Source organism: Eschrichtius robustus, chromosome 3 (genome assembly GCF_028021215.1).
Source record: "Eschrichtius robustus isolate mEscRob2 chromosome 3, mEscRob2.pri, whole genome shotgun sequence".
In the NCBI taxonomy this organism is placed as follows: Eukaryota; Metazoa; Chordata; class Mammalia; order Artiodactyla; family Eschrichtiidae; genus Eschrichtius; species Eschrichtius robustus.
In genome coordinates, this window is record NC_090826.1 from 1,421,936 (window position 1) to 1,535,130 (window position 113,195).

Genomic DNA, 113,195 nt, shown 5'->3' on the forward strand with positions numbered 1-113,195 from the left:
GCGGGAGGAGGAGCTGGCCGCTCCCCCGTCTTCTCAGAAGAATCGGACAGTGAGAAGCTTCTTTCTGCTGAAATCAGACGTTTCCACATCAACCTCAGCTGCCGGGTTGCCACAGTTACCAAATCAAGCTCCGTTTTGCCCTGAGCATCTGGGTCTGTGCACAGCTCTGTGAGCTATTCCTGGGGTGTTTCAGTCTTTGGCTTGCACGTGTGTTCCCGAGATCGAAACACTGGGCAACGTGGGGTCTCGTGTCTCACGGGATCTTGCCCTTTTGTTTTGTTTTGAGTCTGTGCTTCTCCGGTTATCAGTGAGCTTCATATTTAATTAACAAACCGTGACACAGAAGGAGGGCCCCTTCTGCTGGAAATGGCGCACCCCCGCTCCCCCTGGCGAGTGGGATCAAAGGCCTGTCAGCCTGCCGACCCCGTGCCAGCCTCTGAGTGTCCCGGCCCGTCCCACACCCGCTGGCGTCACCGATGAACAAGCTAATCGCAGGGAGCGTCGGCGGCTGCGGCATCTCAGGGCGGTGCTGTGGACGCCTTGCCCATCTGTCCTGCGTTTCTCCTTTTCCTAGAGTTTTGTTGCTGCGTCTGTGCCCACGGGCCTCTGCTCTTGTGTGGCTATTTCAACGCGTGCCCCGGGCTGGCGGCGAGAGGCTTCCACGGCACCCCGACCTTGGCTCCCGTGGCTGGCAAGCCTCACGCTCGGGTCGGAGGCCGGGCCTTGGTGGCAGGCGAGCGTCTCGGAGGGCCTGGCCCTCCCTCCCCGCCCACCCAGGGCCCGGCTGCCTGTCTCGGGAAGGAGGGCTCCTATCTTTCAGGAGCGGTGCTTGTATTCTCCGGGTGTCGCGGCCGAGTTGCCAGCCCGGGTCTGCTCCGCGTGGCCACGCCTCACAGGTTCCACCCGTGAAGGGGGCCCCAGGTGGCGGGGCGCTGGCGGCTCCGTGGAGGGCTGCCCCGTGCTCAGGGCTCCCAGGCACTCGGGTCTGGAGGGGGGTGAGGGTCAGTCCCGCCCGGGGCTGTGTGGCTTGGCGGGGGCGGGTGAGGGGCTCCCAGGAAGTTTGTCTGGAAATCCAGCCTTCCTCCCGCGGGGCAGGGTCAGCGCTGCTGGGAGCGTGTGTCTGAGAAGGAACAGCAGAGGGGTGTCCCCTCGCCTCCCCACACAGCCCTGCCCACTTTGTCAGACAGAAGCCCCAACTCAGCCTGGGCGAGCCGCGGTCTCCCGGCCTGTAGGATGGGCTGGTTATGGCCCAGGGTGTGGGGCAGGGAGGGATGTGGGGAGACAAAGCACCAGCCCGTGGTGCCCGCCCAGCGCCTGAGGGCCTGCTTCCCCCTGGCCTCTGTCCACATGCTGGAGCGTCCTGCAGGCCCCGCGAGGAAGAGATCCCCTGTGACCACTCTGCTCCACACGCCTCGGGCCTGGCTGAGCGAGTCCCCACGTGGGACAGCCGCGGGATGCCGGTGGGGCTCCACCCCCACTGCCCCATCCCAGGCGAGGCCCTCGGTGCTGCAGGGACGTCGCCGTCCTGGACCAGGCCCCGGGCTCCCCTCGCCCCAGGCCACGGAAGCATGTGTGATTCCAGGGCAGACAGAGGTCTTGCTCGCGGCCTCCATGCCTAGGCCTGGGGACACCGGGCAGGCGGGTGGAGAAGGGCCCCCCGTCCTCGAATGCACACACCTGGGAGGCCCAGCTGATGGGGAGGCCAGACCAAGCCCCCAGGCGCCCGGGAGTGGGGTCGACCTCTCCTACCTGCTGTCTCCTGGCGGGTCCTGCACTGTGGGTGTCGTCCTCCTGCAGCCCAGGCCTCTGGGCCTGCTGCCCGCCTTATAGAAGGAGCGGGTGGGGCTCGGAGGGGCTCCCCGTGGGGCTCTTGCTCCTCCCGCCCCCCGCGCTGGCCTCAGTGTCTGAGCCACGTGGGGCTCTCCCGCCTCACCTCGCGGAGGCTGTCCAGGAAGAGGATGGGGTGGTACCCGGGTGCAGGGGGCCCGAGGCGGACGGCAGAGAACTGGACGCAGCTGTGCTCTGCTGGCCGACGGTCCTCAGGACAGCGGGGCTTGTGTCCCCCAGCTGAGGGGAAAGAGGTTTTCCAGGAAAATGAAGAACGAAAAGGCCCTTCAAGTGCCACAAAACAAAAGTTGGGAAGAACATTTCACGTGGCCTCTTTGAAGCGTGACTTGTGTGGCTGAGGTGGTCGGGCCACGTGGTCGGGCCACGTGTCCAGGCCCGGCCCGGTGAGGCAGAGCAGGCTCCGTGGTTGGTATGCTTTGGGGGCCACGCCCTTTGATGCCCCTTCATCTGGGGTCTGCCACCAGGCCTGGCAGGCTACGCTTTGGGGCTGGGAGGGTCTCCTGTCGCAAGGCCCCTGCCGGCTGAGGCCCTGGCTGCCCGGGCAGGCCGCAGGTCAGAGGCCTTGTGCTCGGCCAGGCAGAGCCCAGCGCCCGCTTCTGAACAGTGTGACCAGAGGACATTCCTGCTGGACGATGGCTGCCCGGTGCGGGTGACGTCAGACCGCACCCGTGACGGCGAGGAGCATGGATGGGGCTGCGGCCGCCCCCCAGGAGACCCTGCCGCCCTCCAGTGCTGGAGAATGTCAGAGGGCTGGGCTCAGCTGGCCTGTCCTGCAGCGGGTGCCCCCTGGGACTGCTCCTCACCCCGGCTTCCTCCACCCCTCCTCCCCCTGGGGCCCCAAGGTGTGAGGGTGATAGGGAGCATTTCCTCTGGCGGGCCCGCCCCTGTGCTCAGGCCGCTCACAGACAGGGGTGCAGCCCCAGCCCTGCACCTCCGCACTCTGCCTTTTCTGCACAGAGGCCGACAGCTGAGCTTGCAGGGGCCTGTGCGATGTGGCGTTGGTGCAGGGTCACCCCAGGACCGTCCCAAACACAGGCCCATCAGGCCCGCTGTCCTATGGGGGCTGGACTCAGGGCTCTGCTGCCCACCCTCTGCCCCTGCACACCAGTGGGGAGGAGCCTCCGGAAGGTGGCTGGACGCTCCTGCCAGCAGAGTCTGCAGGGTGGACCCTTGGTGGGGGGCCCCTGGGTGAGTGGAGGGGCGTCTCTCATCCATGCTCTGACTGGGGCCCTGGGGCCGCAGGCATTAACGCGCCTTCTCCGGAGCCCAGCTTCTGCAGGGAGAGGTGGAGACGGGTCCCAGAAGAATTTCCAAATTACAGGTGGGGAATTATTTCTCTCGGAGGTGTCTTCATCTCATCATTATGGCACATTATAAAAAGGAAAGTCTTCCCTTCCTCAAGGACGTTCTCTGCTAACGTCCTCCCCTCGTTAGCTGCTGCTGCCCTCACACTAGTTACGTCCTGGGCAACGACAGGAGCTGTGCTGCTGACGGCGTCATTTCCATTTCTTAACGCACCGCCGGCTTCCACGCGACTTCACGAGGCGCTAACTTCTCCTGCCTCTTTTATCAACACCTCTGGACAATAGAGACCCTGCGCTGTGTTCTGACAAGGTGACCCTGCTAGTGGCGCCAGGCGGAGCTGGGCTTGCTGGGGCCGCCGTCCCTCCTGGAGAAGTAACCTCAGACCTGGGCCCGCAAAATGCCACTGCCAGGGGCTGGTGGCCAGGGGGTGGGCTGGGGGACGGTCCACACCCAGCCTGAGCTGCCGCCCCCCGGCTCTGGGTGCCAGCAGGGCTGTTTGAAGAGGCCCGTCCTCCCGACCATCACAGGCAGCCTCGGAGCCCAGGTCTCGGAAACCAACGGGGTGGACGAGGCGGGGAGAGGGCACGGCGAACCCGATGGCGGCTCAGGACCGCCTCCGTCTCGGCCACGAGGGCGGGCATTCCTGACCCCCCGGGACACACCGTGCGCCATCCAGGGACAGAAGGGCAGGGGCCTCCAATGCCCGGCACGAAATGGCTTAAACCCCAGCGGCAGCTGTGTCTGCAGTCCTGGGGTGGAATCTTCCTAGATTCAGGTGCATTTGGACCCTGGCCTGGGACTGGGGGCTGGGAAGTGCATCTGACCCCAGTGGACGGCCCCACAGGGGAAGGAGGGGCAGGTGGCAGGGCAGCCTTTTGAACTGGGATCCTGGACACAGGAGACTGAGCGGTGCCCATCCCCACAAACACGTGCTGCCCGTGCTGGACACCTGGCCGCTTCCTGCCGCCTCCACTCGCCGGCCTCATCTGCTCAGGGGGAACCCCCCCAATCTGCCCACCGCCGTCCCGGTGATTGGCACCCACTCCAGGCGCTTGAGCCAGAAGTCGGGGCAGCCTCCGTGCCCCCCCGCCCCCCCCACGCGCCTCCTCTGCTCTCAGCAGCCCCAGCGACGCCAGCTCTGCCACAAATACTTTCGACTCTGAACCACTACGCTCTCCGTGCCCACCACGACCTCGTGGGCCCCAGCACTGCCCGCCTGCTGCCAGCCCTGCCCTCGGTGGGACTCCAGGGTCCTCCTCGCCCTTCGAGCTGCTCTCCATGGAGCCAGGCCGCTGCCCCCGCTGCCCCCAGAGCACAGTCCGGCCTGGCCACGCTCAGCCCCGCTCGCTGACCCCCATCTCGGACATGCTCCCGGCCGCCTCTGTCTTGGCTGGACGGTGGCTTCCTGGCCTGTCCACTGGGCCACTCAGCTTCTGTCGGCTCTGCTGTGTGATGTCCAAGCCTGCCGTCCCCGGCCACCCCGTCCTCAGGTGGCCTGCGCACGGACTGCGGTGTGGAGCGCTTGTGGGGTGGGTGGTGTCCAGGCCCGGCTGGAGACAGGCTGGGGAGATGCATGCTGGCCTGGGTGAGGGGGCTTGAGAAGGCCCAAAGCCTCGTGGGGGGCTTGGACCCCCCGGGACGGAGGCGAGGAGCTCACAGCAGGGGCAGAGAGGCCTCGCGGATTCTGCTCTCCTGCCAGGAGCGGTGGCTCACCGGTCGGCCTCGCTGGAGCGCCGGGGCGGTCAGCACAAGCTGCTCCGCGTCTGCGGCGGCTCCGGGCCTCCCCTACCCGCAGCGGCAGCAGCCATGGCCGACCTCCTCCCGCCGCCCCGTCTGCCTCCCTCCCGGCCCCTCTGCGGGACACCTGATGTGCCGTCCGGGGGCGGACTGGCCTCTCCTCACCTGTCTCAGCTCCCTGCGGACACCCCCGCGTACTGTCTCCTCAACTGGCGTTCTGGGTCCCCCAGACCTGATTCCCGCCCCTCCTGCAGCTCGGTCCCCCGCTTGGTGATGGGCCCCACCACCCACTGGTTACTCCACCAGGAACCTGGGCGACACCCTCGATTCTGCCCGATACTGGTTTCCCCAAACCCTCTTGGTCCTCGTCCTTGCCCGCAGCGCTGCGGCCACCGTCTCAGGTCCGGCCCCGCCGGCCTCGGCCCAGCTCCGGCCGTCCAGGCCATGCCTCATGCTCCAGCACACGGACCCGCAACCAGACCCACAGGCCGACTTCCGCCTGCACCGTGGGCGCGAGCTGGTCCCGTCCTCGCTGACGGCTGAGCCTTCTGGTCCTTGGCCCTGCTGGCCCCTGCCCACACCCCTCCCCAGGACGTTGCTGCAGGTGCGATGGCCCCTTCCTCAGCCCCTCCTCACCCTGTCTGCTCTGTGGCCAACCTGGTCGCGAGAGGCCGAACCACCAACAGGAAAGGGGGGTGCCCCCCAACGGGAGGCAAGACCCCACTTCTGACAACAGACAGCCGCAGAGACACCGCCGGGCACACGGCGAGGCCACGGCACTGCCCCCGCAGAGCCCCCCTGGGGACAGGCCAGCCAGCCGTTCTCCTGGCCGAGCTTGCACGGGCCGAGAGGCCACTTCAAGTGCATCAAATGCCCTGAGGAGTGATCAGCCCTCATTCTGGACTCCGTGGGCCCTGAGGATGCCACGCAAGAGGAAGCAACGCCCTCACCCCCTTATGCTCCAAAGGGGACAGTGTTCCTGGGGGGGGGGTCCCGCCTTGGCCTCCAGGGCCCTTGGGGCTGCTCCTGGCGCATTGCTGGGGCCTCCCCAGCCAGGCGGCCCTGGGAGCAGACGCGAGACTCCAGCTCTGGGGAGTGACTTCTGAAGCCTTTATGTCGATTTTAATTACAACAATTATGGCTTTATCAGCAAGATAAAGGTCACTGCTGGCCAGGGAGATCGGGCAGCTTGACCTCTCCGGGAGGGAAATGCCAATTAATTATCTTTTTACAGCCGACTCAATTAGACTCGCTAATCACCTGTGTAGGACGCAGAGGCGAGAGGCGCAGAGACCTCGTGTAGGCCCGGCTGTTACCCGGGGGAGAGCCAGCTCTAGGCCGGATGTTTCCTCCATTTGCGAGACTCAAACCCCTGAGAGGTTATCAGCCCGAAGCGGACAAGCCATCCCGTCTGTTGGTGACCAGACACACCGCGCAAGCCTTCAGGGCAGACTACATCAGCGAGGGGCTGGCGGGTTGCAGAGACAGGGACACACGAGCACCTGGGCAGCCAGTGAAGCAGGGAGGGCCATGCAGGGAGGACACGTGGGCCCTGGGTCTCCATGACCGGGGGTGGGGGGAGGCATCCATTAGGGCTGGGCACGGCCAGGTGGGCACCCTCGGGCCCCTTCTCCAGCCGCCCAGTCCCCTGGCGAGGGCCCCCTCTGGGCTGCGTGCCAGCCCCCCGACCCCTGTTTGTCCAGTGGGCGCACACAGCTCTGCTGTGGCCTGGGGTCTGGCCTGGAGGGTCTCTCATCAGCCGGACGCAGGCAGAGAGGGTCTGGGGGCATCTGTACCAGGCTCCCCTGCCACCAGGCCTGCTGACCTCTGTCCAGAGTCCCCGACGCTGTCAGCTGTCTCCCCACGTGGCACACGTGTGCACACACAGGCACGCATGCACACATGTCCCGACTCTCATGCTCCCCTGCCCAGGGAGGTCTCCAGCCCCAGGGCCGCTGCCCGTGCCCTTCTGGACGGACTGGCTGCTGCCAACCTGGGGAAGAGGCCGAGGATGCAGAGCCCCCCAGACAGAGCCGCCCCTCACGGACCGGGCCTTGGTCCTGTTGGTGGTGTCTGCCTCGGAGGGCTTCCTAACGTCTGGCAAAAACCTCTGAGGGATGCCTCCCCAGCCCTGCCACGGTTCCTGGAGGGTGGGGAGGAGGGCAGGAGAAAGAGGAAGTGCCTTCCCCCACTCTCACTGGGTCCTGTCTGGGGCTCCTCCACGTGCATTTGGCAAGCCAGCCAGAAGGCGTGCTCTGCGTGTCTAGATGGGCTCCCCCTACACTTGTCCTGCCGCCTGCGTCCTGCGGAGCTGTTCCAGCGGCACTTCCCACGCAGCGGACCCCATGGGCAGGGGCTCGCCTCAGCAGTGGACGTGTGTGTCCTGTCCAGGGAGATGAGAGTGACAGAAATGCCTGCAGCGGGGGAAGTGCAGCTCCGAGCTGCTGACATCTAATGGGTCAGCCTGTCTTCTTGGCCGATGGGGTGAGCGGTGTGGCTGGGAGAGCGGAGTGCGCCCTGAGCCCCACAGGTGACCAGAGGCGGAGCAGGGACCCCTCGACCCTCCCACTCCTGCCCTCCTGACCCTGGAGCCGGGAATCAAGTCTGGCGCCCGTGAACCATTTGGTACCAGGAGATGGTCCAGGCCAGGAGGAGGTAAGACAGGCCATGGCTGCCTGCTCAAAACCCTGCAGGTGGGTCCGTTTGGAGCCGGCAGGGACCAGAGTGGACGGGCTACTGTCCCCCAGGCGTGGCCGGACATCCACCAGGAGTCCTGCCTTCTGACCCCACCTGGCACCCTCTGGACAACTCAACCCATCTAAGATCCAGCTGCGAGCATCCTACACCAAGTGGGGATTGTTTCTGTTACAGAAAAACGAAGCCAGGCTCCTCGAGAAAGAACACAGGAAGCGAGTGGTAGCTCTCCAGCCGAGTGATGCCCTGGCTTCCCTGCTCCAGCCCTTCATGCTGCCTCTGCCCCCAGGGGCTCAGGGCCCTCACACCCACCTTCCTGCCCAGTTCCCATTCCCCCTTTCATCCACGCTGCCACACAAGAGTCCCTCCTAACCTGCGCCAGACTCAGGGGCCTCTTCCATCTCCTCCTGGCTCCTCCCCACCTCCCAGGGCCCCCATCTGCCTGTGCTTTTCTCCAGCTTCCCTGCTGCCCACCTCCACTGGCTCCTTCATCCCCAAACACACTCCCCCTTGGGCCTCCTTCCATGCCTTGTTTGGCTGCTGACATCCCAAGGAGTGAAGCCTGCTTCTCCTGGACAGTCCCTCCTGGCTCTTATGGCCTCAGTCCTTAGGTGTCCTTAGGACCAGTTCTGCCTGCTGCATTGCCCTCGCCACCCTGACTACCACCATCATCCCCATCACCACCATCACCACCACCACCATCATCATCACCATCACCACCATCATCACCACCATCATCACCATCCTCACTATCGCCACCATCATTCTCACCATCACCATCACTGATGTCACCACCAGGATCGTTCTCACATCCACGGCACGGTCACTCTACACGCTCCAGGGGCCAGATCCTTTGCTAAGCTCTTCCCATGTAGTTTACACGCATTTAACCCTCACCTCAGCCTAGAGGAGGAGTCGTTGTCTCCCTATTTATGGAGGGGGAAACTGAGGACAGCCAGCTCCAGCCAAGGGGCCCTGCTGCTCTGCAGGCACCACTGGGGTGGAGGCGGGTGCACGGATCTTGTCTTTGAAGAGATCCCAGGGCTGGACCCGTAGGTCCCTCAGGAGCCCCTGCAAGGGCACCCTCCTCCACCTCAGCCTCATCTGTCCAGGCTGCCTGCACCTGGGGTGGAGACACGGGCCTGAGAATCAGCCCCGGAAGCAGAAATTCACCGTGTGGGGAACATAGTGCCTCATCTGTAACTGGGCCCTCTTACCCGCCCGGGGGCGAGGCTTGGCTTATTTTTTTATTAAGAGATTTTCAAACTCGAGAATTTCCAGGCTAGCAAGGGGACCGTGACCTGGCTTGGCCTGGGAGGGGTGGGCATGGTGGGCATTTGGAATCTCCAGTCCCTGTGGTGGGCGCCTGTGGATCAGGACCCCCAGCAGAGCGAGGTCCGGGCCCCGGCAGCGGTCAGCAGATCCCGCCTCTGGGGCCACGGCACCGGTTACTGAGGAGAAGCCCGACCCTGGTGTTGCCCCGTCCTTTTTTTTTTTTTTAATTTTTATTTATTTATTTATTTATTTTTGGCTGTATTGGGTCTTCGTTTCTGTGCGAGGGCTTTCTCTAGTTGAGGCAAGCGGGGGCCACTCTTCATCGCGGTGCGCGGGGCCTCTCACTATCGTGGCCTCTCTTGTTGCGGAGCACAGGCTCCAGACGCGCAGGCTCAGTAGTTGTGGCTCACGGGCCTAATTGCTCCACGGCATGTGGGATCTTCCCAGACCAGGGCTCGAACCCGTGTCCCCTGCATTGGCAGGCAGATTCTCAACCGCTGCGCCACCAGGGAAGCCCTGCCCCGTCCTTTTGTGAAGCAAGGCCATCGTCCCCACTGGCCCACGTCCTCTCTGGACGCTCAGCAGGGACAGGACGCGTGTTCCTACAGCCCGAGCTTTCTGTCTGCCACGTTCCTGCTGCCAGTTGTGTTTCTGTCTGAAAGGAGCTGCATGCTCTGTACGCACCGAAGCTCGGCTGAAAACTCCCCCGAGGGCACGCTGCTGGTTTCAGACCGGCCCACTGGCACTCTGAGGAACACGAGGGGCAAGCTGCCAGGGCTGGGGAACGAATCTGGGGTTCTCTCCGAGCCTGTTTCTGACACCCCCGCCCACTCCCCACCTCCACGAGGCTCCCCCAGCCAAGCCGTTTGCACGCAGCCTGGCAGAGCAAGGCTGGGCAGGCCCCACGGGCCCGGGGGAGGACTGTGCCGGGGCCCCAGCCCTGCAGGGAGAGGTGAGCTGCCGGCCACCCACACGGGGGCCCCTGGAGGTGCCCACTAAGCCACGGGTCCCCGTCCGTCCCCGCAGTCCTTGGCCAGAGACTGGAAAGCAGCCGGCGGCCCCTGTGCTCCCCGTGTGCTCACTCTGTCTCCTGCACGCGGCTCACTAAGCAGAGGCCTCGTCCTGGGTGGAGGAGTGGGGGTGGGGAGGGGCCCGAGGACGCTGCGTCCAAGGTCTCTCCTGCGGTGATGTGTCCTTTCACTTGCTGGGAAGTTGCCGTTTCTAAAGCTGCCACTTTGACGACATCCATCCTGGGGGTCTCGGACGGCCCTGGTTAGAGGCCTCAGGGGCCATGAAGTGGCCTGAAGTGGGGCAGCCGGCGGCTGCCTTCCAATGTGAGGGCCACCTGCAGGGGGCGGTCAGCAGGCAGAGGAGGCCTGGACTGCAGCGCGGGGCTCTCGCTGGGCCTCTGGAGGTCTGGGGTCTCCGGGGGCAGGAGCTTGTCTTCCGGAGGGGACTGAGTCAGCCTCAGGCTGGGGGCTTGTGCTTCTCAACAACAAAGAACTCATGTGCTTCTGTTTTTCCAGAATAGGGTGGAGGGGTATTTGTCGCTGTGTCTAGGAGACCATCAGGCCGCAGAGCTTGTGGCTGGCGTGTGGGGCACGGCCCAGGTCACACCGCCTCTGCCTCTGGCCTCCTTCCCCCGCACAGGGCAGGGCTGGCATGAGGCCCGAGGCCCGGCGGGAAGGAGGGAACAGAGCTGAAAACTGCCTTTAAAAAGAAAACGTGCTGATTCTGAGGCTTCGAGAAAGGGCTTGCGGGAGCTCCAGCTGCCAGGCACCTGGGAGCAGGTGGGCCGAGGCACCTGGGAGCAGGAGGCCGCCCCCTTCCCCGCGCTGCTCCCCGGGAAGCAGGCCCTGACGGAGGGGTGCGAGTACACACACGCACACACACGAGTGTGCACACAAGTCACACGGCCTCATTCACACACAGGACTCAGCCACACGGGAAACGCTCTCCCCGTGCACAGGCCCTCCACGCTCTGGTGCACACACACACTCACACCCGTGTACAGAGGCTCAGCTGGGGTATGCACTCACCCGCACATTCACGGGCCCACGAGTGCAGCCCCGCAGGCCCGGGGCGACCCCCTCCTCCACGTCACCCTGTCCTGACCCTGCCCCGCCCGTGGGGGCCCCAGGCCAGGCCTCCAGGACAGCAGCGACCCCCAAGCAAGCCCCTCCCCGGCGCCTTCGGAACGAGCTTCCTGACGGTGGCCGGGTCCTGGCCCCTCGCCCAGCGACCCTGGACAAGTCATGGTGCCTGACTCGCCTGCCGCCCTCAACAGTCTCCAGGCTAAAGCTGTTCCTGAACCGTAGAGGCCACAGCCTGCACCACGAGACCCCGGTGCCCTGCCAGCTGGGCCATGGCCGCGTCAACCGGCACCTCAGCCGGTGCAGGAGCCTGACCCCAGTGTGGTGCCCTGGGTTGTCCCCCCGGGACGGGGACCCGCAGGCAGGTTTGGGGCCGACACAGGAAGGCCACAGGCTCGGTGACATGTGAGGTGACACGGGAGCAGAAAGTGTGCCCAGGAGAGCCCCTGGGGCGAGGCTGCAGACAGGTGCGGGCTCTGACCACAGAAGACGGGGAGCCCCATGGGCGGCGCCCATGTGGGCGGCAGAAGGGCTGACTCGGGGTCCCGGGCGCGGGGCGAGGCAGGAGCTGCCCCCCCTGATGCTGGAAGCTGCCAGCAGCCACTGGTCGGGTTTGCTTCTTGGTCCCCTGTCAGAACGTAAAGTTGAAGATCAATAAGCCACCATCCCTGGCTGGTCTGGTGGTTCTAAGGGGTCTGGGGCCCAGCCAGCAGACGGCCTGGACCCCCAAGGTCATAGGGAAAGAGCCCACCTGCCCCCCCGGCAGGATGTCCTCACCTCGAGGCCACGATGGGGGCTGAAGGGGGAGGGCCAGGCCGGTTGCCCGCCGCGCGGTCCCTCCTAAGGACACGTGTGCACCCAGCGCGAGCACCCACGGGGGTGCAGATTTGCCGCCGTGCCAGACCTCAGCTGCACTGGGAGCCTGGGTGCCAACCCGCCTCCCTCTGCTCTCCACCCTGTGGGTCTCACCAAACGGCCGCCAGAGATCCGCTGTCAGGGCCAAAGGGCGTGGGGTATCCGAGGCAGTGCAGGGGCCCTCCCGCTGGTGCCCTCGGGGTCGCGGGACACAGGGAGGGGCTGGTGTCCTCTTGCCCGGCCCCAGACCACACATCCATCCATGGGAAGGAGGACCCAGCGGGGGCTCCCGCTGGACCCACCCTGGGGGTCAGGCCCCCACCGCCCTGCTGACCGGCCCCTCCTCCTTCCTGGGGCTCCCAGGCCACAGGGCCGCCGCAGGGCCAGAGGGCCCAGTGTCCAGGAGAGCCCCGGGGAGGGCACCCCCTAAGGCCCCGGCTCCCAGGAGCTGTGGTCTCGGGGTCCTGCGGCCCCCACCCCTCACCCTCCTGATGCTTGGTTCCAGGCAGACATCCCCCCTCACATCTGAGTTCACCTCCATCGTTACCCACTGCGTTGGCCCTGGAAGCAACGCGGTATCTTTTTATATTTCTCTGGGACGTTTCCTCTAGCTGGGATGATTCCTAGACAAGAAATTTATAGCACAAATTTTCCTTTAAAAGTATGGATCTTTCATGCTATTCTGCCATAATTAACCGTAGACAATATTAAAACGTGTTATCACCCCAAGAAGCAATGAAATTTCCAGAAGTTCTCTGCTACACATTCTGCCACTTTTATTGGCAAGACTGGATTAGCAGCAAAGGGCACCTTGATTTTTAAAATCATCTTATAATTATGATGATTCTTCCTAGATCCCATCTGATGGATACTCAAAACCATTGTTCAACAGTGAAAAAGAGGAACCACTCAGATCAATTGGAAACATTTCCTGGGAGGGTTTTGTGCATTAAAAAAAAAAGAAAGCAATCTGAGGTTCTCCCTCACTGCTATGGCTTTTTTAGGTTCCCAAATCCAATTTACAGGGGATTGTTTGAACCACCCAGGCTCAGCCAGGCTGACAATGTCCCTCTCGCAATTACCAGCACCTGCATTAGGATTCAATGGGCTTAAATTACCGGGGGTGGCGGGCGGGGGGGGGGGGGGGGGGGGGCGGGGGCCGAGGCAGACACCCCACTGACAACAATTAACATAAAAGGGTTCTACCATTTAAAGCTGTGGGGTGGGAATTACAAAAGGTTAAGAGACTAAATATAAAAAATTTTTTGAATATAAAATCAATGTGCTTTGTTAACTAAAATCTGGGTGCTATAATTTAACCAAAATAGGGTTTAGAATATCTGGCAATAGTCCACATCGATGAAATCCTTTTTTCTTCTCAACGAAAAGCAAATCGTCTATTCAAAAGTTAAAAACAGTTGAACAACTGAGATATTTCATATCAACAAAATAATAAAATACAGAGTTTGAATTACATATTACTGACATTAGGCCTTGGGAAAGAGAAAGCATTTTCCCTCCTCCTTTTACTTATTTGTATAATTAGAAGCCAAGTTTTTAGAGGGTCCACTTTCTTAATTGCCCACCAGATGCGGGAGGGAAGATGCTGACCTGCCGTCCTTGAGAACCTGGCCCCGGCTGGGGGTGGGGTGAGGGCCGAGCCCCCCGGGTAGGTGCTGGGAGGCCTGGGCGAGGCTGGGCGGACGGGGGCTGAGACCCCTGAGTGGGGGTGACTTCCAGGGGCCCCTCCTTTGTGCACAGGCCTCGGCTCCAGGCGCCCAAGGTTCTGAACCTGTGACTGAGAGGCCACATCCCCTTCTGTCCAGAAAAGTCTGGGGGCGGAGCGTGGGGCACAGGGTGCCGAGCGCCCGTAGCTGCTGCCGCCTGCCGGGGTCCGTGCTCACACACCCCGGGCTGTCGGCACGAGTCTCAGAACAGATTGGAACTGGAAAATTGCTTCAAAATGTAAGACGACTCAGGCTCTGCTCTAACTTCAGGTCAGCCTCAGCCGCGATGCTTCTGCTTGGGGCCTCCTTCCCTCCCTCCTGTCCTGGGGTAGCCCGACCTCCAACCTCCGGGAGACCCCAGCTGCTCCGAGGTTTGAACCTGACTTCGTGCTCCAGCGGCGGGGGTGGGGTGGCCTCCCCCACTTGCAGCGGCTCCCCACCTGCACCCGGTGCCGACCGCCTGCCACACCCAGCGCTACCTCTAGGAGCAGGCCTGCAGGTGCCACCTGCCAGGTACCGCTGGACCGACCTGTGGCCAGGCCCCCAGCACTGCCTTCACCCACTGGGGCCTCGGCTCAGGGCCTGGGGCACTGCCTCCTGTCGGTGAGTGAACCCCATGGCAGGAGGGCAGGGCAGGGCCGGGGGCGGCAGCTCTGGACCCCCAGCCCTCAGCCCCAGCCGGCCTGACCCATCTGGCGGGCCACCCACTCCCGGGGGGGCCTCATTAGCTCCCGAGGCTGCGACACCCTCACGGCACGACCACGGTCGTCTCCTTCACTCCCCGTTGGTCTAACAGAATCAGCATCTTCACCACCAGCCCGTTTTACCAAACCCATTAATCACGACCTTACAGTCCTGTCGCGGGGCTGCAGGGTGAGGTCGCAGGGCGGGCAGGGGTCACGGATGGGGCCTGATTCCTAAAAGGAGACGGGGGCGGGGGGGCACCAGCACGGAGGCAGCAGGAGGCCAGGATCCTTGCCCGCAGGCTGTTTCCCTCTCAGCTGGCGCCCAGCAGGGGCCGGTAGTACAGCATGATGACACGGTTTCTGATTCGGGCTTCCAAACCACTTGGCAGATGGCTGGTTGACCATCCTCCCCTCCTTCTCTGATGGCAGAACCTGGTCTGAGCTGGCAAATTGTGTTGCTTGTCTCCGTATGGCCTGGTGTGGTCACGTAACCAAGCTCTGGCCCATGAGGTGTAAGCAGCAGTGGGAGTGATACCCCCGGGAAGCTTCTTATTTATTTATTTTTGGCTGTGTTGGGTCTTCGTTCCTGTGCGAGGGCTTTCTCTAGTTGCGGCAAGCAGGGGCCACTCTTCATCGCGGTGCGCGGGCCTCTCACTATCGCGGCTTCTCTTGTTGCGGAGCACAGGCTCCAGACGCGCAGACTCAGTAGTTGTGGCTCACGGGCCTAGCTGCTCCATGGCATGTGGGATCTTCCCAGACCAGGGCTCGAACCCGTGTCCCCTGCATTGGCAGGCAGATTCTCAACCACTGCGCCACCAGGGAAGCCCCTAGGGAAGCTTCTTAGAAGCGAAGGGCCCCTCGCTCCTTATGCTTCCCCCTTCCTCCTAGCTGGAATAGGGGCATGTTGCCTGGTGCTTGTGCAACCCTCGAGGACCGCGAGGTGGTACACAGAGTAGAAGAATAGGAAACAGAAGTGGGAGTCCCTGGCAATCAGGAAGGATGTCACCCCTGCCTCTGAACTTACGTGAGCAGCAAACCTCGATGGAGTTGAAGCCACGACTGTGTTGTAAGAAGCAGCCAAGCCTCACCGTTAGCATGTGGTCTGCCCAGGAAGGAGCCAAACGAAGCAGGCACGTGTGTGAGCTCCATGCCCTGAGAGTCAGCTGGAGAGACGGGTGACCACAGTGGAGCTGCCCGGTGAGGGCAAGGGGCCCAGTGACAAGGCCTCGGCGACAGCCGTCCCATGTCTGGCTCTGTGGCACATGTCAGACATGGCAGGCGTTCAATAGTGCCCGCGACTCTGGGCCGAGAGGGAAGCCGGACGTTTCACTGGACTCCTCTGCGCGGGGGTCCCTGTAATTCGCTTCAGTGGAAACTGTCACCTCAGAGATTTCCTGGCCCAAGTTTATCTCAGGACTTGTGCTGAATTATCTTTCAATCTGAAACCCTCTGGGTCTCTTCGAGACCTGTCCGCGTGGGGATCCTGGCTGCGGCCGGTGCCCCGAGGGCTCGTTCCCCAGGCTTCCCAGGGCCCACTGCGATGCCCCTGCCCTTGGACTCAGCAGGGGCCGCCTTGTGCCTCCGCGTCCTGCCCCTCACGGCCCTCGCGCAAGTGAGCACACAGGCAGAGACAGCCACCGAGACCCCCAGGCCCTGTGCTGGCTGGAGAAAGGGCTTGGGTCCTTGGTGAAGGTCTGGGTCCGAGAGCCAAGCGAGAAAGGGCCACAGCCGTGCTGGGGTGAGCATGAGAGGGACGGGGTTTATCTCTCTGGTTCTGAGAATACAGAAGTTCACTCTCTTATGAGGAAAGGACTCCTGGTTTTTGATCCCTGTACATGTGGGCCTGCCCCAGAACTCCGCACTCTGCTTTCTTTTAGGATGAGGGATAAATAAAACTTAAAAGTTAAAGATATCTATCCCCATATAGTCATAGAATAAACCATTGTATTAGAATTAGAAAAGGCTTGGGACTTCCCTAGTGTTCCAGTGGCTAAGACTCTGTGCTCCCAGTACAGGGGGCCAGGGTTTGATCCCTGGTCAGGGAACTAGATCCTGCACGCCAGAACTAAAGATCCTGTGTGCCAAAACTAAGACCCGGTGCAGCCAAATAAATAAATAAATAAATAAATATTAAAAAAGAAAGAAAAGGCTTGCTCCCGCCCTCGCCCAGCAGCCCCGTGTCCCCCTCTGGCCACTTCGAGGCTTTGCTCTGCCCACCAGGGTCCCAGGTCCAACTGGGTGCCCCTCAGGCCTGCAGCCCAGGGTCCACCTTCCTGCTGATGGGGTGCGGGGCCCCCGAGTTGAAGCCGTTTCTCTCACTGGCGGCTGGGGTCGCTCACCTCCTCGCGGCAGGGCTGGAGCGTGCACCACAGGACAGACGGAGGACAGACAGACGCAGCGTGTTCACCACCCTGGGCCGACCCGGGCTCCCCGCAACCCGTCCGAAGGGCTCGGGGACAGGGCGAGTGTCATTGCGGGCGAGATGCTCTGCCGCAGCCGTGTCCGTGGCGGGTGGGGGGGGGGACTTTCACCGGGAACGGTCCTGCGTGAACCCACTCGCACGACGGGAAGCATCAGCGCTAAGAGGAGCAAAAGCAGAAGGGAGCCCGCCTCCCTGGCCTCTGGGCGGTGGGCCCTCTCCCTTCTCGTGGCACTTTCCGGGTCAGACCCGTGACGGGGACGGAGTGGGGCGCGGGGGCTCGGTCAGCCGTCCTGGAGGTGGACGCTGTGACCACCTCATCTGGCAGAAGAGCAAACTGAAGCCCAGGGAGGGTCGGCCGGAAAATGACGGACACTCTCCGGCCGGTCCCCAGATGCTCCTGCCGGGGACCCAGGGCCCTCCGACTCGGCGCCGAACGCAGAAGGGTGACGGCCGGAACCCAGGGGGTCTGTGCCCCTCGGCTTCCCTATGGGGCACTTTCTACAGCTCGATGCCCGTGCCCTAGCCGCGCTGAGTCCAGCCCGCAGGCCCGCACTCGGCCGATGCGGGGCTCCTCGCATTCCACCGAGACCTCCTAGTGGCTCTGAAAGCCCTCCCAGCGGAGGGCCTGGCGCCCAGTGAGCGCTTTCACACAGAACTACGAGCACATTCCCCGACGGCAGTGCAGCTAAATTTGCTTCCATAAACTGAGGCGGAAGCAGAGAGGGGGTCTCTGGCCAGGCTGGCCCTGCCTGCCCCGTGAGGGAGGCAGCCGGGGGCTCAGTCTGGACGTGCCTCATCTCAGCACCGCACGGCCACCCTGTCTGGCTCGGGTCCCGGACACGGCAAGTCTGTGCCCCGCACCCACCTGGCCACGCCCAGAGCTGGAATCCTAACTGGAGGGATGGGGGCCCCTTCAAGAGGCTGAGGAGACGGACTTCCCTGGTGGCGCAGTGGTTAGGAATCCACCTACCAGTGCAGGGGACACGTGTTCGAGCCCTGGTCCGGGAAGATCCCACATGCCGCAGAGCAACTAAGCCCGTGCGCCACAACTACTGAGCCTGAGGTCTAGAGCCCGCGAGCCACAACTACTGAAGCCCGTGCGCCTAGAGCCCATGCTCCCAACAAGAGAAGCCACCACAATGAGAAACCCGCGCACCGCAATGAAGACCCAACGCAGCCACAAATAAACAAATAAAAATTTATTTAAAAATAAAAAAAGAGGCTGAGGAGAGCATGAGGGCCCTAAACCGAAGTGTGCGTGAGACTGCCCGGCGGGACCCCAGCCCCAGCTACCGAGCAGCCCTCCCAGAAGCGTCGGGGGCCCTGGGGACCGGGTGGGGCCCCCGGCAGCTGATCAGCTGATGCTCGGCTGGGACGCGCCCTCTGTTAACTCAAACGCCCACTCTCCCCGAAGACGCGAGCCCTGGGTTTGCGGGAGGATTCGATCCCTGAGCATGAACTGCAGTGACTAAACCAACTCAGCCCGAGCTCCAGCACCAGCTTCCGGGAGTAATTCCAGAAAAGACCCGTGGCGAAGCTAGGCCCACACTCCACGGAGGCAGGTCTCCCCTGCCCGGGCCTGGGGTGCGCGGGCTCTGCCTGACACCAGAGCCACATCTCCATGAAGAACCAACCGGGAGCCGAGCGCACACAGAGATGCTGTTGGCCCTGTGCTCCAGGCAGGGTGGAATCGGTCGGAAAACCAGGTGAACACGTGTGACCATCAGGCCCGCAAGGTCCCCACAGAGCCGGGGGTGACCTGGGGGGCCTGGGGGAGGGCTCCTACGCGGTGTCCTGTCCAGGCCGACACAGGCCTCCCGCTGGCAGCGGCCTTGGTGGGTTTGCCGCCCTGCAGGGACAGCCCTGAACAGAAACAGCCCTGAGACCAGCGGCCCGGAGGCCTCACCCGCTGCCAGGCTCACAGGGGACGAACAAACCGACTTCATTCTGCGTTCACGGCAACGAGGGCTGTGCAGGCGGACAGCCCAGAACGGCGGTGCAGCGGCCCGGACCACTCATCCCACCCCGCCCCGCCCCTCCCCCACCGGGGGCCCTGGGTCTGCACGGCGAGCACGTCCAGCAGCCCGGACGCCAGGTTGGCGGCCCCCAGCCTGCCTTTTAACCCATCGCCACGGTGACCGCCCCTCGGAGCTGCCTGGGATGTCTTCCCGGACGTCCCGTGTCTCCCAGGTCCACTGTTCTCAGGGAGCAACTACACTTGCTCCTGCCCAGGTTCGGGGGCACCGCTGTCACCCCATGCAGCCCTGAGCTTGTGCTGCCCACCGCTGACCCCTTGGTTAACCCCACTCACCGGGCAGGTTGCAGGGCTCTCCCTCGGGGAGTGGGGAGTTGGCGCCGGCACTCTCCAGGGCAGCTCTGGGCTCCAGGGCCCTGGACTTGGGGCCGGACCGAGGGTAGGAGATGCACTGGAACCCGCTGTGGAGGGAAGGACAGGGCTGGGCTCTGCTCGACACCGAGCTGGGTGACACCTGGCTGCGGGGACACGGGGATCCAGGGGCCTGTCCAGGTAGGAGAAAGGGCTGAGGTGGCCACTCGGAGACCAGGGTGGTGGGAAGGAAGTGGGGGCAGGCAGGGTGTCGCACTGCAGCCCTGGCCTCCCTGCCTTCCTGCCCTCTGCCTGGACCCCCTCCCTGCCTGGACCCCACAGTCAGAAGTTGCCTTGGTTTCCCCTCTGCCGGACAGAGCGCGTCGTGACCCCAGTGCCCGCAGTGTCCTGGTGGGAGCGGGAGGGGTGCGGAGGGGCTCGGGGGAGCAGAGTCGAGGAGGGACCCCTCCCCACCCTCATGGGTGTCGCGCGGGGTCACCCTTACTCACGACGAGGTCCGGATGGGTGTCTCTCTGTGACCATCGTCCACTTTGAAAAAGATGACCTCCGAGTAGGCTGGGAGCTGCACGTATCGGATGCCCGCGGAGATCTCCACCACCCGGCCGTGCTCACTTTCCCGAAGGAGAGAGAGGGGCTGCCGAGGGCCGCGGGGGCGGGGCAGCCGCACCTGGGCCCCCCCAGCCCCGCACCCCGGCCTCCGTGAGGAATGTCTGCAGCAGAGTGTCCAGGAGGAGCAGGGCACTGCCAGGGGCCAAGAGCACGGTCACCTCGCCCTCCGCTCGCCTTCCTGGTCCCTCCCCTCCTCTTGGCCCTCGGCCGACCGTCCACGCTCTCCCTGCCCGCCCCACCCCGTCCTGGGAGTCCCGACCCTGAGTCCAGTTCCAGGCCGCAGGGCACCTCTGTGCCTCTGGCTCCGACCGGTCCCTACTCTCTGGGAGGGCCTCTCCTTGCTGGCTGGCCTCAGGGCTTCACCGGCTACAGGCTCAGGGCTGTGGGGGACCGACTGAGCACACGGCCACCCATCTCCCCCCTCGGCCTGGGGGCTGGGCTCCACCCACTTGCCTACATCCCCGAGGCACCCAGCACAGGCCTGGTCACACGCACTCAGGGGCTCGGGGTCAACAACGAGCACTGACCAGTGCCAGTGAGGGCCCTGTGCAGCCTCGAGTTGCTGAGATCCGAAAAGGAGACACGCAGGGCAAACACCAGAACGTCGTGGACTTGGGGAGAAAAGGAGCCAAGTGTAGAGACAACTGTGGTTTGATTGGCTTCTGGTTCTGGTCCAGAGGGCGTAACTGGGACCAGAGGGTCCCAGAGGTCCGTAACACGGACCCTCCTACTCGAAGCAACCAAAGAGCAGACGAAACTGAATGAGACTGTGGTTTTCAAGACCCTGGACATCAGGCAAGGACAGTGGTTCCTGAGGGATGGGAAACACGATGGACTCCACAGTTGCCCAGTTCCCACCCTGAGAGGACATGCGGGGCTGGTGCAGAGCGGGTCGGGTAGAGGCTGGGAGACAGGCCCACACAGGAGCGGAGCAGGGGGCACCTCGGGGTCAGTGCAGCACAGACCAGGGCATGAGTGAGGGGAGAACGAGAGGCCCCAGCAGGATGGGAGGCCTGCTCGTCCTGTCGGCCGGGCTGGAGAACTCAGAAGTCAGGGCACGTCGAGCAGAATTCTCAGTAATGAGGGGGTGACTGGTCTTAGACTGAGCCCCCTCTCCAGACCCAACAAATCCTAAAACCAAGATCTGAGAGGATTAAACTGTCTCCAAGCAACTTAACTGCGCCCAGAACAAAGCTCAAGAATGTTTACAGGGACACAGGCGCCTCTAGCCCCCAAGGTAAAATTCACAAGGTCCGACATCCAATCAAAGATTACCAGGCAGAGAAGGCAGGAAAGTATGGCCCATAACAAGGAGGAAACGCAGTCAAACCGACCCAGAACTGACACAGTGGAAAGGGACATCTTTTTTTTTTTTTTTTTAATTAATTAATTAATTTATTTTTGGCTGCGTTGTGTCTTCGTTGCTGCGCGGGCTTTCTCTAGTTGTGGCGAGTGGGGGCTACTCTTCGTTGTGGTGCGCGGGCTTCTCATTGCGGTGGCTTCTCTTGTTGCGGAGCATGGGCTCTAGGTGTGTGGGCTTCAGTAGTTGTGGCACGTGGGCTCAGTAGTTGTGGCTCATGGGCTCTAGAGCGCAGGCTCAGTAGTTGTGGCGCATGGGTTTAGTTGCTCTGCAGCATGTGGCATCTTCCTGGACCAGAGCTCGAACCCATGTCCCCTGCAATGGCAGGCGGATTCTTAACCGCTGCGCCACCAGGGAAGTCCTGAAAAGGACGTTTTTTGAAAGTTATTATTATAACTGTATTCGTGTGTTCAAAAGTTGAGACATAGAAGATATAAAAGAGAACAAAGTCGGGGCTTCCCTGGCGGTCCAGTGGTTAGGACTCCGTGCTTCCACTGCCGGGGGGCGTGGGTTCGATCCCTGGCGGGGGAACTAACATCCCGCATGCCGCACGGCCAAAAAAATGAATAAATAAATAAATAAAAATAAAAAAGAACAAAGTTGATTCTAGAGGTGAAAACCATGAGATGAAAAAACACACTGGATGTGATCAACAATAGATTAGATACTGTAGAAAAAAAGATTCATGAACTTGAAAACACAGCTATGGAAATAATCCAGAATGAGACACTGTGAGAAAAAAGAAAAAAAGGAAGGAAGGAAGGGAGGGAGGGTGGGAAAGAGAATCCATGGATGGGGGGGCAGCCTGATACATGGAAAATTGGGGTCCCCAAAGTGGGGGCAGAGGCTATCACAGAAAAATTATCAGAAGAAATAATGGCTGGAAAATTCCCAAATTTGATGAAAATTATAAACCCACAGATCCAAGAAGCTCAACAGATTCCAAGCACAAGAACCACGAAGACAACTACGCCATGTCGCATCACAATCAAATTATTCAAACCAGAGAAAAAGAGAAAACCTGAAAAACAGCCAGAGGAAAAGGACGTTTATACGGGGACATGAAAGCAGATCTCTCAGGGAAAACAACGCAGACAAGGTTACACCACGAAGCTCACCTGGAAGATGAGCCAGAATTCTGTATGCGGTAACAATGTCTATCAAAAAGGAAAGCAAAATCAAGACGTACGAAAGCTGAGAGAATTCATCACCAGCAGACACACATGACAAGAAATGTTAAAAGTTAAGTCCTTTGGGCAGAAGGAAAATGGTAGCAGATGGAAATCTGGATCCATGGGAAGGAATGAGGACCAGAAATGGTAACTCAACAGATGAGACAAACAGATGAGACTTCCTTTTCTGTTTGTTAAATACTCTTTAAAAGATAAATGACTGTTTAAACAAAAATAATAACAATGTATTATAAAGTTTATTAGATACATGAATGTAAAATGTACTAAAACAATAGCATAAAGATTGGGATTGTAGAAGTCAGTTAATTAAATGACATAAAAATCCTAAATGTTTATGCTTCTTATAATAGAGCTTCAAAATACATGAAGCTAAAACTGATAGAAATGAAAGCAGAAATAGACAAAAACACAAGTATAATCAGAGATTTCAACATACCACTGTCAATAACTGATGGAACAAGCAGACAGAAAATCAGCAAGGATATAGCAAACTCGACAGCAGTGTCAACAAAATTCACCTGATTGACATTTATAGAATATGCCACCCAATTCCACTCAGGAGCAGAATTCACACTCTTCTGAGCCATATTCTGAGCCATAAAACAAGTCTCAAAAGGTTTAAAAGAATTCAAGACATACAAAGTATGGCTCCAACCACATGGAATTAAGTTAGAATCAATAACAGAAAGATCTCTGGAAAATTCCCAAACACTTGGAAATGAAACAACACACTTCTAAATAACTCTTGGGTCCAAAAAGAACTCAAAAGGAAAATCAGGATGTATTTTGAATTGAATGAAAATGAAAGCACACCATATCAAAATTTGTAGGACGCAGCTAAAGCAGTATGAAGGGGGAAATTTATAGCAATAAACTTCTATATTAGAAAAGAAAGGTCTGAAATAACGTTAGAAACTTTCCACCTTAGGAAACTAAAAAAGGAGAGCAAATTAAATCCAAACTAAGCAGAAGCAAGGAAATAATGAGATCAAAATAGGAATTAATGGGACTTCCCTGGTGGCGCAGTGCTTAAGAATCCACCTGCCACTGCAGGGGACACGGGTTCGAGCCCTGGTCTGGGAAGATCCCACATGCCATGGAGCAACTAAGCCCGTGTGCCACGACTACGGAGCCTGTGCTCTAGAGCCCGCAAGCCACAACTACTGAGCCTGTGTGCCACAACTACTGAAGCCTGTGCGCCTAGAGCCCACGCTCTGCAAGAGAAGCCACCACAATGAGAAGCCTGCGCACCTCAATGAAGAGTAGCCCACACTTGCTGCAACTAGAGAAAGCCCACGTGCAGCAATGAAGAGACAATGCAGCCAAAAATAAATAAATAAATTTTAAGAAAACAAAACAAAACAAAATAGGAATTAATGAAATAGAAAACAAACAATAGAGACATCAATGAAACCAAAAGTTGGTTGTTTATCAATGACACTGATAACCTCTCACTAGACTAGTCAGGAAAAAAAGAAAGAAGACCCCAATAATCAATATTAGGAACAAGAGAGATGGTATCAATTCATTAAGCGGGGAGCAAGGGAGTGTTATGAACAAGCTTATGCCAAGAAATCTGAAACCTTGGAAGACACAAAACACCATACTCACTCAAGAAGAAACAGATAAACTGAACAGCTCTATATGCAAAGGAAACGGAATTAGTAGTTAAAAATCCTCCCACAAAGAAAACTCCAGGCCCAGATGGGCTTCCTATTGAATTCTACCAAACATATACAAAGATTGACTCCAAATAGATAATAGGCCTAACTGTAAGAGGTAAAAATATAAAATTCTTAGAAGAAAACATAGGAATAAGTCTTCATGACTCTGGGCTAGGCAGTCTTCTTAGATATGACACCAAAAGCACAAGCAACAAAAGAAAAAAATAGGTAAATTGGACTTCATCAAAATTTAAATGTATGTGTTCAAAGGACACCATCAAGAAACTGCATGACAACCCACAAAATGGGAAAAAGATATTTGCAAATCAGATATCTGATATGGGAGTTGTATCCAGAATATATAAAGAACTCTCAATAACTCACAATAAGAAGACAAGTTGCCCCAATTTTTTAATGGGTAAAGGATCTGAATAGATATTTCTACAAAGAAGATCTACAAATGGCCAATAAGTGCATGAAAAAAATGCTCCAGATCATTACTCATTAGGGAAATGCAAATCAGAACCACAATGAGATACCACATCCCGCCCACTAGGATGACCATAACCAGAAAGACAGAGCAACAAGTGCTGGCGAGGAGGTGGAGGATTGAAGACCCTCAGCCATTGCTGCCGGGAATGAAAACACATCCAGACTGAAAAGGAAGAAGTAAAATTGCATTTATTTGTAGACGACATGATCCTGTGTATAGAAAATCCTAAGACATCCTCAGAAATAACCAGCAAGGTCAAAGAATATAAGATCAACATGTACAAATCAACCGTAGTCTCGTAATTTCTGAAGTGAAGATAACAAAACAATTCCATTTATAATAGCATACAAGAATGTAGCAAATGTATTAATAAACAAATTATAATTAAACAATAATAAATCATTGATCGTTTATTAATAAATTTAAGAAAAGTGCGAGACTTGCTCACTGAAAAATACAAACATTGATGAACGTAAGAAAAATAGGTGGAGAGATGTCTCATGTTCATGAAGCAGAGGATTCAGTGCGGCTAATGGCGGTTCTCCCAGCTGGAGTCAATGCATCCCTAACAAAATCCCAGCAGCTTGTTTTCTTTCCTTTTTTGGGGGACAGAAATGGACAAGCTGATCCTAAAATATTTATATGGAAATACAGAGGTCCCAGATTAGCCAAAACAATTTTGAAAAAGAAGAACAAAAAGTTGGAGGAATCTCCAGTTTCAAAACGTACTGGAAGGCTGCAATAATCAAGACGGCGTGGCAGTGGCCTAAGGATAGACACATCGATCGAGGGACAGAACTGACGTCCAGACATAAACCCTCACCCTTACAGTCAAGTGACTTCTGACCAAGGTGCCCAGGCAATTCAGTGGGGAAAGGACAGTCTTTTCAACACATGGCACTAGGACAACTGGAGTCCACATGAAAAAAGATGAATTTAGACCTTTATCTTACCCACAAAAATTAATTCAAGAGGGATCAGAGACCTAAATGTAAGAGCAAAAGTTGTACGAGAAAACAGGAGAAAGTCTCTGTGAATTTGGGCTAAGAATCCTTAGACACATCACCAAGAACATGGTCCATAAACGAAAAAACTGACAAACTGTACTTCATCAAAATTTTTAAATTGTGCCCTTCAAAAGACAACATTAGAAGATTAAAAGATAAGCCACAGACTGAAAGAAAATATCTGCAAATATATATCTGCTAAAGCACTTGTATCCAGAATACATAAAGAACTTGTATAACTAAAAACTAAGACAAACAACCCAATCAAAAAAAAAAAAAAAAGGTGAAATATATGAATAAACATTTCTCTGTAGAAGACGTACAAACGGCCAATGAGCACATGAGAAGATGCTCAACATCATTAGTTTTAGGGAAATGCACATCAAAACCATGAGGAGGGACTTCTCTGGTGGTCCAGTGGTTAAGACTCCGTGCTTTCATTGCAGGGGGCACAGGTTCGATCCCTGGTCGGGGAACTAGGATCCTGCATGCCACGTGGTGTGGCCAAAAATTTTTTAAAAACCCCCCAAAACAAAGAAAACAAAAATCCATGAGGAGATGCCACCTGACATCCTCAGGATGGCTACTCCCTGGCGAGGACGTGGAGAAATCAGAACCTTCGTACATTGCTAATGGGATGGTAAAATGGTGCAGCCACTTTGGAAAAGAGTTTGGCCGTTTCTTGAAAAATTTAAACACAAACCTACCCAACAATTGACCCAACAATTCTACTCATAAATATATACCTGGGAGAAATGAAACATGTTTACACAAAAACCTGCACATGAATGTTCACAGCAGCCAAGTGCCAAGGACTGGACTGTCGCCCACAGACGCAGGTGAGCAAAGCGCTGGGCGGGCAGGATGGGAGGCTAGTGGTCCACAAAGAGGAGAGCAGCGCTGTGCGCTGGGCGGGAGGGAGGGGTGGAGCGCGACCACAGGTGAGATTCCATCCACGCTCCGTGTCCAGGAAAAGGCACTTGTGGTGCCTGGGGTGGAGGGAGGGAACAGGGCAGGAATGAGGCGTCTTTTTGGGGGGGGGAGGAAATGTTCTGAAATGGAATTGGTGTAGCGATGGTTGCCCAACTCTGCAAGTGTACTAAGAATCATTAAATCCCTGAATATAGATGAATTTTATGGTATGTAAATGATACTGCAATAAAGTTGTTAAAATAAACCAATTGTGACTAAATATACTTGATTTATGCTGCACGTCGTGCTTCCTACGCAGAGCCGTGGAACCGAGGTGGACCACCGTACAGGAACATCTGTCTCCGGTGGTCCCGCCCCGTCCCTCTGGGTCTGCTCTGCTCACGGGGCGGGAAGTCTGGTCGTCCCTCTGCTTGGCCGCAGGGCCGACTGAGCATCTAAACGCAGCCCAGACGGATGGGCGTCTGTCCACCTTGGTTACCCCACGAGGAGCTTGAGAAACCCTCCCCTTGCCAGGCTGAGCGGCTGGCCCAGCGCCCACGCGGCCTCCTCTGTCCTCTGACTCTGAGTGTGACCGCCGGGAGGGCCGCCTGTGTGCTCACGCACACGCACACAGATGCACACACAGAGCCCACGTGCTCACACACGCACGTGCACCGCACGGCCGCCTCCCGCCGGCTGGAGGGCTCGCACGCCCACTGCCCTTTCTGCCAAGGCTCCGGCAGCGAGGACTTGGGAACAGGGGCACCTGGGCGCAGCCGGGGGGCCAGAAGCCACCTGTGGCATCTTGTCTGCGTTTTTGCTACTTCAGAACCCGACACCTGCTTATCCTTCTGAAAAGTTTGGCCGCCTTCCTGGAGACACTTACCCGTGGCAACTTCCCCATCGTCCCGCTGCAGCTGAATGGTCAACGTGAAGGAAGATCCCCGGGCCACGTCCATCACCTCCGGACCCAAAATCACGATCCCTGTGGCTTGTGCTGGGGAGAGCAGAGCGCACCTGTCGTGGGGTCAGGGCGGTGAGTGCCACGGGTCTGCATCCCGCGTGCCCTGTGCAGCCTCTCAGGCCTGACCGTGTCCCTGAGGGGCGCTGCGGGGGGCGGGGGGGGGGCGCATGGATGGCACAGCTGTCAGGGCTGGGGGACCGTCACTGACGCCGTGACCTTAACCCCGTCCTGAGGGCCGCCTACGGTGATTTGAAGTGGGCCGTCTCAGAACTGACCTGATCACGGTAGGGGGACGGCAGAGCTGAGGTGACGGCCCAGCAGTGCCCAGTGCACCCGGGGCACGTTCCCGCACGGCCTCCCTCCCGCCCGCTGCTCGGACCTGGGCCCTGCATTGCGTGCGTCTGTCAGTGACCTGATGAGTGCTGGACGAGGCTGTGGCCACCTGCCCGGGAGCCGGCCTGGCGAGCAGGGTCCACCCGCAGCTCTGAGTGAGCAGCTGCACCCATGGACCTGGCACCAAGGTTCTGACCGGTGACCCGAGTCCCTGGAGTCTAACAGAAGCTCCCACACCCGGGGGGCAACACTGGGGGGGTGTGGCGCCGGCAGAGGACCCTGCAGGCCACAGGCCACCTGTGCGCACACTGCAGTGCGGAGAGCTCAGGGTGGGGGGCTGGATGGAGGCTGTGCAGGGGGGCCAGACGCCCAGAGCCCCGTGAGTGGGAGACCCCGAGGCTGGGAGCCCCTCTTGAAGCAGGACCACTTGGGTCCAGGGTCTGACGGGGGCCTCTGCACGTCACGAGCCCCGTGAAACCACAGCAGAGCATGTTTCTCCCAAAAGGGGATTCTGGGCTCCACTCCATCCAGCCCAGCTTGGTCCACGCCTCCCGCGAGACTGCCCAGGGCCACCCGAGAAAGGACACGGCCAGACCCAGACGTGACCCCACAAGAGGACCCCACGGGGCCAGCGGCAAGGCCGGGGGCACCTACCCATGGGGTGGCCATTGATCCACACCCCTCGGTAGACGCCCCCAGAGCAGTGGGCCATGCTGCCCTGTCCACTGAACACGTCACCGTGCCACTGTCCCTGCGGAGAGAACCACGGGCTCAGACGGGCTGGTCTCCCTGCCGCACGGCCCGGCGGCCCCCCAGGCTCCGAGGGCCCCTGGGGACCACAGGCTGCCGGGAAGCCAATTTGCTCCGCAGAAGGCACTGCCCTTTGAATTTTAAGAAGCCAGGAAGTTTGGAGACAACGGCCCGAATACAAAATGCAAAGAAAATATGGCTCCAAAGGGCACACTTTTTAGCACAAAAGCCTTTTAACACCTAGATACTGCATTTGTGCAGAGAGTCACGGGAGGCCGACCGTGCAGGCGGGTGAGCAGAGGCTTGCGGGGTCGAGGAGCTCAGCGTTCCGACAGGCTCCTTGATAATAAAAAGGCCAATTAAAGTCACACTGTGAACCCACACAGCCGCACCCTGGGGACAGTGCCAACTCGCCGCACACCCCAACTCTGCCACCCCCATAATAAGCCTGCTTTGCAAACGATACACACGACAGAGTGGAAGAATGGTGGAAAGAGCAGGAAAATTGTTTTCGTGGAAAAGTTCGGGATCCTAACGGTATTTTATTCAACTATGAATTACTCCCATTAGAAGAAGAATTAGCCAAAGGCACGTTTTGGTTCTTTCACTCTTTGGCAGAAGTTGATTGGGCTCCCGCTTTCCTGCCCAGCCCTCCGAGTGGCCCGAGGCCGCCCAGCAGCTGGGGCCGGGCTCCGGTTGGCGGGAGTCTCTCAGGCCCTCGGGAGGGGCCGCCTGGCAGGTGGGGCCTGTGGGAACGGCCCCTGAAGAGCTCAGACACCCCAAGATTTGGGGGAACAGGTTCCACGGCTGTTTGGGTCACTGTGCTCACATTACAAGGTGACAGGGAAGGGGCCTGGCCGCGGCTCCCCCTCCAGCTGGGGCACCAGACAACTGTGGCGCCCTGGTGGGTGCCTGGCAGTAGCGGCAAGGCAACGGCTCGCGGCTGCAGGAGGGGCCGGCTGCCAGCTGGGGATGGCAGCTGGGCAGAGGCGTGGCTGTGCCCCCCACGGGAGGCCTGGGGCCGCAGGCCAGCCTCGTCCCTCCAGCCCCCAGACCCAGAGAGCTGAGCCCTCTGGGCCCACACTCAGGCTGCGTTCCCGGAAAGCTCGGTGCCAGCACGGCTGACACCGCAGATGGTCTATCGACGTCCCCTAAGACGTGGCTCACGTCTGCAGGCAGCGTGCCAGGCCAAAGAGGGGGCGAGGCCCCAGGTATCACGGCAGAGGGGGACCGCAGTCAACCCAGGGGGCCCTGGGCTGGCGCTGGGGAGCCCCGGCGTCGCCAGCTGGCCATCCCCGGAGCCAGTGCGGCCTGCACGCAGCATCTGCTGGGCCGGACGCCTGCTCCCAGGAAGGGACGCTGTGTGCAGGTGTGCATGCACGCGGGCGTATGCACCCGTGCCTGTGTCTGTGCGGTGGGGGCAGCAGTGCTCAGTGACCGCGATGGGCGGGGTGGCTGGGGGGGAGCAGAGCAGGAGGGTCCTGGGCCGAGCTGGGCCGCTGTCCCTCAGTCCGGGTGGGGACAGCCCTGGGGGGCAGGGTCGCCCTCCCCCGCCCCCGAGCTGTGTAGAGCAAATGGATGTCAGAGCTTTCCCAGCTTGAGCCGCCAGGAGTCGGTTTGCTGGGGGCAGTGGTGCTGAACGAGTCTCTGGAACCCTTTGCTTCCCTCACGACGCCATCCCAGGCCTGAGAAGTGACCGGTTTCAACTCGGGAAGCAGGTCTCACGGCCAATGGAACGCAGCCTCTCAGGAGCCAAATGAACTCATCGCCCAAACCTGCAGCCCTTTTACGTAGAGGTTCATGCCCTCTTCTGAGGCTCTGTGCTGGGGTGCCTGGGCAGTGGGCCGGTGGCCCTGGGGAAGGGTGGTCGCCTACAAACACCCTCTTGTGGGGCCCGGCTGCCTCCCCCGCACCCCCCCCAGCAGGAGCTGCGCCCGCTCGGTGCCCGGGGCCAGTGTGCTGCCCGCCCGCACGACTGCAGGCCTCATCCCCGTCCTGGGCAGCGCTGCTGGGGTCACTGCCCCTGCGGGGTGGACGGGGGTGGACGCCCAGGGGCAGGTGGGAGACGGGGATTCCAGCCGCGGGGAAGTGGCAGAGCTCAGTGTGCACGCCTGCCTGCCCCCACGACACGGCCTCGGCCTCCCTTCGAGCTGCTCCATCACGTGACGCCGAGCGCTCCCGCCAAAGAGGGCCGAGCTCCGTGGCGCCCCGTGGGCCCCTCCCAGCGGCCTCTCCGTTCCCTCTCAGCCGTGGCCCCGTCTCGTCTGTCTGTCTGTCTGCTCGGGGCACGAGCTTCCCAGGGCAGAGCTCCGTGGGGACAACTAGGGCTCGAATGAGCGTGGGCTACTCTCCAAACAGCACGATGGCCACTGAGACCCTCGACCGTGTCGGGGTCCACGTCTCCGCGCGCCCTGCCCGGCCCCTCGGCCCTCTGCAAAGGTGCAGCGTGGGCTTTCAGGAAGAAGGCAGGCAGGGCCTCGGGGTCGCCCGGGAGCCAGGGGCAGACTCAGGCGGGTCCAGCACACAGAGCCTTGGAGCACGGCCTGCGGCGCATGGGCTGCCGCGTGCAGAGCAGACGGGCAGTGAACGTGCCCATCAGACCACGGGGCCCTGGCCCACCCCGCCCCGCTGGCTGTGCGCAGGGTCGGGCTCCCTGCCAAGTCGCTGTCCAGTGCTTGCCATCCACGCGAGCACGTTGACGGGCATCCACGGTCATCCACGCGTTCACCGACCGCTCAATTGCGCTCCCGTAATCTGAGACCCCCCCCACCCCCCAGCTCAGGCTGCAACACAGAACTTTCCCGGGACAGATACACGATACACTCCAGCAGAGTAACTCATCCAACAGCGTAGAATCTAATTAATGTTACAAATCATGCTTTTGAAAATCCTGCCCTTTCTCAGTCAGCTGACGTGCACCAGAGCACGAACAAACAGGTGTTAACACGTCTTACGCGCCTGCCGGCTCTCCCTCCTCCTCCCCGTCCAGGTGAGGACCTGTGTGCGGCTGGCGCAGTGCAGGAGGATGTGAGGACGGCCGGGCCACAATGCACACGAAGCACGGGGGGACGGGGTCCCCGTTAGGAGAGGCCCCGCGGGGTGAGTGGGGCGCACCTCGAGGCCGGCGGTGGCTGGGGCAACCCCAGGGCCTCTCAGCTCCAGGATGGGGACCTATGTGCTCAGGACTCCTTCCCTGGTCCTTTCTTTGAAGAGCGTGGAGTCGGGGGTGGGACGAGGGGCTCCTTGGGTGCCTTCCCCACCACACGAGTTTGAATAAATTGTGAGAAATACACACTTGACCCTTCTCATTTCAGGAAGCACTTTCTAGTTAATTGATGCTATTTTTCTTTCCCGGGGAAAGTGACGGTGCTTTTCCTGGAATTGCTTCTGCGGCTGCTTTGCCCCGTTGCATCTTCAGGCGCTCCCAGGCACACTCTGAAACTCCGTCCCGGTCAGAAGCCCACCTTCCCAGCTCATCCAGCTCTTCCCCACCTCCAGTCCTCTCCGGGGCACCGGGGTTTGGCCGACCACACCAGGAGGGGCCAGGGCCCGGCTCTCCACAACATCTGCTTTGATGGCATCCAGTCTGGAGGAGGTGACGTCCCACTGTCGCCAAACTCCCTCCTGGAGCAGGTGAGGACTTTCCTGAGGCCACGGCTCCTAGACCAGGGAGGGGCGTGGCCCCGGTCACCTGCCTGGGCCTGTGGCCGCAGGGGGCCGGGGGCTCCAGCTTTCGGGGTGGCCTGCTGGGGCAGCAGTGGCCACACAGGCCAGAGTGCTGGTGGCCCCTGCCCATCATTCTCTGCAGACACAATGCTCCTCACTTCCCAACTAGCAGCAGGGTCCCTAAGGTGTCTTTGACCTCCACAATCCTGGCCATAAGTTCCTCAGATTTCAAAGTGTGACACAAGTTCTGCTGATGTAAATACAAGCTGCCTTCACACGCCGGGTTCTGACATCCGTCTGCGTAGAACCCCACCGGAAACGTGGGGCAGCGCTGGATCTGCTCTGACAGCCCAGGCCCCTCCTCCCACGACGCTCCAATGGGCCCAGATGCTTCTCACGGTCAGGCCCCCATTCCTGGACTGTGACCTCCCGGCCAGGACAGTGGCACGGGGACACGGAGCCCCTGGCGTTCCTACAGGTGCGCAGGTGAGGAGAGCCACCAGCAGGTGAAGATGCGCACGAGGCCGACCACCTGCTCTGTGCGGTGAGCAGGTGCGCCGCCCAGCAGGCCTCCCTTCGGGAAACGCAGAGGAACGCCAACACGAGAAACGCAGCCAATGCACACGGAGGTGCCCTGGGAAGGGCAGAAGCGCACTGCTGGCGGCACCACGGCACAGCCGCACAGGTAGGAACGTTCCGTGTGCACAGAGGCTGAGGCTCACCGGACAGCACCCCTCTGTCCCGTCCGCCAGGCGTGCGCTCGCCTCCACAGCCCACGATCCGTCCCCAGGCTCCACGGAGGTGGCCCCGGAGGACGCTGCTCTCCGAGGGGCTGCCTGCCTCTTCATCACTTCATTGGCACCGTGCTTATTTAAAAAGCAGAAAACGTGGGACTTCCCTGGCGGTGCAGTGGTTAATCCAGCTGCCAACGTGGGGGACACGGGTTCGAGCCCTGGAAGTCCAGGAAGATCCCATGTGCCGCGGAGCAACTAAGCCCATGCACCACAACTACTGAGCCTGTGCTCTAGAGCCCGCGAGCCACAACTACTGAGCCCACGCGCCACAACTACTGAAGCCCGCACGCCTAGAGCCCGTGCTCCGCAACAAGAGAAGCCACTGCAATGAGAAGCCTGCGCACCGCAACAAAGAGTAGCCCCCGCTTGCCGCAACTAGAGAAAGCCCGCGCGCAGCAATGAAGACCTAATGCAGCCAAAAATAAATACATAAATAAATAAATAAACAAAAAACGAACCAAAAAACCCCAGAAAACACAAGCGTTGGGGGAGGATGTGGAGAAACTGGAACGCTGGTGCGCTGCTGGTGGGAATGGAAAATGGAAAATGGTGTGAAGTTTCCTCAAAACGTTAAAAATAGAATCACCACGTGACCCAGCAGTTGTGCTGTTCCCAAAACCGGGAGCAGGATGTGCTCACGGTGGCGTCACTCACAGACGCCGAGAGGTGGACACAGACCGAGTGCCCATCGATGGATGAGCAGCTGGGCGCAGCGTGGAAGGACCACCCACACGGGGGAGCAGGAGCCAGCCTGGAAAAGGAAGGAGGTCCTGACCCCTGCGCCACCGTGGATGCACCTAGAGGACACGCCGCGGAGTCAAATGAACTAGACACGAAAGGACACATCCTACATGATCCTGCTTCTACGAGGTCCCTGGAGGAGATCCATAGAGACAGAAAGTAGGAGGGTGGGGGCCGGGGGCTGGGGGAGGGGTGGGGAGGGAGTGTCTCATGGGGGCAGAGCTTCAGTGTGGGAAAAGGAGAAAGTTCTGGAAATGACGGTGGTGATGGCTGCACAACAATGTGAATGTGCTTAATGCCACCGAGCTGGGCACTTATAAATGGATGAGGTGATAAATTTTATGTTATGTGTATTTTGCAATAAAGTTAAAAAACAGAGAAAGCTATTTGCCTGGTGAAAGCCTGGGGACAGCTGTACCCTCATGGGAGACATGCCAACTCCCTCTGGCGGCTCCACCTCTCCCAGGTGACCCTTCATGCCCAGAGGTCGCAGGTTAGAGGTCAGGTGCAGGAGGCATCCCCACAGCACGGAGAGGCGGGCGCTGAAAGCTGGGAGCTCCTGTGTCCACACCGTCGGGAAGCTGTTTGGGACGCGGGGACTCAGGGCCTGGGTGTCCTCCCGGGGCCCTCAGGACATGGTCATGGCTGCGACTGTGGGTGGGGGCAGGCCTTCCCGACCGCGGGGGCTGCGTGTCCCGGGGCTCAAGGTCTGGGTCGCGCGGGCAGGTCGTCTGAGCGGCCCTGGGAGGCTGGGGCATCGCTGAACAGCGGGAACGCAGGCGGACGGTCGGAACCCTGGGGAAGGACCCCCGTTCACCTGCAAAGCGCCCGGGGGACGAAGCCGCCGGCCCCTCGCACTCTGCCGGTTCCCGCCTGACATCCAAGCCGGCGTCCACTGGGCATCCGCTTGGAGGGAAGCGGCTCTAGCTCCGCAGCCAGTGGAGGAGGCCCCTGCAGGGCCAGGTGGTCGGCAGGGCCGGGCTGCCCCCTGGTGGATGGTGGCGGGGAACCCCCAGCCCCCCGGCTGAGTAGGGCCCCCAGTGCCCAGGCGGCTGATGGGGAGGCCCTGGGGGCGCCCAAACTGCCTCCGGGGGAAGGGCATGCGGGGTGGAGGGCGGGGGCGGAGGCTTGCGGGATTGTGTGGAAGAAGGCGAGGGCTCGGCCACCCCTGATTTGGGAGGCCGCCTCATCTTTGGAACGGTGGTCGAGAGAGTCGGGGAGCCAGAGGGCAGCTGAGGGCAGTGCCGGGCACTAGAACCGCGCCCCCGCGCCCCCAGCCTGCGAGGCGTGGACACTGTTGGGGGTGCCGAGCGAGGAGGATCCTCCCAGGCCCCCCCGCGTTCCTCTCCTCTGTGGCAGCTCTGGAGAATTCAGCCCAGGGACTGTGGCTGCCCAGGGTGAGCCCTAAAGCCTGGCCTAATGACAATGGACAGACGTCCCCCTTGGGGAGAAGCAGCAGGGCTCTGGCCGGGGCACAGTGGCATCTGCAAATGGGCTCTGGTGCAAACTGCCAACCGCAGCGGCCCAGGCGGCACCCCGGGAGTGGCTGGCTGCCCAGACCAGGACTTGCGGTCCCAGGAGGGGGCCCGGGAGGTGGTGTTACCTAAGCAGAGCTCCGCGTTTTACAAGCAGGCAAGGTGAGCATGCCTGGGGGAGCCTCACAGCCAGGGCAAGACTCCACGCTCCCCAGCAGGCCACTCCATCTCAGGCAGGGCCCCGGCCAGTTACCAGCTTACTGCCTCTCGGCCCCAAAACGACCCTTCCTGCCGACTCTGGGCTCCGGGAGCTGGACCCTGAAACGTGTCGCTTTGCCAGCTGGTGCCGTGCTGGGCGCTGCAGGGACCCTGCAGGGAAGAGGCTTCCCTCGGGCTCCAGGGTGCCCACTCCTAACCCCTCAGGCACAGGGGTTTGTCCTGGGCGAGTTCCTCTGTGTCCCAGGGTTTCCTGCACACACGGCTGGGCTGGTAGCCGACGCCCACGGAAGCTCCTCCAACCCAGCAGGCCGCGGCCACACCCTCTGTCTGCAGGGTCTGAGTCTCCAGAGGGGCTGGGCTTTCCCTCATCTCCCGGGACTTCTTTCCCAATCTCCACTCTAACTTTCACATGAGACTTGGCAGAGATATGAATTCAGCTGACAACCTAATTCTGCAACCCACACGATCAAATTTTGTTTCAGCCCTGAGGCTGTGAGAAGTGAGGGACTCTCAGGGCCGTGGCTGGAGCTGAGTGCAGACCTGAGCTCCCGTCCAGGACACCAGGGGCCTCGTGGCCGCCGTCACTACATCCACAGCCACGTGCAACCCTCGGCTCCCGAGGCCCAGATTCAGCTGGCGCGTCACAGCCGAGCTCGGTGGCAGCTCAGTCACTCCCAAAGCCAACACGTGCCACGAGTCACATCTCCCATGGCCTCAGCCCCACGCGGTCAGGCCCGAGGATGCAACCAGCCGGTACCCACACCCCATCTTCGGGGGCGCCTCCTGGGGCCATTTTCGCATTTGCTTTTGCCATATTCCTGCTTTTACCCCTTTGAGTATTTTGCTGTCTTTCACTAGTTAATACTTTCACGTTCAATTACTGGTGTGACTTCTGTCTTCCGGCGGATTCTGGTTCAGGCATCACCACCATCCATCCGACGCTTGGGCCAAAAATGCAGGGACATCTTCGCTTCTGCTCTTGTCAACCAGTCCAGTGTCTGTACCTCCAAACCACCCCAAATTTGGTTCTACACCCCATGCAGGCCGCCATCATCACTTTCTATGAGTGAGAACAAGAGAAACCTTCCAAACACAGGGATCAGGTCACCAACTCCTTCCAGCACTTTCTGTGATGTGTAGGACAAAACTCCAACCCCTTGTGGCTCCGGGGCCTACACGTGGGACTGCCCGGACCTCCTGCCTTGCCTCCCCTGCCCCCTGCTCTGGCCACACAGGCTTCTTCCTGCCTTGGAGCCCAGCCTCGCCCTTCCGCTGCCTGCAATGCCCTTCCCTGCGGTCTCCACGCGGCGGCCCCTTCCCATCCTTCAGACCTGGCTCACGTGGCATTCTCTGGCCCCTGGCTGCATCTCTGCAGGGCCGGCCGGGCCGACAGGCCAGCATCCAGGAAGCACAAGGATGGTGGATTCTGGGAGCCCGAGAAGGTCTTCCCACGTGCCTGCATCTCTTGGTCTTGTGGCACCTAAAACCCCCCATCAACCCGAAAGTAGCAGCTGCCACGATAATGGGGTGTGGGGTGCAGAGCCCTGCTCGCGAGGAGCGGGGAGGGGCCCTCGCCTGCTTCCCCAGCTTGTTGAGGGCACTGGGACCCCACGGGTATCTCCTCTCAAAAAGGCTTCACCAGGCCATTCCCACAGGAGGGCGCTGGGTCGTGGCGTGTCTCAGGAACCCGACGGGACGGAAAGGTGTTGGCGGGCGGCCCTTAAGCTCTCTGAACCGCATCTTCTCGTCAGTGAAACGGGAACGGCGGCCAACCCTACCTCGCAGGGTCAGAAGGGCAGCACCTGGGCTGCGCCCCGGGCGGCACCGGGAGCAGAGGACGCCCGGCCGGTGGGTCCAGTACCTCATAGATGGAGCCGTCCACACGGCGCAGCGTCCCGTGGCCCTGGCGCTGGTCCCGGACCCAGTCGCCCTCGTACTCATCTCCGTTCCTGAGGGACAAACGCGGAGGCTGCTCTCAGGCCGGGAAGGGCCAGGTGGCTGTGTGACGCACACCGGCTCCTCCGACTGGGGCTCAGCACGCACCCCCGGGACCAAGGCAAAAATAGGCCCGGAACAGATGGCGCGAGCTGTGGCCTTGCCAGGGCCCGGCCAGAGGGGCAGGTGGCCTCGGCGCCCGGTGGGGTGCAGTGACGGGAGGCCCCGCTTGCCGGGCCCCGGGTGTGAAGGTTTGGAGAGGATAACGGGAAGGAAATGGGGGGGCCTGCACATCCCAAGGGCAGGATTTTGCACGAAAACTGCCCGGAGTGTGAAAGATGCCCAGCACTGGGCCCGGAAGCAGAGAGCCTGCGGGCACCACCCGACTCGGCCCCGCTCCACCCACCCGACCCTCCCATCCACCCCACCTTCCCACCTGGTGTTTCATTGGAGGAGGGGGATGGATGTTCTTCCTACTAAATACACACAGAACCAATGTCAGTAACTGAGGGAGAAATTGCAGGATCACATGAAAAAATCCCAGACTGTACTTTCAGGGCTGGGTGTTCGATGGGGGGACGGCCCACAGGACAGCGGACTCACCGGAAGACCATCCGCCCTTGGCCGTGCCGCTTGTTGTCGTGAAACGACCCCCAGTAAGCTTGTCCATCTGCGTCCACCAGGTGCCCCTGTCCTGGAGGGGGGCGAGAGTTGAGGGTCACCTCGTGCCTCCGTTGAGGGAGGGGGGTGTCTACAAGAAGGACGGGGTCGGCACCCCCTGTAGACGGGCCCCACGGGGGTCCCTCGGCCCCGCAATCCGATCTGGGGCGGCCTGGCAGCCACACGCAGCGGGAGCGGCTCTGGGTCCAGCTCTCAAGGTCGCGAGGGAGGGTGGGGGCGCCCGGGCCCCCCAGCATCGGAGACTGAAACGCTCTGCTGTCCGGCTGCGGTGGTGCTGCTGGGCGGTCAAGGCCAGCTCACAGGTGCGAGTGCACGCTGAGGACCGACAGTCGTGCTGGGCCTCCACCATCTACTCAGAGGGCCCAGAGGCCAGAGGAAGTGCCCCTGAGGACACGGAGTCTCAGGGCCTGCACACTCGGGAAGGGGAGGGCGCCCTGACACCTCGCGGGAGGCCTCGGAGGGGGACAGAGCTGCGCCCGCGCCGGGCGTGCTGTCGGGGGCCGGGGCTGCTCCGCCCGCTGCCCCCCGGAATGTGGCCTCCTGACTCGCTGGGTCCCACAGGACGTGGAGGAGGTGACCGAGCCGAGGGTCAAGAGGACCCACAGCGCTGGTCGAGCCACTGCGACCCTCAGTGAGGCCAGGAGACCCGCCCGGCCGAGCCCAGGCCAGACCGCTGATGCGGGATTGAGGGCGAAGGCAGAGCGGGGACCTGAGTCACCAGGTTTGAGGGGCTCGCTGTGAGCCCTGCGCTCTGAACCGCACCGGACCGGGGAGCACGCTGGCGCCCGGGCCCGTTCAGGCCCCGAGTCAGAATCCGGGGAGGGCTGGGGTCCGGGCCCCCCAGTGTCCACCCCGAGGCCGATGCCTCACGCCTTCCCGCAGACCCCGGACCTTCTCTCAGGCCGCGGAAGAGCTCCCCTTCGTAACGTCCGCCGGCTTTGTACTTCATGACGCCGTGTCCTTGGGGTTCTCCCAAAACAAACTGTCCGGTGTAGGTGTTCCCTGGTGTGGACAGGAGGCGGGAGGCGGTGTCCAGGGTTAGACTCGTTTCCTGAGTCCCGCGGGATAACCAGTAGTTCCTGCCCGACCCCCGGGCAGTGGTAGCAGAACACGGTGTCCCTTTATCTCACTGCTCACCCTGAACGAGGGAAATGGGACTCCCTCCCTCCCAGCAGTGTGCGTGCAGACTCCACCGCAAGGGGACCCTCTCTGGGGCATCTGTGTGCTGGGGGCAAAGGCCCCGCCAGGCCAGAGTCCGTGGGGTGAGGCTTCTCTCCGCTGAGAACCCAACACCCGCTTGCCGGTGGGGGTCTGAGGTTCTGCGGGCAGCAGTGTGGCCACCCTGCCCCAGGCTGGCATGAGGCTGTTACGAGACACCTTAGGGAAACCAGGGGTCCCCAGGTTACAGATGGAAGTGCCTTCTGCACCCGGAAGGGAGGGGCCAACTCACAGGGGTTGGTTTAGGAGGAAAGCGTCGGGCCGCTAACCTGTCAGGGCCCAGTGCCGGCAGCCCTCTCCCGTGATCTCTCCGTCCACAAACTCGCCTTCGTAGTAACTCCCGTCTTTAAACAGAAGTTTGCCCTGACCTGGTGAAAGACATCGTGCTGTCAGGCAGTGGCTGGGAGTGACCGCTGGGGCATGCGTGTGACCGGGCTCGTTTCTCAGGGACGAGAGCGGAGCCGTGAAAGTCTCTGCGTTTGGCTCCATCTCTCGTCCAGCATGTGCTCTCTGCAGGCTCACCCACACACGTCCACCAACGAGAACGTCCGTGAAACATGACTGAGGGTCGTCCTGCTGTCCTGGCCATCAAAAGTGCAAGGACCCCGCCCCCAGACCTCCTCAGAGGGGACTCGACGGCCACCTCACCTCTGTCAGCGCAGGGGCAGAAGGAGAGAGAGAGAGTCTGTGGTCACAGGGTGACACTGAAGCACATTTCAAAAAGGAGGGACCACTCTGTCCAGGCCAGGAAGAGAATCAGAGATTTCAGCACAAAAGTGAGAAACATCCGTGGGGCAAAAACGTTACAAGAAAAGTCAATAAAAGTCAAAAGGTTCAAAATATAGAAAATCCTGGCAGCCAACAGATATAAAAATAGTTCATGAGAAAATACTGAAAGATCAATCCTCCAGCAGAAAAACAGGCAGAGGATGTGAGCAGACAGAACCCCAAACAGGCATAAAACCATGAGTGTAAACTTTGGAAAGTTCAGGCCTGCCTCTGGGGGGGACTCCAGGGGACTTTCACTTGATACTTGTTCTCCTCTGCTGCTTAGATTTTCTACAAAATCAGACAGTCTCTTTATCATCAGAAAAAAAAGAAAAGCAGATCTCATCAGCACCAGGGGAGCCGTCCAGGCCTCCAGCGCTGCAGGATGGCCCCTCACGGGCACTAGTGAGCGCTGAGGGCCCGGTGTGGCCAGCACCTGTGTGGCCCCCAGATCGGCAGGGACATGGGCCATCAGCGGCACGGCTGCAGGAAGAGGCCACAGCCCATCCTTACCATGTTTCCTGCTTCCTCTCCATTCTCCTTCATATCGAAAGAAAGAATTCGGGTAAACGTAGACTCCGTAACCTGAATGTTGAAAGGAGGGTGCACAGGTGAGCAAGAGACACAGGTGACCCGGCTGATGACCAGCAAGCACTGAGGTGCGGGCCGTCCCGGGGGCTCCTCCAGGTGTCTGTGGCTTCACCCCCAGTGAACTCCCCTGCCCACTGCTCCCTAAAGGCTCAGTTCGGGTCACGACTCTCCTTGTTCATCTGTTTATGCACCAGACACGCTGAGCACCTACTCTGTGCAGAGAGGCCCGGGGGAAGGCAGGCTAGGAGTGAGCGCAGGGTCCTTGAGAGGACCGTGCAGGTTGGTGGGAGGGTGGACGGGTGTGTGCGGGGGTGGGGAGCCTTCCTGAGAGGGGACATTTGAACTGAGCCAAATGAGCTGGGGGTAAGTGAGGGCACGAGGGGAAGAGCCGTCCCGGTCATCTCTCTGCAGGGACCTCATCCCCCCAGTGGCCTCCTGTGCCCTCCGGACAAAATCCACACTTGCACCCAAGGAGGGCCTGCCCATCATCACTTCTTGCCACTCAGCTGCTGGGCGCACCATCCCCCAACTCCCAACTCCAGTAGGTCCTGGGGGGGGGGCAGGGCCCCCTCCCCACCAGCCCCCCTATTTCAAGGCCAACTTGGGGCGAGCGGCTCTAGGGAAGCGTGGGGTTGCCTGACTCTGGTATCTGCCATAAACGAGACTCGGGTTCTACCGGAAGTTAAAAGGTGTGGACTCGGATCTCTACGGCCCCGTTTTTTTCATTCTATGAACAGGTCCTATCAAACCTCCTCTAACCGCGCGTCGGGGACGTCGGCAGGCGCGGTCAGAGGAGGAGACCCCTGCCAGGAGGCAGGGACACCCAGGGCCGACTCGGTTCTTGCCGGCTGGGTCTCCAAGACACGGCCGGTTCTGCTACTCTGGGCCCGGGACCCCGCCCATCCCGCGGGCACCGGGACACGAGAAGGCGCGTCCCTCCCAGATCGGGGGCGACAAGGCTTCCGGGGGTTGCGGGCTAGACTCGGGGGAGGCGCGCGTGGGGAGCCCCGCTGGGCTTGGGGGCAGCGGGTTCTGGACTTCCTGAAGTGGAAGTGCGGGTGCGGGGACGCGCAGCGAGCGTCCGGACCTGCCCGCCTCCCTCCCATGCGGACCGAGGCCCGGTAGGGCGCAGTCGGCTGTTACCGTCCCGCGGTGGCCGCGCCGGCGAGTCTCGGCGCGCCAGGTGGGAGCTCGGGCACCCATCACGGGCGGACGCCATCTTGCCTCTAGAGTTTCCCTTAGCAACCTCCTAGCACTCCTCCATTGGCTCGTTGGTCGCGAGGGGGCGTGGCCTCGGGCTCAGTCTCTGGGCGTTACCAATCTCTGGAGCGGAGCTGTCTGGGCCCGGAGCCAGAGGACGCGACTGCGCTTGCGCAACGCGGCGAATTTCCGCCGCTTACATCCCTTCCGCCGACGTGACCGCCCCGCCAACGGCCTGGGAGCCCGCACCGGAAGCGGAAATGGTTGGAGGCTCTCGGCCCCGCCCCGGCGGCCATCTTGAAGGCCCGGGAGGCGGTGCCGCGCAGGACGGAGCGGAAGTGCTCGGCTGCGTCTTCCCGGACCGAGCGAAGCGCCGGCGCGGCCGCCACCCGCGTCCTCCTTCTCGCGGCCCTCGGGAGACCGCGCTCGGCCGCAGTGGACCGCGAGGTGCCGGCGGGCGGGGCGGGGCAGGGGCCGGGGGCTTGGGGGCCGCGCGCGGGGCCGGGGCCGAACGGGGCCCCTGGGGTCGCCGCGATGACCGGCTCCCGCCCCCCGCTGGCGCGTCCTGGAAGGGGTCGGCCGCCCGGCCGGGGCCGTGGGGCCTCGGTGTCCTCGCCGAACCAGGGCGGTCAGCGGGATTTGGGTAGGAAGCGGCGCGGTGGACTTGGGTCTCTTGCGGTCGAGTCCTGGCCATTCTGCGAGCCGAGGATTCCGAGCGCTCGGGCCGAGCCGCCCGACGGCGCCCCGCGTGCTGGGCCCAGAGCTTCCTCCGGAAACTTGCCCCGGGCATTGGGCCTGGGAGCGTCCCGGGGCGCCTGCTCCTCGGTCGGCTGGGTCTCACTTCTGGGGATGTGTAAGGTGGACCCCCCGGGGCCCCCGGTTCTGGTGGTGCAGGTGCGGTGTGGTCAGGGCCCGGTGGAGACGGGAAGGTGGTCACGCCCAGGGGAGGGAGCAGCTGGCGGCGGGGCTTGGCCGAGCGCTCGAGTGGATGAGGTCTGGAAGGGCATTTTAGCGGAGGGAACAGCATCAGAGGGTGAAAGTGTGGGAAATTACCACGCTGGGGACCCAGGAGGAATGGGGAGGGGGGATGAACGGAGAGGTAGTGGGAGCCAAACAGTGGGTGTCCCGTGCGCCGGGCGGGACTGTCCTCTGTGTGATGGGGGCCATCTGAGGAGGGAGGTCCACTCCACAGACAGGTGCAGTGATGACTCTGGAACTCTGTACGCAAATCTGCACACGTGATACTCCTGGTCTCCGCTTGGAATGGTTTTGTCTTGTTTTTGCCTTTGTTTTCTCGAGGCTGAGGCTGAAGCAGTGACATCCAACAGAGAGCTTACCCACTGCGAGCTCTGTGCCGGGCCCTGTGGGCTGTGGGGCTGGCAGTGGACAGACAAGGCTCCCCCTCAGGAAGCTTCCGTTCTAGTAGGAGGCAATAGAGAGAGAAAGCGGAAAGCAATCAGAAACGATCGTCACACAAAATAAAACAGGGTGACGTGATGTGAGGGACCGGCACCTGTTGGACAGTCACAGGGCGCCTCTCTCGAGGAGGCGGCCTTGGAACATGAGAGGGAAGAGGACCGCAGACGCCCAGCCCTGCGAGGGTTGCCCCGATCGGGCTCGGGAACAGGTCTGACGTGTGTGAGGGAGACCCGCTCGCTCCCTCCCTCCCTCCCTCGGCCGCCCTACGGGCCAGGCCTGCTGCTGATGCTGGCCGCTCACTCCCACAGAGGCCCGGGAGGGGCCTGCGGTGCTTTACAGATCCGAGTGGGGCCGGCCGAGGTGGCCTGCGGGTCACGCCATAGACAGGCCGTTTGACTCCAAAGTTCACGTTCTTAACGTTGCCGTCGGCAAGCTCAGCCACGGCGTGGAGCCGTGTGTTACCACGTATGTCGTTTGCCAGGTGACCTGAAATTGGCTGTTTTGTTTTGGGAAGATTTTCCACACGTTCAGATGAAAGAATGAGACTTAGAAGCGGTCATTTCTATTTAGGGCACATACTTTAAAGGAATAGCCAGGTTTTTCTAATGTTCATCTTAATGCCTCAGCTCAAGTAGAAGCGTTCTAAAGGTAAACACTTTGGTCATAAAAAAGTAAAATAAGGGGTAATTTGTATGGAACCGAAGAATAAATGATGTTACTGATGTAGCTCTCTGCTGGCCTCGCTTTGGCCTAATGAGGGTGGCTGGCTGTCCTAGGTAACAGGCTCTAACGTAGCCCGTTTTAAAAACTGGAATTTTTCCCAGTTGAACGTAAAGACAAACCTCCTCAAACGACAGGACTAGGAGCCACAATTCACCTGTTCAGTTCAGCCTCGGCTCCCCTGAGAGCAAAGGGCATTTCTCAGTCTCCTCCGTGGCACTCCTGGCACTCCTGCGCCCGCTAGCCTAGTTGGCCCCCTCCACACGGTGGCTCCAGGAAATGGTGTCATTGAATGACAGACTTTTCAGCACAGATGTGATGACGTGTGTGGTGGGACTGCTCAGGTTATTTTAATATGTGAGTTGTACAGTTGACCCTTGAACAACACAGGTTTGGACTGCATGGGGCCACTCACGTGTGGATTTTTTTCACGAGAAGAGTACTGCGGTACTGCACAGTCCGTGGTTGGCTGAACTGCGGATCCAGAGGCCGACTGCAAAGGTATACGCGGCTTGCCAACTGCGGGGGGCCGGCGCCCCTAACTCTGCATTCTTCGAGGGTCAGCTGTAAAGGGCACGTTGTTCCACTTGGGACCCGGGATCGCATCGTGAGCCTGCTGGCTCGCTCAGTGCACGTGGCGAGGACGTGTCGGCGGGCGTGGGTTCAGGCCCCAGCCCCGCTGTGCGCAGGCTGGGCGACGGGGCAGCTCGGGCCGTCGGGAGCCGCGGTTTTCTGTCTGAATGGGAAGGGCTGCTGTGCCAGCAGGTGCCATCTCCCCGATGAGGAAACTGAGGCCGCACAGCCGTGCCACTCAGGGGCCCTGGAAACAGACTCCTAGCTGGAGTCCACTTCTGGTCCCCAGCCCTGCCGTGGTGCCAGATCGGGAAGGAGCCACCCGCAAGTTTGCGGGCAGCGAGAGCTTTGCTCTGGCGTCTTCACCAGCTTCAGGCTGGCAGGGCCCTCCGTCCTCTGCATCCTCTGGCCCCGAGGTTCAGGCGGGGGTGTGCTGGGCTGCAGGAGCTGAGGTCAGAGCTACTCTTGACTCTGAGAAGTGGCTTAAACCATTTGGGGCTTGATCCTCTGCTGTGGAATAGAGGTGACGACGCCCTTGGCTTCCCTTAGTGACCTGGGTTCTCGCAGGCTAGATGCGCGTGGAGTCGCACGGCATGTGGAAATGGTCAGGAGCAGACAGGATTACCTGCACGCACAGATAAGGAACTGGGACGCAGACGGGCGCTCACCTGAGGAGCCTGGCCATGGAGTGGGGACCGGGTCTGGGAGGACCTGGAGGTGCACAGCTGGCACCGTGGGCAGAGGCCTGGACGGAGGGCAGGGCAGGGCCTAGAGAAGTGGGGGCACCAAGGGGAGCCCGAGGAGCGGCAGGAGGAGGTGCTGGAGGCCGGCGAGCCCCGGGGAGGCTTGGGCGCCGTGGCCCGTGCTGTGGACCGGCCCCGGGAGGTGGACACAGGAACGGGGCCACAGGACTTGGCCGTCAGCGAGGGCGGCTCCTGGGGACCTGCCGGAGGCGTGTGAGGCAGGTGACATGAGCAGAAACGGAAGTCCACCCGGTGCTGCTGCTTCGCGTGTCACATGCCTTCCTGGCTCTCCACCAAGGCGTGTCGCTGGCTGGTTTCTTTTTTCTGGGTGACTGGTGGTAAAGACGTACAGAAGGAAGCCACGGCGTGGATGAAACAGTGACTACTGAGGAAACCTGCTTGACGGTGTTGATGAAAATAGGGCAAAATGATCCAGTCCTTGAGTGCTTTTTATTGAATTTAAAAGTATGTTGTATTTTTCTTGTATACAGCATGTCCGAAGGTGACAGTGTGGGAGATTCCGTCCACGGGAAGCCTTCTGTGGTGTACAGGTTCTTCACAAGGCTCGGACAGGTTGGTTTTTGGGTCACTGAGTTGCAGAAACGTTTAAATGAGACTTGACCCTGGGACGTTTCCCTGGGGTGTAAGTGTGCTGGCAGCCCCCGCAGGGTGGGCGGCGCCTCCCTGGGCCTCTCGTTCACCCTCTTGGAAGCTTTTCCCGTTGCTGTGCGGGTGCTGGGTCTCCTGAGGTTCAGGCCACGTACTTGTCTTCTGTGTTTTTTTCCAACAAGTTTTAAAATGTGAAAACCATTCTTAGCTCCTGGGCGGGATGGAGTTGGCGGCCCCTGCTCTGCCCTTGCTGTCCCCTCGGCCCCTCTGGCCCAGGCCTGCGCTCCGTGGCGGGAATACCCCTTGGGGCTGCAGCGAGGCCTGTGGGTTCTGCAGGAAGGAGTGTAACTCAGCGAAGGATCGCACAGTTTGGTTCAAACCTAAAACTGTCTTGATTTTTAAAATTTAAAAATAGCGTCTGGAAAAGTTCATAATTATTGAAGCCAGGTGACGGGCACACGTAGGCTCATATCCTCTCTCACGAATGGTTGAAATTTTTCATAATTAAAATCTCAAAATTAAATTTAGACTACACACGTGTATATTAATTACACACACACACGTACACGTGTATGTAGGCACACATGTGCACATTATGTGAATCTAAGGATTAAGGCAGTCAGCTCTGCAGCTCCTGGGTGGGCTGGGACCGGCTCCGGGGGGAGCGGGCTTTGGGACGGGACCTCGGGTGGAGTCCCACGTGCAGGGTGGTGACATTCTCCTTTCTCTGTCCCATCCTCTCGGGGGTTGAAGTTCAGCCTCCCCACGATGGCCCCTCGGGCCGATGCTATAGGACCACGTGCTGCGAGAGGTGGTTCTGTAGTACTTTTGCTTAAGGGGTGGACTTGCCTCAGGAAGCGTTGCAAATCTTGGATTAATTGTAGTCACCGCTTAGTGCCATTGACTTAAAGTCTGAGGCAAACGCTGGCAGGAAGTGTGCTCTGCAGAAGGAATTGCAGGGTCTCTGTAACTTGGGCGCTCTCGTTCCAGATCTATCAGTCCTGGCTGGACAAGTCTACGCCATACACGGCTGTGCGATGGGTGGTGACGCTGGGCCTGAGCTTCGTCTACATGATCCGAGTTTACCTTCTGCAGGTCGGTGGGGGGTGGCGGTGATGAGTCACTGCACTGCGGTGTCGGCTGGGGTGCTGTTTCTCCTTCTGTCGCTGGATTAGGTGGGTTTACGGTGAAGGAAAGGGTCTCTAAAGATCATTTTTCAATTAAGCACGAAGCATAAGAAAGACTTCAGTGACTGTCTTTAAAGGGGGTTGTTTACATCCCGTCCTGAGTTCCTCGTATTCTCTTGCTGGACTTCCCAGGACAGTCTTGGTGTCAGCCGGGCTTGGTGAGGTGACAGCGCTCTCCAGTGTCCTGGTCTGCACAGGGGACCTTCTGGCGCTCCCTGACCCTGCCTCGCGCGGGACTTCCGGGGGCTGGGGACTCTAGGGACAAAATCACCTGGACTGGCCACCCCATTCCCTGGGCGCCGTGAGCCGTGCTGGTGTCCGAGGAGGGCCGGGTGGGGTGACCGAGGGTGGCACGGCTCCTCCACGGGACGCACGCCCTCCCTGCACCTTTGGTGAGTGCTCTGTAGGTCCTGAGAGGAGGGCAGCTCGTGCTCCCTTGTGCCCAGAGGAAGGAGGCTGAGGCTTTTTCTCCCGCTCCTTGAAAGCAAACACCTCCTTCCAGGTGCTTCCCAAGGCGTAGGAGTACGTGTGTGCGGAGATGGATACTTCACCTGCTGGATGCTATGCTGCGTCCAGGGCTGTGGGGAATTCTCACCTAAGCTAAGTGTAGAGACCTGTCCTTGGATGGTATTGTGTCTGCGTTCCTACAAGGAAGCCTCGCCCTGGCTCGGCGCAAAGGCGGGGGGGCCCCGGTCCAGCTCTGCAGCAGGGTGCGGTCTGTATTGGGTGTCTACAACTGATGTTCAGTTTGCTGTGATCAGTTCTAGATTTTTTTAAGAAACTGGACCTTGGTCCATTCTTAATGGAAAGAATGACCTAGAAACCTTGACTTGGGGGATTTGGGTGGGGGCATCTCGTACGGGTTGGTTTTCCTGTGCTCTGAGCTGAGTCTCTGCCCGACTTGGCATCCCTTCAGACTCAGCCCACCCTGCGGAGCTGTGTGAACATTCAGCTGTTAACGCTTCACATTTAGGTTTTTGTTGTTTGACTTGAAAACGTTTTAAGGCAGAAGGGGCTCATCTTGTTTGTGTGAAAGTGTTTAGGCTTTTACAGTTGGTCCTGCAGTGCAGCTCTGGTTCTGATTGGATGAAGTCTCTCTTCTAAGAGCGAGTCACGTGGCACGTGTGCCCCCTTCTCTGTGCCGCCTGAGGGGGGTTTGGCTCCACGACACTTTGCTGACTCGTGCTTGGTTTCCTGATTTTCCGGCTCTGGATTTCTTCTGGGCAAACGTTATGAACATTCCTGACACAGTGTGTGGTGGTGTGAACCGCCCGCCGGAAGGAGCTCGAGCCCCAGTGTCTCAGGCTGGTCCGGAGCCTGCGTCTGGGTCAGGGGCCGCTGGCCGAGGGCAGGGCTTGTGACCCGGGTGTGCAGCTCGGGCGTGAGGCTTTGTGAAGCACCCCCGTTTTTGCTGCCTTCCGGGGGGCTGGTGGCTTTACATTCTGGGTGCACCTAACGGGACCCTTGAAAACGTTTGCTGTGTGGACCTTGGCTTATCCACTCTCAAGACCCCTCGGTGCCGTTTAAGATAAACTGTCAGCGTGGGTGGTCACTGCACTTTGGTCACTTGTTACGACTCCACGTCCTGGTTCAGTCCAGACGGGATGGGTTCAGGGTGGCCTCACTGACCGTTTCTCCTTCTCTTCCAGGGTTGGTACATCGTGACCTACGCCTTGGGAATCTACCATCTAAATCTCTTCATAGCTTTCCTTTCTCCAAAAGTGGATCCTTCCTTAATGGAAGATTCAGGTAGAGTAGAGACTGTCCACTTTGGGGAGAGTTTTGGTCTTTCTGTACTTCCCAGGATTGCTCCATTTTCTCTGGAAACATTTGAAATCTAAATTTTGGGGACTGTTCTCTGGGTGCTTAAAATGTACCTGCAACTTCTGTGATCCTGGCAAGTTTGTGGAACGACTTGCTAAGCCCTTGTGACAGTCCCAGGAGGCAGGCGCTCCTGTCACCCCCGTTTGGCAGATGAGGAAAGTGAGCCGTTGGGCTGTGGAACCTGGCGAGGTCCCACGGGGGCGGGGGGAGCCAGGGCCTGCTTCCCGGGTAGCTGGCCCGTCCACGTCCCCTCCACGCTTGCCTGTTAGGTCCCTTTCTCACAAAAGCAGGCTTCCACGGCGGCTCCGCGTGGCTGACTGAGGCCACTGCCCCCCCGATGTCCCCTGAGGGCGATGGGTGGAAAGGTTCGTGGCTCTGGCTGCTCCTGGCGTACCTGGGCCAGGTGGGGCCTTGGCACACACCTGCTGGGCCAGCTGGGGGCGGGGATGGCTCACGACCAGATGGTGAGGCCTCCATTCCGGCACGTCGCAGCCACTGTTGGGAAAACCCGACGCAGCTCCTGTGGAGCCCGAGGAGTCAGAGGCACAGTTGTTAACGGCAGAGGCACACTTTACGCAGCCTGTTCGCGTCACGATCGGAGCCTGTGTATTTTTTCTGTGGAGTATTTGATGACAATAGCAAAGGAAACAACGCTTTCGTTTGGTGCTGCATTGGGGGGATTAGGAAACAAGAGGCCCTTTCAGTAGGCCTCAGTTTCTCCATCTGTTAACTGGGGAGGGCACCTTCCCGCGTGGGGTGGGAGGCGGCTCGCAGCTCACTGCAGAGGGTGGCCGTCCTGAGCCCAGCGCCCCTGAGAGTGGATGCACAGCTCCCGCCTCTGTGCTCTCGTGGCCTGTGGACGTTCATTCTCCCTGTACCTCGTGTTGTACAGTTGACGCGTTCCTGAAAATCGGCGTGTGGTTGAATTTTTACGTGATCACTTAAAGTGGCCTTAAAAAGAAATTCTAATACAGATCTTCTAAAGCAGTGAATCGGTTTCTAAATCAACTGAAGGTTCCCATTTTATGTCCGGTTAAAGGATGTAAATCTGTATGTCACGTATCAGGCCTGCTGGTTCACAAGCTCTAAGGAACCTTAAAAGGGCAGCGGTGGAAATGACAAGGTGCACTGCCTGCCTCACCTCCGGGTGACATTCTGCCTTTCAGACGATGGCCCCTCGTTACCAACCAAACAGAATGAGGAGTTCCGGCCCTTCATTCGAAGGCTCCCAGAGTTTAAGTTTTGGTGAGTCACTTCCTAACGGTGGTTGCGAAGGGCGCTCATCCCCACGCATGGCCGTGAGACGGGGGCAGGCGCTTCGGTCCCAGCGAGCCAGCAGCTTAGACCCCTTGGAGAAACGCCAGTTCTGTTGTGTTTCCTCGTTTTGAATGTTGACTCAACCCAGAACGTGAAGCGTGCCCGCTGGGCGTGGAGGGGGGTCACAGGCCCTTGCAGTGCCCACCCCCCTCCCAAGGTGACACCACTGCACCTCGATGCTGCAGAAAAGAGGCTGCTTCTGGGGAGGCGGGTCCCGGGTATGTGGCACACTTGGCCTCGGGGGGACGCTGCTTTGTGCACGGTGGCCCGAAGGGGGACCAGCTCTCTCCCCACTCGGTCCTCGGGGTGGCCTGGGCGTCCCCAGGCCTCCTGGAGGCAGTCGTGTGTGTGACGTTGTGACAAGGATGAATGTGACAGGAGGATGGAGGTGACCCGCTAGTGTGTGTGTGTGTGGGGGGGTAGTCTGTGAACGTGTCTGTCCTGTGTTGTCACAAAAGTGAAGGCAAAGAGCTGCCGCCCTTCAGCCTGTCCTCCTGGTGCAGGGGCGGCCGTGCAGGCGCTCGGCGAGTCCCTGTGGGATGAGCGTGAAGTGCCGGGCCCGGGGCTGCCCGCCCTCTGAGGTGGCGTTTGTTCTCTAGGAAAGGGAGACCAAGGGGGATTTTAAGTAGGGCTGTGACCCTTATGGGTTGGGCTGTAAGCTGGAGGGAGGGTGGCCCTGAGGCCTGACTCCACCTGCTTCTCCTGGGGACACTGCTCGGCCACTGGGGGACGGCCTGCTGGGCGTGTGGGACTCAAGCCTTGAGGCTCGGGACTGGATTTCTAGACGTGGGCCCCAGCAGCACATGGGGGGGCATCTGCATCTGCCAGCTGCCGGCCTGGGCAGTGCCAGGGCCCCCACTGCTGTTTTACACTTTATGTAATTTCAGAAAACTTCGAAGTGTTCAAGGGACTAAGAACGCTGTGTCTGTGGTCACACGTAGTACGTCAGACATGCCACACGCAGCGCCCAGCCCACTCCGCAAGTGGAGACCCACACCCTCCTCGGGGCCGCCGTCCAGCACTGACCTTCTCTCCTTACGTTAGGCATGCAGCAACCAAGGGCATCCTGGTGGCCATGGTCTGCACCTTCTTTGAGGCATTCAACGTCCCGGTGTTCTGGCCCATCCTGGTGATGTACTTCATCATGCTTTTCTGTATCACGATGAAGAGGCAAATAAAGGTAAAAACCCAGATGGTTCTGCACTGTGAGACAGTGCCACCCGGTACTGGTAGCTTTGGGAGAGCCGGCTCGGGCCCGAGACACGGGAGGGCCGTGTGGACCCTGCTCTCCCTGCAGGTCTGATGGGTGTGGTGCCCGCTCCCCGCCAGCACAGCACAGCCAGTTAACACCCTCAGGTCTGGCACGTCATACTGCGGGACAGTCGGGGCCCAGGACCTGCCGGATGGTGTGTTCTACCAACATCACCCTAGAACGGGCCTGGCCAGACAGGGCGGTGCGGCTTCATCCTGGCCTCCCCCCACCACAACCACCTGGGCCCGGGTGCCGCCCATCCCATGTCCCCAGCTCGGTAGCGCTAGCCCGTCCGGCACACGGGGCGTCACGAAGCCCATCCCACACCCTCAGGGTTTCCAGCAGCTCGGCCGGCTCCGCTGGGCAGTGGGGGGACGGGGGCATCCGCCGGAGCTCTGTCTCCACGCCCGGTATGTGGAGAAGGTGGGGCTCAGAGTTGGAGGGAAGGTGGGTCACGGGGAAGCCGTGCTGAGACGCGTCTGCCTGTCCCCAGCACATGATCAAGTACCGGTACATCCCGTTCACGCACGGCAAGAGGACGTACAAGGGGAAGGAGGACGCGGGCAAGACGTTCGCCAGCTAGACGTGGCCGCCCTCCGCGGGCCCTGGACGGCCGCAAGTTGCTGTGACGCCGTCTTCTTTCCTCATATAAAGTAGTTGATTACAAGGGAGTTATTTTCTTTTTAAAAAGGAGCTTCAATTATTTGTAACTGAAATATCAGGTTCTTGAAGAAACTGGCATTTAAACCGAATCGCGTTGATTTATTTTCCAGTGCCGGTCGGGCGTCCAGACGCCGGCCTTGCAGAGCGCAGGCTGGGTGGACAGCCGGGTGGGCTGGTGGGCGGGGGTGGGGGGCCGGGCCCGCGGAAGGAGCCAGGACGCCAGCTGCCGCCTCCCAGGACGCTCACTGTGGCCACGGAGGACGCTCGCCCGTCCGTCCGGCGCGTGGAGGAGATTCTGCAGCAACTCCGGGCTCTAATGCCGGTTTCCGAATTTCATCTCGCTAGAGATGTGTTGAGTTGGCCTCTATCGTAATGACTCAAAACTTCGTTCTTAACTACCATGATTGCTTCTGAGGGCCTGGAATTATAAATATATATATTTTAATTGTTTGAGATTATTTTGACACATTTCTTTGATACGTGAAGGGTTGTTTTAACTTAAACGTGTTCTCATGCAGCAGCCCCTTTTCAGAAACACCTGGCAGGAGCAGCCAGTTCTGTGGCTTTTAACACATGGCTTCCCACTTTCTACGGGGAAACAGCTCTGACCTGCATGTCAACTTTTTTGATGTGATAAAAACCAATACTCGTAAACATTTTACCGAGTCACTTTTTAATTCCAACTTCATTAAAGGCAACGTCCCTGCTCGCCTGTAGTCTTCATCTAACCCGCTACGCCTCCGGCACTGTGAGGGCCTGGCGGGGGAGCGTGGCCTCCCTGGAGGGCGGGCTCTGCTGCTGAGGCCGCGGCCCAGACACCGGTGGTCTGTTCCCACTCCCTGCTGCAAGCGCCGTTTCCATCTGTCTGCGGGTTTCAGACATCGAGTGTTTACCGCCTGGCTTTTCTTTTGCCAGTTTTTGCATAGCTGAAATTGAGCTCCTCTTGCTTTTAAGAGGCCGTATGAAGACCATTTGTGTACCTGATCCTGAATTTTAACTTCATGTGTAAATGATGTCCAAATCGGTACTTTTATTACCACATTATGGTACCTGAGGTGTTCAAACTCTAGACTTTATTTTGTTTTTCATACTGTTTTCCTGGTAAATGCACAGGCCTGAAATACGGGAAGTTGCGGGCACTTCGTGAGTGTAAGTAAGGGGTTTTGGGAACCGTGGAGCCTCCCCTGGGGCTCCTGCCTGTCCGGAGCAGGGCCCACGGTCACGGCCTGCGTCTGGGGCTGACCTCTGCTCACCGAGGAGTCTCTGTTCCTGCATCGCCGCGCCCAGAGTCACATGGAGGGAGAAGCAGCCTGCAGGGGCCCTGGGAGGGCCCCTTTTCCGTTCACCTCATGGCGCTAACACACCAGCACTTCTGTGGAATTGGTGTTGTAAGGATGCCTACGGCAAAGTCCTGTCTCTGCACAGCTTAGGTAGATCTAAAAACCTGAAAATAAAAAAGGTGGCAGGAAGTGTGTTGGACACAGCACTGAGCTGGTGTAGGCAAGCTGGCCCACCACCAGCTTTGGAGACGGGTGGCCTCAGTGGGTCAGGCTGGCTGGGGCCCACCAGGCGCTCCAAGCAGGAGACCGCTCGTGTTGAATGGCCAGGACGCACACTTCCGTTTTATTTATTTTTAAAATTTATTTATTTTTGGCTGCATTGGGTCTTTGTTGCTGAGCGCGGGCTTTCTCTAGTTGTGGTGAGCAGGGGTTACTCTTCGTTGCGGTGCGTGGGCTTCTCATTGCGGCGGCTTCTCTTGTTGTGGAGCACAGGCTCTAGGCGTGCGGGCTTCAGTAGTTGTGGCACACGGGCTCTAGAGCGCAGGCTCAGTAGTTGTGGCTCATGGGCTTAGTTGCTCCGCGGCATGTGGGATCTTCCCGGACCAGGGCTCGAACCCGTGTGCCCTGCATTGGCAGGCGGATTCTTAATCACTGCGCTACCAGGAAAGCCCTCCATTTTCTAAAACGGGAAACAAACGACATTTATTAGAAGGCACCTGCCAAATGTGTTAGGGGGCGATCATGGCTCCTTGCTTTCCGGGAAGGGCTGTGCCCCCTCGCCCCAAAAGCCAGCTCTGGTGACAAGGGTTAAGGTTTGTGGGTCGTTGGGGCTGGAAGACCGACCACGCCGGGAAGGCACGCTGCTGGTTCTCAGCGCCTGCTCAGTCCTGGCCCGTCTGGCCCCGCCCTCACTGTGTGCCTGGTGTTGGATAGAAATGACCGGTTTGGGGAAGGGAGGGAAGTTCTGTTTAAGTGCTGAGCTGTCTGGCTGGCAGCCCTGCCGGCCCTGCCCAACCTGCCCTGAAGCCATTTCACGGCCAGGTCCAGGTCCAGCGCCTGTCCTCCCCGGCGGCTGGCACGGTATCTTATGTGACAAAGAATAAAAGACTTGAGAGTTTCACGATTTCTGTGCAAGTAAAGTCAACTTGTCAACCTTGAGAATAAACTTCCTCCCGACATCAGGAAAGACTCCTGGGTTCCTCCCTCCGTCGGGTCAGCGGTAGTGCCGCAGGTAGACCAGCTTCTGGGGGAGGAACTTCTCCCTGCAGAGGGGACACTCCATCTGTGGGGGGAGGAGGAAGGTCACGGGTTGTGACCCCTACAACCCCGGGGGTCCCTCCTCCACTGGCATCTCCAGTAAAACACGGATGTACACACGTCTCTATTAAGACAGAAAAACATTTTTTTGAGATGATGCAGGCAGTCGGGGAGCAGAGCAGGGACGGTGACCAGCGAGGAGACGGCCAGGCCACGGGTGACTTGGGACAAGGGAGGGCGCCTGGCCGCGTAACGACCGTGGCTGCCCTGAGCGTCTCGGAGTTGCTGGGTGTGAGCTCACGGGTCCCCTGTCCCCACCCTCAGGGCCGGGTCCCTCCTGGCCCGGGAAGGTCAGCCCCTTGCCTGCCAGGCACACATGTGCCCCAGGGCCTCGCGGAGTGGCCTGGACCCCACGGAGGAGGCTGCAGCCACCCACACCCCGCAGGCCCTGAAGAAGGCTCCTTGGGCAGCGTGTGGAAGGGACATGCCAGCAACGAGGTGGGCTTGGCCTCAGGCCCCAAGGAGAGACGGGGCGGAGGTACATGGGGGCCCGGGACCGGCCCCTCCCTGAAGCCAGCGCAGGGCTAAGAGGTGGCAGAGCTCCCTGCTCTGGCCCCCTGGACCCCACACCCTGAGATCTCAAGGCCGAGCAGGCGGCTCTCGCTCCGAGGGTTCCCAGGTGGGTGGCCGGGGCCTGCCTTTTGGGAGCGGAGCCGCCACAGCGGGCTTCCAGCCACCGCAGCTCCCTGCCTCCAGCCCAGCCGGGGGCTTTTAAAAACAGGCCCCCCACCCCCACCCCGAACGAGCGCGGCTGTGGAGGCAGGCAGCGGGCCCAGTGCAGCGGGGGTGGCCCGGGGGCCTGTGCTCAGGACGCCCACCTTGGTGTCGGCCCAGTGGGTGATGCAGCCCCAGCAGAACAGGTGGCCGCAGGGCGTGGCCGTCGAGTACCTGCGCTCCTCCAGGCACAGGGTGCACAGCGAGGTTCTGGAAACTGCTCTCTCCTCTGCGTAGCTCCTGGCAGGAGAGGGGGGACGACGGGACAGAACTGAGCCTGAGTTCCGTGTGGCGCTGGGTAGCCCCTGCCCCGGCGCAGCCCTGCGCACCTGCGGTGGGACAGGCCACGCTGCGGCCTCCACTCCCTCTGGGCGCGCTGCCTCTGCCGGAAGCCGTAGAGCTGCAGGCCCGCGGCCAGTGCCAGGTGCAGCAGGGACACGAGCCCCAGCAACCTGTAGCTGGCACGGGCCCGAGGGTCCTCTGCGAGCGGGTGGCGGACACGGAGCTGTCAGGGAGCCGGGTTGGGAGGGGGGACAGTCACGTGATCCGTTGGCACGAGGCACTGAGTGGCCCAGGGGCCAGGCCTCCCCTGTGGGACGAAGCCAAGGCCTGCCCCCTAGCTGCGGGATGGGGCAGGAGCGCCTGGCAGGCTCTGCGCTGGGCGGCAGCCGGGGGGGCGCAGCTGGACAGCTCAGGGCCTCACCCCCGGCGGGAGCCCAGCACTGAGCGAGGACGGCCACGAACCTCGAAGCCTGCAGTCACTAGGCTGCAGGCAAGGTGTCGCGGGGAGGGGGGACGACCAGGCCCCCAAGCCTCATAGAAAAAGAACTGGCAAAGAAGCCTGAGCAGGGGCGCCCAGTGGGATGGGGGGGGGGGGGCGCCAAGCGTGGCACACCCGCTACTCAGCCCCATGGGAGGAAGAGAAGCTCCAGCTTCTAGCAAGGCACCAACCACCCGGGTGATGTTCTGCAGCTGGGACTCCCGGCCACATCGCCCAAGGGAAAGCTGCTTGCCCCCCGCTTCTGTCTCCTTCCCCCCAGGGAACGGGGACAGTCAGGTCAGCCAGACTGGCCAGAGCTCGGAGCCCGAGAGGCAGGGCCCTGGGTGCCTGTGTAGGAAGAGCCCCGTGGCAGCCCCCAATGCCCTGACTGGGTTGAGCCCGTGCTTCCAGGCTCCTCTGTGGCAGCAGCTTAGCAAACACCCTACCTAACAGGTAGAGCAAGCGCAGTGAGGACTGGGGCTGGGCTGAGGAGAGGGGGTGCACGTGCCCAGACAGCACTGCCAAGGGAGCCTGGAGACCTCCGGGGAGGCAGGGGGCCCGAGAGAAGGCCCTCCGGATGAACCTGGGAGCAAGGGCATCAGCTGAGACTCAGGAGGGTCGGAGTGCCTGCGGTGGGCGGAGCCCAGGGGAGGCTAGCGGGGATGCTGGCGGCAACAGGGTCGCTGTAGGGTCACCATCGGGATGTCCCTACACCTGACCCTCTGTCCAGGCGGCCTGGAAGGGTGGGCATGGGGCCCAGAAGCCGGGGCCCCAGGCCTGCGCTCAGGGTACAGAGTGGGGCGGCCACACGTGCTGGTGGCAGGAAGACAGACTCGCCCTACCTCAGGGTTTATGGAAACCAGACTTCCGCAGGTCTTTCAGCAAAACGGGACCTGACAAGACCCACGTTTCCAGTGGAGGATTCCAGCTCCGGCCCTGTGACTGTGCTCGGGGACAGAGGCCCCGAAGAGCAGTCCCCTGCAGAAGAGCGGGCCCAGGCGGCACCTGTGACTTACGTAGGTGATGCCTGTGAACCTCTTGGCCAGGTGGTAGAAGGCGCCATGGATGTAGAAGCAGGCGACGTGGAGACGCTGGAGGCACCCGAGGCCCTGCCTGAGCACCAACACAGCCCGCAGGAGCGTCCCCTGCTGCGGCTCCGTCAGGGCGGCCGTGCACCGGCGCACCCAGCGCCTTGCCCCCGACTGGCCACGGGCACCGGGGGCCAGGCTGCCCCGCGAGGGCCAGGCGCCGTCGCCATCGGCCTGCAGCTCGTGCTCCAGGTGGAGCAGGGCCTTGTCCAGCAGGTAGGGCAGGACAGTGTGCAGCGCCACCAGTACCCCGCGGCGCAACCTTGAGGGCACTCGGCCCTGGGTCGGGTCCACCTGCACGATGCTGACGTACTCCTCCCCGAGGGTCTGGTAGCCTGTGGGGAGAGGGACTGGGGAGAGAGACAGGCAGGGACCTGCCAGCGACCTCCTTCTCTCTACCGGGTCCCTACGATCCTCACAGCCCAGGCCCTGTGACAGGGCTCAGCGCTGGGACCCCTCTCGGGCCACGGGTTCAGCCACGGAGAAACGGTCCCAGACAGACGTGACGGGTACTTCAGAGCTTCCAGAGGCCCCGGCCTGGGCTCAGGGCCTGGCCTCCCACCTAGGGAAAGGGCTCGGGGTCCCCTCCTTCCCTGAGGCTGCATGCGGCCCAGCTCCGGGGACACTGAGAAGCACCTCCAGAAGCTTCTCACTCTGCTGGCAGCCCCTCTCCTGTCCTCTGGGCTCGGCGTGTGTTGTGGGCCTTGAGTTCCTGCCAGGGGCTGCTACCTGCCAGTGTAGTGAGGCCAAAGTAGGCGACATCCGACACCAGCTCAATCTCTCTCCTCCACTCCAGCCACTTCTTCGCACCTGAGAGGAGGAACCACGTCATTTCTGAGGGGTTGGGGCGAGGGTGGTGCAGCGTAAGGATTAGGAACAAACCTCCTTCCTGCTGCCAAGGCCCAGCCCCGTCACCCTTCCATGCGGCCGAGACTGTCCTACACCACACTCTGCTCTCTCCCTGGCCTCCTGTGCTGTCCACTCTGCTCCATCTATACCTGCCTCGCCTGGCCCACTGAGTATCCTGAGAACTTACCAACCTGCAGCCACCTTCCCGTCCAGGACCCGCCTGGGCAACTGCTCTAGAGCCCAGAAGGGCCACAAGGACAGTGTAGTACCGTGACCAGGAGCTCAAGCCGAGACCACCCATCCAGCATCAAATCCCAGCTCCCACACTGCTGGTTGTGACCTCAGGAAGTTACAAGATCTCTCTGGAATCCCCACTTCCCTGTCTCTAAGGAGAGGACTAGCAGCAGGTCCCACTCAGAGATGTGCTGAGAATAAAATGAGTTAACGTTCTGAAGCACGGAGAGCAGTGTCTGGCACAGAGTAAGTGAATGTGTTAGCAAAACGAATACACGGGCCATTTGTTCTGATCGTGTCGGGTCCCTCTCCTGCTCAAAACCTGCCCATGGCTACCCGCCCGAGTCTACGGCCCAGCCTCGCTTCGGCTGTTCCGAAGAGGAGCCCGCTGTCGTCTGGAATCCACCCCACGCTCTTGCCCCTCCACTGGGCTCCGACGCCGCTGCTCCACGGGAGACTCCCCGTGTCCCCAGAGCCGTGGACTCTTCCACGCCTGGTGCCTGGCCCCCACCCCCGCCCCCGGCAGCAGGCGGCAAAGCCCGGGGCGCTCGCTCCTTCCTTCGGCTCAGGTCTTGGGGGGGCGAGCAGGGCCTGGCCGATCCTGCGGGGGGCTGACCGGAGGGCCTGAGGCTCGTCGGCCCGCTTCGCGCCCCAATGGCCTCCGCGGTCCCGCGGGGGCTCACCCGCGAGGCTGTGCAGGGCGCCGCCCGCCGCGCTCCGCAGCCCGCCGCGGTAGTAGTCGTCCTTCTGCGCCGCGCGGACTACCTCCGGGGGGCTGGCGGCCGCGGGGGCCATGGCCTAGGGCCGCGGGGACCGTGGAGACCGGGGAGATCGTATTGACCGGGGAGATCGTGGTGACCTGGGGCTGCGGCGAAGCGGATAGCCACGCCCACGCGGCGGCGTCTCAGGACGGCGCTGGGCTCGGAGTGCGGCGCAGACCTTGTGCGTCACAGACCTTCTGCGTCACGGCGCGCGCGCGCGCGCGTCCCGGGGCGGGGCCTGCGGCGGGGCGGGGCTGACGGGGGCCAGCGCGTGGTAGGGCCGTGGGTTCCGTGCGCGGTCGGTACGGGGCGAACGCGGCCCGGATGAGGAGCGGGCGCAGGGCGGGAGGGGGCGGGTGCGCGGGGTGGGGGGTTGAGCGGCGCAGGGTGGCGAGCGGCCGCGGGGACAGCCCCCAGGTACTGCGAGAGGCATCAGAGCTAGAGGGGGTGTGCCGACGCGCCGTGGGGAGGCACTTGCCCGCCCCGTGGGGCCGGAAGTAAGGAGGGCGCTCGTCTCCATCCCTGCGGTGCCCTCCGCGGGGCGCTGGCACCTCCTGTGTTCTCATCCCCGCGACCCCCACTGCGGGCCCAGGAAAGGTGCTCTGCGGCCTGGGGCGGGGCAGGGAGCTCTGATTCTTGAACCGCGGTGTTTTTACTGTAGGCTGCCCAGGCCCCACAAGTTGCAGACCCCTGACCCCTCCCAGCTGCTCTCAGAGGAGGGACCGAAGAGGGCCTGGGGAACTTGGAAGGCCATGCACCAGAGGGGACAGAGCTAGGAGAGCCCGGCGCCCAGGCACAGGCCACAGCTGGACTTGAGGAGGGGCCTGGGGGGAGGGCAGTGGGAGGAGGCAGTGGGGGTGCCCTGAGGGCTCTGGGTCTGGAGCAGGTCATGGCATCTGTGTCTGTGCCCCAGTGGAGGGGGTGCAGGGGTACCCCAGACAGACCAGAGGGCCCTGTCCTGTGGGCACTAAGGGGAGCCGTGGGCCCAGCAGGAGAGAAAGAAGGCAAGTGGGCTGAGGGGGTGGGGGAGCCACGGGGCCCCCCTGACTTCGGCCTGGAGGGCGTGGCTTGAGACAGGTTGCAGCTCTCGGCCTCACTTCTGCTCCCATATCTGGGCGTCAGCTGTGGGTACGTGCACAGGCTGGCACGGCTCAGCGACACAGAACCAGGCCTTGGGGACAGGCTCAGAGCTCGTTGGGCTTCCACCAGGGGCAGGCAGGCACCTTTTAGAGGGAAGGGGCAGGACCTGCATGGTCCCGCAGTGCCTCCTGCTACCGAAGCCCCCGTGTCCCTTTGGAGCGGTGCCCTTGTCTGTGTACCCAGTTTCCTAGTCACAGAGGCCACCTGTTGCTTTGGTTTGCAGCCAGGGGTGGGCCCTCGGGCGGGGGCCGGGTGGAGACACTGAGGCCTCACAAGTTTCTGGCCAACTAACAGGCTGGCCCCTGAGACCCCCTGGCCTATGGGCTTGCATAGATGGATGCAGTGTCCACCGGCACCAAGTCAGATCTGGAAGAGGTCTTGTCCCCTTCCTCAGGGTCACCGGCTGGCTCCTTAGGGAAGCCTGAGGGGTGGGGCCTGCCCAGGGCACCTCCTCCACTGGCTGGTCCCGGCTCCCTGCCCAGAACTGCATCTTCCCAGTCTTCTAACCAGCACAGCTGTACTGGGCAGGGCAAGGCCAGAAACAGTGTTACCAAGCGTCTGTCCTCGGGGATGTGCGGCCTGGGGTCCAGCTGGGTTCAGATCTCCCCAGTGTCCTCACTTGCCGTGGGGCTGGTTGGTTGGGGTTGCCGCTGGCGCCCCAGGGCCCCTACTGTGACTTGAGTTTGGGGTCAGAGCCCAGAATGGCCAGCAGATGGTGCCGTGGGCCCATCTGCTCCACCACGTTAGCGGGTAGAATTATGGATTGGGGAGTGAGTGAATGAATCTGGATCAGAACCAAAAGGAGAACAGAGTGACGACTCGCCGGGTGCAGAGATGGCCGCACGACTAAGGAGGGGGACGAGATGGTTTCAGAGGGAAGTCGGGTGGGAGGGACAGACAGAAGTCCCTGCCTCATCAAAAGTCAGCTCTCCGGGTCCCCTGGCAGCCAGGCGAGCCCGAGCCCTGTGCGCTGCCCGCTGTGTTCTCGGGTTCTGGGATTCCGGACGGGCTGGAGGGATGAGGGCTCTTGCTGGAGGCCTCACCGCGTGACTTCTGACCTGGCTCCTGGGACAGGAAGGGGAAGAGCCGTGTGGACTTCGGGGAAGCGGCCACCCGCGCCGGGCAGAGGTATCTGACCGGGGTCCAGCCCCAGCGTGGGGCCCTGACGTCCACTGCTGTGTACAAACCGAGCGTGCTGAGCCAGGAACCCGCTGTGACCTCGGCTGTGTGACCTCATCCACTGGGACCTCTCACACGCACTGTCTGACCTCCGGGCCTCAGTTTTCTGGTCTCCGGAATGGAGATGCCGATACAACGAGCTGATGTTTATTAAGCGTGTCCTCTGCGCGCATCGGCAGACGCAGGCTGCGTCTAAGCTCATACTGCTCACCGCACAGCAGGCCAATAATAGATGAGTTGTTGGGACAAGGCATAATGACTTTATTCAGAAAGCCAGCAGACAGAGAAGATGGTGGGCTCGTGCTCCAAAGAGCCATTGTGCCTGAGTTAGAATTCAGGCTCCTTTTGTACTAAAAGGGGAGGGAATAAAGTCAAGCATTTCCTGGTTCCGGTCAGCCTCCGGAGGGGATATGTGAATTTCTTCCTCCCTGCAGTCATTCACACGTGGGCCTGGTCAGGATGTTTCCTGTGAGCTAAACAAAGGCATTTTAGCTGAATGCTCATAACCTGGGAAGCAGGGTTCCCAGAGATGGGCCACTATGTAGAATTTACACTTACAGGCAACATCCCTGTAGTGATTAACTTGTAGTAGAATACAAATGTTCCTCCCGATTACATCACCACCAAATTCATTCACTTCCTCCCATTGTCAGATCGCTCCCTCCTCCAGGACGTTCACTGAGCCCGGCTGGGGGTGGGGGTGGGGCGTGGCCCTGCTGCACCCCTCACTCTCCCAGCTCCCCTGCTCATCTCCCAACCTCCCACAGCCCCACCCAGCAGACTGGTGGGCAAGCCAGTGGCCAGCTGGTCTGTATCCCTTTCCTGGGAGGCCGGCTTCGCCCGACATGGGCTTCTTGCTTGGGTGGCTGCTGTGCCGCGGAGCCTGGCTCGGGAGCATCTGTCGGGAGAAAGGAGGAGGGGCAAGGTGGGTCAGCTCGAGACCCCTGATTCTAGCCAAGGCAGTCTCACTGTGTGACCCCTCCTGCCCAATCCCAGGGCTCAGGGTCATCCGAGGCCGGCCGGACAGCGGGCTGGGTGCACCCCTGCCCTGGGACTGTGGGGTGGGGTGCTCCCAGGCAGAGCCTTCGCTGGACCCCCTGTATCCCCATCCTATAAGGGGGAGCGGGTGTTTCTCACCGTCGGAGAATGGCAGAGGGGCCACTGAGGCTGAGATGCCCACCCGGTGGTGGGGGTGGAGAGACACGGGTTGCTGGGGACCAGCCTTGCTGCGGGCCTGAGTCCATGACTGGGCAGGCGCCTTCGGGGTGTGGAGCAGAGGTGGGCGCTGCTGCCCTTTGTGGGGCGTAGGGGTGGGCAGCTGCAGTTCCGGCCCCAGGCCTGGGCGGGTGGAGAGCCCGGGGAAGCGCCCGCCGCCCCCCGCTGACCTTTGGGCACAGCACTCCCTTGGGACAAACCTGGAGAACAGGTTCCTCCAGCTGGCCGTGGTGGCCACGCTGGGAGGTCTGGGAACACACCTCACCCCAGCAGGCAGCCTCGGAGCTGGCCCCAGGGCGGGGCGCGTGGGGCGGGGGTGCAGTGGGCACAGGGTGGGCTCGGCCGCCTGCGGTGGGAGGGGCCGCGGGCATAGGTGGGCGGGCCCCAGAACCGAGCTGGGACTCCCACCAGCCCCTTGGGCAGAGGCCTCCCTCAGTGCAGGGGTGGGAAGGCCCTGCTGCGGGACCCAGAGCGGTGCCCTGGCAGGGGCTGGTAGGGTGGGGCAGGACAGGGGCTGCCTGGGGCTTGGGCTGGTCTGGGAAGTAATGTCAAGCAATTTCAGGGCACAGGGGCTGGCCAGGGACTCTGCCGGTGGCCAGGGCTGGTTGTCCCTGTGCTGGCCTGGGACAGGCAGGCACGATTCCTGGCCCGACGGTGTGCTGGGACTCCGGGGCCTTGGGCCACTGTCAGAGCTTCAAGGGGGCGGGACAGGAATCTGGAGCCTGAGGGGCCAAGGAGGGAAGGGGCACCATCCATGTGGCAGAGCTGAGAGTCAGAGCTCGGAGAGACCATGCCTGGTCCAAAGCAGGCACAGGGTGAATCCCAGGTCTGTCTGGTCCCACATCTGGATCCCAATGGCTTTGCCTGATGCCAGGGTGGGTGGGGGTGGCGTGAGTGCAATCATCATCTGGGGCTGAGCTGGTTGGTAACTAAGACCTGGACCCTAAGGGCCCAAGGAAGAGGTGATCTGGGAGGACTTCCTGGAGGAAGAGGCTTTGCACTGGCAGGAGAGGGAGGGCTCCGCCCAGACCAGAGGCCGTCCTCCCCGCCTCCCCTGGGGCTGGAGGGAGGGGGGAGAAGCCAGGACCCTGTGGGGTGGGGCACCCAGAAGACTGAGGATTTGTGGGCACCAGGCAAAGCCAGGGCGGCCTGAGAGAGGCCGCTGGCTGGGCAGGGGTGTTGACAGTGGCTGACGCAGGTCACCCACACGCTTGCCTCACTCCAGCCCAGGGAACGGCATCCACTCGTGTCTCCGCGTGTGGACGGGCACAGGGAGGTCAGGCCTGCTGTTGGGGCTCTTCGTGGAGGGGGCTGTGCTGGACGCTCCCTGGAGACGCCCTCCCCCTGTCCCCATGACAGCATCCTCCTAATGGGGGCGGCCACGGGGGCTGCCACCTCTGTGCTGGAGGTGTGACCTTGCGCAGGTCCTCACCTGCCAAATGGAGGATAGAGAGTCTTACATCCTGGGCCAGGGAGCCCCCGGGACCCACGCGTGTGCGGCGCGGGTGGCGCGGGGCCAGCCCGAGGCTCGCTGTGGCTCCTCTCACGGGCGGGCCCCGAGGGCTGAGCGGCTCGGGCTTTGCTGGGAGGTGACATGGGGGCCACGGGTGGTAGGGCCTCAGAGGTTTGCAGGCATCTCAGCAGCAGCAGTGCTTGGTCTGTGGACTCGGGTGACGGTGATAAGAGTCCCCAAGGGCATCCCCCGTCTGTTCCCAGCGGGCGCCCGGCATGCGGCGGCGCTCAGGGTGTCTGTGTGGACCGAGCTCCGAGGCCAGAGCGAGTGGACAGGCCCCGGTGCGTGGCGGGCACCGTCCACGGCGCAGGCTCGCCGGGAACCCGAGGCCACGGCCTGCCTTGCCAGCGCCCCGCCGGCCACGGCTGGAAGGAACCACTGTGCGCTGGTTTCCACCTCTGCATCCATGTGGTTCTAACTTTGGGTTTTGCGGGGGTTTGTCCTGATTCACAGCGACCGGTAGCTGCCAACGGCCAGTGCTTCTCACGGCCCCTCTGCAGCCTCGGGGTGTTTACTTTCAAAGTAGAAGAGCTGATGCTATTGAAGGCCCACGAGCTCCTCACTTCAGACGTGAGAGTCGTGAGATCGGGAAGCAACCAGGGCCTGGGGGCAGCAAGCGTGCGGCACGGGGGCTCCCCGAGGCAGAAGCGCAGGAGCCTGGCCCGGCGTGGCCCGGCGTGGCCTGGAGCGTGGCCCGGCGTGGCCTGGGGCTTCTCCCACGAGGCGCTGTGTGGAGACAGTGGCTCCCGGTCTGTTGGAGGCCAGGGGTCAGGGTCCCCAGCAGGAGGCTCCGGATCCCCCGCCCGCCCCCTGCCCCGTCCTCAGAGGCCAGGGCTGAGTGGGGGCCCCAGGGTGCGTCTTTAGTTTTCTCCCCCGGGTGTGGCAGCTGTGGCCGGCACCCTCACTGGGTGCCGAGTGTGACCTCAGCGTCCCCTGTGCTCCCCCTTCATCCAAACACCAGTCCCCCTCCCCGCCCCCCGCCACCGCTGCCCCTCCAGGCACAAAACTTCTCAGAGGGGATGCTCTCTCAGGGTCCCCCTCCACTCTCCCCCTCCACGGGATCCGCTCCTGTCGGGGGTCCCAGCAGCCCCCGTGCCAGGCCCCCCAGGCCGTGGTCCTCGCCTTCCCCCGGGAAGGGGTCTGCAGCGGCCACCCCAGCTTGGGGCTGGTCTGGGGGTCTGTCCTCTCTGCCTGGCCTTGAGTTTCCCGCTGAATTTCAAGAGACAACAGACATCCAGGGGAAAACGGAGGGGCGAGCAGGTACCGGCCTCTGGACGAGAGCGGGGGACACGGCTGGAGGCCGGCAGAGGGAGGGGCTGATGCCCACCCGGCAGCGGGGCGTGGGGGCCACAGCCGGCCTCCCCTGGGGGCGTGAGGACGGTGAGGGAGGACGGAGGAACGGGGTCGGGTGCCTGGCCGTGGAGATGGCAGAGCCGGGAGGAGCCCAGAAATGCTTCCCTCAGCTCCCTTGGGGGAGGGAGGGGGCTTCTGTCTGAGGAAGCTGCACTGGGACTGGGGACTCCCAGCCAGCCCTGGGCCCCAGGGACCAGACGGGCCCTTCTGGCTGCAGGGCCTTTGCACTTGCTGCCCCTTCTGCCTGAGGCGCCCCCTCCCGCAGATGGCTCCCCTCTGAACCCCTTCGGACCCTCCCCGACACTGGACCTTTGTGGCGAGCGAGACCTTCCTCCCTGCCAGCCTGGGTCCTACTGTGGGGTGAGGGTGGGTGCAGGGCCCCCCCAGCCGCCCCTGGGGCTCTGGTCAGGAGCTCTGCATCCTTGGGTTAAGGACGCAGGGACGCAGGGACATGCCCTGTGCCTCCCTTCTCCCGGCCCCCTACCCCAAGCCTTGACTTACCTCTTCCACTCAATAGACACCACCCCGCCCAAAGACTCAGGATTCCATTCGGGGCCGCAGGGAGCTGGCGTCTGATGGAGGTGGTCCAGGCAGGACCTCTGCTATCCCTTTTGGGGCCCTTCCTCTGGCCCCGGGGGGCCGTTTGACCCATTTAGCACCCTCCCCCACTGTGACATGGAGACTGAACTCGCCACACTTTGCAGATTCTCGCGGAGCATGGAGGTTGGCAGTGACGCTCTCGTGGAGAGGGTGGGGCTCAGGCAGGACAGAGGGGCTGGAGCTGCCGAGAGGATGGGGGGCTCCCAGGGCCCATCTCTGTTCATGGGGTGGACCCCAGTGATTGCAGCCTGGCTCCTGTGGGGTGTGCTCCTGGCGCAGGGGAGGGGAAAGCGCCCCCAAGGGCAGGGGTCCCAGAGCGTGAAGACACGGAAGGGTCTGTGCCCACCTGCCAGGCTGGGCTCCTCCAGGCCTGGCTGGTGGACACGGCGCCTGCCATCTCCTGTTGGGGAAGGGCTCTCTGTGCACCTGCTTTACGGGCCAGGAAACCAAAGCTCAGGGAGAGTTTCTTCGCTACGCAGAGGCAGGCTTCAAACCAAGTTCCGACCTGGAGACGCCCACTTCCACAGCAATCTCTTCTGCAGGCCTCGGGCACAGAGGGCTCTGGGGACCACTCCTCTTCACATCCCGGCCCTGCTCTTGGCTGATTGGTGCATGGTTGATTGATTGCGTTCACCCCATCCAGCCCCTTCTTGGGGTGCACTCTGATGGGTGTTCAGTGTGCACCTTTTGTTTTAGTTATTTTTCAGAATGCATACTGTGTTTTGTTGCACTTACCTTAAAAGTTTTTTTAATACAATTTTAAAGGTTGTACTCCATTTACAGTTATTACAAAATATTGACTGTATTCCCCATGTTGTGCAGTACATTCTTGTAGTCAATCTTACCCCCAATAGTTTGTACCTCCCAATCCCCCATCCCCATATTACCCCTCCCCCCACTGGTAACCGCTAGTTTGTTCTCTATATCCGTGTGTCTGCTTCTTTTTTCTTTTTTTTTTTTTTAAAGGTGTAGGCTTATTTATTTATTTACTTTTGGCTGTGTTGGGTCTTCGTTTCTGTGCAAGGGCTTTCTCTAGTTGCGGCGAGCGGGGGCCACTCTTCATCGCGGTGCGCGGGCCTCTCACTATCGCGGCCTCTCTTGTTGCGGAGCACAGGCTCCAGACGCGCAGGCTCAGTAGTTGTGGCGCACGGGCTTCATTGCTCCGCGACATGTGGGATCTTCCCAGGCCAGGGCTCGAACCCGTGTCCCCCTGCATTGGCAGGCAGATTCTCAACCACTGCGCCACCAGGGAAGCCCCCTTCTTTTTTCTTATATTCACTAGTTTGTTGTATTTTTTTAGATTCCACATATAAGTGATATCACAGAGTATTTGTCTTTCTCTCTCTGACTTACTTCACTTAGTATGATAATCTCTAGGTCCATCCATGTTGCTGCAAATGGCATTATTTCATTCTTTGTTATGGCTGAGTAATATTCCATGTGTATATGTACCACATCTTTTTTATCCATTCGTCTGTTATGGACATGATGGACACTCAGGTTGCTTCCACATTTTGTGTTGCAATTATTTTTGATCCATATCAATGTTAGCGGTGCAAAGGTTTTGGTCTCCGGACCCCTTTCCACTCTGAACAATTGTTGGGGACCCCGAAGAGCTTTGTGTCCAGTGGAGAGAGAGCTGGCGAGAGCCGACTGTGAGATATCCAGTAATTCTGTGAGCTGGTTGTTAAACACAGCCATTATTAAAATCAAATTACGTAAACCATATAAGTTATGTAAAAGCACAAGCAATCAACACTCAAAACTTAGCACTTCCTAATTATTCACATCTTACTATTATCCATGTTCTTGTCTAGATAGGGTTTGTGTCTGTTCCATCTGAGGACTGGAAATCCCAGGGGATGGAATGTCGCCCATTTCTTCCCAACTCCGCGCTCAGTAATCTCACGGTCATAGCCTGAAATTGGCTGCGGTGGGTGTGCTTACACCATGGGCATCAGCAAACACCATCCTCAGGGCTTTCCTCCCCCGAGAGCTGGTTGGTCAATCTTGCCCAGCACACCCCTGGTCATGATCACCTGACAGTTACCACAATAGAACGTAAAAGTGATCATTAAAGAAAACAGTTATGGATGAGGCCTTACTAAAAATAACAATCAACTAATTACACGTTAATATAAATAACATTTTATGAAAATAACTGGTTTTTTCCAAACAAAAAATTCAGTGAGAAGAGGGACATTTTTTTACATTGTTGCAAATCTCTGCCGTGTTTGGGTAGAGAACACAGCATTCCATCTGTCCCAGTGCGTTGTGGTGAAGACTATGGGGACGTCTGCCGACTCAGGTAACGGTGGATATTCTCGGATGCTCCGCCAAAACGGAACCAGTGAGAGCTTCTTTAAGGGAGCTGAGATGTGAAAGTTGCATCCCTGTCAACGGCCGTCAGGGGCTCTGTTACACTAACACCCATTGGTCTGGTTTTCGCTTGGAAAGAATCTTCACTTGTGAGTGATTTTGGATTATCCTGTCTTGGTCGTCGGGGAACTATTGGTTTGCTGAGTTCGGTGGATTTTCCAAATGTTGACACGTTTCATTAGAGCACATTAACACCACCACTCTCATGGGAAACAGCCTTCACTGTTTGGAAGCTGTCAAACTCACAGTGGTGGAGTCAAGTGCTTCCAAATGCTGATGTTCACTTAAGCTGTGGCTTTGATTGTTGGCGACAGATCCTGTCATTTTATTTATTTTCTTTTGAAGTGGCGTGCTTACTTCACTTGTTTTTTTTTTTTTATGTTTTTTTGGTTTTTTGGCCCCGAGGCATGTGGGGTCTTAGCTCCCCGACCAGGGATCGAACCTGCGCTCCCTGCATTGGAAGGCAGAGTCTTAACCACTGGACCATGAGGGAAGTCCCCACTTCACTTGTTTTTGAGGAAACTTCTGCCAGATGTCTGCACACCCATACGGCAGAGCCAGTTTGCCAGCTGTTCTTTCGGGTAAAAAATGGTGTCTGTGGGCTGTGTCCGCGACCATTTCGGGGGCGGCAGCTTTGTGTGTACTCGGGAGCCCTTCCCCGTGGTCTCGAACAGAATACTGGAAAGATGCGAACCCAGAGGTGAGGTTTAATCAAATTTGTCATTCTTACTGCTCTGTCGAGGACGGGCTCAGGGACACGGCGTTTTCTTTGTTTAATCCTGAGCGCGCAGTGATGCAGGAGGCGATGCGGCTGTGGTCTCGCAGCCTTGATCTGTGCGGAGTGTTACCCACTGTTGTGCAAACGTCAGCACGGGGAAGGAGAGCGGAATCATGAAAATAGTTCAGACCTCATGGGCCCCCAAAGGTTCTGGGGACCCCTGGGGTTCCGTGGGCCACACTTCGGGAAGCAGTGCTCTGTGGCGTGGTCTTGGTTGTCTGCCCCCTTCTGACCTCTGCTTTCTTCGCTCAGCACTGTGCTCTCAAGACGCATCTCTCTCCCGCGAGACACTCTTTCTTCCTCCTTCTAATGCCGTGTTGTTCCAAGTGTGTGTCCCCCACCCTGGGGCCTCCAGCTCCCCGACCTGACAGGGCTGCCCTGGATACCCGCCCACCCCCCCCCAATCCCTTGGGGCCTGGAGGGGCTCTTTCTCCGGAGCAGAGCGGCTGGGTCCCAGGCTGCACACACGTGCCCTGGCTGAGTGATCCCTGCTCTTACCCAGGACTTGCCCTCAACTAAAGCCCTTCCCTCCTGCCCCCGGGCAAGGGTCCTGCTCCGTGAAGCCCCTGCACCCAGACGTGTGGCTGCATCACCCAGTCACTCCCGCCTGGCCTCGCGGTCAGGGCTGCTGCCATGTGCGGCCTGGCGGGCCCTGGGTGACAGCCTCTGTGCTGGGCTCTGGCTGGCTTGACCCACTCGAGGCGGGGAGGCCGGGCTTGTCGGGGTCCAGCCTCCATTCTCTGCGTCCTCATCCGCTAGGTCCAGGGTGGGGCACGGGGGAGGCTCCGGCAGCAGGTGGCTCCTGGTAGAGGGTCCAGCTCCAGACTCTCAGGCCACAGGGGAGCCCTGACCTGTCGCCCCATCGTCAGGGCTCCTCCACCTTGGACCCCACTCCCAGCCTGGAGGCTGTGCTGGGGTGGCAGGGATGCGGGAATAAGCAGGCTCTGTGTGGGAGGGGGCTTCGGGGGAGGCTTTGGGCAGTGAGGGTCCCACCTGGGGAGGAGACTCCGCAGGCAGCTTTGGGGGAGCGGGGAGGGGGATGGGCAAGGCTGGGGTCGGGGCCCTGGGCAGCAGACGGGCCATCCTTTTGATTCCCTGATATCGTTCCGTGTCAGCCCTTGGGGGCCTCGGGCCAGGTGTCCAGCCCGGGGTGGACACCAGGGGGGACCTGGGCAGAGGGTCTAGAAAGGCTGGCTGTTCGGGGCCGGGCCCAGTGCAGCCACACCAGCTGGGCTGGGGTTGGTGGGTTGGGATTCTTCTCATGCCAGTGCTGCCAGTGGAGGATGTGGCGGCCCCACCTCCTGGGCGCTGGCACAGAAGGCGGGGGGCAAGAGGGAGAGGGTGGCCGGAGGGGGGCTCGCGGTGGCCCCTGTGGCGCTCTCACTGCGAGCCCGCTGCTCTGTGGAGCATGGTGCGGGGGCACCGCGGGGTTGGGCGGGGTTGGGATGGAAGCAGTAGCCAGTGTCCAGGCCGGGAGGCCGGGCCTGAGGGACACCTAGGCCCCCGCAGCGGGCGACGGCAGGGCGGGTGGGCGCTGTGGACTCACCAGGATGGCAGCCACTCCATCCCGGGGCCTCGAGGCTGGGCACTGGCCACTCTATGGAGGCGGATCTGCCCGTCTGGGTGTGGGCATCGCCCCCTGGGCGCTTGGGCTCGGCCGGGCCACCCTCCAGCCTATCCGGGCCTGTGCCGAGGGTCCTGATTAAACGGCCGGCTTCTGAGGGTCAGGAGTCCAGTAAACCTTTCGGCCCTGTCCCCCCCCGACCCGGCCTGGCTCTGAATGATGTCACCGTGACTGCTCACCCGTGGGCAGTAGCCAGTTCCCAGGCCTGGCGCTGGCATCTGGGCCGGGGTCTGAGCAGAGGCTGGAGGCCTGAGAGGGGCGGTGCCCCTCCTTAGCCCGGGGGTCAGCCTGTGAGAGCGGGAGGGGCCGAGCTGGGGACGGCGGGCAGCTCCTCTGACCCTCAGCCCCTCCCCGCGGGGGCCAGCGTGGCTGGAAGCGAGGAGCGCCATCAGGGGCCCTGGCGTGGCTCGGGGGGCGGGGCTCACGGGCGCCTGTGCTGCCGGGGCCTCAGCTCGCCAACCGCTGACCTCACGGCCCTCCGTGGCCTCGCCTCAGCTCCTGGTGGGTGCTGTTGCCTAATTAGGCTCGACTGTGCCAGCCCAGCCCGAGCCCCACGCCCGGCCCCACTGTGGCAGACATGTCCGGGCACAGCTCCTGGGCTCCCGCCGCGGCAGGAAGCGTGGGGCCTGCTCGGAACCCTGGCAGTAGCCGGCTCAGCGGCCAGAGCTGGCGCCGGCCTCTTGGGCTGTGTGGCCAAGGGGCCGTGGTGGTCCAGCCGCCTCGGGGGAGCCACCGCAGGTGAGCCGGGGGCCCGGGCGGCGGCGAGGGGGCGCCCAGGAGGGGAGGTGGGCCTGTGGAGGGCTGTGTGGGCCCGGCGGGGCTTGGGTGGGCAAGCGGGGGATGCGTGGCATCCCCTCTGTGCTCGTGGGACGTGCAGGACCCCAGGGAACTCCTGGGGGAGCAGGGAGGGGGATGGGCAAGCCTGGGACGGGGGCCCTGGCTGTCGGGCCCTGGGGGCAGCCGATCCCGGGTCTGCTGCTGATCTTGGGGGGGGTGGGCCAGGTGGAGGGCTTGGGGGCTGAAGCCTGCCAGGGTGAAGGAAGGGCAGACCGCCACGGGGCCCTCCTTCCCGGGTGGCTGGAGAAGGGCCACGAGGTAGGGCGGCTCTGAGGGGCCCTTGGGAGGGGTGCTGCCCCCCGCCCCCGCTGTTTTTCCCACCTGGGCAGAGCGTGGCTCCGGGTGTCTTGGGGCCCAGGTGTCCCGATGTCCATCTGAGGGCCAGGCCTCAGAAGCTCCGTCCTGGGCACGTCAGAAGTGCAACAGAGCCCAGCGGCCAAAGCCTCCCATGCTGGCCTCTGTGGTCTCTCTGTGGCCCCCGGGAGGAGGCTCACAGGAGGCAGTGGCACAGAGGAAGTCTCTGGAAGGAGCTGGCCTGCGGGAGCGAGGAGGCGGTTGGCTGGGGAGGAGCTGGAAAGGTGCAGCAGGGGGGCCTGAGCAGAGGCCAGGGTGGGACTGAGCCTCTATGGAGGCCACGCGGAGGCCGGGCGGGGTCTGGGCCCACTGGGGGGTGGTGGGAGCCCAGCCAGACAGCCCCGGGGCCGATGGCTGCCTGGGAGGCCAGCGTGGCCTCCACCCACCGCCCAGACCGAGTGGTAGCTGGAAGGGCCTGAGACTGCGGACCTGGGGGTGACAGTGCAGTGGGACCTGAGGGCTGGAGAAAGGGCTGAGGGGCCCACCTGTGCCTTGGGCTCCTCCTGTGGTCCGTGGGGCCCCAGCGTGGCCCAGGGCTGGCCAGTGCATCCAGCACCATCACAACAGAGGGGGGCTGGCCGCTCTCTGTAAAATGACTCCTGTGTTGCCTTTGAAATTTATCAAGCTATGGAACAAGTCCCAGCACAGAGAAACAATCAACACTTTGGTGATGCAGCCATTGATAAGATCCCCTGCCCTCTGGCTGCACCTGCTCCTCCCCCAAAGCCTCAGTGTCCCCGGTGGGGTCACCTCCTGCCAGACTCCCTGCCAGGCTGCCCTGCACCCCACCTTGAAGGGCTGCTTGTGGGGGGCGGTGGGGGGAGTGGAGCAGGGCTGCAATACAGCCCCCTCCTGCACTCCCGCCCAGCACTCACCTGGACGCTGGACAGGCCTCACTCACCAGCCCCGCTGCCCCTGCCTCTCTAGGAGTGATGAGCGGCAGACCCAGCCTCCATCCCGGCAGAGGACGCTGGGGCCCTCGGGGCAGAGGGACCTCAGAGCAGCCTCTCCCTGCCTCCCTCAGATGGCCGGCCCCAGCTGGTAATCCAGGCCAGTCCCACCTCTCACCTGCCGCCTCACTGCCGAGAGCCCTCAGAGCCCTCGGTCCCTCCGCGATGGTGCCCTTGCCCGAGGACCCAGGCCCTGATCTGGAGAGCAGACGGCCTTTCCTGAGCACGAACATTCTGCCTGTGGGTGAGTGAGGCTTCCGGGTAGACGGCGATGCCGTTCTGGGCTCAGTTCCCCAGCGGGCGTGATGTCCTGGTCCCACCTGGGGCACAGGGGGCCCCGCCTGCTCCTCCAGGACTGGGGGGCTGCTGCGGCCTGCCAGGAGTGGGATGTCTCCTGGCACAAGGGAAGAGGCACAAGCAGACTTATTGGGAAGGCAGCTTGGGGGCTGCCAGCTCCCCCTGCGGCTCCGCCCGGCCTGGTCAGACCCGTGCGAGCCCTGTGCTGGCTCGGGGGCCTCAGCCGGTCTCTTAGCTGCGTGTGGCGCCTCCAGGCCTCGGTGTCCTGTGGCCTGTTGGCCGGGACACTTGTGGCCTCTGGAAGCGGGTTGTGTGGGTCGAGGACCCCGCTCTCTCTCTCTCTCTCTCTCTCTCTCTCTCTCTCTGTCAACTTTAAAAGCCATGGGACTATAGTATCCAGACTGGAAAGCGCACAGACCTCAGGGGCGCAGCTGGGTGAGGTCACACGCTCCGCCCTCCAGACTGGGGAGGGGGACGTCCCGCCTGCCCTGGGGCTGCGCCCCTGCCCCCAGCAACCCCCGGCTCACCGTGCTTCTCACGTCCAACACCCAACATTTGTTTGCTGCATCTCGACTCCCAACTTTTGGAATCACACAGGTGCGCGGGTGGACCTGGCCAGGTGCGAGAGCCCCTGCCTGAGGGGAGGGTGGGTGCCTGGCGGTGCCCTGGTCCTCCCCGGGCAGCCCAGGCTCCACGTCCAGCCAGACAGACCATGCCCACACCGCGTGGCAGACTTACATACCAGGCTGGGCCTGGGCCTGCGGGAGGTGGGGGGCTTACCCCTCCCCGCTCAGGGCACCTGGCTGCTTTCTGCCCTGAGAGTCTAGCGTGTTGGGCTGAGTTGGAGTTGAGGCCTCCGCAGTGTGTGCCTATACCCCCTACTGGCCCTGGGTAGACTGAGCTGAAAAGCAGGGCCCCGAGCCCAGGCAGGGGCTGTGCGCCTCAGAGGGCTGGAGAAAGGGCTGAGGGGCCCACCTGTGCCTTGGGCTCCTCCTGTGGTCCGTGGGGCCCCAGCGTGGCCCAGGGCTGGCTAGTGCATCCAGCACCGTCACAACAGAGGGGGGCTGGCCGCTCTCTGTAAAACGACTCCTGTGTTGCCTTTGAAATTTATCAAGCTATGGACCAACTGCCTGGGGACGGTTGGTCTTGAAATTTATCAAGCTAAGGACCAGGCTGCCTGGGGACGGTTGGTCTCCTTGTAGTCCGGGCTCCTCAGGAGCTGCAGGACGAGGGGGGAGCTCGGCGCACCTGGGAGAGGGGATGGGCTGAGCCGGGGGGCAGCCCAACACATTGGTGGGTGCAGGCCTGTCTCTGGCATCTCGGCAGTGTTTCCTTCTCAGGTGTGTGGTTGGGCCGGGTGCCTGGGGACGGTCAGAAGGGCTCTGGGATCTCGTCCACCTGGAGTGGGAGACCCCGGGGGGTGCGAATTTCTGGCTGGTTTGCTGGTCCCTCTGCTGAGCGGCAGGTCCACCTCTGGCTGGGGGGCGGGGCGGGCAGGGGGTTCCTCGTGGCCCCTCCTCGGCGGACACAGCTGCTCATGGGACCCTGACTCAGCTCTCCTGGGACGGTCCTGGGTGAGGGTCTGCGTGGCGCCCAGCCAGCACCAGGCTTGTGGGCGTGATGACAGGTCTGCACCTCAGTGGGGTGTGCGTGTGCATATGTGTGTGTGCATGTGTGTCTGTGTGTGTGTGCACACGTGCTCACGCACAGGAGGCCTGCTCTTCCTGGGCGGCCGAGGCCCCAGGAATGCGCGGTGATGGCGAGAGCGTGTGCGCGCCTGTGGGCATTCGTGCTCCCTGCCCCCGTGGGCCCGAGCCGGCCGGGACTCGTTCCTCCCACATTCCCCAGATGCGCCGGGACAGGACAGGTCTCTTCCGCCTGAGGGGGCGTGTCTGCTCAGAGGCGCACAGTCCCCTGCCTGGGCTCCCGGCCCTGCTTTTCAGCTCAGTCTGGAATGGACGCCAGAGGAAGGGGTAGTTGGAATGGGGGAGCGGAGGGGAGGGGAGGCTACCAGGCCACTCCTCCGGGGGGTGGGACGGACGGAGCCTGTAGTTCTGGGCGTGCGGAGGGGCTATGATGTCGAGGAGAGGGGGCTCCACCGTCAAACTACCGACCCCTCCCCAGCTCCCCTCCCCCTCCCCGAGCTCCCTGTCCCCCCCATGCCCGGCTTGCTGATGCTGACGTCAGGCTAGGTCCTCCACTGGGTGCGGGGCGGAGGGCAGGGCTGGGGGGGATGCCTGATTTGGCCCTGGAGGTCCTTCCAGAAGGCTCCTAAGGCAGCCCCTGTGAGCAAGGGAGGCTTCCCAGCCACGAGGGCGGGGGAGGCCCTTGGGCCGGTGTGTGCTGGAGGCTGCCTGGGGACGGTTGGTCTCCTTGCGGTCAGGAGGCGCCTCCTTGCGTTGGACTGAAGCACGTCCGGGCTCCTCTGCGCCGCAGTGCCTGCCCTGGCTGAAGCCAGCTCTGTCCCCAAGCGGCAGACAGGCGGGGGGCGGGGGGCCACGGGTCAGAGCGGTGCCCGAGAGGTGTGGGCCCGGGGGCCGTTCTGGAGCCCTGGCTACTTGGGCTCTGGGGCCGGGTGCAGGTGGCGCCAGTGACGTTACTCGGGGCCACTTGCGTCCACGGTGCCCACGATGGGGGCAAGCCCTGCTCCAGCCCAGGCAGTGAGTGTGGCTGGTGTTCCCGTGGTGCTGTGGCTCTCGTCTCGGCCTTGGGCCCTTGGCGCAGAGCAGAGCCCGTGCACTCCGGAGAGGAGCCTGGTGGGTGGACAGTGTGGGGACCAGGCCCACGGCTGGGGCAGTGGGACGGCCACACCCCCACTGCGCTGTCTTCTCACCCTGTTCTCCTGCGTCCCTGGTAACGGGGTTCATTTAGAGCTACTTAATCTCATTCAACAGGCCGAAGGATGGGAGAATGCAAATGAGCTGCCCAGAGGCTATGGATCTGGGGGTGACGTGGGAGGCACGCGGGGCCTGGGTCTGGCCCCTCACCACACTGGGTCTTACAGCGCTGGGGCGCTGGACCGTGTGTCTGAGTCTGAGCCCTTATTGGCCTGGGGCTGGAGGGGCTGGGCGGCTGTAGCCTCTGGGCCATGAGGCTAGGGGAGGGGACTCGCGTAAGTCCACACGGCAGGGGTGCAAGCTCTGGGGGCTTCACAGTGTGTTCGGATCCGCTGCCGTCCCTGGGACTTCGCGCCGGCTCTATGTTGGCCTCGCCTGTATTTCTTTCTTCCTGGCTGTGGAAGCAGGACTTGCTCCGAGGAGATGCTTTGGAAAGTACAGAATACACGACCTTCCTTGAGCCCTTGTGTGCGTGGGTTTCTAACTGCTCCAGGTTACCAGCTGCGTCTCTCTGTCCCCCCCAACCAACCCCTCCCGACAAGCCCGGCCCTGGGGGCTTAGACCCGCTCGGCTCCCTTCTAACCTTGGCGTCTTCTTCTGGAGCCTGCTTTTTAATGGCCTCCTCACTCTGGTGGGCGCAGCCCCTCGGGCATTGCCGAGCATCCAGGAACCTCATGAGCGCTGGCTGTTATGAATAATGTGGCGGAGAAGACGCGTGCTCGCGTCTTGGTCTGTGCCTCTGGCTGTCTCCTTGGAAGCACGGCAGCCTTGGCATTGGATGTTCACCAAGCTCTTTGAAGCTCCCGCCTTCAGCTTCCTGGGCAGCCTCGGTGTCTGGTGCACTCGAGCCGGCCTCCCCCGCTGCTTTTCCAGAATTAGCCCCACCTGCTGAGGGGTCAGAGGCCTTTCCGGAAGAGGCAGGACTCACCTTCAGGGTGATCTGCGCCTGGGAAAAGCGATCACGGCTTCCTGGACAATAGTGGCTTTGGGCTCCTTCATTCTCTGGACACCCCTGGGGGCCTCTGGGCAGGGACGAGCTCCCCTTGCGCAGAGGGTCCTAATCCTCACGAATACAGAATGCAGCCTGGTTCAGAAAAGCAAAACCAAACCCTGCCTCTGAGTAGATAAAGTACAAGTTAGTAAGTCCAAGTACTATGAGTTCATCTGCTTCCCTCGGGTGCTCGCTCGTGGCCTATTAACTCTCAGTTTATGCACAGTTCTAACAGGCAGCCCAAAGGGTCAGCTGGCCAATTTGACTCTCCAGTCTTGGAGAGTGTGGTGAGGGTCTTTCTTCCAGGAAACACCCCACCCAAGCAAGCAGAGAAGCACTTGACTGCGGGGTTTCCTAGCAAAGGGGACGGGGGACAGAACCTTTCTGGTCCTGTCCCCTCTCTGGGATCCAGCGGGCCCCTCTCCCTGGTGCCACATGCACTGCTATTCCTTGTCATCATGAGTCCTGGGCAGGTTGTGTGGATGAAGCCATGAGTTGTTTTTGTCCTCGGGCATCTACCCTGGGCCTGGGCGCACAGGGATGCCCGAGGCTCCACACGCAGGGGTGGCATGGGGGGTTCCCCCATGCCCAGAGCTTGCTGCACAGGGGAGATTTCTTCTGAGAAGTGCGGGGCTTGCAGCTCCTAACTATCCGGCATGCGTTAGAACTGGGCTGGGCCCTGGGACAGAGACCTGGCTTTGATGGCAGATGGGCAGGAGGGCCCCAGACCATCCCGCCCAGTCTTCAGGGGAGCAGGCAGCCCAGGGCAGGCTGGGAAAGGGGGACAGACCGCTGGGCTCCACATCAGGGTGTAGGGAAGGGGCTGCTGCAGTTAGAAGCAGGGGATGGAGCTGGGGGCTGGTCCTCAGGATGGCTGGGGCCGGTGGACAGGCTAAAGCTGCAGCTGGGGGCCTGGGTGCTGCTTCCTGCAGGAGGAAACCTGGTCCTGGGCCAGGGGAGCAGGGGGCCCAATGCACTGGACCTGGGACTCCTCTGAGCTGACCAGTGCTGGGGGCTGGCCCTCCAACCGCCCTACCCAGCCAGCCTGGCCAGAGGAAGCCAGCCGGGCCAGCAGCAAGCTTATCAGAAGCTGCTTTGGGTTTGTAAGGTGAGGGATGTTAGGGGTGGCGGTGGGGGGGGGGGCTCTCTGCAGGGACTGGGGAAGGGGCCCAGGCCCCGACAGGGGTCCCCGGGTGGCAGAACCTCCTGGTGCGTGGAGCCTGGGCAGGGCAGCGCTGGGAACAGCCGCTCACCGATGGGGCTTGTGTGGGAGGTGACCCTGCACTGGCGCTGCTGTGATTGACAGGGGAGCCTGGGTTTCTGGAGTCTTTGGGGGTCAGGCCCGCTGCTACAGGAGGCCCAGCCCGGGCCTGGTGTGGCCCAACCTTGGGGGCTCGTGCCGTGCCCGGCGTGGGGCACTGGGAGTCTCCTTCTTTGGCCTGGAGAAAGCTAGGGCCCCTCTCCGCCATCTCGCCTGGGGGCAGCAGCTCCCTGAGCTGAGCCACGCCGTTGCCTGCAGGCCCTGTCGCTTGGGAGAGCTGGGGGTGGGGTGGCCGTGCAGGCTGGGCTGGCTGGCTATTCCCAGTGCCCTGCTGCCCTGCCCCTGCGGACTGGGCCCCGGGGAACACAGGGCTGCCCAGGGCACGGCCTCTCCTGAGTCTGGCTGGATGAGGAGGGGTTGGGGCCAGGAAGGACACCCATTGGGTGGGGAGTGGGCGAGGGGGGCATGAAGTCCTGCTCGGCCCCTCCCAGGGTTCTGCGCCAGGACTCATCCCGGAGCCCAGAGCCCAGAGCCTCTGCCCTCCCGCTGGGCTGGGCAGCCCTGTGGACTGGGGAGAGCCAGCCCTCAGCGTGTGCCGGCACAGGGTGCTGGACCCGAGCAGGCCCTGCATGAGGGGCTTCGGGTTCTGCTTTCTTTCAAGCCAGACACGAGGGGTGCACTTGGGCAGCAGCCGGGCATCACTTGGTCCAGCTCAGGCCCCCTCCTCTCTGAGCATGGTCGCCCGCCCCAGAGACTTGAGGTCCACCAGGGGTCACCCCGCTCGCGGTGCCGGGGCCCCACTCCTGGCCGGGTGCACCTTGGACCTCCCAAGGCCAGCTGGACGGCTCTGCCTGAATCTCAAACTCGTCAGCATGAGAACTGGACGTCAGAGCCTCCCCAGCTTCCCAGTCTGAGCAGACAGCACTCACCCCTGGAGCCCAAGTCCTGCCCCTCAGTGTCTCAGGTCCCCGCGCTTTCCTCTACCCCTACGGCCCTGCCTGTCTGAGCCACCTGGTTGTCCCGGCCCCGCTGAGGAAGGCCTGCAGCCAGACCCCGCATCTCCCCCTCTCCTCTCCCCGCCCCCCAGCCCTCTGTCTTAATGATCTTCTGGACCTGACCCGAGAACAGCCCCTCACTTTTGTCTCTAAGGCCCGCTGTGATCTGGCCCCTGCATCCCTTTCCCGCCTCGCCGCCCCCCAGCCCTCTGCTCAGCCCCTCCCATCCGAGGACCCCTCCTGCTGTGCCAGGAAGCCACCTAGTGTCAGCTGTGCCAGTTAAACTGGGGAGCTGGTCGTCTCCTGCTGGTCAGTGGACAGAGGCCTCCGGGGTAGGGGCCTTGGGATGGGGGCCCACTGAATTCCTAGCCACCCAGCCGGGCACCCTGGGGACTCACAGAGAGTGTTTGTCAGTGGTTGCAGGAATGAAAGAACAAAAAGGTGAATGAATGAATGAATGAATGAACAGAGCCATCACCCAGCAGACGGGCTGGCTGCTGCGTGAGAGCCATAGTTGGTTTATAACAGTGGTGGGTGCAGTAGGCCAGGGGTTTGGGCGTGGGGTGAGAAGAGGGGGCAGGGCCCAGCATCCCCTGGTCCAGAGATGCCCTGGGGTGGCCCTGGGGGGGTCTCTCTGCCAGGGCTACCCCCCTGTGCTCCGGCCACCCCCTCTCTCTTGCTCCCTGCCACTCTCCAAGGCACACTCCCCTCCCCCACCCACATCCCTCCCTGTCACCCAGGTCCTTCCCTGCTCCCCCCAGGCCAGTGGCCCCCAGCTAGGGGAGAAGGCAGTGGCGGGCACTGAGTGTTGGGGTGGCCGCAGGGAGGATGGGGAGGGAGCTGTGCTTCTCCTTCCTGTCCTGCCCCCACCCAGGGCCAGGAGAGGGCACCTCCAGCCACCCCGGCTTGGGCAGGTCAAGGACTCTGCCCTCCTCCCCGCCCCCCACTGCAGCCCTGGGCCCCTCCTCCCTGGCCTGCTGGCCTCCACATCCACGTTGGCTTGGGCCTGAGCTGCGGCTGTCGACTCTTTTCTCCCCAGCTGGCCTTGGCTCTTGCGCTGGGAGCAGCCCTCCACACTCCCACCCACCTGCCACCAGCCTCCCACCCTCCCCATCCACAGGCACCTCCCCTGCAGGTCCCAGGACGTGAGAGCCCCCGGGGGGTTGCTCACATGGTCTACCTCTTGCACTCAGTTGTGGCTGCACTGCCTGACCCAGGGGTCCAGGCTGGCCTAGAGCCGAGGCTCTGGCCCTGTGGATGGCCGTATTAGACATGGCCTTGACCAGGCCCCCTCAGTCCTGACCCAGCTCAGGGGCCCCGTCCTCGTCCTGCCAGACCCAGATGGAAACGCCCACCCCTGCCAGTGAAAGAGGTCCTTTGCGGGCAGGATACCTGGTCTCGGGGGGCCTGGGGCAGGTGCCTTCCTCTCTCTGCACCTCAGCTTCCCCCTCAAAGGAAAAGTGGGGTCAGGAATCAATGATTCCTAAGGGCTGGCAGTGCCCACAAAGACCTCTGGCCCATCAGACATGCCCCCCAGTCGGCACCACCTTGGTGCAGCAAAGTGCCCTGGGGGCTTGGGGCAGGTGGGCCAGCCCTCCTCCTGTGCCCATGGAGATGCCTGGCGACCACCCAGGCTGACACTGGCCTGGCCAGGGCTGCCCCGGGCTCCGTGTGTAGGAAGCAGGAGACGGGAGAGCTGGATCTGATCCTGCAGGTTGTCTTGAGCTCTGATTGAGAACTAGACGTCTTAAGACCAGCTGCTGGTGAAAACTGAAACACACTTTCTAAATTTAGCAGGTGAGAATTGCACATTCACCCCATTAAGCTTATTGATCTGGCAAGCGTGCCCTTGTTCTGCCCATGGCACTTGCTGTGCCTCTTGCTGCCTCTGTGTGTGTCTCTGGGCCCTGTGTGCTCGCTGGTGACCTCCAGCTGCAGAAAGGTTTCGGAGCCGGGCTCTCGCTGGGGCCACCTGTTACACCCAGAGCCGGGCAACGCTGCCCACGGGGATGGTCTCTGGGTACACAGGGCAGCAGGACAATCTGGCAAGCAGACATGCCCGAGGCTAGCTGCCAGGCTAGCTGGTGTGTTTGGGGATCATCTTGCTGGAGACAGACGCGAAACAAGGGCAAGGCCCCTGTGACATCTCAAGGGAAGTTCTGTGACGCAGTCTCAGAGGGGGCGTGCTCGCGTGGAATGAGGGAACCAGGGAAGGCTTCCTGGAGGAGGGGCCTCACTCCAGGCCTTGGGAGCCAAGTGGGAGGGGCGGAGGCCAGTGGGTGGGGCCCCCTGGGTACCAGGCCGAGGGAGCTGTGTCGAGTGACAGGAGAGCAGAGTCCCTGAGGGTTTCGAACCGGAGTAGCACTCTCACGCCTGTGTAGAAGCAGCACGGGTAGGGTGCCTCAGAGGGAGGCCCAGAGGCCAGAGGGGGTGAAGGGGAGGCCCGGATAGCAGCCCGTCTGGGAGACACAGGTAAGGAAGGGTGGCCGGGGTGGCTCTCAGCGAGGGCGATGCTGGGCGGGGCGGGGGGCAGGCTGTCTGCCCTGGCTGCTGAAGCTGCCCCCAGATGACCTGGTGGGCGTGGTAGGCACGTCCACACACCACACACCGCGCGCAGCCTCCTTGTGTGGAGGCCCTGAGCCCCGCCTGCCCAGAGGTCCTGTGGCCTCCTTCCGGGGATTCTTGGAGTCTCTGGCGCAGAATGGAGGTTTCTTTCGAGGTTTCTGATTTGCATTTCAGTTTTGATTTCGTGCAGGAGCAAGCCCGGGTTCCCCGTCTCGTCGTTGCCCTTGGTTTCCGCGTCTCTGTCTCTGGGTGTGTGTCTGTGTGTCTCTTTGTCCCTGGCTCTTGGGCTCTCAGCCGTGTCCCCTGGGCACAGAGGGCACATCCCTGTGGGCTGCTGGAATCTCCCTGTGCCCAGGACCGGCAACTCTGTCCCCGTGAGAGGAGCCACCCCCTCCCCCCAACAGGGCCCCATGCTGCCTGAGAAAGGTGTGCAGGTAGGAGGTGCTGCCCACTCGGGGTACCCAGGAATTTTCCCCACCTGCCCGCACCCAGCCCAGCTGTCACTCAGGAAAGCCTTGGAGGGCTGGGGATGGGCAGAGGGCAGAAGGAAGCCCCCAGCCCTGCTCGCCAGGCCCCTGCTGTGAGCACCCACTGGTGTGAATGTCGTGGGGCCTCCCGGTGGGAGTCCCGTCCTGGCCGGGCTTGGCTCCCGAGAACCTGCGGGGGCTCCTTCACTCTTACCCTGCCTTTGCGCTCGCCCCACTGAGCCCCCTGCACGTTTCTGGGCGTCTCCATACTCCACCTTCTCAGCCATCTCGGGTCCTGGGCACTGTCCAGGTGGGGCTGGGGAGGAGGGAGAGGAGTGGGTGGCCCTGGCCCGGCCTGGGCATCAGGCCCTGACCTGGGGGGTGGGCAGAGAAGCCGCTGGAGATGGTATTCCAGGAAAGGAAGCAGCCCGGAGCCGCCGTGGTGGTCCTGAAGGTGGAGGGATGCCCTAATTGCTGCCTCTGCAGCTCTGGATGCATTACTCTGACAGCCCCTCACGGAAGTGTTGATGGGGTCTTTGCCTCCAGTTCACAGCCCGGTGGGAGTGCCTGATGCCTCCCTGAGTGGGGGCTGCCAGAGCCAGGTCAGCCTCAGCCAAACGAAACGTCCCCAAACACACACCTGGGCAGTTCCCAATGCAGGTGTGCAGGGCTGCGCTGGGAGTTGGGGCCCAGCCCTTGTCCAGTGTAGCTGGAAAGCAGGAAGCCTCGGGAATTCAGCTGGTCCTGGCAGATGCCAAGATGCTGTCTCTCGTGCTTCAGCTTTGGCCCTGAGAGGGCTCTCAGGTCCACCCTGGGGTCTGTGGCACAGCCAAGGAATCTGCCGTGTGGCTTGGGGAAAGTCAGGAACCTCTCTGGGCTGCAGCAATCTGGAAAGAACCTTAGAAACTAGCAGGTCTTATACCTGGGGAAACTGAGGCCCAGAGAGGGGAGGGGTTTAGCTGAGGCTACTTGTGGGTCCGCGGGGAGCTGGGACATGAGCTTGCATCTCGTCTCCTGTTGTCACTAGACCAGGCCCAGCGGGTGGGATCTCGGCCTCTCTGGACACGGGTGCTTGGCCAGACCTGTTCTCCTGACCTGCCTCTCCTGCCCCTCCTCCACTGCAGCAGAAGGGGAAGAAAGGCAGGCTGTAGGGGGCTCCCAGAAGCCTGATCTGGCCAGGAGGTCCCACGAACGAGGGTCCCCAGGGTCCAGACCCCGGCTCTGTCGCTGCTTGGAGGACCCTCCAGGACCTGGAGCAGTGAGAGGGCGAGTGTGCTGGGGCTGGCGCTGCCGTCGGGCAGGGGGCCTGTTTGGGGAGGCAGGGGGCCCGTTTGGGGAGGCAGGGGGCCCTTTGGGGAGACAAGGGGGTGGGCAGCTCCCACTACTGCTTTTGGTCTCCACGCTCTCTCCAGACTCGGGGGTCACAAGTTTCCAAGACAGCAGCGCTAAGCGCCCCTCCCCCAACCCAGGGTCGTCTGCCCCCTGGTGTGAGCTGAGCGGTACCTGGTGTCCCGAAGAGGAGCCACTCCGGGGCTGGGCTGCCACCCCTCCCCCGCAGCTGCAGACACTGGTGCAGGTTTCTGCACGTGCCACCTTACATCTTGGGGGAGGGGTGGCCCAGGCCCCTCGCTTCAAGCACCAGGGTGGCGGTGGGTTGGGAACGTGGGGGGCAGTGCCTGGCAAACACCCGTCTCACGGAGCTGAGCCGCTCTCTGTGCAAGTGCCCAGCCTCTGGAGGGCGAAGCGGTTCTCGGCCCCGCCCCCTTCCCAGTCCCGCGGCCTGCGCCAACCGGAGAGGGGATTGGAGGGGGAAGTGGGGGGTGCGGGGAGGCTGCGGGCGCATCTCTGCGGGGCAAATACTTTGGGCGCGGGGCGGGCCGGCAGGCACCAGTGTGCGCCCGGGCTCCCGCGCTCTGCGCCTGGGCTCCGCGTCCCACGCCCGCGGATCTGCGCCGGCCGCGAGCCCGCGCCCCCGGCCCCCTCCCCGCGCGGGGCGGGCAGGGGGTGTGGTGCGGGCGGCACGAGTGACAGCGCTCTCCGCGCGCGGCGCCTCCACGGGGCGTAGTGTCAGCGCGCCGAGCCCGCCGCGCGCACAGCCCGCCGCGGGCTTCCGAGCCGGTGGGGCGATGCCGCCCGAGCCCGAGCCCCGACCCCAGCCCAAGCCCGGGGCCGGCCGCTGACGGCGCCCCTACCCCGGCCGCCCCCACCCCCGCCCCCGGCCCCGCCGCCGCCGCCCCCGCCACCGCCGCCGCCGCCGCCGCCGCCGCCGCCGCCGCGGAGACAATGGACGCGGGAGCCGCCCCGCGGAAGCACAGTAGGTGCCGCGCCGCTCCTGTTGCTGCGCCTGGGACTCCGTGGACGCGCGGGGGCGCCGCTGCCCTGGGCGGCGGGCCCGGCCGGCGCGGGGAGGGGGCGCGCGCTGCTCCCCTCGTGCCGGCCGCCACGGCCGCCTGGTGGGCCGAAATGCTTCTGAGGTCCAGACCCCGGAGGGGGGCCCCCCGATGTTGGAGGGGTCCGGCCGGGGTGTGGGTGTCGGATGGCGCGGGGCAGGTGAGGGGTCCGGGCTCTTTCGGAGGCCTCCGGGGCGGGCTGAGGGATCTGGGGGCCGCCCCCTGCGAACTTTCCTGCCCTGGTTGAGGACGGATGTCTCACCGGGGCCCCTGAGCTGAGGCTGAGCCCTGCTGAGCCCAGGCCAGGGCACCCCGCCCCCTCACTGGTTGTAGGTGGTGCACTGCCATTTGGGTCTGCGGCGAGGTTCTGGGGGGACACTGCGCAGAGAGGGGCCTGGCACATCTCCCGGGGCTGCAGGTGCCGCTTCTGGCCTTGGGCCAGCCTCTCCCAACACTGGCAGGCGTGCGTGCGGGCGGGCGGGCACTGCCGGTTCAGGCGGGACCCAGCCAGGCTCCGGGACAGCTCTGTCCAGGTTGTCTGCAGGTGCTGGTGGGGTGGGGGAAGCAGGCCCTCCTGGGGCTCTGTGCCTGCGAGCGGAGCTGTGGGGCAGGCGTCCTTTAGGGGACGTGGACACTTCCGGAACTGGCAGAGGGAAGATGCCAAGGAAGCAGGAGACCTCCCCAGCCCCCATCCTGCCTGGCGACCGTTGAGGTGGACAGAGTGACCACGGATGCCGTGCTGAAGCTGGCCTTTCCCCCTTGGCCTTCTCCACCCCGCACCCATGAAAATGTATCAGTCTGTGTCCTCTCTGTCCCTCTCTGCCTGACCTCTGAGAGGTGACACTTGGCTCCCCTGGCACCTGGTGCTCAAGTGCTTCTGTCATGGGGACCCCATTTGTGATGAGCCCACAGCCCCGTCAAAGAGCGGCAGCCCCAGAGGGGAGTTCTGGCAGGTCAGATGTCGTCATCTCCTCTCGTGGGTGGTGGGGACAGGAGTCAGCCTGCCTGTATCCCCCAGGACCCTGGGATAATGGGAGAAATTGGCTCTAAAGACCCCCAGCAGCCCCCCGACCCTGTCATATTTCCTCTGTACTTAACCCATAGCCACATCCTCTGTGTGGCCCTGTGGGGAGGGTCTGGGGGTACCAGAAGGGGTGGGGAGGCAGGTGGAGCGTGTGCCGTTGGCCGTGTCTGCAGGGTCCCCACGGACCCCTTTCCAGAGGCCCGACTGCTCGGTGGCCCCGCCTGGCCTGCGCCTGACCAGAGGCCGCGGCCCTGTGCCCGCGGTGTGAGAGGGCTGAGCCTTTGTCAGGCCAGGCAGTGTGTGCCGCGCCTGGGGCTTCCCAGAATAGGGTGGGGGGTCCAGTGGCCTTGATGTCTTGGACGTGGCGCATCCAGGGTGCGCGGTGAGCCCGAGGCTGGGCCGGGGTGTCCAGGGGTCACGCCTGACACCCAGCCACGGATGCTGCTTTTGAGGGGCAGCCGGGGGCACTGGGGGGCTGTCCCGCAGGCTGGCAGTGGCCCCCCTCTGTGGGTGACCAGCCAGGGGCCCCCGCAGCCGGTGCTTGGGCCAGGTCCGTGGGGTCCCGTAGGTGCCAGAGGGACCTGTGGCTGGAGAGACCCCTGCAGACCCTCTTGGGGGTTCCCCGAGGCCCTCGCCCTGTGTAGCTGAGAGCTCAGCTTACATAATCCCCCCGCCTGGCACACGGGCTGCCGTAAGCAGCAGCAGCCAGGTTTGACAATACGAGTTGTAATTGGATTTTAATTTTTAATGTCTGCAGTAGATGGAGAGATATGGACCAATTTGTATATACTCTGTTACCCTGCGCCTGATAGGCCTACTTCATTAGCTGCTAACTATCGTGCCCGCCCTGCTCCCCGCTCCCCGCTCCCCGGAAGGGAGTCTGGTTTGGAGACCCACGGGTTGCCTGCCACCTGCTCCACTGCTGTCACTGCTGGGCCAGCCGTCCCCTCCCCTGTCCCGCGCCCATGTCCACTGTAGCCCCCAGGCCCTGTGTGCTGGGGGTCACTGGGAAGGGACAGCCATCGGGGCCACTGAAAATGCAGCTTCCTTGTGGGCTAGCTGGGGCTTTTGACCCCAAGGGCCACAGGGCACAGATGGGTCTTCTGGGGTTCCGCCTGCCACTCCCAATAGCCAGGCCGGTCCCTGGAAGCCAGGGGTGGGGGCAGGAGTCAGGACTCTGCGGTCTGGTCTCCCAGGTGCTGGGGGTGGGTGTGCCCCGAGGTGCCCCCGGGGCCTCCAGACAGACCCAGGCCCCAGGCAGAAGTAGGACCTACCTGCCCGGCCCCATCGCCCACCATAGCTTGAGGGGTCCCAGGAGGCTGGACGGCCTTCTCCCCTGCACTGCCCTCCCCCCGGATTATTCTTAGGTCTGTTGTGTAACAGGCCCGCATCCACGGCTCGGGTAGGAAGGGCTCCTGGGAGACGTCTCCGGTGCAGCCGCCCGCCAGCCGAGAGCAGAGCTTTTGTCCCTTCTGCTGCCCGGCACAAAGGGGCAAAGGAGGCTGCCTGGCCGCCCAGCCCAGCCCAGGCTGTGGAGAGAGACCCAGGGCCGGTGGGCGCTCGCTCCCTGGGGCTGATCTGGCTTGGGTCTCCTCCAGCCTCCGGCCCCTGCAGCCGTCTGTGTGTGTGTGTGTGTGTGTGTGTGTGTGTGTGTCCCTCTGGGGCAGAGTGGCCTGGGGGGGCCCCACCCCGCTCCTGTTCTGCGGGGGCCCCACCCCGCTCCTGTTCTGCCCCCCCCAACCCCGGCTCTTCTTCCTGCCTTCATCCCCGCTCTCTGCTCCCAGCAGCCTCTGGGGCATTGATCTCAGGGTCTCCACCCCCACGGATCGGAGCAGACGCTTCACACCTGTTTTCACAGCTCCTGCTCCGCTTCAGACGGGGTGGGCCAGGGGCTCCAGGAGGCTCAGGCTCAATGGCAAACAAGCTGGGCCTGGGGAGGCCCAGGGTCGGGCCGTCCACTCACAACCCAGAACATGTGTGGGGGGAAGGCTCCGAAATGTTCACCTCGCCTGCATCCCCTGGGGTCAGCGGCCACTTCATTGCCTCCTTCCCCGTGGGGCCCTCGGAGACGTGCAGACCCCGGCCCTCGTGCACACACGCTCATTCTCAGGCCCCCTGGGGAAGGGGGTGAGTGGCCGGCACGTTGGGGCTCCTACTTTCCACCTGTACTCAGAGGGGGGCCCGTCCCACTGGCTAATGGGACCCAGCAGCTGGGTTGGCGTGGGGAGCAGGGAGAGACATGGGCCGGCACTACAGGTGTGATGCAGGGATCCGGGGACCAAATGCGGGTCCAGGGGCGGGGGGGGTTTACCTGGGGCTTCACCTGGGGCTTCACTTATGACTGAACCCCCGACCCCAGGAGCCAGGAGGGCAGGGAGGTGGGGGGCAGGGTGCAGTCTCTGAAATGTCCCTGCCCTGTCCCGCAGGGAGGGAGAGTCCAGGGGGCCTCTGGCCTGAGCGAGGAGCTCGGTTCTCCCGCCTCGCCTCCTCTGTTCCCCTCACTGCTGTGGGACCTTGGGTCTGTCACCGAGGTGCCTGCCCTCCCTGCCCTCCTCCAGAGGGTTATGACCAAATGCTTCTTTAATGGAGCTCCCTGCCAGCATGGGGCGGCTCCTGGGCCTGAGGCCTCTGTGGTCCTCGTCCTGGTGGCCTCCTGGGCAGCCAGACCCGAGCAGAGACACCCACCTCATCAGGAAGGCATCCTGCTTCCTGAACTCACGTGCCCTGCGGCCAGCTCGAGAGGGCGGCATGAGTGTCCTGGGGCTTCCGGAACAAATGACCACAAACTAGAGGGCTTAAAACTACAGACATTTATTCTCTCACGTCTGGAGGCTGGAAGTCTGAGGTCAAGGTGTCGGCAGGACTGCGCTCTCTCTGAAACCTGCAGGGGAGGGTCCTTCCTGCCTCATCCAGCTCCTGGCGGCCCCAGGCTTCCTTGGCTGCAGCCTCTGTCTCTGTCTTCACATGGGCTGGTCCCCCGTGTGTCCTGTCCCCCCTCTTCTTATGAGGACACTTGTCATTGGATTTAGAGCTCCCTTGAGTAATCCAGGATGGCCTCATCTCAAGATCCTTAACTTGATTACATCTACAAAGACCTTTTTCCAAATAAGTTCTGGGATGTAGCCGCACCTTTTGGGGGCCACCATTCAGCCCACTACAATGGCTGTGTTGTCTGCCCGCTGCACCCACTGGTGGACACCTGTGAGCCAGAGGCAGGGCCCGTATCTCACCCCTCTGGGCCCCATGGGCTGAGGATGGGCTGGCATGGAATTCCCTGACAGCACGAGCAGAGCTGCCCAGGGTGGAGCCCTGCCCGCTGCTTCCCGGGTTCCCACCACCGCAGCCTCTCCTTGGGCCGGACACTGGCTCCAGAGGCACCTGGGGGGAGGAGGGAAGGGGGCCCTGGAGGTCCTGGCCTCCTGGGGGATGTGGCGGCCAGGTGGGTCCTGGGCAGGGGCCTCACCCTCTCAGTGAATGGCTGCTCCCAGATCCCGCAGGCCCACTGCTCACAGCGCCCCTGCTGGGGACGGCAGGCAGGGTCTCCCAAATGCCCCCTCATCAAAACCTGACCTCTGTGGCCGGCGGTCTGGGGGCTCCAGTGCGTCTCTGGGCCAGGAGCAGCCCGCCGGCTCCAGCGCGTCGTTGGCTGCCTGACCAGGCCCTCCCGGCCCCAGCACGGCTCTGAACAGCCCCAGAAGGGTATGTAGCGGGCTTTAGGCATTACCTGGGAGAGTGGAAAAACATATTTGAGAGAGGTGGGGGCTACTTTAGTAGAAATACGCGTTTTAAACAGGATGCCAGGTGAGGGGTGGGTGGAGACCAGGTCTGCAGGTGGCTCTGCGCTTCCTGGGAGCACCCTCTGCTCGGGGCTGGCCCTCCCAGGATGGGCGGGATGCGGGGTGGGAGGGCCCTGCCCCAGAGGGGCAGATGTGGCTTGGCTCCTGTTCTGCCACCGGCTCCCATGTGGCCTTGGGCGGGGGCTCAGCCTCAGTGTCTTCACCTGTGAAATGGGCGAATAGTAGCCTGCGGAGCAGTAAAGGAGAGGTTGTGTGTGGTGCTCTGCCTTCCGCCCCCGCCTGTGGGGACCGCCGCCGCCCCCCGCCCCTCTCCCGTTCCCCGAGCTCCCCTCGGCCTGTTCCCCGCCATTCCGCAGAACTTGGCTCTTCCCGCTGCTTTTCCCTGGAGAACCGCCAGCGCTCAGCGTCCCCTGCTTCCAAGCGCTGAGTAGCGACTGCCGGCCCCGCGGGCCTTGGGGCGTGGGTGAGCGAGGCCGCTTCTCTGCACCCAGAGCTCAGCGGAGCTCAGCCTCCACCAGGGCCCCCAGGGGAGCCCACAGCACCCGCCCAGCGGCGGCCGGCACCCCGAGGCTGGTTGGAGGTGGCTGAGCTGCCAGGCGGCCGATACCGGGAGCCCCACCCACCAGGGCCTGGTTCTCCACCTGCAGAATGATGGTGGGGGCCCTCCTGCACCTCCTACCTCCCGGAGACGTTCCGTGTCCTCGAGGGTCGCTTCCTTCCTTGGTGGCCTTTCAGCGCAGGGTGTTGCTCTGGGCCAATTACCAAATGGCCCACTTTTCCAAGAGCCTCCAGTTGCCTCTCCGAGCAGCGAGGACGAGGGCCTCCGGGAGGCCCCCTGCAGCCTTCAGAAAACGGCAAAGGGGCAAATTCACGAGCCTGGTCCTGAGTCACGCCTCCCGCCTACCCAGGCCTCCAGGCTGCCGCTTCCTGGGCTGTGGGTTCCTGGGCCAGATGCTGGTCTCCCCGGGCCTCAGTGTCCCCACCTGTCACGAGGGGTGCTGGTGATGGTGGGGTGAGCGAGTTAACCTGTAGCCAAGGTGAGGGACATGCCGGAAGGCGGTGATCGCTCCACCAGACCTGGAGCTGCTTTGCTTGCCCTGAGGGGACGTGGGCTCCTGTTGCTCGGCCCCTGGAAGCAGGACCCAGGATGCCAGGCAGGGGGCAGCGGATGGGGCCCGCTGGTCCGGGAGGGAGGCCTCTGTTGGCCCCCACAGCGCCGAGGGGCCAAGGGGCCTCTCGATCCCCCAGGCCCCGCCACCTCTGGATGGGGCCCGGGAGGCGGCGCTGCTTCGGCTCCTAACTGCGGGTCTGGAGCCTGGAGCTGTGTGTGCCCGGTGGTGCTGCCTCATCCCACACAGTTACCTGGGGGAGCGGCGCCAAGGGTTGCAACCTGCAGCGACAGGCCAGGAACTGCCACCAAGAAAGTGGCTAACGAAGATGGATTCGGCCGCTGGGAAGCCCAGTGAGCTCCTGCCTCCCCGGCAGCCCCTGCCCCTGCCCCTGCCCGGTGGCCTCTCCCCAGCCGCGGGAACTGGCTCCTCGGGCCCCAGCTCACCCCCAGAGCTGCTACCCCTACACCCCCTCGTGAGAAGGGCTGTGGGCAGCCCTGCGGGTCTGTGGTGTGGGCGGCCACGGCCCCTCTCCCTGTGCAGGGGCTGCCCGGGGAGGGTCCCCTGCACTTGGGAGCAGAGTGCCCCTGTGACCGTGGATCGGACGCCTCCCCAAGGGGCTGGGCCAGCATCGCGGGGCACAGGCGGGTGGCCCCACGGGGCGGTAGGCGTCCGCCTCCTGCGTCCACGGGCTCTGGGCCCCCAGCCCCGCCTCCCCCGCCGTGCACCAGGGCTGCTGGGAGGTGATGATTCAGGCCCGAGCTATGGGGAGGCTCTGGCATCCGGCACACCGTGCACAAGCGTCTGTTCACACAGAACGCAGGTTCGGAGCCCCGGGACCTGTGTCACCCTCCACAAATGCCAGACCCGTGCCGTGGGGCTTGTGTTCCCAGCGGCCTATGGAGGGCCGGCTGAGCGGGGCCCCCCGGCAGCACGGGTACAGCACGGCTCCCCTGCCGGGAGGGGGCGCCCCTGGGGACTGGTGGGGGCCTGTGTCACTGTCTCCCCACGGGCACCGTGTCCGCCCTGGTTTACAAAAGGAGAGGTGAGCCCAGGGGATGGCTGGGCCCGGGTGCTGGACCGGACCCCTCAGGGAGCAAACCGGGGCTTCCCGGAGCCGCGCCTGGGCCGGGATCCCCAGCTGCCCATGCGGCCCACCTTGCGCGCGGGAGGTCAGCCTGGGGGGAGGATTTAATCTCAGCTCAGAGGCAGCAGCGCCGACCTACAGTGAGCCCCAGGGACAGGGCTGGCCAAGGTGGACCGTGGTACTGCCTCTGCCCTCCCCTCCTGCCCCCGCCCTCCCCTCGCTGCCCAGGAGAGCAGCAGGTGGGCCTGGGGAGGTGCCTAGATAATTCCCGGTGGGGGAAGCTTGGCCAGGGCTCCCCAACCAGAAGCAGGAACAGGCCTCCCTTCCCGGGGGCCTCGCCCGTCGATCTGGGTCTTGGGAGGCCCCCTTGTGCGTGTTATTCCCAGGCCCAGAAGCCTTGGTCCTGCTATCGCCCCATTTACGTGGAGGCTGGGTGGGGTGACCTGCCGGGGCCCTGGGGCGGCAGGCGAGGAGCGGGCGAGACCCTCGGCGTCCGGTGCGCTAGGGCCCTCTGTGCACACAGCAGGCGCTCACTGGGTGCTGGTTCCGCTTCCCTTCATGGAAGGGGTCGTGGGGCCCGGGCATGCTGGCTGCGGTGCGGGGGTCAGGGCCACTCCTCCTGGCACGGACAGGCACTCCTCCTGGCACGGACGCCCTCTGCACCGCCCTTCTGTCCACTCCCCAAGCTGTCTTCCCCTCTGAGGAAAGCCGTGCCCAAGGGTCCAGGTCCTGCTGTCCTTCCGGGGCCCTTGTGCCTGTGCACACTGCCCCCGGGATGCCATCGCCCCACTCTCGCCAACCCCAGCAGTGGGCACCCCCCCCGGGTGTGGCCTCCCCGAGCTGGCGTGGGCTGCTGCAGCTCCCAGTGTCCCCAGGGCTTCGGCCCACAATGGGGCAGGGGTTGCTGGGAAAGCCCTTCCTGCATTTCTCAAGTGGGGAGGGGTAGCGAGGGAAGCCCCCATCCCTGGGTGGGCAGGAGTTCTGGGGCTGCCCGGGCCTGCTCCCCCAGGGGCGCAGGGAGGGGACCGTTGGGGAGCCCCTCCCCAGGTCCAGGCAGGTGGGCGCACCCCGGGGAAGGGGCTCCGGGCCAGGGCACCTCTGCTGCGCGCAGCTCCCTGCAGGCCACCTGCCGCAGAGGCAGATCCCGTGACCATGGAGCGTTTCCGAGCAACCGCTTTCCAGGCCAGGCCATGGCCCACTTCTCAGGCTGCAGCGGGATTGGCAAAGCGGAGTTCCACAGCAGCAGGTGGCTGCCCGCCCCAGCCAGCGGGCAGCGAGGACCAGGGCTCCAGCGGACCTCCGTTTGCCTTGGTGGCCTTGGGGGTGGAGGGGTGGGCAGGGGGTCTGCTTCCCCAGAACAAAGCCAGCCTGTGCCCCTCTGGGTGGAGCTGCGTCCCGAGGGACTGAGCAAATGGATGTCACCGTGGCCTGTCCTCGTTGCCCTCACCTGTCCAGCCTGCTGTGGCCTGCGTTGCTGTCCCCGGGAGTGGCTGCAATGAGGGGTCATTCTGTGCAGGCTCTGGGTGTCCAAGTCCTGGGCCTCTCATTCTGTAGGGGCTGGACCAGCAGTGCCCTGTGTGGGCTGGGCCCCTTTACCGGCAGGGGGTGTCCTGATGGCCGGCCCCAGCCTTCCTGGGGATCCTGGGGTCAGGATTCTGGGGTGTGGGACTCAGTAGGGCCCTTGGAGCTCTCCTCTCGGAAGAAGCCCCGAGTTTGGGGAGGGGAGGATTTGGGTGCCGGTGGGCTTCTCCAGCCATTCATGGGGTCCGATTGGCCTCTGCAGCGTCTGGGCCCTGCTGCATTCTCAGTGGCTGAAGAAGAGCCGCTGGACCTGATGTCTCAGGTACAGTACCTGGTGCCGTGGGATGCAGGGAGCCGGCCCGTCCCAGGACCCTCTGGCGAGGGAGCCAAGGCCAGTGGGCACCTGGAACTGGGTGCCAGCCGCTCTGGGTCTGGAACTGCCAGAGACCCAACAGGCGCCTCCTGCACCTGCCCTGGACAGATGTGCACCTGGCCCGCAAGAGGCCCCCCGCCCCCTCAGCGGAGCTAGAGGACGGCCGCCCGACAGGCCCACCCGTGTCTCCCTCGGGTGTGGCGGGCATCGGCTGCTCCTCGGGTTGGTGGGGGGAGCACAGGAGAGCGGAGAGGGGCGGAGGGCCCAAGAGGGGGCCGGGGCGGGCGGGGGCAGGTGGAGGCCTGGGTAGCCCCACCTTCTGGAAGAGGAGAGCCCGTCCAGCACCGCCCCCCATGCTGGGGGGGCATGTCCCAGGAGGTCTTGGGGGCAGGGTTGGGGAGGGTTGGGGGTCAGAGCCCTTGGAGGACTTTGCCGCGGTCAGGGGTGGGAGAGCACTTTCGGGGCACCCCGTCTGCCCCTCCGCCTGCACCGCTGCCTGGGGCCTTCTGTCAGCCGCTGGGGTGGGGAGGACAGGGTCCCCTTCCCGCCTGTGCCCTCACCTTCACCGCCTACCTGCCGTGGGCGGGGCAGGCATCCTCGAAGAGGGTTTGTGTGTGTGTTTGTGTGTGCGTGTGCGTGTTTAGAGTATTTTTAAAGCAACTCTGCAGCTGTGCTCGACTCAGCCGCATTCTCCGGTGGGAGCTCGGCACGTGGCTCATTGTGGGGTTATTTTGGGCTCGGCATTATTGGGAGTTATATTCTGTGTAAGGAGACAGCATCGTTGCAGGCTGAGTTGGGGGGTACCCGATGCATCTTGGGAAGCGGGGCCCAGAGTGAGGTGGGGCCCTTGCGGGCTGTCAGAGTGGCAAGGTGGCCATCTCCGGGGGCTGCCCCCTTCCGCCCGCCCATGGGTTCTGATGGCCTTGCCTGGGGAGTCCTTCCCCGGCCCCGCTTGCAGGGGCTGCTCTGCAGAGACCTGCCGGCTTGAGCTGGACGGCTGAGGGGCCGGGCAGGACAGGCTCTGGGCGGTGCCTGATCCTGGGGGGCTTTTCTCAGGACAGCAGACAGGCAGGCAGACGGACAGGGGCCGACGAAGGCCCAGGGAGAGTCAGCACGGCCACGTTGGGACGTGGGGCACAGGGAGCCCCCCAGCCCACACCCCTTGGGTCTGTAGCTGCAGTTGGGGTCACCAAGCCGCCAGGACCAGATGGCACATCAGACCACAGTGCCAGACCCCTACTGGCCTTTGATCTCCTCCGCCAGCTGCCCGGGACAGGAGGACAGGAGTGGGAGGGGGGCTGCCAGGCCATCCCTCCTAGGAAGACCCTCAAAGGGCCACAGCCCGCCTCTAGGACACGACACCCCCGGTCGTGCAGCAAGGCCCACCTGGCCCTGCCGGGCCAGCAAACGCATCATGCACCCTGCCTCCGGGACGCCTGCTCCTGTCCCGCTGAGGCCCCAGCTGCAGCTGCGGCCCCCATGCCTGCAGGATCTGGGGGGCATCCCGTGGGGGGCACGTGGCTGTGTGCTCCGCCCTGACCTCATGTTCTCTGCCACGTGCTCTCACGTCTCCTAAAAAAGACCTAAATTGCCCCGTGCACTCAGCTGTGCAATTTAGCGTCCTTATAAGCCCGGACGGTGACGCAGCCATCAGTGGCCCCTGAGACACATAGAGGTCAGGCGGAGCCCACGCCACGTGACCCCCACGGGAAGCCCCCCAGCTCCTGCAGGCATCGGGGGCCGCAGCTGCAGCTCGGGCCTCAGCGGGACAGGAGCAGGCGGCGGAGAGGGTGCATGATGGTTTGCTGGCCCGCGTAGGGGACCCAGGCTGGAGGCTGCCACCACCTCAGGCGCCTCCCCTCCTGGGACTCGGGAGCTGGGCCTTCCTCTGACCTTGGCTTGTCCAGGGGTCTTGGTGGGAGGAGTGCCTCGGGCTTGTAGCCCACCCCGTCCTCAGAGGACCAGCCCTCAGCTGGGGTAGGACCCCTCCCACCCATTCCAGGGCCGGGGCAGGGCTGCGCTTGGGGGGCCGAGAGCCGGTCCCAGGGCCACGCAGGCTCCCAGAGGGAAGGGACCTCGGGTTTGCTCCCACTATTGGGACACCACGGGGGTGGGTGACACCTTCCCTGGGCCTCTGCTTCGGGTCCTCTGGCTAGCCTGGGTCCCTGGCCGCCGTCCTTTCCTGAGGAGTGGGGAGCCGTCCCCAAAACCCCCGGGCTGGCCTCTCCTGGCCTCAGGCACCCATGTGTGGCTGCAGTGGCTTTCGGTCCTGCCCTGACGGTCATTACACTGGCGAGTCCTTACCCAGGGTGGCCTGGGGTTGGGGCACTCATGGCTCTCCTCATGGTGGGCTGCATGGGGGGGGCCACTCTTGGAAGAAAGCCTGGACTGACCGGCTGGTGGCTCCATCCATCGGGGACAGGAATACGGTCTGGCCCTGGGGGCCCGTTCTGGGTCAGCCTGCCCCCGATTTGCTGGGACTCCTGCCTGCCTGCCCACTCCGGGGTTGGGGGCGCGTCTGGCGGTGGGGTGGGGGCTGTGAGGGACCAAGGGCTTGGGAGGCCTGTGCACCTCCGCAGCCCCGTGGGCCGTGATACAGCGTCCGTGTCCCCTCTGCTTCCATCTCCAGCTGCCAGCGGCTTCTCTCCGGGTCGCCTGAATGAATGAGGCTCCCGGGGGAACTGAGGTCTGCTGAGGTGGGGGTGGGGGTGAGCCTGCAGGATGGGCTTCCGCTCCTGAGGGGCACCGAGGAACTGCAGGTGGTCAGTTAGGACTCCCTGGAGGGGGCAGCTTTCCTCCAAGTGACTGCCCAGAGGCTGACCAGCGCTCACCCCGTGTCAAGGTGGCACCTGCAGGGGTGGGTGGGGCGGGGCAGTTCCCGTCCTGCCCACAGGGTGCTGGGCGCTGCTCCCCGCCCTTTGCTGGACACCCCAGTGACTCACCCGCCCCACAGGCCGACCCTCTTGCTTCTTTTCTTTTTTTGCCCTAAAGAGAAAATAAACATTTGCATATGTAGCACTTGATGACTGCTGGGTCCACTCATCCGCGGGGGGAGCTGGGGGTGCAGAGGGCACAGGGGAGGGCAGGCGGCCAAGGGCCTGGTGCCCGGGCTCCCAGTGCTGTGTCCTCCAGGGCTTGACTCCCCCCAGGCTGTGGGTGAAAGTGCGTGTCGAGGGGACCCGTGTGGCAGTCACCGTGGGGCAGGGGATGTGACCTGTCACCACCCAAGGTCTGTCATCCTCGGGAGCCTGAGAGTGAAGGAAAGGTGACAGGCTGGGGCTGGGGCCTCGGGGAAGCTGAGCAGGAGGCTTATGGACACGGGTGCCCAGACTGACCGCTTGTGGCCGGTGCCCTCTGCCTGGGGCCGCCGGAGGGACCCCTCCACATCCCACCAGGCACTGAACCCACGGCTGTCTGGTGGGTGGGCCCCCTGGTCGAGTAGGATCTTGCGGTCTCTGTCTTGTCTTGAGGGAAAATGTTTTCCAGGTGCCCTGGCCCCGAGCTCTGTAGTCACACACCCCCAGCTGTGCATTCACACCCCCCCACCTCCCTGAGCTCTGTGTTCACACCCCCCCCACCTCCCCGAGCTCTGTATTCACACCCCCCCACCTCCCCCAGCTGTGCGTTCACACCCCCCCACCTCCCCGAGCTCTGTGTTCACACCCCCCCACCTCCCCGAGCTCTGTGTTCACACCCCCCCACCTCCCTGAGCTCTGTGTTCACACCCCCCCAGCTGTGCATTCACACCCTCCCAACTCCCCGAGCTCTGTGTTCACACCCCCCCACCTCCCCGAGCTCTGTGTTCACACCCCCCCACCTCCCTGAGCTCTGTGTTCACACCCCCCCAGCTGTGCATTCAAACCCCCCCAATTCCCCGAGTTCTGTGTTCACACCCCCCCAGCTGTGCATTCACACCCCCCACCTCCCCCAGCTCTGTGTTCACACCCCCCCAGCTGTGCGTTCACACCACCACCCCCCCCCCCCCGACACCCTGTGTCCCCCTTGCTAGGGGCTCAGGGCACTGCCTGAGTCTCCAGAGGAGCGAGGTCAGGATTAGAGCCCCAGTGACTCCAGTGCGGGGGGAGGGGTGGAGGGATAGTGGCTCTGAACTGGGGGCCGGCGAGGCCTCCTGGCACACCTGAGCTCCCAGAAGCTGGTACGGGGTTGCCCCCGACCCCCCATAGACCATCTCCACGGGATGGTCTCGAGGCCGAGCTTCATTCCCCTCGTCCACCTCTTGTGTCCCCAGTCTCACTGGCTTTGAACATCTGTGGGGATGCAACCATCGTCCCTCTGGTGTAAAGGTGATTAAAGTCGGGGTGTCGCGGTGTGGGTGGCCGGCTCCTTGCACTGGGGCTCCGTCTCCCAGTGACCGGGGCAGCCCGTGGCCACTGGTTAGGATTACATGACCCCCCCCAGAGAGTTCTCGCCCCTGTGCTGACCATGGCCTTGTGGGGACCTGGCCCCTCTTTGTAAAGCGTCAGCCCTGAAGCCCCTCCCAGTCCACGTCTGGGGCTGGAGCTCAGGATGCGCTGAGGGACCGGTTGGGAATCTGGCAGGTGCCGAGGGTTGGGAAGGCTCTCTCCACGCGCCAGGAGCCCCCGGGGCTGAACCGTGAGCCGTTCCCTCCGTGGCCTCGTCCCAGGCGGCCTCGCCTTCCCCGTTTAAGTCATCATGACAAATTCAACCCTCACCATGAGCCCTCTCTAACTTGTTTATTGGATTTTGTGGTTGGAGACACGTGCTAGCACCCAGGATTTCTGAATGGTTTCCATTCTACCAATGAACACCAAGTAAGCAGTTGTCTGGATGTAGTGATGCGGTAAAGTTGGAAATAATTTGTACATAAAATTGCACTTCCGGGAAGACCCGGGGTAGGCGGCCTTTGGAGGGTGGCGAATGCCCTGTCACAGGGCCGTACATCCTCGGCACGGTGAGGGGGTGGGAGCTGATGGCCAAGGAGGGGTCTAGTACCCACCCCCCCCCACTCGCTCTCCTCGGCCCCTTTGTGCCCTGAGCTGGGTCCTGGGCCGAGAGCTCTTCTCGCCGTGGTGAGCATGGCCCCGCCGACACCTCTGCCCCTGCCCCGGTGCTCCCTGACGGTGGACGCTGCTTCTGCTTGCTCATTACTCCCCGGCCCCAAGCTCAATGCCTGGCACACAGCAGGTGCTTAATAAACGTTGGCTGTCGGCTGCGGGGTGGGCAGCGGAATAGGTGGGAGGGGGAAGGGCAAGGGAAGATGGCCCAGGGACACACAGGTTGCCGAACCTGGCCTGGGATGGGGGGTGCATGCCGCCTGCGCCCCCTCTGGCCCGGGAACACGTGCAAGGCCTGCGGGCCTGGTAGCCAAAGGCAGGGCTTTGCATGCATGTGCTTCTAGTTTCAAGGATGTCTGTATTTTTAATTGATGCAAGTGGCCAAGTGGCTTCCCGTCCCCATGCCTGGGTGGCACACGGGCGCCAAGATGGTGCAGCACAGGCTGGTGAGGCTGAAGGGGACGCCCAGGTGCTGGGGGCCTGGCCTGGCCTGCCACGGGGCAAGTGGTGGGCAGCTCCGCACAGAGCCTGCGGGGGGTGTTGGGGGTTGCCCTGGGTGGGCCGGGCCAGCGACTGTGCGGCCGCGTTTGGCCCGGCGTCTGGCCCCTGTCTTGGTGCCAGGCTGGCCGTGGCTCTGCCCGGCATGCATGCGGGCGCGGAATCTAGGTCAGGCTGGTGCAGGGGGTCCGGGAGGCGAGGGCGGTGCCGGCTTCCACGGGCTCTGTCCTGTGACTGGGCCGCGGCAGCCTGGGGCTGGGCGCTGACCCAGTGACCCGGCCGGGCCCCCGGCTGATCAGGGCTTGAGGTTGTCCTGAGGGGGCGCGGAGGGAGGCGCGTGGATGGGCTGTGGCTGCAGGTACCGCTGTCTGAGTGCAGACCGGGCCCCTGGGCAGCTGGGGGCCTGGGCACGAGGGTGTGGCCTCGGCCATTCAGGCAGAGCCTTCTGGAAGCTCTCCTCCCTCCCGCTGTCCGTGGCTTCCTCCCCCTGCCGGCCCATCGGCGCCCTGGATCGCCCCATTCTTCTTGCCTCCTCCCACGGGTTCGTCTGCGGCCCCAGGGCTCTGGCCAGATGGGGGCCTCGGCTCCCCTCCTGCGCCGGCAGCCCTTGAGGAGGCTGTGGGGATGAGGACCTCCCCGGCCAGTGGGACTCCACCGCCCCTGGTGCACCCTGAATCCAACCATTCCAGGCTGTCGTTTCCAGTTTGTTTCGTCCTTCTGCCTGGGAGTGTGGCGAAGATGGTCTTTTCGAAGTGTCTGCTGGCTCCACCAGGCTTGGGGGACCAGGAGACAGGCTCATGCCCTTGTTGGGGGCTGGCACGGGGGTGCCGGGGGCAGTGGGGGTGCCAGGCCCAGAGCAGCACCCTGCCCACCCGGGGCCTCTGCGTCGGGGGTCTCCTGGGCTGTTCACCCCGCACCCCACGTTTCTGGGATCCTCGGGTCCCACTTTCTTGGGGCATCTTCTCAGATGCCGCTCTCTTGGTTTGCGCAGGCTGCATACCTCACTGCTACTTTACGCTCCAGCCGGCCCCCTCTGTCTCCCCCAGCGGCCTGTGGTCACTTTGGGCAGCTGTGGGCAGGCTGGCTCCCCTGGGTCTGTGACCACAGCCTCAGGCCCGAGCCCCGGACTCAGCTCATCACAGGGGTGACCCCGTGGGCGCCTCCGGGCCTGGGGGAGCAGGGACTCTTCATATGGGGGACATCGCGGGGCCCAGACAGAGGGGCTGTCCCCTGCCTGGTCCCCGTGTGCCACTTGCTTCTCCCTCCCCAGCTGCTTCCCGAGGCAGGATGTTGCTCAGCCCGTACTGGCGTGTTGAGTGTGTGTCTCAGGTGGTGGGGTGGGTCCTGCCACCCACGAGGGCCTCCCGAGCGGCTCAGTCCCTTAACAGAAGCCTTACCATTTGCAGAGCTCTTAAACCAACCAAGAAAGCGACGCTAAATTGGCTTCAGTGTTGAATAATTAATAAAACTTCGCCTGCGTGGCTGCCGGGCCGTGTGTCTCTCCCAAGAGCGGGGCCGTCAGTACTCTGTCGTCACCCAAGCAGCCGCCTTTCCATCTTCAAACAAGCGCTCGACTCTTTGGAGAGGTGTTTAAGATGTGCCGCATGCTGGCTGGGGTGGGCCGCGGCGCCCACACTTGAGGTGGCAGGAGGGGGCCAGTGTGACCTTTGGGGTGACCCAACTGGAAGGGGAGCTGCCTGGGGTCAGGGCCTGGGTCCTGGTCTCGGCTCTGGCTCTGCCTGGCTGTGAACCCCGGGCAAGACCCCTCTGTTTAGTTTTCCTTTCGGAAAAGCAGAGAGGTTGGACCCGGTGGCCTTTGGGGCCCCTTCTAACTGGGACATTCTGAAGAAGCAGCCTTGGAGAAGCAGAATCAGGGACCCGCCGGGGCCCCTCTGCTGTGCACGGGTTGCCCGCTGCTGGTGGGCCCTCGGCAGAGCCCTGCCTGCAACTGGGCTGCAGCCTCAAATCAGTTTCTCGAGCGGGTCGTGGGGAAGTGTCTCCTTGGAGATTTATGTAGGACGGAAGTCGGAAGCCGAAATCCGAGGTGCCCCATGGAGGTTTCTGAGGGTGTAAGTCTGCTTTTACTCCCCTGGTGGGAAGGTGATCGCTCACGGCCTCTTGCTCCTGGGGGTGTCAGGCTCAGTGGCTGCTGCCGCCCAGGCACGGGTCAGGGCCGCGCTCTTCGCACAGCGGCCCCCCCCCCCGCAAAGTGGGCATTGCCCTTGGACCTTCGGCGCAAGATGGCCTGGCCCCGGCTGGTACCCCACCAGGTACCCACTGCTCCGCACTGCCCTCCAGACCTTCTTCCATGGCCTCAGGTGGGGCTCCAGGCTGGCCACCCCCTCAGAACTGCTGGACCTTTCTCGGTTACAGACAGGGACGCTGAGGGCAGAGAGCGGTGAATTCCATGTGTCATGTGGAGGCTGACCCAGGCTGTGCACGGAGGCGCCCCTACGAGCCTCTGGGCACACACACGTGCACACACACAGGCCCTTGCGGCCCCCCCAAGACAGGAGAGGCCCTGGCCTGGTCACGGCCCACGTCTCCAGCCTCGCCCTGGGACAGGGGCTGCCTAATGGTTTTTTTGGGAGATCAGAGGTGTAGGAGTTCTTCCTGCAGGACCACAAGAGAGGGGCTGCCTTTTACCCTTCAAGTAAATCGTGAAACTCTAAGTGGAAAGTGGGTTTCAGGCTGTGGCAGGGCACTGGTGGACCATGGATGTCGGGGACCCAGGTTCTGCCCCCCTGAGACCTTGGGCTGCCCCCACCCTTCTTGGGCGCGCGTGGGGAGCATCAGGGCCAGGTCTGGGTGGGGCAGCCCAGGGCCGGGAAGAGGGGAGGGCTCGGCAGGGTCCCCATGCGGCCCTGGTTGTTGGGAGCAGACAGTGAGTGGCTGCCCCCCTTTGCAGAGCCTGGCCCCTGGAGCACGTGTGCAGTGTTCCCATTGTTCAGGCAGGGAAACCGAGGTGACACATGAGGTTTGCCCACTTACAGGCCTGGCCGGGAACCCAGGGCTCTGGGTCCAAAGTCCAGGCTGGCCTCCAGATCTTAGGGCACAGTCTCCTCCCGGCAATGCTTGGGTGGACCCAGCTGGAGCTCATGGCCAGGTCCAGCCTCAGACTGGCCCCTGTCCGGGCACAGCACTTTAGACCTGGAACGCAGGGACCCCATCCCAGAGAGGGGGTAGAGGGACGACTGCTCTAGGCTCAATCCTCCTCCGCTGTTTAGACCTGTGAGGCCACACCCACTGCCCCTGCCCTGGGTGTCCAGGCCTGGGCTCTGTCCTCAGGGCTGGGGAAGCCCTGGCGCTCTGCCCCCCAGTCAGGCAGGTTTATGCAGCTGGGCCTGACCTCGAAGCAGGGGTGCTGCACACAGGAGCAGGGTGGTGGGAGGGAGGCAGCTCAGGCTGTAGAAGGGCAGTGCACCCGGCCGGGGACAGAAGTGGGGCTCAAGGGCACAAGGTGCCCACCCCAGCGAGAGGGGCTCAGGCAGGGGCCCCGCGCCCACTCTCCATCACCTGACTGTGTATTCCAGTCCCCTTCCTCAAACAAGAAGGAAATTAAACTCCTGGGGGCTGGCAGGCCCTTCCTCCCACCCACTGCTAGCCAGGCCAGAGGCTCTCAAAGGCGGAATTTTGCTTAAATGCCCAGAAAGGAGATTTAGGAGATCAGAATCTTAAGCAAATTAACATGTGCAGCAGGAGGCTTTTAATCGCCGCCTTTAATCGCAGGCCCGGGTAACGGAAATCATCTCGCTGGGCTGCAAGTGGTGGGCGGGGCTGGCGACACCCATGGATTATTCATTAGAACCTGAACCTGAGTTTCATCCGACTTCTCCTCAGGGTGGGGCTCAGGGGCCTTTGGTCCACTCCAGGGAGACGAGGCTGGGCCGGCCAGAGCCCCCTCCCCCAGGGACCCTGTGGTCCGCGCGCCCTCCAGCACATTCTCACTCTCTCGGGTCTGGCTTTGGTTTTGCCTCTCATCTCCTCTCCCTTGGTCCCCTCTCTCCCTGCCTCGGTTTCTCCTCTTCTGAGAGTTTGGGGCTGCTGGGCCTTTCCCAGAGGGGACCGGACTTACCAAACCCAGGTGTGGGCTGCTGGACCGCCCCTCCCCGCTTCGCTCCCTGGCCTCTGGTTGGCTCTTGCACATTTGCACTTGGTGCCACTGCTTGCACTGACTGGACCCCTGTCCTTGGCTTCAGCTGTAGGACCCCCTCCTGCTGCCAGCAGCAGGAACTTCAGTCAGACTTGGCGCCGGAGGGAGGGTGCCGCCCCTCCCTCCCGTGGTCTCTGCCAGCCCTGCGGACCCTGGCTGTGCTGAGCAAACACACGACCAGCGTGGACACGGGAGGGTCACAGTGTCAGGTCACCCTGGCTGTGCTGAGCAAACACATGACCAGCGTGGACACGGGAGGGTCACAGTGTCAGGTCACGAGGGCAGGTCCCCAGAGCCCAGGCGGTGGCCAATCTGGCCCAAGGGCCAGGTCTCCAGGAGGGGCAGGCAAGGGGGGACGGCTGCCCCTCTAAGGGAGCTGGGCAGTGGGCCCTGGGCCTTCCCTGGGTGGGATCCAGGTGGTGGTGGTGACAGCTGACGTGCTCCCCTCCCCATCGGCACCTGGGTGCCTTGCCTGGCAAGAGGCAGTCACCCCTCGGAAGGCGGCAACTCAAGAGAGCCCTGAGGAGCCCCAGGTCCTCCGGCTCAGGCCTGATGCCTGCCTGCCCGTCCCCAGACCAGGCTCCCCATTCCCTGTAAACCTCCCCAGGCCACCCCCTGGGCTGTGGGTCAGCCCTGACAGACGGGGCTTCGGGCAGAAGCAGCAGCTTTCCAAACAGCCCCCGAGGGACTGAAATCTCTTTTGTTGATGTGGGAAATGTAATTTCCCTCAGATGCTGGATGCAGCAGGTCAAACCAGAGCACAGCGGGGGGAGGCAGGCTTTGCTGGGGATCGGGACCAGGTGGGGGCTGCTTGGCACTTGCCCTCCTGAGACTCTGCCCCCGGCTTCGCTCCCAGCAGGACCCCTCCAGGCGGCGTGCAGAGGCGGGCGTGGGGGGCTATTCTCCGGTACCCCCAGCAGCCCCACCACCTCCCAGCCCCCACAGGCCTCTGCAGGACCCTCACTGGGGGATGCGTGGAAGGCAGGGAGGGAGCACGGGAGGGATTTGGATGCCGAGGGGGCTGGGCTGTCACCAGGGGCCCTGGGACCCCCACCGTTGTCATCCTGCACACCCCCCACCAGGACAGCCAGTGAAATGTCACCCTAGCCACCTCTGAAGCGGCGAGCCTTCCGGGGGCCCCTTGTGGGGTGGGGTGACTTGTCCTGGATCCAGCCCATGGGCCTGGGAGGAGGCTCTGTGCAGTGGCGTGGGGGGATGCCAGCTGGGGGACATTTGGCTCCTGGGGGGATGCAAGCGTCTACCCGCTCTGGTAGAAGGGCCAACCTGGAGGATGGGAGGGAGGCCAGGAACAGCCAGGGGTGGTGGGCAGAGCCCCTGCTGGAGGAGCGCACAGCACCACCCCATCCCATGCTCCTGCCTCTGCCCGCACACCCTGCCCCCCACTCCCACCCCTACACGTGCCCCGCGTGCACCATTCCACCCTCTGTGGTTCCCAGCCTGTCAGCGGCAGTGGCAGCGAAGGGTTAAGGCAGGCGGGGATCCCGCGGGAGGGGCGGTCCCGGCAGCAGCGGCAGCCGGGCAAGGGCAGCGCGTTGGTCGGGCATGGGCACGCGAGGGGTGCCCAGCTTGGACACGGGGACACACGGGGCCAGCACGCTGCCTGGGGACCCCTCAGGCTGTGCCGGTGGCAGCTGGGGTGGAGCCTGCGGGCCATGGCAGTGCCCGGGGACCCTGGCGGGCTCAGCCGGGACCAAGGTAAGTGGGACAGGAGGGGCTCAAGGAAGAAGGCTGTGATCGGCCCTGTGGGGAGCCCAGGACCAGGTGCTGAGCTGCCCATCGGTGACCCACCGACCCCACGTGGGCAGTGCCTGACGCCCCTGACCAGGGACCTCTCCGACGACCCCATTCGCACCAACACCCGCACACTTCTCCCCACCCCCGGCCTCCGGTCCCCACGTCATCCCTACCTGTGCTGGCATCCACTCTGAAGGGTGGTGACAATCCCGATGGGCAGCAGGAGGCGGTGCCCTGTGATAGCCAACACAGTCCCCTGACCGCCACCCTGCCCCCAACGGACTTCAGCCTTGTTGGGGGTCAGAGCTGGGTGTCCTGACCTGTGGGACCCAGGGGCCAAGCCTGTTCACGCCGTCCCCATCCAGGGCCGTGGAGGCAGCCCCGAGCCTCTGTCAGCACCATGGACAGGGCAGCGGCAGCCTCTACCTGAGGGACCTGCCCTTGTTTGCTGAACCCTGGCACCTGTGTGGGCAAGTTCTTGCTCAAATCTGTCATGCCGTCTTGATCTGGGGGCCAGGGCACTGCCCCGGGCAGACAGCACAGATCAGCAGGGGTGGCAGGAGCTGCCCGGCACCAAGGAGCTTGGATGTAGAGGGGCCGGGTGCTTGGTGTCGGGGCCTGTCCTGCAGGGACGGGATGGGGCAGAGCTTCTCCAAAGAGGGTCTCTGTCTGTCCCCAATGCAGCACTTGCTCCGGACCAGGGATGGGAGTGGCAGGGAGGGAAGGGGGGCCAGCACCACGGCTGCAGCAGGAGTGACTTGGGCCAGACAGCAAAAGAACTTCCTGATTAAGGGCTGGGATTCCAAGGACAGTAGGAGCTGCCTTCTGGTGATTTGTCTGGATCCTGGTTGTTCTGGACCCGATTTGTTCTGCCCTCTGATTGGCATGGACACGGGGGAGGGCCTGGGGAGCCTTGGAAAGGCAGGGGCATTACTGCCAGGCGGACTGAGGATGGGTCCCCGCCCGTGCCTCTGATGAGCTGTGTGACCTCAAGCAAGGCACTGACCCTCTCTGGGCCTCTCATGGAGGAGAGGGACAGCATGTGGTTGCCTTCATAGGGTGGCCTTAAGAAGAGTGCGCCTGGCCCGTGTGGCTGCTCCAGGAATGCCTGTCGCCTCCTGCCTCCCAAGATGAGTTGCCCTTTATGAATGCAGGACAGTGTGGCGGGTGTAGACGGGGCTGGTGGTGCAGACGTTCCCAGCTTGGCCGGGTGCTCAGGCTACCCCCGGTGCACCCACTCCCTGACCACAGCCCCCAGTGCAGGGCAGGGTTCCCATGGGTGGGTGGTCCCTGGGGAGGGCCTGGCCCAGCACATTCCTGCCAATCTGGCCTGCAGAGAACTCTGTGGAATCAACGGTCCTGGGCCGGCCCGGCCTCGTTCAGAACCGCTGGGTGCAGGATGCCTGCTTGAAGACGGTGCAGGAATGGCTGCTGCCATGTGGCCCCAGGGCCCCAAGGTCCAGGTAGCCCCGACATCGCCAGTGTCTTCAGCCAGCGAGGGAGCAGCCTGGGCTTGGGAGGCGGGTGGGGTGGCAGCAGGAGCCGCCGTGAGCCCACCTCCGTGTCCTGTCCTCTGGGCTGAGGGCTCGGCCCGCCTCGAGGGTGGGTGGGGATGTGCGGCGTGGCCCTTATCTTCTGGGACGAGCGTGCTGGGCTGCCCTCCCAGGGAGGGAGCGGTCTCAAACGCGCAGCTGAGGATGCAGCAGATGGCTGGAGTCTTGGGTCCGGCCTCCAGCTGCACAGCTGATGAGCCGATGGCCGAGGTCTCAGCTCTCCTGTCACCCGTCTCCTGAAAAGCCAGTGGTCCGCCCCCACCGGGAAGCGCCCCCTCCAGGGGCAGGGTGCAGGTGAGGGGCACGCGGGGCCCCCTCCTGTGCCCTGCCCGGGCGGCTCCACGTTCTCTGAGAGCTGTCGGTGGGAGGGGGGTTGAGGTGGGGGATGACTAATCGGAGATGTCTGTTTCTTCCTGGGACTTTGCTTCCAGCTCGTGGGGTCCCGCCGGCTGGACGGACATCCCGTGTGGGAAAGGCCGGTGGGCGTGGGCCTCCAGGTGGGGCAGCGGATGTCCTCCCCAGGACAGGATGTTTCCGTGGCTCCTGCGAGCTGTGGGGAGAGGAAGTCACCCACCTGGGCAGCGCTCGACCAGGGCTTCCACACCCGCCGGGGCAGCGTGTGCGGAGGGTCCCAGGGTGGGGCCTCGTGTGCCAGCCGGTCAGCTGAGGGGACTGAGCTGCTCGGAGTCTGCCTGCTCAAGCAGCGCCAGAGCCCGTGGACCCTCAAGCTCAGTGTCCCAAGGGTGGGGAGTGCAGGCGTGGTGGCCCAGGCAGGCTCCATCAGCAGGCGGGTCCTCGGGAGCCACCATGAAGCCACCGCTCAGGGACACAGGGCCACCCTGTCCTGGGGGGTCCCCTCAGCCTGCCCAGGTCTGGGGACCCAGACAAGCCTCCAGGTGACTCAGGGCGGTCCCGATTCCACACTGAACGGGACCTGGCCTGGCCCATGCCCCGGGCCCTGCCTCAGCCGAGCTGCTGCTTCCTTTGGACGCTCTCCCTGGCGCTCAGGCCCCGCGGTGGAGCTGACTGCGGGCCGGGTGCAGGCGGCTCCTCCTGGACGTCCTCCCCGGTCAGCAGTGTGCGTCTGGGGGCTTCACGGAAGGGAGTCAGGGTGAGACCCAGGCAGGCCCACCGGGCCCCTCGGGGCAGGAGCAGGGGCAGGCAGCTGGCCCAGCCCCCAAGTGGGGTGGGAGGGGCGTCCTGCACGAGATGTGGGACACTACTCAAACTTGGCGGACCTGCCCGGCTCTGGAACGTCCCCTCTGTGCCGAGGCCCCAGGGCTCTCGTGGCAGCTGCCGTGGAGGTGGCTGGCCGCCCTGGCTGGGAGGCGTGGCCAGGCTGGGGGAAGGGCTCAGCCTTCTTCTGTTTCTTGTCTCCCCCGTGGCTCTGCCCGATGGCCGTCCAGCCCCACCGGCTGCTGCCCCGACTCCCCGCACGGGCCTGGGCGGGTGAGGGCTGGGGCGGGGCCGGCTGGCCAGTACCGCGAGAACCCCTCCCCTGGAGCTGCCCCTCAGCCCTGCAGGAGTTTCCTCTCCTCCCCACAGGCGGGCCAGGTTCCATCTGGTGACTTTGCAGGGAAGTGCCCCCCGGCCCCGGTGCCGCTGTGAGCCTCTCTCTCCCTCTGCTGCCACTCCCTGGGGCTCCCTGGGCCCGTCCCGATGTGGGCCGGCACCAGCCTCGGCCCCCCACCGCCTGCCTGCCCTTGCAGCCTCACCCAAGTGATGCCAGGGCAGGAGCCCCCAGAACACAGGCACCAGGGCAGCTTTGAGGGCAGGAGGCCGTGGACGGCTGCTAGCGGAGTCCTCTCCCGAAGGTCTGTCGGATGTGATTAATGCCGCCGCTGTAGCTGAGCGGGGGACCGCCAGGGCTGGGCCTGTCCCTGGCCAGTGCGAGGACGCCCCGGCTCTGCTGGGTGGGCAGAGGAAGGCCAAACGTTGGGGCCCCGCTGTGCTGGAGACCCCCCAGCCCCCCGTGGTGCTGACGGCTCCATGTCAGCGTGGGGGCCCACTGCGGGGGAAGGGGCTTCTCCAGGGGGCAGGTGCGGGCACTGGACACCGTCTGCCTCAGAGAGTGTCCTGTCCACCAGTGCCCACTGCCCCAGGAGGCTGGGACAGCTGTGACCATCACGATCGCTTCTGCTCCATCACTCTCTGTTGGGTGGTGGACAGAAAGTTCCCGCTGGCCTTCCCAGGGCTGATCCTGGAAGGCGCTCAGGCCACCGGCTGGAGGGGCAGGGGGGCAGGCTGCTGCCGTCCCCACCCAGAGCAGGGGCACCAGAGACCTCTGTGGGCAGGTGGAAAGTGCAGGCCCAGCCCGGCTGGTCAGTCGGCCTGCTGGATGGAGCGTGGCTGGCCACCAGTCTGTCCCCACCCTCTAGGACACTCTCTGTCCCCGACTCCCTGAGGTCTAGCACACAGGCCCAGAGAGGGCAGGTGGCCAGAAGCAGCCCAAGGGGGCAGAGCAGAGCCTGGCCCGCTCACGCCCCGCCCCCCTCTGGCCCTCCCCACGGCCCAGCTGGGCGATACAGGGGGACCAGGCCCCCGCCCACCAAACGCTCATCTCTCCCGCTGGAGGACCGAGCTGACTGCCCCGTGGGGGGGCCCTGCAGGAGGAAAAGGGCACATCCTGGTGACAGGGTGTCTCCCTCCCCGGCTGCTGCCCTGCCCCCCAGGCCCTCAGCTCTCCCCCAGGCTTGTCTGAGGCCAGGCCCAGGCCTTGCTGACCCAGCCAAAGGACCCTCCGGCTCCACCGCCGTGGTGCGGAGCCCTCGGTCCAGCCAGGGCTCCTGGGTCCCCCGGCCCGGAGCACAGGCACCCTGAGGTCTTGCCTGGGAGGGTGGGCTTGAAGGAGGCAGCTCACACTCGCTGATAAAATAAAAATAGTTGGGGAGGAGACACCCAGACGTGCGGGGGCGTGCCGCTTCTCAGACGTTTAAATAATCTCCACCATACGTGAGTGGGCCCGTCTCTCCCTCCTGGAGGCCCCGGCCTCCTTCCCCTTCTCCAGCTGAGCACCGTCTGAACGCCTACTGCACGCTGAGCTGGGCCGCCTGTGCAGTGCGGCAGGGGCAGGAAGGGGCCAGGGGCTGGGGGCCGCCTTCTGACGGCTGGGGGACCTGAGGCAGGGGGCCAGGTGAGGCCTGTCTGAGGCCTCCGCTTCCTGGCGGCTGCTGGGCCAGGCGTCCCGGGCGGCGGTTCCGCCGCGGCGCAGCGGCCGAGGCGAGGAGGGCCATGGGCGCCTCTCCTCTGGGGGTCGTGTGGGGTCGAGGGTGCTGTGCTCCCTCCCCGCCTCGGGAGCTGGCCCTGCCCGTCCCGTCTGCTGGGCGCGTCTGCACGCCAGGCTCTGCGGCTGGAGGTGTCGGTGCTGCCTGGTGAGGCCGAGCCCTAGAAGGCTAGACGGCCAGGCCAGACGCCGGCTCCGTGTCACCTCCTGGAGTTGGCTTGGTGGCCTGGGCCCTGTGCCCACCCCCACTCGAGCGCCTGGTCCCCGCTGGCGCAGGGGCAGAGCCGGACGGCCCGGGATGTCCCCTCCCTGGAGCACACAGCGTGCAGGCGAGTACACGTGGTCCTGTCAGCGTGAGGAGCCTTGAAGGAATCACCCAGGAGCACAGGACAGGACCCGGAGACAGGAGCACAGGGGAGGGCCCGGCACGTGGTACCCCTGTGGGTGCAGGGTGGGCGTGAGGATGGAGGGGCCTGGGGAACCCCCCTCCCCGACGGAGCCCTCCTGCCCCTTCCTGACCTGGGTAGCCGGCCCCCAGCTGTGCTGGCCTGGGGGTGCAGGGGGTCCCAGTACAGGGCAGGCTTCCTGGGTGGGCCTGTCGTTCAGGGTGGGACAGGTACGAGGGCCTGGAGGCCAGGTGCACTGCCCCCTCCCACCTGAGCCCCACAGGGCCGGGCCAGGGCGGTGGGCTGGGCACCTGCAGCAGGTGTCAGGGCTTGAGCAGGGAGGCCCCTGACCGAGGGTGTGGACCACAGTTGGGGTCTGGGACCTTGTGAGGAATGGCAGCCCCCCACCCCGGGGAAGGGTGCGTGGGTCCCAGGCAGTGGGGGAAGCACACCAGGTCGCGGTGGGCTCCCCTGCCTTTGTGGGGGTGGGGTGAACCTGGCCCGGGTGTGAAGGGCGCCCCAGGGCCCCATCTGTGGCCCCCGTTATGGGGCCAGGTGGGGCGCTAGGCCCTGCTCCTTCCAGGGGTCCCCCGAGTCTGCTCTCAGGCAGCGCCCTGGGGGGCTGTTTCTCAGGCCTTGGGACCTGGGCCCCGAGTGTGACTCTGCGGGAGTGAAGGTCCCAGCTGGTGTTGCTGGCCTGGCACATTTGGGGGGCTGCCGGGGGTGCGAGGCAGGGGTCCCACACCTCCTGGTTTGGGGGGCTGAGCCATGTGGGCTTGGGGCCTGTAGGGGGTTCACCTCCGGCTTGGCAGTTACCGGGGGCGTGGCCTTTGCCCCCAGTGCGCTCAGCTGCACCAAGCGGGTGACACAGCCACCCCTGGGACGGGTGCTCCCCGCCAGCGTCCTGCAGCCCTGGGGCATCCCCGGCTTTGCACAGCAGCTGTGGTTCTGCCCCCCTGACTCCTGGAGCGTCAGAGGAGGAGCGGGGGTCCCCTGGGCAGCGGCCTCGCCAGCAGAGCCCTGCCTGAGGCAGATTAGCCGGACCTCATCTGCCTGGTCAGTGGAGGATTATGGCCTGGGGCAGCCGTGGAGACTCAGGGAGTCTGGGATGCAGGGGCCGGGCCCTCTCTCAGAGCCCCTGCCCAGGAAGATGGGGGCACCCAAGCCCCCCGGGCTGGCAGCGGGAGACCCTTGATCGGCCAGTGGCCGAGGGCCCAAGGGCGTGGCCTGGGGGGAGAGCTTGGGGTGGGGGAGCTTGCGGGGGGAGGCGAGGGCACCTCCGGACTGGAGCCAGCTCTGGGCAGGGAAGAGCAGGAGGGACCAGGTGTGAGCTGGGTTCGAGGAGACGCAGTCTTCGGGGCGGGAGTGTGTGGTCCAGGGCCACGGAGGGGATGAGGGCAGTGACCACAGGAAGGGTTGGCAGGAAGGAGGGGTGAGTATCACACGGGGCCCAGGGCGCCGAGCGTGTGGGCCGCTGGGCCTCGGCCGGGGCTGTCCCTGGCCCTGCTCTGGTCCTGGTGCTCCTGGGGCTTCTGGTTCCCCTTCCCCCCCGCCCATCACAGGGGCTCCGGCAGGCTGCGTCTTCCTGAGGACGCCCAGGACGGAGTCCCCTTTCCAGTTCCGTGCAGAGCCACCTCCTGCAGGGACGGAGCCAGTGCCTCCTGGGCAAAGCTCCTAACTGGGTTCGGGCGTTTGATTCCGAGTCGATGACGGGACCCCGGTTCTTGTGGTCAGCCCAGGTGACCCGTCCTGTCTCCTCAGAGCCTGCGCCACCTACCCTCCCTGACCCTGGACCCAAGGGAGTGTCCCAGGCTGCCCGGCCTCTGGTGCCCTCCGGCGCCCTTTGGCCCTGGCTCTGTGGCCTGGCCCGGGCTCCGCCCCTCTGGCTGGGGAGGGAAGGCTGACGGCCCCGGCACAGCCCAGGAGCAGTGGGGTTTATGGCAGTGAGGACTGGGGGCGCAGGCCCAGCACTGCCACAGGCGGCCTGGGACATGGATTCATGCCGTCCCTGCGGTGCCTGGGCAGAGGGCACAGGGTAGGCTGGGGGCTCGTGGGCCCAGCGGCAGGAGCAACGTGAGGTCTTCGGGGCAAGACCCCAGTCCTCCCGCAGCCGTGACTGGGGTGGGGTTCTGCCCCCCGGCCTGTGCCCCCTTGTCTGCCAGGCTGGCCTGACCTGGGAGCCTCTGACGCCCGGCAGCCCCTGGCCCACAGGAGGAGGGGGTGCCGCCCGCTCTGCCTCTCCTGGTTGCCCCTCGTCTGGGCCTTAGCTGGGTGGCCTTGACTGGGCCTTGTGTCCGGTCAGCAGGCAGCAGGCGGGTCTTCCCCAGGCCCGGCCCTCCTCCCCCAGGACAGGTCGGTCATGAGCAGGGCAGCTGGCCCAGGCCAGCCCAGCCTCTGGGGGCAGAATGCTGTGAGGAATGTGCCCCCTCCACTGGGAAAGGTCAGTCTTGGGGGCTGGTCCTTGGGGGCTGCGGCTGCACGCCAGGGGCCTGGAGCTGGGTGACGGAGGCAAGGAGGGCTCGACCCAGGCTTGGGGACCTGCGCCCTTCAGCCAGTGCTGGGAGTCGCAGCAGAAAGGGGCCCAGTAGGCCCCGGGCCCCCCCTCGGCCAAACGGGCCTGCAAGCAGTCCCGCCCAGCTTGGCTCTAGGGCGCCAGCCCACGGGGAGCTGGGTGCTGGGGGGCAGGATACTACTGCTTCCCTCCCACCTCCAGGCCCACTGGGACTTCAGGAATCCACTCGGAGTTCCCCTGGAGTACGAGAGATGTGGGGTGAGAGCAGGGCCTCCTCCTGGGGCACAGGCTGGGATGGAGCAGAGCATCCAGCCTGCGGAGGGGGGTAGGGAGACCCCCTGGCAGGGCCTGAGAGTGTGCCCCAGTGGGTGGTCCCATGAGGACCATCACCCCAGGCCTTACAGCTGTGGTCTTCAGGTCCCCAGGGAGACCACCTATCTCTCCTGCCTGTCGTTACTCAGCCGGGGCATGGGGGCTGGTGGCCAGGGGCCTTGGTCAACACTGTCACCTGCCTGGTCCCCTCCTGGTCCCCAGCTGGGAGTTCCCTTGGCCTAAATCCTCTGGCCAGCTG

At 62.8% G+C, this 113,195-nt stretch overlaps 5 protein-coding genes across 23 annotated transcripts; 1 reads left to right on the forward strand and 4 right to left on the reverse strand.

The window, feature by feature from the left end:
• Nucleotides 1-21,008: 21,008 nt before the first annotated feature.
• On the reverse strand, nt 21,009-41,636 carry MORN1 (MORN repeat containing 1). Of its 14 annotated transcripts, XM_068538721.1 has the most exons (9): nt 41,506-41,624; nt 40,285-40,356; nt 39,273-39,371; nt 38,677-38,787; nt 37,708-37,798; nt 37,031-37,118; nt 28,179-28,275; nt 27,114-27,244; nt 21,009-21,319 (listed from the first exon to the last, which is right to left on the reverse strand). In XM_068538721.1, the coding sequence occupies exons 1-8, from the start codon at nt 41,579-41,581 to the stop codon at nt 27,204-27,206; spliced, it is 675 nt and encodes a 224-aa protein (XP_068394822.1). In that variant the 5' UTR covers nt 41,582-41,624; the 3' UTR covers nt 21,009-21,319; nt 27,114-27,203. The 14 variants fall into 14 exon arrangements, with proteins under 14 accessions (XP_068394822.1, XP_068394817.1, XP_068394815.1 ...); XM_068538716.1 differs by lacking the exon at nt 28,179-28,275 and having other exon boundaries at nt 21,009-21,273; XM_068538714.1 differs by lacking the exon at nt 28,179-28,275.
• Nucleotides 41,637-41,855: 219 nt separating this feature from the next.
• RER1 (retention in endoplasmic reticulum sorting receptor 1) lies at nt 41,856-52,523 on the forward strand. The gene is made up of 7 exons (XM_068538732.1): nt 41,856-42,009; nt 45,509-45,590; nt 46,617-46,721; nt 48,463-48,562; nt 49,804-49,882; nt 50,999-51,134; nt 51,700-52,523. The coding sequence occupies exons 2-7, from the start codon at nt 45,510-45,512 to the stop codon at nt 51,787-51,789; spliced, it is 591 nt and encodes a 196-aa protein (XP_068394833.1). The 5' UTR covers nt 41,856-42,009; nt 45,509; the 3' UTR covers nt 51,790-52,523.
• Nucleotides 52,522-59,023, reverse strand: PEX10 (peroxisomal biogenesis factor 10). 6 transcript variants are annotated; one of them, XM_068538728.1, is made up of 7 exons: nt 58,795-59,023; nt 57,758-57,838; nt 56,957-57,378; nt 55,510-55,685; nt 55,355-55,420; nt 54,303-54,431; nt 52,522-53,828 (listed from the first exon to the last, which is right to left on the reverse strand). In XM_068538728.1, exons 1-7 carry the CDS (start codon nt 58,904-58,906, stop codon nt 53,798-53,800), a joined length of 1,017 nt encoding a protein of 338 aa, XP_068394829.1. In that variant the 5' UTR covers nt 58,907-59,023; the 3' UTR covers nt 52,522-53,797. The 6 variants fall into 6 exon arrangements, with proteins under 6 accessions (XP_068394829.1, XP_068394828.1, XP_068394832.1 ...); XM_068538727.1 differs by lacking the exon at nt 54,303-54,431 and having other exon boundaries at nt 55,285-55,420; nt 56,957-57,363; XM_068538731.1 differs by having other exon boundaries at nt 52,522-54,431; nt 55,285-55,420; nt 56,957-57,363.
• Nucleotides 59,024-69,626: 10,603 nt separating this feature from the next.
• LOC137763058 (nascent polypeptide-associated complex subunit alpha, muscle-specific form-like) lies at nt 69,627-76,604 on the reverse strand. The gene is made up of 14 exons (XM_068541806.1): nt 76,079-76,604; nt 75,650-75,844; nt 74,261-74,339; nt 74,067-74,121; nt 73,834-73,849; nt 72,913-73,188; nt 72,155-72,273; nt 71,985-72,113; nt 71,221-71,892; nt 70,833-70,941; nt 70,576-70,746; nt 70,328-70,524; nt 69,881-70,022; nt 69,627-69,784 (listed from the first exon to the last, which is right to left on the reverse strand). Exons 1-14 carry the CDS (start codon nt 76,602-76,604, stop codon nt 69,627-69,629), a joined length of 2,844 nt encoding a protein of 947 aa, XP_068397907.1.
• Nucleotides 76,605-77,811: 1,207 nt separating this feature from the next.
• Nucleotides 77,812-90,767, reverse strand: LOC137763065 (collagen alpha-2(I) chain-like). The gene is made up of 15 exons (XM_068541821.1): nt 90,496-90,767; nt 90,193-90,260; nt 89,622-89,899; nt 89,192-89,345; nt 88,852-88,999; nt 87,310-87,490; nt 86,896-87,150; nt 85,744-86,161; nt 84,922-85,197; nt 84,068-84,836; nt 83,904-83,987; nt 83,303-83,513; nt 82,422-82,523; nt 78,173-78,457; nt 77,812-78,075 (listed from the first exon to the last, which is right to left on the reverse strand). The coding sequence occupies exons 1-15, from the start codon at nt 90,765-90,767 to the stop codon at nt 77,812-77,814; spliced, it is 3,765 nt and encodes a 1,254-aa protein (XP_068397922.1).
• Nucleotides 90,768-113,195: the final 22,428 nt, after the last annotated feature.

What these genes read in the sequence shown, in the direction of transcription:
- MORN1 (XM_068538712.1), bottom strand. Translation starts at nt 41,581, where the DNA reads ATGGCGTCCGCCCGTGATGGGTGCCCGAGCTCCCACCTGGCGCGCCGA. An exon ending in CAAGGGCGGATGGTCTTCCG is followed by an intron (nt 37,119 to 37,707) that starts GTGAGTCCGCTG and finishes TTTGTCCCTCAG; the next exon opens with GAACGGAGATGAGTACGAGG. An exon ending in TGGACGGCTCCATCTATGAG is followed by an intron (nt 27,245 to 37,030) that starts GTACTGGACCCA and finishes ACCCCACGACAG; the next exon opens with GTGCGCTCTGCTCTCCCCAG.
- RER1 (XM_068538732.1), top strand. Translation starts at nt 45,510, where the DNA reads ATGTCCGAAGGTGACAGTGTGGGAGATTCCGTCCACGGGAAGCCTTCT. An exon ending in TCTTCACAAGGCTCGGACAG is followed by an intron (nt 45,591 to 46,616) that starts GTTGGTTTTTGG and finishes CTCTCGTTCCAG; the next exon opens with ATCTATCAGTCCTGGCTGGA. An exon ending in TCCGAGTTTACCTTCTGCAG is followed by an intron (nt 46,722 to 48,462) that starts GTCGGTGGGGGG and finishes CTTCTCTTCCAG; the next exon opens with GGTTGGTACATCGTGACCTA.
- PEX10 (XM_068538726.1), bottom strand. Translation starts at nt 58,906, where the DNA reads ATGGCCCCCGCGGCCGCCAGCCCCCCGGAGGTAGTCCGCGCGGCGCAG. An exon ending in CGCCCTGCACAGCCTCGCGG is followed by an intron (nt 57,839 to 58,794) that starts GTGAGCCCCCGC and finishes TCCTCCTCTCAG; the next exon opens with GTGCGAAGAAGTGGCTGGAG. An exon ending in CGTGGCCTGTCCCACCGCAG is followed by an intron (nt 55,421 to 55,509) that starts GTGCGCAGGGCT and finishes CTCTCCTGCCAG; the next exon opens with GAGCTACGCAGAGGAGAGAG.
- LOC137763058 (XM_068541806.1), bottom strand. Translation starts at nt 76,604, where the DNA reads ATGAGGTTCCTGGATGCTCGGCAATGCCCGAGGGGCTGCGCCCACCAG. An exon ending in CCTCTGTGCCACTGCCTCCT is followed by an intron (nt 71,893 to 71,984) that starts GTGAGCCTCCTC and finishes TGACGTGCCCAG; the next exon opens with GACGGAGCTTCTGAGGCCTG. An exon ending in TCTGTGCCAGCGCCCAGGAG is followed by an intron (nt 70,023 to 70,327) that starts GTGGGGCCGCCA and finishes TCTCCTCCCCAG; the next exon opens with GTGGGACCCTCACTGCCCAA.
- LOC137763065 (XM_068541821.1), bottom strand. Translation starts at nt 90,767, where the DNA reads ATGAGGCAGCACCACCGGGCACACACAGCTCCAGGCTCCAGACCCGCA. An exon ending in GGCAAGCAAAGCAGCTCCAG is followed by an intron (nt 90,261 to 90,495) that starts GTCTGGTGGAGC and finishes CGTTTTCTGAAG; the next exon opens with GCTGCAGGGGGCCTCCCGGA. An exon ending in CTCCCACACAAGCCCCATCG is followed by an intron (nt 78,076 to 78,172) that starts GTGAGCGGCTGT and finishes CCCCTTCCCCAG; the next exon opens with TCCCTGCAGAGAGCCCCCCC.